This window comes from Aythya ferina (genome assembly GCF_964211825.1).
Source record: "Aythya ferina genome assembly, chromosome: 17".
NCBI classification, from domain to species: Eukaryota; Metazoa; Chordata; class Aves; order Anseriformes; family Anatidae; genus Aythya; species Aythya ferina.
The window spans coordinates 11,397,820-11,541,998 of NC_140316.1; the positions used below are offsets into that span (position 1 = coordinate 11,397,820).

At 47.4% G+C, this 144,179-nt stretch overlaps 1 protein-coding gene and 1 long non-coding RNA gene across 6 annotated transcripts; both read right to left on the minus strand.

Annotated features, from left to right (window-relative positions):
- Positions 1–6,587: 6,587 nt before the first annotated feature.
- Positions 6,588–79,810, minus strand: RTN4R (reticulon 4 receptor). 4 transcript variants are annotated; one of them, XM_084539193.1, is made up of 4 exons: positions 79,522–79,810; positions 8,871–8,988; positions 8,614–8,762; positions 6,588–8,261 (listed from the first exon to the last, which is right to left on the minus strand). In XM_084539193.1, the coding sequence occupies exons 3-4, from the start codon at positions 8,645–8,647 to the stop codon at positions 6,835–6,837; spliced, it is 1,461 nt and encodes a 486-aa protein (XP_084395319.1). In that variant the 5' UTR covers positions 8,648–8,762; positions 8,871–8,988; positions 79,522–79,810; the 3' UTR covers positions 6,588–6,834. The 4 variants fall into 4 exon arrangements, with proteins under 4 accessions (XP_084395319.1, XP_084395318.1, XP_084395321.1 ...); XM_084539192.1 differs by having other exon boundaries at positions 8,614–8,767; XM_084539195.1 differs by lacking the exons at positions 8,614–8,762; positions 8,871–8,988 and adding an exon at positions 45,784–45,893 and having other exon boundaries at positions 79,522–79,805.
- Positions 79,811–125,945: 46,135 nt separating this feature from the next.
- LOC311446179 lies at positions 125,946–135,634 on the minus strand. 2 transcript variants are annotated; one of them, XR_014698780.1, is made up of 3 exons: positions 135,518–135,634; positions 135,253–135,393; positions 125,946–126,131 (listed from the first exon to the last, which is right to left on the minus strand). It is a non-coding gene; the product is annotated as an uncharacterized lncRNA (long non-coding RNA). The 2 variants fall into 2 exon arrangements; XR_014698781.1 differs by lacking the exon at positions 125,946–126,131 and adding an exon at positions 131,022–131,123.
- Between the last annotated feature and the right edge of the window lie 8,545 nt (positions 135,635–144,179).

Sequence of the window (144,179 nt, forward strand, 5' to 3'; positions counted from 1 at the left end):
CTGCGGGATGGAGGGGAGGATAGTGACAACTAATGAACTAGCAAAAGTGATTGATTCCTGTCTCAGTGTCAGGACACTGCACGGCTGTTTGTCAAGAAACAAGAAAATGTCACTGGGATTTGTAAGCACTTGTAACTATTACATAAAGCACTTTGACTAAGAATCACATAAGATAACTTTCCAAGACTGCTGCTCTGAGAGTGTGTTAATACAACCACTGGCTCTTCTTGACATTTCTGCAAACAACTTATAAATATTCCATGGGAGCGGCTGCTCCTGCTGCCGCTGTTGTTGCGGTCTGAATGGAAATACCAGGGGAAGAAAAGAGCAGCTCTGCCCTTATTTAGGAAGCATGCAGCTAAATAAGAGTCCTCAGTCAGCCCACTCTAGGGTTTGCTCCAAGCAAAAACAAAACACGGTTGAGCATTGTGTCCTTCTCTTGCTGATGGAGAAGCTCGGATGCAAGGGAACAGTCCCCTACCACCAGCCCCTCTGCACCCAGACGGGCACTGGGCAGGGTGTTAAATGGCTTGCCCGAGGCCACATACTCACCGAATGACACTCAACCACATGGCACATGTACCAGTGACACTTCTGAAGGAGCCGTCTCCACTGTTTTACCCCAAGGCTCAGATGCTAAACACAGGGCTCCTCAACCTGTGTAAAACAGTGATGGGGATGCTGATGTTGGAGAAGCTGGGGGGCAGCTCCGTTGTATCTGGGGACTGTCCATGGTGGGTGCTTTAAAAGAAAGACGTCCTGTCACTTGTCCCAGACGTGGACACACCGGTGACTAGGGCATCTTGCGGCAGGCAGCAGGGAGAATCCCTGGCCTGTTGGGACATTGGGAAGGTTCACGCGGAAGACCTGGTGACAGATGTCACAGTACTGCTGGCAGCTGACCGTGGGGACAGGCAGGTCCACGTCAGTTGTGCACACTGTGGAGCTCATTATCTTTCTCTAGAGGTATTGCACCAGACAAGTTTGTGCAGAAAGCTGAGCAGATCTTACTGCTTGTGTTGCAGGAGACACACACGCAGTGAGCTGCGGGAGTGTCAGATTAAATCCCACTGGCCATAACCAGCCAGTAGGTGCAGCTTCACTGTTTTAAAATGTTATCTGTCCTCTCACATGGCACACCCTTCCTGTAATAGATTTTGCAGTCTTTCCTTTTCTGTTTTAAACCCAAGCTATAATGCTCAAAACCAGCCACTGACCAACAAATGCAAGTGGGAGCCAGCCCCAACCACAGCACCACGAAGGAGCTGAGCCATGAGCAAACCACCGCCAACAGACCTGGCCCACAAATAAACCACTGCAGATGGACCCTGACACAAGTAAACCACTGCAGATGGAGCCACCCACAACTGAAATACTGCAAAGAAACCCAGCCCTGTGACTCATCTGAGCTAGCACGCCTGTGTCGGTGCCATGTAGAGAGCAGCAGCCTATCAAATCTATGATTTCATCCCCAAAGATGCGCTGTTTTTATCCTTGATGACAGCTGGGTCTTTTTGGTACCTGCTGACCTAGAACAAGTCTCCCAGGCTGTACTGAAGGTGGGTCATTTGCAGTGCCTCATTGTTTAGTGAGTGGGCAGTGCATACTTTATATTCTGTCATGCCTCTCCTTTGCCAAGTCCCAGTTTTCCCTATTTATAGATGCCCTGGGAAGCAAATCTGTTAAGTCTCACCTGCATCAGCATCTTGCTGTGAGGTGCTCTAGTTATGGATCAAATCAGAGATTCTCTAGTTAGTGTTTCTGTCCCTACCCAGACTCAAATTTTGGGCCTGGCTTTATAAGGAATGTCTCTGCATAATTTCATACTCCTAGTCCTTCCTGTGGCTATACCCAGCGTCTGTGCTGTCTCCCTTCTGCAACCATGACACAGTGATCTGCTATCAGCCCTAGGAAACTTCCTCCTCTTTTGCTTGTCCTCCCTCTTCTCATGCCCACCCCTATCTTGCAATGACTCTGCTTTTTGTAGTCTCTTCTGATTTGGAGCGGGAGGCAGAAGGTAATAGCCCTTCTTCCTCACAGCCTAATGACAGGGAACTAATCCAGAAACACAGATTGGACTTAGAAAACCTTCCACCCTTTATTATTTCTGAGCCTGCCTACCTCAGGGCGCTGCTCGTACAGATCCCTGCATGCAGCAGAATGACCATTCCTGAAACACTGCTGGAAAAAGCAATCTGCTGTGTGCAGCAGGCAGAGAACAAACTATCCAAGATCCAGTGCCTGGCCATGGTCCCAGCCTCTCCTGGTTATCTGATGGTGTGTTTCCAGCAAGCTCACTGCAGCAGCTATAGCACTGAGGATCAGACCCAGCCCTAGGAGGGGGATTGCACAGACCCAACAAGATCATCTTTTGAGGGCTTGGAGGCACATTGGACTGGGAAAGTGAGGAATCCTCAGGATACCCCAGCTTACAGTAGAACCACTTGAATTCCATGGATCAGAGCATCTAAGCCCTTTCCAATCAACACCTAGTATTTTTTATGAACCAGACCATTGGTGGGTTTCTTTGACACCACATTACACCTCTCTTCTCTATAGCTTTGATCAAAAAAGTCTTGCAGATGGAAATGATGTCAAAGCCACAGAAGCCCTGTGTAAAGTTTTGATCTTGGTGAATCACAGTTACCCAGAAATAAAAAGAAAAATGAAAGCTTTCCAAAACAGTTTGATGAAATCACTTTTACATGAAATGTGTCCATGTCAGATGCTGCAACTTGGCAGGATGGGAAAGAGAGATGGAGGCCTCTGGAGTGTGGCTCACCATACCTGCACTAGGATGGGACAAATTACCACCTAAAGACATGTTATTGGATGCCACTTCCCTATCCATAGGCAAAGGTACACTCTCATCTTCCCACCCTCCACATAAGGATGGGAGGGCAGGGGCAGAAAATAAAAGCACTTCTCTTGTTACCATGAGAAGGGGAAGAAGAAGCATGTCTCTGACTGGCTTGGAGCCCAGTGTTGCTTGCAGATGGACCTGAAAATGTGGAAAAGGGAGTTTTCTTCTAGTACTGCTTGTTGCAAGGAGAAATGTGGAGCAGGCAGCAAAGGATGAGTGTGGAGCTGGGTCGTCAAATGCTGTCAGAGAAGCGAGCATGAACACAATGTCTTTCCACCACTGTGTTTTTACAGTGGGATCTGCATTATCGAGGGTCTGTGCAATGGTAAGGCATAGAGGACACTGTGTGCAGAGCTGTGCGACTCTATGATGAGGAGCCCACTCTTTCCAGGACAGCCTAGACTTCATTCCTTACGCACTCAGAGCCTGCCTGGCTTCTCTCTGTTCAAATGTGACTTTGTCGATTAGATTTCACCCCTGGCATTCAAGGACTTGAGCAGAAAATTGACTGTGACTTGAACAGCAAGAAAGGAAGAGAGAGAAGGCCTCATGATATGGGGAACAGTCAACAAGTTCCCGAGCCCTGATGGGTAAATTCCACTTAAGTCAGTGACATCTAAGTATAAAATAGATCTAGGCGCATCTGGAAGTCTTGTGCCAGCCCCAGCAAAGCACAAAAAAAGAAAAAAAAAAAGGAGACTGCCCTCTTCACACACACCCCACCCTCACCTAAGTCAGAGCTCACCCTCTCACTCTTCAAACATCCTACAGGTATTCCTGCTGTCCACTGCACCCCCTTCTTCAATAAAATGTCTTTCAAATGGCCTTCTGGTGTCTGTAAACAGAGAAATTGGCATCTGGACAGTAGGAAATCTAGGAAATGAGCACAAGGGATTCTTCTGGGCTTATGGCCAATGTATAGTCCTATGAGCCACTGAAAGCATGGCAGAGTCAGGCTCTAGAAAGCAGGAAGAGTGTCACTGGGTTGGCATAAAGGAACTCCCAGTCCATGCAGGGTAAGCAATAGTAATGTGCTTGTCTGCTTTGTGTTAACCACAGGGAGCATTAAAACTGAAGTACCCATTATACTGATTTGGGCACAGACAACCCCAAATCTCAGTTCTGTTCAGGGCCCATTTATTTGTCATGGGGAAACGCCACTACGTGCAGCCATTGTCCTTTCTAGCTCAGGTTCATTCTGGCTTTTGCCACTTCATCTGGTTTCGCCATGCCCATAGATCTGTAGGTATCCATCCAAGCATTTTGACCACAAGACTCACCGTTTACAAACTATTTCAAAAAGAACTGTGGTGGAACCTGAGGCTGTGACCAAAATGGAAGTTTCTACAATAACCTGTCACAGCATCTGGCAGTTCTTCTGGCTTTTGGGCTTTGAAGTGCTGCTGATCCTGTGGCCAAGCCAGGCTGAGCTGCTCTCTGCTACTGTGCTTCCACTTCAGCTGTAAATTTGAACCCCTCAGTACTCTGAAAGATGCTTTGGATGTGTAGGAGAGGATAGAACCTGCTTTGGGCATGCAGGACCCCCAGAAAACATCCAGTACTGGTGTGAAGGGGAGAAATCCAACCTAGTATGGCAGAGTGAAGTTGGTGATGTAATGATCACTCACCTGTGTGTATGAACACTGGACAAGCATGCAGGCACAGGGATTCTCAAGGCCATATCTACATTATCAAGGCTCTTGGGGATCCCAGTGCAGGGCACTGACTTCTTGCTTCATCCTTCAGGTTGAACAATGCATTTGAACAGAAAAACACGTGGCTTATCTGCAGAAATAAGGTCATGGAGCTGGGATGGCAGCAGATCTGCTGTGATCCCAGGGCCATGCTCCACAGCATCTCTTGCCCAGTGATACACCTGGTACTGGCAGATCAGTCCCCGTCTCAGTGCCAAGAATGAGCTGCTGACCAGCATGGGTCTCTGCCACATCTTTTTGGCAGGCCCGGTGATGGATTTGGAAGAGACAGATCACAACTGCAACTATTTGGGCATTGATCTTCCTGTCACTCACAGGGGTGGAAACTGGCTGTGGCAGACAGTGAAGGTACCCAGCAAAACCCTGTGAAGTTGTTGCAGGTGGGTCTCAGACACTGTCACGCCAGCTTAACAGCATGCACCATGACAGCCACCCTTGCTCCTTCCCATGGTTTATCTCCCCTCCTTGTGACTACTCATGACTAGAGCAGGGCTTGGACTAAGTGCTAGCTGTACTGTTGTCCTTCTCTCCTGGCTTGTGATGGTCCCTCCCTCTTCCATGTGCAGTTGTTCTAGGAAACTGAGCACCAGTCCCCATGCTGCAAACCTCAGTGCAGCCCAGGCAGCTTGGAGACCCTCATCTTCACTTACACACAGAGTCCTCTAGCACATGTTTCTAGGACCTTGACGCAGCTCTTGCTCTTATCTGGTTAACATGTGAGAACGAAGTATTCTTGTTTAGCATAGCATGTGCATGACAGATTGGTCTTGCATGTATAGAGAACAATACCACAACACTCTTCCTGGAGAGAGGAGCACAGAACAAAAGCCACAGTTTAATAAGGAACGTGAACTCCTGGCACACTCTCTGCACAACCCTGCCATAACCTTGTGTACCTACGGAGTGCACAGTGGGCTGTCTGCTGTGCAAGGAGTACACAGCTAGACCTAAACAGGTACTTCACTGCCCAGGATGTGGTATGGGGACACCCAGACATCAGCTGATTTATTTTCATAACATGCTGAGGTCAAAGATGGGGGTCATATAGAAGATGAAGTCACTTGCACAGCAATCACATGAAGCACCACTGTGGGCACAGCCACAAATGAATGCAAGCTCTCTGGCACAGACAGCGTGGCCTGAGCTACCAGGCTAGGAGCTGCATGTCTGGAGTCACACCTCATTTCATAAATCCATGCCCGAGCGCTGCTGTGCTCTGCAACCACCTTCTGATTCATTACTCACAGAGCTTAGTCTAGTCATCTGTGCAGGCAGAAGAAAAATGTCCCTGTCTGACTTCTTGGGACAGTTTACCTCCACCTGCAACCTGGAGTCCTCAGCTTCGAGGGGCTGGGCTAACATTTCCTGCTATTCTGAGCATCTTGAAATATAAATGGTGTTGGGGGAGCATGTTGGACAGTTCAAAGGGAAGCAGGAGCATCAGCAGAGCATGTTTTGTGCAAAGAAACCCTTTGTTGGCACCAATTAAAGCTTGCATAACTGTGCTGGGTATATCTTATTTATTACTGTCATGTTAAATGCTCAGCCTGCCTTCAGATCAGGGATTACTCAACACCCTTTTAATTTTTCAGCTTTTTAGTCAGTTAGCATACTTCATCCCTTGCAGAAGACAACCACTTAGGAAAAAGAAATCTTTATTTTATATTTTTTGTATACTTGTACACAAGTAAAATAAAATGCATATCTATATATACTGCAATCTTGTGAAGGAAAAGGTAGCATTCTTTAACAAATGCTGCCCGTAAACATGGTGTGATGGAATGAATACGGAAAAACTGCAATATTCATAAACATAGGATTAAAACAGCATCAAATTCATTACCTCTGCAAATGGGAACCTGCAATATTGTTCAGTGTGATGTCAAGTTACAAACAAATTTTAGACATTCTTTTCAGAGCATTTCTTACACATTTTTTTTCCTGTAAATAAACCATATTTCTTTATCATCTGCTGTAGCAAAAGCTGCTTTGTGGGCAAGTGCAGTTCCGAAGATCAAAGGTATAATTCACAGGTTTCAGGACAAATAAATTATGTACATCTCGGTGTCTGTCTTTTGTGTTTTTTTTTTGTCTTGTTTTTTGTTTGTTTGTTTGTTTTTTATAAAGGCATCCAGTTAACTTTTGTGTAACAAAGCTTTCTCAGGGTGGATGGTAGTTTGCTTTTGTTTGTAACATTTATGGAGGTCAGCAAAAGTCTTGTATTAAAGTGTCATCAACCCAGGAAAAGAGTTAATTTTAGCAGAATAACAGTAAGCTCCACACCAAGGGAGGGATCAAAAGGCTTAGGCTGAGCTGTAACGTGGAGCTGTTTCCTTGCTGGGTGAGGCGGCACTGGGCCTTTGATTTGTTCTTTTTAGAGCAGCCCTGCCTCTTTTTGGTTGGGACTGTAGAAGGTTCAATAGGATCTAGAAACTCCGGTTTCAACTTGGTCATTGGAGGGTCTACAATGCTGGGGAAGGTCCCAAAAGGGGAATCATTTATCTGCTTGTTGCTGCTGTTTTTGGAACGGTCTGTCTCAATGTACTTGGTTTTGGACATATTCTCCTTATCCTTGAGAGGGTTGTTGGAGGATGGTCGGCTGCTGTGGGAAGGACCTGACTTGCCTTTAGCTTCATATATAAAAGATTTATCCATTTCTGGCTGGCAGCACTTCACAGAGCCATCATGGGAGCTGAGAGGGGGGTTCCCAGTGGGCAGTTTACCAGACCTGGTCTTAGTGCTAAAAACACTTGTTCGAATCTGGTTGAAAGAGTCGACACATCCATCCAAATCAGAGCTCTGCAGCCTTTTGAGGTCTCTCCCTGCCAGATGGGGGGGAAGGTGGCACTCTAGCTCCGAGGACGATCCTTTAAACTGCCTAAACCAATTCCAGAGGGATCGAGCCTGGCAGTCGCAGATCCACTGGTTGCCATTTAAGCGCAGGTACTGGAGGGACACCAGAGGAGCCATGGTTTCCCCTGTGAGCACGGTCAGGTTGTTGTTAAATAGATATAAGGTCATCACTTTCCCAAGGTCATGGAAAGACCGGCGGTGAACCAGGCTGACTCTATTCTGGTGCAGAAGCAGACGGTCAAGGTTGATTAGCCCACGAAAGACGTTCTCTGACAAGCTCTTGATTTTGTTACCATGCAAAAACAGGTAGGTGAGGTTTGCGAGATCTATGAAAGTGTCATCCAGCAGGTTCTGTAGATTATTATCCTGAAGGTAGAGATATTGCAAGGAAAACAATCCCCGAAAAAGCCCTGTGGAGAGCTCCAGGAGCCCACATCGGTCCAGATGTAAGGTGTGGAGGTGAACAAGACCACGGAATGTGACAGGATTGATAGATTTCAGGTTTGTGTTGTCACTGAGATCTAACTCCTCCAGTTTGCTGAGTCCATAGAAAGCTCCAGGCTCAATGAGGCTGATGTTGTTGGAGTGGATCCAAAGAATCGTCATGTTGCGACAGGAGGTGAAGCTGGTGGACCTCACAAGGGTTATCTTGTTGTTGTGCAAGAAGATGCGCTGGCTCTGGATGGGTATCTCTGTGGGGATTGCTGTCAGTCCTTGCTGCTGACAACTTATTGTAATCTTCGGTTCGCTGTAGCATACACACGCCCCAGGGCAAGACTCCACTTCTGACTGGATGTTCAAGCAAAGCACCAAAATCAGCAGTTTGCTTCCTAAAGGACAACAAAAATAGTATTCAAATTAGCCAGGGTCACGGGAGAGCACTTTTCTCTGCAACTAATAGACGAGCATGAATATCAACCTTCTAAATGCATTGACATTAACCACAAACAACATATGCCAGGGGAGCCAAACAGTTAAAATGAAGAATTAAAAATGTTCTACCGCTTAGCACAATAGTTAAAAGCAATACACACTCAGAGAGAGAAATCCTGAGCACTTCCTTGGCCTTTTGCACTTGGGAGACCTCTGACTTTGGTCACAAAAGTAAGTGATAGTCATTATGTATTTGCATCATAGGTCTTGAATGCATGTCTAAAACAAGCCTGGTTCTAAGGAGCTTACCTCTGAGCAAAGGGGCTGTCTCCTCAGGGGCCATTTGTCTCTGTCACAGGCACCTTTAGCACAGTCCGGGCTGTGAGAAAGCACCTGCAGTGGCAGAGCTGTGCTAGGCAACTCTGTGTCCCATCCAGTGCGACCAGCTCCTTGCCTGCCTGCACTCAAAATGTAAGATATGGCTTCTGTGACTTTCCATGAACAATTTCTGATTGATCCAGTCTTTCTGCAAGAAATAACTGCAAGGGATTCTCAGAATAACTTACAGGTCAGACCTGCCTGCAAAGGCCTTGGAGCCAAGAGCATCCTTCAGTAGTCAGACCTTTACACCACACATTTGGGCTTCCCTTCCTCTCTCCTCTTCTGCCCTCTGAATCTGTGCCACTGAGGAAGAGGAGAAAAGAGAGAGTTTTCCAGAGGGCAGTGCTGTTCTTGGAGGAAATCATGTACATGCCTTAATTCAGAGATTCCTCAAAGCTTACAAGGCAGAAGCAGGTTTTGTGCATCCCAAGAGAACAGGCAACCCAGTGGGGTTAAAGAGCCCCCGAGAGGAACATTTGTTCATGGTGATAACCACCTGCTTTCCAAGGAGCTGGACTGCAAGGGACCATGGGGCCTCGAATCACAGTGAAGTATTTGTATTCCTCACATCTGAGGCATGTTTGGGAGGGGACTGCAAGACAGGCAGAGGTAGGGCAGAGGCGTGCAGCCAATACCAGCTTCTGAAAGGGGACCTGGGAAAGAGTTGGTGTGAATGAAGCCGGTTTCAACAATGCTTTACCAGCAATTAGCAGCAAGTAATTAAATCTCTGCCTCTAAACCACATACTGAAGCTAAAACAAATGGGCAGCAGCCATAGCAGCGGGATGCTCCATTTGTGTAACACCATGTGTGACCAGGGATGTGTGTGTCTCCTTCCCAGCTCATTACAGCACCTCTGGCAAAGGGATACACTCCTCCCAGTCACTGGGGAGCCCCAGCCCAAGCACAAACAGCAGCTGTGGGAGGTTTTCTCTTCCTTGAAAGACTGAAAATGTTTGTTCAGGCATTTTGATGCCTCATTACACTTTAAGGTAGAATAGCAGAGTTCAGAAATCCAGGAAAAAGAAGAGAAGACAAGATAGTAAAGTCACTTTTCTGTCACGAAAGGCTGGGATCTAGGCCTGAGATTCCTTCTAGTAAAAATAATTCATCAAGCGCTGCTAATAAATCTGTGGAGATCCAACAGTCCAATATAGACAGGAGACTCCTATACATCATCGTTCACATGGGAGAAAAAATAACAGCTCAGCATGCTGAGATAATTTGAGCCTGATATTATTAGCTGCTGAGCATCCCTGGAAGGCAGTGTGTTGAGAGCAGTATTATGACACATTCTGGCTGTCATGTTTTGACATATCATGTCCCACTGTATGGAGTAAAGTAACACGAGACAACTGAAATCCCCCACTGGAGACATGTCACACCAAGAGGAGCTTCCTGGGAAATTAAAACAATGTCAGCATCCCCCTGACCAGCACAATTCCTCTCCAGCTGATAATGAAAAACTGCAGCCAGAGAAACACACCTTTCCGGAGCCTCTTCCATGATTCAGATGATGGGGACCCAGGTGGTACTGCAGCTATGTGACATGCTCCAGCAGAACCACTTTTGGCCTGTGGGCACCACTGCAGACTCCGTGGCTCTTCCCAGCTGCTCCTGGTAATACCACAGGAGCTGCAGCCTACTCAGGGAATATCCAACCACAACCCAGATGCATCCACACACCTTAAACATGTGACATGTTCACAGCAGAATGGATGCAAAGCACCATTCCTATGGGAGAGGAATCACAGTGACAGTACTCCTGGTCTAATTCCAGACAAGGGAGGCAGTGCATAATAAATACATGTATACATGGGTAGAGAAAGAGAGAACATGAAGCAGCCAGCAGAGAACAAGGGATGCATGTGAATACCACCCTGCCCTGTGCTAGCCCTTCCAGACAACCACGCTCTCCTCTTCCTCCACCCTCTGCATCACTTGATGGTTGTACGCAGAGTGTGCCCCTTTCTTACAGGCAGAGCTTCCAGGGCTAAGTAGCCAAGTTTCGTCTCAGCTTTTGGGTGTTTGCAGAGCTCAAGACATGCTACAGCTTCTCCCCAGCACAAAGGAACAGAAGGAAAGGAGCAAATCCTTCTCCCTTTTTTTCTCCCATTGCTGCTGCTGCCTCTGCAGCTGTCGGGAGCTGTGAGTCAGTGGCACTGATAGCTGGCTGCCAGTGGAGCAGCACAGGGAAATTAATTACAGTCAGGGCTAGCCTGTGTGCTTTAATTAGGGACCTGGTGTTCATGAGCTGCTCGGATGAGCTCTTTCCACCAGAGACAGTTGCTGTCAATCACCCCCTAAAGCTTTTTTCCAGTTTCCCTCCTGCTGTGCAGCTCAGCTGTGTCCTGGCTGAGCCTCGCTGAAGCTCAGTGCCCAGCAGGCACCAGAGTGTCCAGCCAGTGCAAGGCTTGAAGCAAGCACAGGTGTGGGTGCAGACCACAAGCAGCTTTGGGAAGTGAAGGCGATGCTGCAGCCCCCTTATTCCCAGTCCTGTAGCAGAGACTGGAGAGACTGTGCCTTGGCCTGTCCCTGCTACTCCAAGGAGCTTCTCCATCACTGGCGTTTCAAGGTCCAAACGGGTAACTTCCTCATGCTCAGCATGCCCCATCTGCGGAACCCACCAAGTGCTGTGAGGCATGAAGACTTTGCACCAGGATAGTTTCACCTGTCCCATTCCAAGCAAATATTACCTGGGTCTGACTGCCCAGTTGCTAAGTGAGTGACTACTTTAGGAATGGGATGAGCACAGGGCAGGGTCCTGGGACAAGAAGATTGCTAAGACTTGACATCAGGACATGTTAATTAAGCCACACAGATTTAGGATGGCTTGGAGCACAGCAGAGCTTTTTACTGTCTGCCTGGACTACACCCATGTATTTTCAGGTAATGTCTTGCTTTAGATCAAGTCCTGCAAGACTGAATTACGCCAACTGGCACTGCTGGGGCTGAAGTCTATCAGCCTGAAACATGCCCCTATTTTGGGGCACAATGTCATAATACAGATCACAGACCCAAGCCTCTTCCTGCTGAGAAATATTCCCCAAAGACACTCTGGAAGGCACACAGCCTGACAGTGCCCAGAGCCTGAACACTGTCCTGCATATCACACTGCATTTTTTCCCTTGGCAAAAAATGGAGGGGAAGGATGAGGCTCTTCAGAGAGTGGTCAAGCAAAGACCACATAGACTCAGCTTAAAACTTGCCAGGAGTAGAGTGAATGCCGTGGGCTCCTGCTCTTCCTGAGACAGACCAAGGATTTGTGATGCTGAGGGATTCCAGTGGGTGCTACTCTGAGTATGAAGGTCACCAGATAGGCAGAGCCCTGGCTGAGGGCATAAGAAAACAGGAATCCAGGGGGCTGTGGCAGGAAAACCCCCACTATGTCTCAGCCTGGCTGGCATGGGCAAACACCATCATTCATTTTCCTGGAATGTTGGGTTAAGCTCTGCTTGCCCCTGAGGAAAAGAATCTTGGAATAACATGCCTCTTAAATGAAAAGCCATTCCTACCCATTCCAGATTATGATTAAAACTTAACTGGATAGTTCCAGTCAAAAGCAGAAGATGAAAGAAAATCCAGTACCTGGAACCTTCAGTCCCTCCAAGAGTTTGGCTTTGAGCTTAGCATTTGTTCCTCCAGAGCTTTCTTAAAAGCCAGAAACCTCCTTCAGTCAAACTGCTGTACTTCCCCTTTGCCATCTCAGAAGTGTTATGACTCATGGAACTGGGAAGCAATTAAAGTGGGTCCATTATCTGTCTTTCCGCTAGTCCCCTGTGCGATCGCATTGTCAAACATGGCAATTAGAAAGAAAAGGCTCCGGGGGCCTGTAATAGATGCTTTGCAAACTTTTTAAGAGGCCAAAGCAAAATGCAATTTTCTGCAGTTTGCAGAGCCGTGGCCTTTCTCTGCCGCTCTGCACTTGTCTCTATTGATTTGGAGATATTATAATGCGGCTTTCCTACAGTGGAGGGTCAATAATCATTTGAATTCTCTCCTGGTTGGGCATAAAGGGAGTGCTTTACAATACAAAGCCTTTTGCTGATGCACACAGCATTTTGCCTTTGTTTATAGTACAGAAACACCTTGGCTGCTTAATTCCCTGTTCTCAACTGGTATTGTTTGAAATTCAGCGCATGGCTTTGAAAGACACTCTCTAAAGCAGCTTCAGTGTCTTCCGCTCTGCCCTGTAGCCAAAGGTGGGTCTGCATGTGCGTGAGTGAGTGTGAGTGCATGTGCGCCAAAAGGAAGAGGGCAGCACTTTTATTCATTTCAAGTTGAAGTTGAGTTAAGAAGTGAAAGAAGTAGGAGAATTGATTTAGATGAGTCTCAACCCAGGCTGGATTTTCCCTCCCAGTTGCCGCCTCCTCACTCTGCTGCAGAGAGGATCACAAACTTTGTGATGGTGCAGCTGGAGTGGTTGCAAGGTGAGGAGGGGGGGAAAGGGGAAGGGCTGTGCCATCACTCCCACCTGGGAGAAGTAAGCAGTGTTACAGCTCTGGGGAACCAAGGACTTGAAGCAAGTACTGACAGAACAGGTCTCTGCTGGCAAGCGCCCGCGGGCAGCCACCTGGCAGCAGGACATTGTGGGGTTGCTGCAGGTCCTGTGGCATCTGCAGCTCTGTGGGGATGTTGGGGTGTCAGGCACCCCTGTGGAGGGGAACAGTCCATGGGTCACCGAAGCTCTATGTCTAATCCAGTATGCTCAATTGCTCTCCAGGCTCAGGTGACTGAGTCAGTTTGATCTCCTTGGGATGATGCTGGAGCTCAATGTCCCTGCTCACACCACTACTGGCATAGGCTGGCCTGAAAAGCTGCGGATGCCCCATCCCTGGAATTGCTCAAAGCCAGGTTAAATGGGGTTTTCAGCAACCTGATCTGCTGGAAGGTCTCCCTGCCCATGGCAGGGCATTAGAACTAGGTGCTCTTTAAGGTCCCTTCCAACTCAAACCATTCTATGATTCTACGAAAATGCATACACCTTGTTCCAGTACTGAATCACAGCTGTCTAAAAATAGGTGGCTAATTCCCTCTTAGGCACACCTGAGGGTATGATATGCCAACAGGAGAGCTGGAAGATTGGGCACAGCTCCTCTGGGAGACCCATGCTCAGCAGCTTCAGCCAGCTGTGACATAAATGGCACCAAGCAGCAGTATTTAGGCACCAGAATCTTCTACAGGTACAGTCTCTGATCCCACACACTCTGGAATTGCGTCTTGATCCATGAACCTTTGGGACTGTGGTACTCTGTATTCTCTTTGTCAGTGCAACTTCAGTTCTGCTCATTGGTATATCCAGTCTCTACCCTGAATAAGACAGAATTTCAGTGGAAAAAAAATACAATACGGTCAGGAATGAAAGGTCATTTCCGTAATGCATCCAGGCAATAGATGTGCCATTTCCTAACTTCTAGGTGTTCATCTTTTCCACCTAAATCATACTCCCTTAATGTGATTTTCAGACTTAATATTGCAGGGACATTTTTAAGGGGAAACGGTAAAAGCGAGCTATATCATGTGCAATTCTTAGATTCCCTCCTCACCAATCTCCAGAGGGGTTTGAATACTGATTCTTCAGCACTGCTTAGGGCTGAACTGCAAGACTTGTTACGTGAGCTGTGTGCAGCACAAATTCCAACCAGGGCAGCTCCATCCATTCACAGGCAGGTGCCAAAGCAGCTCCTGGCTGCTGGTGCTCCCCATCCCTGCCAGGGGCTCTCCAGTGCTCCCAGCATTTTGGCAGCGGCATTGGCTCAAGCTGACATTTGGGCAGGGTTATTCTTTTGGTGGTTTGCCAGTGTTTCTCTCAGCAACATCAGAGAAGGAAGGAAAAGGTGATACTTAACAGTTTATATTTCAGCCAATCTGAATATGAATTTCATGAGGAGGAAAAAGAAAAAAAAAAAAAAGTCTCCTATAGCCAGAGGGTTTTCCTCCTGCTGAATTTCAAAGATTTGCTGCAAGCCATGGAGGTGTGAGAGATTCACAAAGAAAAGGTCATGAGAATCCTTTATAGGGGAAAATATCAAGGGATTTAAATACAGGAGTCATTAGGTCCCAGTATAACAATAACACTTGTACCAATTATTATAGCCTAGTAATTCCCTGTGAGGCCAGGAAATGAGAAGGAGAAAAGCCCTGTTCATTATAACACAGTAACATGAGAAAAGCTGCACTGACTCAGACAAAGAGGCATTTGGGTTGGTCTGAGACAGCGGTCAGGAGTAGATGGAGATGGAAAGGCTCACAAAATGGTGTGAGCATTGCCTTGGCATCTTTTCATTGAAAAACAGTGGCCCAGGACCTGCTTGAGCCACTTTCACTTCTCTTTAGCAGACCTTGAAACCTTTCTATTCTTTCAGGTTTTCACTAAGCCATAGGTCATTGCATCAATGCTGCTCCAGACATTTTTGCTTCACTTCTCTGCATCTTTTCCAGGTTTTCTTCACTGTTGGGGTAGGAGGACAGGACTCAGGATGCAACTGCAGCATGGACTTACTACAGAGCTTTAGATGTCCTTTTCCGTCCCTCACAGTTCCTGCACTCTGTTGTCTATTTAACTATCATTCAGCATTAGGCTGAAGTTTTCAGAGAGCCCTCCACAAAGTCCCCAAGATCACTTTGCTGAGTGGCAATAGCTCATTTAGAACCCATATTTGTGTTTGTTTAGGTAAGGATCTGGGCTGTTTGCCAGTGTACATTACTTTGTATTTATAAATGCTGAATTGCATCTGCCATCTAGTCTGTGGTTATGTATTTTACCATGTAACTCCCTGCTGCAACAAATCATGTACCCAAAATATCCACTTTCCTTCGAGCAGAAATATTATCATTGTTCACAGTTGTGCCCAAATCTTAAAATGCAAGTTGGTTGTAAGCAGTGACATCTTCCATCATCTTCCATGATCCAGAAGCCAATCTGCAGCACTGGTCCACATTTATAAGGAGCCAGTAACCCCTACCTATCAACACAGGCTAAAGATATTTCTCAAAAATGGTTTACTTAAAAAGAATAAACTTTCCTCATACTTTTAATATGGGGTTTCTCTTTTAGGCATTAAAAAGCTGATCTAGTTACCACTTTTTTTTTTTTTTTTTTTTTTTTTTCCTATGGATAGGCATAGGAACATCCTATAGATATTCTAGGCCATGATTCAGTGAGGACTCCTTACACCCCTATGCTCTGCCACCTCACCTCATGGGACTAAGTCTGCAGAAACAGAATTTTCATCTGTTCTCACATGGGATGTAATAAACCTGTGTTTTTTCCACCTGTCCTGTTTCCAGCTCTATTTTCCCCTTCTGTCCCATATCTAGAGGCAAAACCTCTACATAGTTGAAGTGAGCACATCTCACTTCAACAGTCTCCAAACACCATCAGTGCATGCAGGGATCAGTTTGGCCCAGAATTATATATTAAAAAAAAAAAAAAAAAAAAAAAAAGAGCCATATTCCACTCTCATGAAGACTTATCACAAAGCCTTGGCCCTGCCTTGCTCTTGGCCCTCTCTAGTGCCTCCACCAGTGTGAGACTGTAAAGGTCCCTGCATCACAGCTTCCCCTGGGGCCAGTCACAACACCAGCATCAGTACTCAGCAGAACACATATGATCGGTAGAGATCTGGCTCTGAGCAGGTGACATTGACTACCTGCTGGATGCCATGCTGGTTATTAGATTCTATGTTAATAGCTGGAGGAAAGGCAAAAACCTCCAGATATCCAGCGCAGGGGACAGTCTGTGACAAAGGAGAAGTCCAAGGCAAATACTTGATGTTGAAGACGGATGAGAGGCAAGAGACCAGAAAAAAGCCCAGCTACAAGTATCCAAAGGCATGGTGAAAGCACATGGACTGCAAAGGGCATTTGGAGCAGACATGATGACTGTGGCACCCCCAGGAAAAAACAAGCATGCAGGAGGAAAGAGGAAGAGGATCAGAAGGAAGGCTCACTGAGCAACTGTAGACAGATGCTCATGAAAATCTGTGGGAACAACCTGAACTCTCCAAATCCACCTGATCATATGTCATGGATGCTGAGTAACTGCTGTGGTCCTGAACCACCACACAAAACCACAATGGTGCATTTATTGCAAAGCTTGGCCAGACTGAGCAGAGCAAGTAGGAGAGGAAGTGGGCTCCTTCCTCACGGCCTGGGAGAAACGTCATGTGTTTTTTGCTAAGTGTCTTATGACCAAATCCATACCCAGCCCAGTAAATCCTAGCAAACCCCAGGTTGGCTGAGGGCTTTAAAAATGGCCAAGACCCTCATTTCAGTCCTATATGGAAGGAATGCACTGAGCATACTTCATGACGAGGACTATCTATGACATCCCCACCATGCAATCCTCACACTGTGAGGAATTAAGTGAGAAAACAAGCACCGTGAATCACAACAGGGCCTACAGAAGTTGGTGTTATCTGTGTCATATTTGTCAGAAATCAGGGACAAATGGGTGTCCAAAAGAAGTATACTCCTGTTCTTGAGATGACTTATATCTCTCACGGAACTCAAAGTATATCAGAAATGCTTCAAAATATTGTTACTAAAGAAGCAGAATTTCCTGCACATCAACCCAGCACTAGTGGAAGCACTGTGTGTGAGTGACTCAGAACAGGAGAGGTAAAGCTGCAGATGGCATTTACACCTGCTCCCCCCAGCCATCTGGGACTGCTCCCCACCTGGCAGCTGCAACTCTCACCCCCACATCTTCAGCACTGGAAGTGCCCCATTGCACTAGGCAGTATTTTTCTCAGTTTTCTCCTAAAATAACAGCTATGTCAACTTTTGCTACAGACCCAGCATCTGCAGATAATGTGGAACGAAAGAAGGAAGTTTTGGAAAGACTGGAAGGAAATGTAGCTCCAGATAATCTAAAAATTGCCCATAACCAGTTTTATTGTCTGCAGGGACATAGACAACCTTTGCAGCTGAAGAAAGCGCTCAGGAGTAAATGTGGGATGGAGAGAACACTTTAATTTCAACTTTCAACACAAACACTTTTTTGAACAACAGCTAGAAATGAAAACATGTGAGCGGTAGTTGTGGGTGGCTGAGGATCATATTTCTATATCCTTTTCCTTTCCGAGCCTGGAAGACCAAACTTTTGCATCCCATCCCATGAGTCATCACCTCGAATGGTAGAGTATCAGAGCCATGCAATCAAATACGAGCTGTCTTAAAGAAGACTCTGTGATGCAAACACAGGACTTTTCTCAGCATTCCCTGGTCACCTGGACCCTCCACTGGTGCACAGGGAAACCAGCCCAGGCTAGCCATCGACCGCCTCCTTTATCTTGTCTCTCTTGGCATCCCTTCCTGCTGCTCTCCCCAGCTCCCTGGCACACATTCCCACACAGTAATATAGCTCATTCTTTCATTCGCAAATAAAAGCCAGGACTGATTTTTAATAAGTGTGCAAATTCAACTGCCGCTGTCTTTATCAGGAGTTGGCTTTGTTTCCTTTGCAGTTTCGGTATTAGACATGCTTGCCTGCCCTCATGCAGCTCTCTCATTCACTCTCGCCAGATAAGAAACACGACACCCACAACTCTATAAACATATTTCCCTGAGATGTGCAGAGTCTGTGAAGCCAAGCTAAACAAGAGTACAATAGGATGCTAATGATACACCTTCCTGTTTGCATGGAAATCAGGAAGCAAACAATGGGGAAACGATCCCAGCCTGCAGCCTTCAGTCTCATGAGAGGCAGCGGATCCTGCCACCAGCCCTTGGAGCTTGGCTGAGTTACCCACTTCTCCTACAACAGATATCCACACTGAGTTCAAAGACCTCATATATAACATTAGGAATTTGCACTAGATTTCCGTGCCAAAAGCCCTCAATTCAGCCATTAGGTTTCATTACAGCTACAGTAGATGACAACATCCTCCAGTTTTTTAATCAAGGTGGATAAAAACTCCCTGTTCTGTTTTCAGCTTCCCCTCTTCAACCAGCGATCATGTTCATCCATTTTGCCACTACAGGGCATTAAATGTTCATAATCACCTGTTATCCAATATAGCCCTTAAATCAATTTTAGAGTCACTGCTCTGGAGCAGGCAGTCTCCCAGCCTGACGGAGTGCCCTACATTCTGCTCTCAGAGATGGATGACCAAGCATTTAGCTGTATTAAAATTCATGTTGTTTCACTGTTGCCAGTCTACCAAGCAATTGCAATTGCTCTGCATTAGAGACTTGCCTTCATCATTATTTATCATGGCAAAATTTGAGTCAGCTACAAACTTTACGGGCAACTAATTTATATATATTTTCTAGATCATTCATAAAAATAGTAAAATACACTGGGGGGAAAGCAGAAGCCTGCAAAGATACTGTGCAAGCTGCCTGTTTGTCAATGATCCTCCTACAACAATTGCATTTTGAGAGCTTTTAGCTGCCTGTTTCTTAATCCATTTAATAACTGTCCATTGATTCAATAGAGTGTATTTTTGACCAAGTAAATCAAGTGCCTGACATAAGTCTAAATATATAATGAAAATACAGATAGATGAGCAAAGAATATTTTTCTTGTCCACATCTAAAACACCAGGACATTAGTCCATGCAATAGCAATATCCCTAGAAACAATCCCAGGAAATGAGAAAAAGGGAAAAAGAAAAAAAAAAAAAAAAAAAAAGGGAAAAAAAAAAAAGGAAAAAAAAAAAAAAAGAAAAGAAAAAAAAAAAAGAAAGCTCGGGTTTAAGAATATTTTCTGGGAAATCTGCAGGTTAAAACTGACGGCATTTCTATGCCTTTGATCTCTACCTATGTTAACATTTCCTTTTTCTCACACAGCACTGAGATCAACCTGCCCAGCCTTTCCTTTCCTCCTGGGTTTTCCAGCTTGCTGGCTTTTACCAGCAGTGTGGGACTGGCCTTTCCTGCCTTTGGGGCTTCCCTGGTTTTCTGATATTCATAAGAAATTAGAAATGGGGCCTTGTCAGCTAATTTTTACAGTGCTCTTACACTGTCCTTAGGAGGAGGCTTGCACATCAATCCATGGCTGGATTACTGTCACTCTCCACCAACCACTCCTAATGGATGATGGATGTCTCACCTCAGCTGGGCATCCCTCTCCAGAGGTGCTACTTCACAGCAATTTGCTTAATCATTTAGCATAATTTCAGAGAAAATAGAAGATTTCCTTACTGCTGACTCTGTAAGAGCCATTTTTTTCTCCAGGAATGGGTATTCCTGCCACTCTACCACCACTCTACCATCCCTCCATCAAAGCAATAAACTTTGCCTTCCACAGCGGGCAGGGAAGGCATTTCTCTCCCATGCCAGGCTAGGGAGACATTGCTTTCCCACTGCCAGGCTTGTCTTAGAAAGGGAGGTTGTAGAAGCACATTTTGCTTCAGGCCCTGAGGCATATTACTTAATTAAAAGAACCAAACCATGAAGCTTATTGAAGACAACCTTCATCCTATGGCTGGGACCTGGAAATCTCCATGGGGACACAAACTTTACACCCTGCAGTTCAGTCACTCCATGCATAGCAGTTTTAGTGCAGCAGGACTAATTTCCCCTAATATTAAGTGGCTATTAATATTTCATGATACTAAGTGAACTTTTTTTTCTATTTCATTTGCCATCTTTATTTGTTTAATTCATTTCCTCAGCACTAGGATGGAGACCAAGGACCAAGTGCTATTTTAGGGGAAAAAGGAATCATGACATCAAAGGAATTAACTGAAGTGGAAACAAATGAAAAAAAAAAAAAAAAAAAAAGAGAGATGAAGTTGGTCAAATTAGGAATAGGCAAAATAGAAATTGTATCAGAATTAAAAAAAAAAAATGCACCTGGAAAAATAAAACCTACAGGATATATCTGATGTTAAAAGCAATAACATCAGGCACCAAAATGGCATCTGATGAGAAATATATACATTTACAAGCAAAATATCTCAAGTCTTACAACCTAGAGGGAAAAAAAAAAAAAAAAAGAAAGAGGAGAAAAAAGAGACAGAAAAGGTTCTGACACTGTTGCCTTCTTCGGGATTTCTTAAACCTGATGCAATTCAAGGCAGAAGAGTAAATCAGACAAGTGCCTGCTCTCTGGTACACCAGCAACAGCCATGATCCTGTCTTGGGAGCTGATGTAACTACATTTACACGCCCGGATTCCCAGATCAAGTTCATTTGGAGCTGGCTTGGCTATTGTTTGAAGGGATTCACTGATCAAAAAGACATATAGTAGGAGTTCTGACACTTTCAGAACCTTTCTTGGACTTGCAATTAAACAAAACAGACTAATGAGGTTTCATCCACCACTTTTCTGCACTAAAACCCATGTGCGTATGAACAGTCACAGTAGCAGAGGTTGAGATTCATATTTGGAGGATTTGAAGACAGAAAAAGATATCTTCTAATCTTTTCCTGCTCTCTTATCCCACGCCAAAGTGGAAGCAAGCTCTTCTTTCTTTGGAGAAACAGCTTGTGCAGCTTCTGACAGCAGTAAGGACAAGGAGAGCAAACCCTAACAGTTCCAGAGGGCACTATCCAGCCAACATGCTTCAAAAAGTGCTCTTTGCACCAGCCTCACCATATAAACCTTTCAAAGTACCACCATCTCCCAGTAGCAATGCTCCAAAAAAGCTGCTCAGCTCAGCAAATCCCTTGCAGCCTTGTGTGGGGAATCTGGGCACGGATCCCACACAGGGAAAACATGAATTCTTCTGAGAAAATGTAGGAATTTTAGAATTTCTGGCACCTCTGTCTTTGCCTTCCTTTCCCTAGGGACTTTGTCAGAGAGGTAAACTGATTCAAACACTGCTTGATTAGAGTCAGAAAGGCTTCTGCAGCTCCATGGAAGCCTCTTTCCACTCACAATTCGGATGCTGCCATTTCTCCTCACCACACTTGGCGTCTGACTTACTGTTTTCCTTTTAAGTTATTATCTGGGGTGACACCTTCTCACCCCCACCTTTCACTGAGAAAACAGTCTAAGATGGTTTCCTGTGCTGGATAGCTTGGTCAAGAGGACCATGCAATAGCATGGCATAAAAAGCTGCAGCAACCTGACAAACAAAGCACCTGGGGAAAGCATACAGAACAGACTGAAAAGCCATGGCTCACTCGGGTTCAGAATAGAGTAAATTGTGGTCAAATTCTTAACTTATATCACCTCAAGCAAAGGTGTCTTCCCAGCTCTTCAAGAACCTTTCCAAAGGAGGGCAATCTCCTCTTGACTCTGTAACAGCCTTGTCCTCATCTCTGCTGTTGTCTATATGCAGCAAATGTCTCCTGCCTGCATCCCTCTCCTAGTCATCAACCTTTCTTCTTCACACTGACACAAATGTAAGTCTTCCTCTGCCTTGACAAAAGCCTTGCACTTCTCTTTGCTCACTGTTTGTTGTCTGCAGGGTCCATCTGTGAGGAAGGTCTGTGTCCTGCCCCAGAAAAGTCCATGGTCCCTGTGTCAGCTGCTGAGTGCACTGCTAGGTTCTGCTGGTGGCAGAACTGTACATGGCTTCTACATTAAAAAAAAAACTTCTGGATCCCTATTCTTCCCAGGATGGATGGTGCCTGGAGTCCTGCTGGCTTCCTTTAGTGAAGCCATCATGTGTTCTCCACCCTCAAGATAATACTTTCCAAATCCCTAAATCCACTTCATTATCAAAATACTCCAGCTCCTTTCCCAGCAGTCTAGAGGTCAACTTAAGTTTTTTCCATTCCCAAATGTATGGCTTGACATTTGCTAATGTTAAAATCCAGTAGCTATTTCTTTCTTCTCTCCTCATATGTGTTTAAATCCTGCTGAAGGTGACACATGTCTCTTTACCCTCATGTTAGCTGCTGGTGCCCAGAGGCTATTATCAGGGAACAGGCTAATCCTAGATTTGGAAGGTCCTTCTGGGCTTTCCTGTGATGGGATTGGGGGTGGGGGAACCTGATGATTCGGTTTGTTCAAAACCATGGCCTGAAGTGAAATCAAACATGTTCAGTGTCCTCCTCTTAACCTTCCCTAGGACTCTGTCCTGTTTCCACAGCGCAGCATCCCCTCCTCTCCAGCTGGACAGAGAGCAGTGATGTATGTGAAACAGCAGCAGTGGACGGTCTCTGAAACAAGGGTAGCTGGCATAGGAACAAACCTCCCCAAGAGCTGTCATCACCTAAAATGTAACGGCCACACCAGCTCTCAAAATTCCTCTCACCTGCCTGCAAAGCTGATGGCACATACATTTTCTTACCTCTTACCAGTGTGAGAGCACATGCATCTATCTGCAGGTGTTAATGGACTTCAGCAACCAGGGGATCTCCTGGCCAAATACACATGGAGAGGTTTGGAAGGGGGCCTGCTGGTGTACCCCTATTTCACCCACAAAGCCAGTGTGGTGAGGGAGCTGGTTGTCACAGTTCCACGATGACTGACCTGAGGCAGAGACCTGTACCTTCGTCCTCAGTTAGCTGGGCACAGCAGGCAGAGGGACGATGCATTACAGGATCAACTGACTCACTCCTTACATGTCACATGAAATAGGCATTTATACTAGATTGAAGGAATGACTACTACTGCCTGAATGATCCTAACTGAAGCTTAATGTTAACTGGTTGATGTATCCAGAGGAGGATGTGTGCTGTGCTAGGCAATCAGGGCCACCATTAGACCCAGACTCACTAGACACTTTCATGAATGATCTAGATGTGGGAGGGAGAAAATAGTGGGTTAATTAAATTTGCCCCTGCTAAGCTGGAGAGACTTTCAGCTTTAGTGGGGTTAGAAAAATGATAGGACATTTGTGGAAGAAGTGGAATATTGATATAGGCTAAAAAAATGCAGCTACTTCTGGGGAAATGATCAGCCTTCCAACTAATCAGAGTGAAGGGGGAAAGGCTGTAGATAAAAAAAGAGCCATATCTGAAGAACTGACAGAGTTGCAAGATGATGGCTGATAATGACTGAAGGGAAGATGGTTTACTTGGGACTGAATTTGTGCTCTGTGCTTGCATTGCCTAATGTTAGTTCTTGCCTGGGACTCAAAGAGATTATCAGAAAGAATATGTTTGTTATTATTGATCGCAGTTACAACAGGTGTGATGTTTTTGCTTAACCAAAACAACATGAAAGTTATAGAAGTGGCAAAAGAAGGAGAATCCATATCCATAGGTGAACTTGGAGGACCAGTTATGTCCATAGGCTGAAATGTCTTAATTGTGTGTCCTTAGGGCTGCAGAATCCTGGAAAAACACAGGAAGAAGCAGCGTAGCGTGGTAAATTAATTGAGCGGAAGAGGCAGGACTGTCCCACCAGTCACTACAGCAAGGCTAACCAACAAGCAGACATGGGAAGACCACAGAGATAAATATATTGTTCCTCCTCCCTAGTTCAAATTTGAACCCCAAAAATGAGCTGTGCAATGGCAAGCTACCCAGTGCAGTCAATCTGGTACCCACATCAAGACAGAGCTGAAATTAGGAAGTAAACCAAAACCCTAGATCAATCCTAGGCAGGTTGTTTGCAAAGAGCTGGACAAAATAAAACCAGAAACTTTTGCACATAATACTCCCAGCTCAATTTCTGCCTCAAATTGGGACAGAGCATCTGGATTTGAAGCCATCACTCAGACCAGCACAGTACCAGAGGTGAATTTTCTTGTGCCTCCTTTTTGTCATCCTTATTCAAGGGAAGGGAAGGATGTGGTGTTCCACAAAAAGAGATTTTCCAGAGATCAAAGAAATGTTTGGAAAAAAGGGACATCAAAACATTACCTTTTAGAGGTAAAAATAATCTCATGCCATGACAGATTGTAATAAAGGTCCCCCCCAGCTCTGCTCCACACGAGTTAGAACTTCATTGAAATTTGCCAATGTAAACCAGCTGCAGTCCGAGAAGTCTGTGAAATAACAACAATGAAAGTCAGGTCCCATGACGCACTGAAAATTTCTCTCCAGAGGAGAAGCAAGTGTGAGACAAAACTCTGAGAAAGAGAGAGACTAAGTGCACTTAAAATCATTTCTAAAGTGAGCACCTTCAAAAAACAGGGAGAAGATAATTCAAGGCAAATGTGGAAGCCTGACTACTTAAAACAGCAACTGAAAACAGACAAGGCAACACTGCAACTTCTGGAAAAAAAAAAAAGAAAAAAAAGAAAAAAAAAAAAGAAGCCAATATTTGATAGCAGAATTATTGCACAAAAAAAAAAAAAAAAAAAAAAAAAAAAAAGCAATTTTTCTAATGCTGGCAAAATAATTTCTGCAATATCAGGAGGAGCAGACCTACAGCTTTCAGAACCACACAAATCCCACATGCCTAGAAGGAAGTTCAGCCATTCCCAACAGTCACAAGGGAAGTCTATGGCTGAAAGACACTGGGGGGGGGAAGAGGGGGAGGAATCTAAATGAGAAAGAAATCAAAAAACACTTGCAACTAAGCCTTCTGCTAAGATGTTCATAAGCTTTGGTGCATCTGAGATTTTCACAGCCTTGCAAGTTGTCCATAGAAATTAATAAATTAATATACGACGCTGATTTAAGAATTAAACACATATATAAATAAATAGATGTCAGCTACCATAAGACATGACACCACTCATTTAAATTTACATTCTACAGACATTGATCAGATCATATCTAGAAACAAACAACCTAGCAAAGGAAACAAATGACATACAATAGCTGCAAAATCAGCATTTTAACGTCTGAGTTACTATAAACTACCTAATCCAAGAGAAGAATCTCCCAGAGGATAAAACAAAAGGCTTTGATGGTTACAGAAGATTCTGAAAATGTGTGGTATTTCAAAGCACATACTGAATTGGCTTTGATGGAATGGAAGATTCCATGCCATCTTCCACACCTGTGACATATCCTCTAAAGGAGTACATCGTCACCTCTGTCTCTTCTGTATCTGCTTCACCCACCCTTCTCTTGATCAGTCAGCGGAGCCCTGGTGTAAAACTACCATCCATCACCCTTTCTCTGTGGACTGTCTGAAATAATATGCAAAGTAAAGCAAAGGTATCACAGATTTGTCTAAGATCAGTATGAACATTTCAAATCATATTTGCATGAAATTTGAAATAATGAATGCACCATCATGGCACTGAGAAGGAACAACCTTTAAGAGAAATGGTCTGAGCTGAACACCTGATGAAGTCACTGACCCGTTATCCCCAAAAGAAAGTACAAATACTTTGACATTTTAGAACACGGCCTCTCCAGTGACTCTGACATTAGAAATAGAAAAAGCTTTAGACTACAAGAAGAGTTTACACCAGCTCCAAAAATCCAGGCTGACCAGAAACAACAAGTCAATGCTATCAGTGCCATGCTAGTCACGATCACAGCATTGGTATACCAGGAGGACTCTGGAAGAAATGAGTTAGAGAGGATGGTGAAATATGTCACTCTCCAAAAAAAGTAGATGCTGATGGATTGACTGCTATTGCAGAAATGAAGAAGTGAACTGAAGTATTCTTGTATTTAAGTAGTACAAAATATTTTTTGATACATTCAATACAAACTGTGGACAGAGCATGAGGGGGAGCCTAGGAAAAGAGAAAGACTATTTAAAAAGTAGAATGCAAAGCCTTTGCATAAAAAATGTGATCTCTCAACAGCCAAGAAGACCACTCTTTAGATTACCAGCTGAAGCTCTCATCATGGGATCACACAAAAATGCTTTTCACACAACCTGCCTACACTCAGCATGCTCTGAAAACTGGTGAGATCCCAGAGCAAAATGGTGGTCTCACACATCTGCCACAAGTGAGGAGCCATTCCTCAGGACTGGTCCAAGGCACATATATCTTGGGCAGAGCCATGAGATCCCATGTACAGGTTTAAAATCATCAAATTCTGGCAAAAAACACCACTGCTGTCATTTGATAATGATAATGATGATGTAGGAGCATCACAGTATGTCTCCTCATAGACCTGGCGCCCTGCATAACTCAAACATGTCTAACTGCACCTCACTGTCAAATTCACAAGCTTAAAGCTATACTTGTGTGTTGCTAAATGGTGTCTTCATGGTTTGGGGAAGACTCCAAAGAAACTGGGGCAGTTTCAGGCACCTGAACCCTCAAAATGAGAACTTCATCCAAGCGGAGTCAAGAAGAACTTGTGACCAGCAGGGATAGCTTGTCTAGCCCATTTATCACATATCATACGGTTCTGAGCGTTGCAGGTGGGAGGACTTGGTGCTGCTGGAGTGACTGAGGCTGGAGAAATATCTTCAAAGTCCGCCACCAAATATGGCTGACTTCATGTTGCAGAAAAATTAATAAATGCTTTGTTGAAAATATGTCAGAGAGAGAGGTAGTTGAGGGCTGCGGAGGAAACTCCTGACATCCTTTTCTCCCAAGACATTGTTTTCCAAGCAGCTGTCATAACACTGTGTGCTACCACTGCTACTGCAGCCTCTCTCCCATACTAAACTCCAGCCTTTGCTCCACTTTTATTCACCCTAAAACTGCCCCAGTCTTGTTCAGAAACTAAGCTGCTCTCTCTCTTGCAGGAAAAATATTTTGGGGAGGGATGACATTTTATCACGACTCTCTTGACATTAACATTGCATACAAAATAAGGGAGAACTCTGACATGCTTTTAAACTAGGGAAATTCAAATAAGGAAGTCAAAACATTACCTGTGGTTTCCTTGACAGAATATGACCCATAACAATGACTTTCTAAAGTGAGATTACAGAGCTGTCACTGCCACCACACAACATGGAAATGAGCAGATCAGGCTGATGATGAATGTGTTGCCTTCATGTTACACTTAGACTGCTCTGATCCTATCGCCCCCCTCACTTGTACAGCTCAGGGAAGGCAAATGGAGGGAGGGGAAGGGGAAGGTGCTCCCCCCCAAGCCTCTGCCTAGACATCAAGACAGGGAGGTCTCTGTGAACTCTTGCTGATTTTCAAGTTTTACCACTGATCTTAAGATCACAGAATCACAGAAACACAGAATGGGCAGGGTTGGAAGGAACCTCTGAAGACCATCTAGTCCGACCGCCCCACAGAGCACGATCAACCAGAGCACCTTGGGCAGGATGGCATCCAGGTTTTGAATATCTCTGGAAAAGGAGACTGCACATCCTCTCTGGGCTATCTGTTCCAGTGCTCTATCACCCTTACAGTAAAGAAGTGCCCCCTCACATTGAGCTGGAACCTCCTGTGCTTCATTTTGTGCCCCTTGCCTCTTGTCCTGTTGCTGGGCATAACTGAAAAGAGACCGATTCCATTCTCTTAACACCCTGCCCTCAGATATTTATATACATTAATGAGCTCTCCCCTCAGTCTCCTCTTTTCCAGGCTAAACAGACCCAGTTCCTTCAGCCTATCATTGTACGACGGGTGCTCCAGTCATTTAACAATCTTTGTAGCCCTCCTCTAAACTCACTCCAGTATGTCCCTGGTGTACTGGGGAGCCCAGAAGTACTGGAGGCAATAGTCCAGATATTTAGCTTTTTTTTTTTTTTTTTTTTTTTTTTTTTTTTAAGGTCAATTTCTGTGTTCAGGAGTTCAGTGGAGTTTTTTTTTTTCTGAAGGCTTTTTTTTTTTTTCTTTTCTTTCCTTTTTTTTTTTCTTTTTTTTTTTTTTTTTTTCTGGCAAAGAAGATGAAAACATTAACTCATTTATCTATCTCCCATAGCTTCACAGAGAAGAGGGCAAATGAAAAGGTCCCAAACAGTCTGTTTTCTGAGAATTTAGGTCCATCTCCAAGCTGAGATTTGTAGCTGTTGTTTGCAAGTGTAGTGGATGAGGAAAGGCTCAATGCCAGGCTACTGAACTGCAGCACCCCTGAAGCAAGCAGCACCACTTTGTCCAGCAACAGGGCACTATTTTTCAGACTTTCCTAGCTGTAGCTGGCCTCACTGTGGCTCCAAACGGGGCAAAGTGTAAAGCCCTTCAGAAGGTCTCTGTAAATGAGCCAAAGCCAGAGTAGCTTCAGACTAAAAATCAGCTAATAAAAGCACATTTGATAAATGGAAGAGGAACACACAGGAATCATATTGAAGAGGATAGTTTGAAAGGACAGAGGGGAAGAAGGAAAATGCTGACAACCCACTGAGGCAACCTCTGCTTAAGGAAGCACAGAAAGAGGCATTGCTTTGTCTGACCTACAAGTTTTGATTTAAAGGACTGTGCCTTCTGCAGTCCAGATGACCAATAAGTGCTCATTGCTTTTAAGAAAGCCCTTGTGCCTCACAATAATTCATTGCTGATTGCCTACATTTTCTTAAAAGAGCTCATTTAGGGTTGATTTAAGTACTCTTAGGGAGGCCAGGCCGGCAGGAGGGGGTGCTGTGATTTACAGACCTGGTGCCAGCTGCAGAAGCAGCAGAAGTTCTCCCATCTGCAGCAGCAATGCTGGGGGCTGGCTGGGGGTTACTATGGAGAGTGTGAAGGCCTGGGATCCCACAAATAGTCCTGGAGACAATCGGTAGTAGTTATAAATCTTAGGAGGTTCTGTTTCCCTTTCTTTATAGCCCAGTTGTGATCTGGACATGGTTTTGCTGTGCACCACAGATCCTAGAGATTAGATGATGTTTGCAGCTGCATTTCATTATTTCTAATTTGGGGGAGGGGAGCTGATCAGTTTGGGTAACAGACTCTGGGACACAATTTAGTTGAGCAGGTGCAAGAATTTAGAAGGAGAAACATCACTCTGGGGAGTAAAGATGACTTGATTAGACATAGATACCCATGTTTGGTCAAATATATGTCACTGGAGCACCAGCTTAGATGTACACATCCATGCTCATCTGATCCATCTTTTTTGAAGTGACACCTCCTTCAGTAAGAACTTGTGTGGGCCCTAAACTTTGTAGGTCTTGTCCCATAAGACACTGTGCTGCTTTGCAGCCCTTCCTCTCTGATGTCTCCTGACCCTGCAGACAGCTGCTTTGGCTATGGGCAGCCTCAAAAGCAGAGGCAGAGTTGAGTCATTTGTGCAGGTAGCTGATGGCATCCTCTGCTCCTTCTTATTGCACAGCATCTGTGCTGAGCATCATGCCTATGAAAGAGATGTCTGAGATCATGAGGCAAATGCCCTCCAGGACTTTCCTGCTCTTCGTTTGCACCCATATCCAGCTGCGGAGAACAGTCATCCCCAGGAATCTGCTGGCAGGTCCCTGCAAAATGCTATTGCCTGACAAGAAGTAGAAAAGCAGGAATAAACCAAGAGAGCTCCTCCTCCAGAGCAGGTGGGAGCAGAGAAGAGACCACAGCTATGAGTTTCTCTATGGCATCAGTTCCTGCAGCACAGCTGCTCAAGCAGGCTAAGCCAGATCTGGAAGCCTCAGAAGATGCTTGGGATGTGGCCCTGGCTTGTAGGTACTTGTACCCAGTGAAGACTTGTCTGACTAAGGGCATCCTGCTGTTTACAGATTGAGCATAAACTTCAGAATAAAGCACTGAGGGAGCATCTTGATGGCTGGGTTAGAGGCACAGAATCCAAGCATACGAGTCTGTGCGTCAGCACAGAAATTGCCTTTGAGAGGTTTTGCAAGGGGCGTGGTGCAGAAGAAGCTGGAGGTTGAGGTCATGGTCCCTCTTTTCCAGATGCAGCTGGTAAAAACTTAAGAAGAAATCAGCTAGCAGCCATGGGCTGTGTTTTCTAGCATCACAGTGTGGATGGAGCCCTTCCTGGACCACAGGGTTCCTGTTCCATGGCACTGCCAACTATGAGGTCCTTGGACACAGAGCACCAAGGGAGATGGTTCTTACCCATCTGGGCACATCAGAAAGTTCTGCTGCTCCCAGTTTCCCCTCCCGACACCTATCACATGCTTGCCCACGTGGCCCATGCAAGACTCGGTGCTTAAGCCCGTACCTAGCTAATTTCTGCCTGGAAGTCTTTTCAACCAAAACTTGGCACCCCCAGCAGCTGGGAGAAGGAGAGAATTAAACCCACATATGCTGACACCAAACTGGTTAGTAGTCCAATGAGCTAAATGCAACCAATGCATGTTATCATCTCCTCACCACATTGCACAAGAGATGTCCTGCCCACCAGATACATTTTGGTTGGCTTCTGTTTTGTCCTTTTGGTGGTTTAACACCAATGAGCTGGTCAGCACTACCACATAGCTCTGTCACTCTCTCTCCTCAACAGAACAGGTGGAGAAAGTACAATGAAAAAGAAAAAAAAGCTTGTCAGCAGAGAAAAGGACAGGGAGATCACTCACCAATTACCATCATGGACAAAACAGACGTAGAGTAAGGGAGATTAATGTAATTCATTGCTTATTGGTAACAGACTAGAGCAATGAGAAATAAAAGCAAACTAAAGACTCCTTCCCGACCATCCATCTTCTTTTACCTCCTCCACAACAAGCAGCCAAGGGGTATAGGGAAGAGGTGCTGAGGTCAGTCCCTAATGTTTCATCTCTGCTGCTCCTTCTCGGTCACTCTCTGCCCCTGCTCCCTGTGGGGTCCCTCCCATGGGATGCCGTTCTTCCCGAACTGATCCCTCATGGGCTGCCCACAGCTCTTCAACAACTACTCCCACAAGGCTCCGTCCCACGGGGTACATCCCACAGGAAAAAACGGCTCCATCATGGGTCCCCCACGGGCAGCAGCTCCCCCCATATCCCCTGCTCCTGCGTGGGCTCCTCTCCACCGGCTGCAGCTCCGGCCTGGGGCCTGCTCCTGCGGGGGCTCTCCATGGGCTGCAGCCTCCTCCAGGCAACATCACCTGTTCTTCTGGGGGCTCCTCCACTCCAGCAATTGCTGGGAAATCCTAGCACAATTCACCTGGCAAGACCACAGTTTGCTGTACTTTTCCCTGTCTACCAAGACTTTGCTGAGCCAAGCCTTCCCATCCCATTCTCCTTTACTTCAGAGTCTTCACACGGCATCAAGCCGTGAATATGGGGCTATATCTGCAGTAGCTGATGGAAATCATCTTGATTGGAGTTCCACAGCTCATTTCACACAGGCTGGGGAGCAACTGTCAGAGAAGTGAGCCACTGGTCACCACGGTGTTATTTGCAAGGCTTTGGGGACAGGGAAGAACTGAAAGGTGGTGGGAGCATCACCGTCTGCACAGGGACCATGCTCCCAAGGGCACACAGTACTTGATCTTGTACTGGATGGATCCTTGGCATGCACTACTGAAGAGCTTTTCTAAGCATTGCTATTTCGGACTTGGATTTGCTGACAAAACTATCTACTGGAAGTATTGTGGCAAAGCAGATGCATTGAAGTCTGTCTGCTAGCAGGGCTTAAACAATCTCTGCAAGCCCCTTCCCCAGCGTGCATCCAGCTGTGGCCTTACATGCCAATGCCACCTGCGACCAGCACCCCACGGACAGAGTCATCACCCGTCCAGCTCTTACCCAGAGCAGGGAGGGTAGTCACCCTTAGTGGCAGTCCTGTCCTCAGGGTCCTTTGGCAGGACTTGTTCAAGTGCTGCACAGAATGATGCAGCCCTGTCCTCCAGAATGAGTTATCATGTCTATGCAGAGCAGACAGTGCAGGCGTTTATTCCTCCTCCAGATGGAGAGATCTGCATTTGCAGTGGACATTAAATTCAGAGCAAGGAAAAAAAAAAAAAAAAAGAGAGAGACAAAAAAAAAAAAAAGAAAAACTGTGCTGCGGCCATCAACCTCCTTCCCTCAGCAGTGTGCTTTTGGGGTGGTTGAAGGGATGCTGTCCAGCCTATAAGAAGGGACAAAGGGCTTGTCCTCTGAGAGGTCTCACCTTTCTCATAATAACACTGAAGGGAGCACAACCATTTAGCATCTTTCTGTGCCTTACAGCTTGTGCAGAAAAAGCACCAAAGAATTTGTAAATGTGTTGGCAAACATTGCCTCAGCCCCTGTTGCTTTTTCCTGGCTAAAAATTGAATTTCTTCAGCAAGAGACCAGTGCTGAACATTTTGCAGGTAGAAGGAAACACGCTGTCTCCCAGCTTGGTGCCAGCATCTCATGGTGAAGCCCCATGTCCAGCTGTGTTTTGGGATGGTCTATTTGCTTCTTTTCTCTATTCTGGGACACAACTTGTGCTGTGGGAGATGAGAACAGCCAGTCCTGCAGTTCTTCGACCAAGCCCTCTTCCATGGCCAGGATCACCCCCCCAACACACACACAAGTCCTGGTGGAGAAATAGACTTCCAAACCCATTTAAAGGTGCAAGTTGGTTAAGAGAAGGCTGTGAAGGAGGGAAGATGCTCTTTTATGTATTAATTACATGTCAACTCATTTGCTCTAGAATAACACTGGGAGCACAGGAAGAATTACAGAATTAATTAGAGAGTAAACGACCCCTAACTCATAACAGTGGTCTTCCAGCATTGGCAGCCGTTTGTTAATGGTAATGAAAAGCACCAGATTTCATTTCAGAGTGCAACAAAGAGAGACCACACGTTCAGGGCTTCAGTATTCCCCCTCCAGAGCATGAGAAAGTTATTAGTCCCATTGAAATCTGCAAGAGCGTCTTTATATAAAGCTCCTAGGGAGGGAACTCACACGTTTGATTTTGGGACAGAGATCTTTTTTCCTCCAGCTGAAATGTCTGCAGCATGCTGGCGATGCAGCACATCAGAGCAATGACCAGGGGCAGCTTTCACTCCTTTGTGGCTCTTCCCAAGCCAGAGACCCAGCAGCCTGTGCATTCTTAATTGACAGAATTAGGAAGCTTATTTGAAGAATACTTGAGTCCTCAGAGTCTAATTTCCTGCCGTATAAATAATACATCAGCAACAGCAGTCTCCAGGAAAAAAGAAATAAATAAATAAAAATAAAAACTGAGAAGCCCAGATGAATACTTTTAGCTTCCATCACACTGTGAAAATCCTTTGCAGAGTTTTTTTCACAATAGCCCCCAACTGCATTGTACCATTTCTTGCCTCGTCTAATTTAACGAAGGGGATAGGAGCTGAAAATTACACATGTGGGCCTCAGCACTGCAGGTGTGATTGCACCTTCTGATGAGTGCGGTGAGAGCTGGGGCTGTGGGAACTAAATGCTCCGGGTTCCCAGTGCAAAGCCCTCCACTGTACATCCAGCCAAGCCCACCATCGACACTGCCAGGAGCCCCCATGGTCCTGCTCCGTGGGCCGTAAAAGGCCATGTCATTGTCCATGCATATTCATGGATGGGGAGAGGAGTGCTGCACAGGCATCTGCAATTTTGGCAACTTGCAACCTTCTGGAGCTGAATTCGCAACTGCAAACTCCCTCACCAGGTCCTGGTCCAGGACCAAAGGTCAGCCTGGTAAATTGGACAGGGATGAGCATCCCTTGTTTTGCTGAACCACTCCTTGCCCCAAACCTTCCCATGCTCAATTTTCAGCTTTTTGCACCACTATTAGCAAAGCTGCATGCAGCCTCTGGCACCTGGACTCACTCTGATTAACTGAGCACTGGGACCACTGCATTTTTATTTCATGCTGGCCTCCTAACCTGGCTGCCACATCCCCACTCTGCTCTGCAGACACATGGAAGATGCAGGGAAAGCAGTGGGGACTTAGCTGGGCTCCCGGTGCTGCAGCTGTCATGGCCATAGGGCTCAAAACCAAACAGACCTCTGAAAGGCTACGGTGAATTGAGAAGGCGAGCTCCAGGACTTCATCAGAAGGGTTTCTGCAGCACAAATATTTGTATTCTTCTGATGTGGGATTTACAAGCACACACTCAACTCTGGCAGGGAATGCCTGCAAATATGAGCGAGGTCTCTGTGTACCTCCCACTTGCTGCTGCCCTCCTCTGTCTCTCTGTCTCTCTCTTATGTTACCTATTATATTCTGTGTGTCCAAACATGAGACAGGTGGCTGGCAGGTGAGCCTGTTCACTAGAGGCAAAGCAATTCTGCTCTGAGAGGAACAGGGTGCCCTTTGTGGTACCCCAGCAGTATCCTGCAGGGAGAGCACCCTGCACAAGGTGCTGGGGTGCCCTGAGCTCCTGGGTCCCAGCTCTGCACTGAGGAAAGCACAGGCTGTGCTGGCCGCATCATTCCAAGGGAGTTCCCTGGCTTTCGCCTGATGGACAGAGTAAAAGCAAGGGCTGTGGCAAATGGAGTTGTTCCTTTCCCCACACTCTGCCTCAGAGGACCGCAGCATCGTCTCTGCTTTGGGGAAATGAAATCTGGAGCAAACACAGCAGACAAAGGGGCCCATTTGAAACAGCACTGCCAATAAATAATTCATGGGAGTGAAGTGGTGAGTCTCAGGGGAGCCGGCGCAGGGATCTGTGAATCTGGATGAGTTTGCAGTGCTTTAATTATGCAAATTGACAAATGTCTCTACACTGAGAAATTCTGCTAGTCGTGCAAAAGAGCAAGAGCTGGAAAATGGCAAGAATTTCTCAAGGCCGTGTGCCTAGCCAGCTGCCAGCCACAGCTGGCAGGGGGAATCTCACCAGGGTCTCTCCAGAGCCAGCTCTGCTCTTTTCAAGGGCAGCCAGAAGGATCCCCCATAACATGCCTTGAGAGTTTCAGCCAAGCTACAAACCCCTGGCCTCAGCCCCAGCCCTGCTGTTGCACCAGCACCCTTTGTTCCCAGTGTCAGCTGATTCAGGAAGGGGAGTACTGGGACTGCTGTAGCTGCAAGTGGGCTGACTGTGGTAGTGGTGGTCAGAAACATCAGACAACTTCAGCAAGGACAGCTGGGGAGCCCCAGGTGACACATCGCTTTGATTAGCTCAGTTTGACAAAGGCAGAGTTGTGTGGGGAGAAGCGGTCCCCAAACCCCCAAAACACATGGGGTACTTTCTTCTGCATCTCTCTGCTTGCTCTCGTGTTGTGTTTCTGTGGCCACAGCCCAGGCACTGGTGGCCACAAGCCCAGAGGACAGAGGACCTGCAGTTACCTGTTGAAAGATGCTCACTTGTGCCAGGGGAAACGTGGCTTGATGAAACAAAGCCTTTGCCTTTGGGAGAGACCTTTGTCACTTGGAGCTTTTGGAAAGCCAAGATATTCTTGGCCTGTCAGTGGACCAGGCAAAAATAGGGCAGAAAGAAGCTGAATCTGGGGCATTAGGGGATGTCATTTCCCATCAGAAGCCAGCCCACCACATGGAAATCAGCTCCACTGCAGAGCAGGCATCCTCTGAGACCTCAGGCACTGCTTCCTTCTTCTTATGCCCAACATGCTGTTTGCCACTGGGGTGGATTAATTTTGTGTCCTGTCTGGCCTCATTTGGACCCAAAGCAGGACTACTTAGAGAACGAGGGCCATTGCAGTGAATCCCACTGCGGAGAAGGGCGTAAATAAGGCCTTAAATAAGAGGAGGGAGGAAGGCCGCTAGCACTGTTGTCCTCACCCCACCCATGGTTCTTCAGGGTCAGGACCATGGAGCTGAGGGACCAGGTGGGGACACAGTGTCCTCCTCTGCAGACATCTGAGCTCTGCTCACAGCACTGGCTCCTCTCCTCGTGGTCCTCAGAGCGAGCAGTTTGTGGGGTGGGAAAGAAAAGCAACAGGACCGGGGAAACTGGGAGAGGTGGGTGTGAAGGAAGGGGGTGGGTAGGAAGGATGAGTCAAAGAACTCAGTGGGGAAAAGGTCTGGGGCTGCAGGCTGGCTGGCTTGATGAGTTTGGGCTACTGGCCTTGGGGATTGATGACCAAGCACTCTAATGTCCCCATGGGGCCAGCAAGGGCCCCAGAAGGAGCTTAGCCTTCCAGATGAGCTGTGCTGCAGACCAGCCATGTAGAGACCACATGTACTCTCCTACAAAGTATTTACCAGATAGCTGTCATTTCTACATTAAGAGTCGTTGGTTTTATTTCTGAAAACTGACTTTTCTTTACTTTTGATATTTGATTTCCTCTAAAAATATGCAGCCCTCTGTTACCCAAACCCAGACACTTTCACTGAAAAATTAACACTGCCTCTGAATTATTTTTGTGCTTGTATCTTTGGAAGAGGGTGGGAGAAGAAAGGAAGGGAACTGTATCATGGAAAAAAAAAATGGGAAAATGTCAGCCCAAACAATATTTTATGCAGAAATGCCTGGTTTGATCAAAAATCCATTTTCTCACAAAATAAATTTTTCATGAAAACTGTGTCAGAGCCAAATCCAACAACCTGGAGCAAAGACAAGCCACCTTGTTCCACTGATGCTGATTTATGCCAGGCTGCCTGGGAGCAGGAGCTGGTGGCAGCTGTCTTGAGCTGTCAGGCTCTGGAAAAATTTGTTGAACCTTCTAGTCCCTCCCTTCACTTACAGGCCGCCTGATGGTGGGGAAGGATGAAGGCAGTAGGTTGAGGAGAAGAAAGATCTTTTCAGGGTGATGTGGTCTGCTACAACCCAAGCTGAAACAGGTAAGACAGTGGGGCACAGCCCAGCAGCATGAGGTCTCCAGGAGCCCATGGTTCCTCAGGTTCTCCATGCCCAGAAGAGATTGGGGAGGTTGCACCCCAGAACTGTTTTCTTCTGCTCTAAGGCTTTAGAACAACTTGTATGAGGTTTGTCCCTGTCCCAGAGCACCCATCCACTCTGTGGATGGAAAAATCTGCTGGTGACTGTCAGCCCTCGGGGCAGAAGCAGCATGTGACACAAGGCAGTCTGCCAAAGCTTGCAGAGATGTTCAATCTGAGCAGGACGGGCAAATGGCCCTTCAGGGCACTCAGGATATTCTACCACCAGCTTTGTGCTGGAGGCAGGATCCTGGCAGCTGGATGGAGTGGCCAGAGCCCTCCCTTTCTCACACAGCATTGCATTAAGGGGTTGCTAATTGCTGCTGGGTGTTCACGGCAGTCCCTGGGTCAGAAGCTGCTGTCTTGGAAGTGCAGGGTCCCAGAGCCACAGCATGGGAGACTCTGTGCCAGGAATAGAGCTGTGCAGGATCATGCATCTCTCCCAGAATCCCAGGCACATGGGGCTTCTGGTCACATGGAGAATAAGGAAAGAAGTACAAGACATATATATGAGAAATGTGTTTGGGCCACAAAGCCCTTCCTAGAAAATAGCTCCCATATACTGTGGGTTATCACCTGAACCTCCAAGCTGGAAAAAATCTCTGCAGCAATCCCAAGCACAAATACAGGCTAGGAAGAGAATGCATTGAGAGCAGCTCAGAGGAGAAGGACCTTGGGGTGTTGATGGATGAGAAGCTCCACATGAGCCAGCAATGTGTGCTTGCAGACCAGAAAGCGAACTGTATCCTGGGCTGCACCAAAAGCAGCATGGCAGCAGGGTGAGGGAGGGGATTGTCCCCCTCTGCCCGTGCTTTTAATACATGCAGCACCGAGGTCCATGCTGGTGGGACCACTGAACCCTTTGCAGGGTAGCACTGCAACATCTGACTCATAGCTGATGAGTCCATTCCTGTCTTCTTGGAGGAGAGACTTCAAAGATCTGTGCCATAGTCTTATTTTGCAGCTCTCTTTTTGGGCATCTCGGCCAAGTGGCAAGAGAAAGCTCTGACCTTGAATGACGAACAGAGGTTGGTGTAAGCTCGAGGTATTCAGCACAGCCCAACAAGGCGACAGCCCCATTATTTTTTGCCTCAGCACTGAAGACAGGCAGCAGCATCTTAAAACAGGAATCTCTCATCAATCATTTATTGGATTTATGCAGCTTCACTTAGGAACCTGATTTATATTTCCTCTCAATTTACTGCATTTGAATTGTTTGCAAATAGGCACGTGAATCATCGGTTGGAGCAGAATAAAAGCTATTTTCAAGCTTCATTTAGGCCATTCGAAGCATTAATTTTTAGTTGCAAAGGCTATTTTTTGCTAAATTAGTTTTTAGATCTTGTCTTCCTTGTGCTGAGTTATAAATTTAGTGCTGCTTGAGCAGAAATGATCAGAACTAGATTTTTCATCCTTCTGAGGCAGATGCAAGGGCCCCATTCTATGCTGGGTTACACTGCAGCACAAGAGAAGACAATTTGGCTCCTGTTGCTGAGATAGAAGTACTGCCCTCCCTACCCCCTCCCCCAGCACAATTCAGTTCAAGCTCTTGAGGACTGAAGCCATGTGCACACACTCTCCAGTCTCTCTTTGGCATCAGTTTTGCACTTTTCCTTCAAGCACATTCTGAGTCCTTAAGCTACCTTCCAAGGCCATCTTGAAAAATCACCTTTGAATCCGGCACAGAAGAAGCTTTCAACTCAGCTGTTTTAAAGGTGAACTCGTTTCAGGGCCACCGCATCCCAGCAGCATGTGTGGGTGGTTGGTGGATGATGTTTTATTTAAACACAAAGGCATGAGATTCCAGCTCATTTCAAACAAATCCTTCAGTGGGAAAATATGCACATATTTTTAACACAAATCTGTCCGTAGCTCCACTAATTCTCTGCCAAAGTGCTTTACCTGTTGGAGCAGATGATAATTCAGAAATGTAAACAGAGCCTTTTAATTTCATTTTGGGATCACGAATGGAAACAAACTGATTAACAAAAGCAGGGTAAACAATGGTTCTGCCTTCCGCTAGTATTAATATTCTCCTAGTATTGATGCTGTTCTCCCAGGAGCCTGTGTCAACACGGTAAGCTGGGTGCAGCGATGCCAGCGTGTTGAGCTGAGCCATTCATACCCAAGGACAAGGTTCAGTGCCAGGAGAGGCTGCTCCACAAGGAAATACACCAGCAGAGAGGGGAATGCTTCCCCTTGGCTTCTACTGCCTTCCAGGGAGCTCCTGTTGCCCCACTATGCCCAGGATCCACACCCCTGCAAGCCCAGTGCTAACCGCAAGGGAAGGTTTCTGAGGTGGGACATGGAGCTGCCTGGCAGGTGAGCCTTCAGGCACTCCAAGAGAGTTTTGCTCAAGGGATAAAGTGGTGACATCACAGATTCCCTGAAAGCAGCCCGAGGTGGCAACCCCGACCTACTTGCTGATGTGTGTGCTTCGTTATGCTCCGTCAAGGCAGAAAGCAAGCTGTGTTTGGGAGGTGACATAGCACGTATAAATGTGTCGGTAATCTATAAATGATTTAAGTGCAAGCATGGGGGAGTGCAAAAATGTCATCCCAGCTTGACTGAGAGCAGAGGGAGACATTCAGAGCTCTTGGCTGGGACACTTCCACCCACGTTGTAACCCTGGGAGAGCACCTTTCATCCAGAGAAGCACGGTGCGACTGGGGACAGGGTGACGTTGCAGGTGCTCCCTTTCCACACCGCCTGATGGAACAAATGCGTGTTCAGCCATTACAAACATAATCAGGACATGGCTGCTGCCTGGGCAGCCATTCCACCACATGCAGCTACCTGGAATTTAGCCCATACTGAGATGCACACAGGGGTGACAAATGGCTTGGGGTAAATGTGTCACTGGCTTCTGGGGCCTGCCTGGAGAAGGGGAAGAGCTGCAGGATGAGTTACAGAGACCACGCCTAATCTTTGTGCTAAGTTAAATCTTGATGTTGTGCTTTGTTGTGTATCATTCTGGGTGGAAGAGAATAGAAACCTGGAAGAAGTAGCAAAGCTTTGGTGCTACAAACATGTCTTTTGCTTTTGTGCTAAGCCTAACAGCTCATGTTTTGCCTTTTCTTTTTGGAGAATGTTGGGCTAGACTTATTCCAGGAACTAGCACATGTAAACCACTCTTCCTGCAGGGAGACTAGAAATGAGTCTGTTAACACACATCTCAACTGAGCATGAGGCTTGAGCGTCATGATGAAAGAGCTGGTTTGGGGAATGCAAACGCTGACATCATAGGATGCCACCTCCATTGCTAAGTGGTCCTTCAGAAAGCCTTAAAGGAAATGCTCATGTCTAATCTGGTGTGTTTAGGGTTGGGAAGGAGAACAGAAGGAGAAACCCATAGACATTGCTGCAAGATGGCAGCTGCTAACAAGTCAACAGGGAAGGACAGATGAGAGGAGGGCATGACATCGACATCAGACTTTGCTGGGCCTGGGGTTTAAGAAGGTGGTATTTAGAGCAAGAACTCATTGAGATTGCTAATACAGATACCCATACACCCATCCCAAGTAAGGCCCATGGTACTTTGAATTCAAATATCAAATTTCACTGGCTGTTGTAGACCAGTTACTTAATCCTGAGGAACTCCAAGATGTTAGAGATGTCAAGCTACTTGCTGACCTGGGTCAGAAACCTGAGAAAGATCAGCATGTCATCCTTCTACTCAAAGTATCAAGTCCAGGTCAGGAGGACAACTTGTACTGCTGCTGGAGGGACTAGGGAAAGGGGTGCAAGTAAAGCCAGGGTGAGTGCTGAAGCACTAAGCTGTTAGGCAACATCAGAGCTTTGCAACAAGGGGACCATAGAGCTATGAAAATAAGGGTTCCAGAAAGGTAATTTAGAAATTGTGTAATAGCACAGTAACCACCCTTGTGCTAGTTTGACACAAGTTAATTTGAATTCCAGGGTTGTCATAAACATTGAATAAACAATGATTTCTGAAATACTCTTGTTGCAGGTTCCTTGTGGAGCCGTGAAAAGGTTCCTATTCCAAGGCGTGCTGGTAAGGAGAGGGAAAAACCAGTTCAAACTACAAGAGGACACCAAGGACCTCCTATAGCATGTAATTTGCAAACTGTTACAATATGTTCTTATGACTACGGTTCAATTACCTCTTGCACAAAGAGGTAAATGGGTAGAAAATCAGCACTTGAGGGTTCCTTTTTGTTCATCAAAGAGATTTCTTCTCAAATCAGTTTAAGAGCATTCCATTAACAGACTAGCAGATGCTCAAAGGCTAGCCACGAGACCATGATATAAGCACGCTCCAACAGCAGTAGAATAAAAAGATCCTTGAGATGAAGGATCTTCAGAAGTCCCCTCCAAGATCAGCTATTCCGTGATTTTGTGATTTTCAAGAGGACTCCAGAGCCCTCAGGACATCTTTTGCAACCTCCTTCTGAACTCTGTTTGCCCCACCAAGGACACATCCAAGCAGTTAGCCAGGCCCCAAACAGGTACCCGCTCTCTCCAGTCTCCTCTTGCCCAGCAGAGAAAGGCTAGGAGGGTTGGTGGGGGCTGAGCAGAAGCCAGAGGGAACAATCCAGATTGAGAGCTGAGAGTGGAGCTGGGCTTGCTGGTTGGCTTTACCCATGTGTTAATTTACTGTAACCTGTTTACACAGGCTGTCACTAGGAGGATGACTTTGACTTTAGTGAAATCAGCCAAATTTACGTTTTCTTTTACCTCAGTCAAGAGGTAGATGTGGTCTACAGGCCAATTTGAAACACATGCAGGACAGCAGTCCCATGGTGGCCACATCTTGCTAAAGGTGCCCAGTGGTCCAGCCAGGGTGACTGCCCCACCAGCAGGCACCATGAGAGCCTGAGAATCTGGGAGAACCACTTGTCACCAAAGGCTATCTGTGAATTGGTAACATCAAATGTCCTGACTATGAAAAGAAACATCCACTCCAGCTTGGAGACATCTTGGGAAGGTGAGTTAACAGTCCCGTTGCTCTCACTGCAAAGCTTCAATCTAATTAGATCAGACACCAACAAGATAGAAAAGCCAAAACAATTATTATTTGGGAGCTTTTGCTTAAAAATAATTCATACTGTTTCAGAACATCTCCAATGTTTTACGCTACTTATGTTCACTGTGTGATTTAGATAGCTTTTACCAAGCATTTGCATGGTCTGTCTTTGAAAACTAAGCAGTTAGCACCAATGTACTGTGGGTTTTCACACAGACACACACATGCACACACACACAGAATGAATCGACCAAAAAAAAACATATCTGTGGGATGCTTTCCCATAATTTTAGAAAACTGATAAAAAGGGACAGATATAGAGAAAGAAATCTCAATCTTCTAGAAGTTAAATCCATGTTTCTGCAACACTTAAGCAGCTCTAAATCAGAGTCTTAGCTGCTCCTGCAAACCCTTTTATTATTATTTTTTTATTATTTATTTTTTATTTTAAATACAAGAACCCGTGTAACCATAACAAAGATCATCAGAGCATTTCATCTTTCATCTTTGGAGGCCTTTGCCATTAGCTGTGATGTTGCTTCTTCCCTAAGCATGAAAACCTCCGTGTGGGTCCTTCCCTGTCCAAGACCTATTTCATATCTCTGATCATTCTGACTGCCCATCTCACAAGTTTTTCCATTACTACAGCATCCTTTCTGAGGCAGGACAATAAGAAAGATATGGATTATTTGAAACGTGGACACACCATGGACTTATTATATACATATAAAAAAATCTTCTCTCCTAGTGGCATAAAATCTTTGCACATTCAAAACACATTGATTCCTTGTTAACATTAAAAGGGGATTTCAGTTTTCAATGCACGAACAAAGTTGCTGTAAAATTGTTGTACACACGAGTTGACATTTCCAAACAAGCTAGTCTAAAATTAGACTCATACTCCCATCTGCAGGGAATTAGGAGGGTTTTTCTAAAGCATTTGACTTGAGATGCGAAAGTCCCCTTAAATTCAACTGGCAAACTGTGATGGTGGGATATGGTCAAAACAAAACCCCTTGGCTTCCTTAATGGAAAACTCAGCGCATCAGAAAGTAGAATTTTTTGCTCAGCAAATATCTGTACCTCTCCTACAGTAAAGGTTTTCCTTGGGCTTTAGCACCATTTTTTTTCAGTACAGATGAGCATTTTAAGAACTAACCTTAAGAAACAGCCTTCTTTAGAAGTAAAAGTCTCTATGGAAAAACTGGGAAACTGCTAAGAAACTAATTAAAGAAACAAGCACAAAACAGCCATTTTAGCAACCCAAGCCTGTAAGTCGAAAAGAAAATGCAGACCCACAACATGAAAAGAAAAAAAAAAGCTGATTTGAATTTTAAAAACATTTTTTTTTTCTTATTGCTTTGTGCCTACCCTGATTTCCCTGCACATAACAGCCCATGGCCACAGCTCAGCTATCACCATTTCACACATACATTGCCTGCAAAGCTGGGTTTGAAGCAGACCTGTGCTCATCCAGATCTCCAGGTTCTTCTCCAGCCAGGTCAGGAGCAGTACTCACGTATGGCCCACAGTCACTTGCTGGTAAGCCCTAGGAGACAACCATGCTTTCTGTCCTCCTGCATTGCAGAGGCACTAAGGCTGCCTGGATTCAACTCTGCTTCAAACTCTGAGCTGATCTAGGGGGAAATGTAAAATCTGTGACCTGAACCTGCCAGTGACACCAAACCTGCTACCTGCCTGGGCACAGCTCCTGTTCCTGGTAAAGTACATGTGCTTTATCTCCAGCTCCTGACACCAACCCTCATCTATCCTTTGCCTGCTAGTCTGGATAGCCCTTTTCACTCAGATCTCTCCTGAACAGGGCCTTAGCAGCTGGGCGCCACTCCAGCAGCCAGCCAGCTCAAGCAGATGTGTCTGAGCTGGGGTTGGTGCAGCCACACTAAGCGTGCGACCCACAGCTCTGTGCAAGAGCCTGCTGACCGCTCCTCTTGCCTCCTGTGAAGGAAGCCTGCCCCATACAGGTCCTACCTCTGGCGCGGTGCTGGTGTCACCTTCTTGTCCAGCACGGAGGCTCACAGGTCTCCCAGATCTGCTCTTGTGCAGAGCTTGGGTGCCTTCAGCCTCCCCCAGCTCATGCTGCTGGCCCTTCGGGTGCCACTTAGCTCAACTAGCTCCAGACAGAGGAGCTTATAGACCCAACACTTAAAACAGCAGCATGCTCCAGTTGGCACCGCCACGCTGTGTCCGAGAGCAGGAGCGGTGCAGGCACAGCAAACATGGCAGGAACCATGTGCTGAGGCTGTGACCTGACAGCACTCCCAGGGGCACGGCACTTTTCGCTAACACCATTCGTGCAAAGGCTGGCCCTGCTCTTCACGAGCTTCAGTCTCTTCCAGGATCAGACTGTGTGGGGCTGGTGCCACTTCACAGCCTGAGCCACACACTCAGAAATTGCAACAAGATGGGAAAGGTCAAGAACTGAGAGTCCTTGATGCGATTTGTTGCAAAGCCACTCTGCAACCTGAAAACACTCATCTTGCTATTTAAAGAGGGTATTTTCCCAGGAGACGAGCTTGACACAGACAGTAGGAAAGGAAGAAGTTATTAGCCTTGCTATTACATTGTCTAGGAAAGCTTTGCTGCTAGCATAGCCCTGACCTGACTTCACCTGAAACCCATGGAAATGCCTGGAATGGGTGTTGCAGAACACAGGAAGCAGGGAACTCCTGCAGGAAGCACAGCTGAGCATGGAAAAGGAGGAGAATAGGCAAGGGCTACAGAGCCAGCTTAGAAGCATAGTGCAGAGCCAAGTACAGCTCCCTGGCTGTCAGCTGGAGCAGGACCAAGCTCCTAATGGAGTTATGGACCTGAGCTTCCAGAGCTGAGCTGGGGCTCATGCTGCTTCCTGCTCCAGCTGTGATGTTGCTGGTGCCTCTGACCATGGCTTCTCATGGGGACAACAGGGAGAACTCAGTACAAAACCAGCCCTGCAGCGACAGGGACAATGTGACAAGTGAAGCTGAGGGTCACCATATACCTTAGGAAGGAGACAGACACCAAGAAGATCAGTGTAGGAGGCCAGCAGGACCTGTGGCTGGACCATGGCTGTATGGGTGTCATTCAACCCAGGAGGGAGGCTTTGTAGGATCTGAGCTCATTCTGCCTAAAATGAAGGACATCTGCCCAGCTCCCCGAGTTTTGTCTCTCCTCAGACACCTGCAAAGTTATCGTTTCCACACCCTTGTGCCTCTGCTCACCCTCTGCAGCCTCTCTGGGGACCAGCGAGGAGGACAGCAGCAGGCAAAGGGACAGGCAGGGCCTGGATGTCCTGGGAGCCCAAGGCAAAGCCATCCAATTGCTGAAGACATTCACTATGAACATATATATACATATATATATATGTATATGGGAAGCACCTGCAATCTAAGGAAAAGGTCCTGATATGAAGAAGAGGTGCCAACCTCTGTTAGCAAGGATCCTGGGCCACCCTAAGCCCTATTCATGTTTCTCCCCTTCCGAGTGCTGAGAAAATTATGATTTTTCACTCTGCGCATTTTTTTTTTATTTTTATTTTTCGCAGTGAAAAGGAATATTTCTGCAAAACACACAGAGCTCAATGTGAACAAAGGAGGAGGAAGTGGGGGAGTTTCCACCAGACAGAGTTGCAGGATAGGGAAAGAAGAGGGGAGAAACCTCTGTGCTCCTGTACACCTGCCTTTTCTGCATGTCACAAGTGCCTGTTGGGTACATGCACCTGCATCTCCGTATGTCCCTCCAACTTAGACACCATCTATTTTTTCTTCAAACCTCAAATTGTCAATTTAAACTGTCACTGACCTGAGGGCAGGACCACTGAAGGACTCCACTGGTTCTAGCTCAGCATCCCAGGTGAACCATATCCAGCAGGCTGCTGGCATCTTCTCCTGGACCCACCACAGCTCCCAGTGCTGGAACAAAACAGGGGGATCTGCTAGCCCATGGGTCTGGTCTTGGCTATGGTCCAAATCATAGAATCACAGAATCATTAAGGTTGGAAAAGACCTCCAAGACCATCTGGTCCAACCATCACCCTGGAATGGGCAAAGCCATCTTGCCTCCATTTTAAACTGGGCCCAGGCATTCACCACAGCTTGAAACTTGCAGTGAGAGAGTGGATGCTAGCCCTGAACAGCAGGTAAATGCAGAGGAAGGAGGGAGAGAGGCGGCTGCTTTCCGAGGAGAGGGAAAGGTTGGCATGAAACCAGCCAGCTTCACACAGAGAGGAATAAAATAAAATGAAACATCATTGCCCATGTCCAAATGCACCACATCCAACCCTGCCTCTTCCCCAGATCTGTGAATCTGCCAGGGCATGTCTGAAAGCAATAACTGCTCATCACAAATGCAGCAACCAGCCAGTGTCATAGCTAAAGTCACAGTGCTCGGATTGAACGCCTGCAGTAAATGTAGCACACAGCAGTGGTCTTCTGCAAGTCCAAAAGGGAACTGGCCCATGCTGCAGCACAGGGAAAGCAGGGTGAGAGTATTGCCCCAGTCTAAGACTATCCCAAGTGAGTGGGGAGAAAAGTACAAGACCGCTCACAGCCAGGGTGAGCCCTGGTGTTCCCCTCCCCACTGATGACCAGGAGCAGCTGCAAAGAACCTAAAATGATAGCAACGGCTAGGAAAAAAGGTGTGAGATGGAAGGCACGTGATCTGTCTCTCCCCTAAAGAGAAACTAAAATAGGTGACCTGATAAACGCATCTAAGCATTTTCAGGGAAGAAAACTAGAGGGTAGTCAGAGCCTCTTTAATCCAGGAGAGGATGGCAAAGTAAGACCCAGCAGTTTAAGGTCACAGACAGAGAAATAAAATCAGAAATGAGTCACAGTGATTAGCCACAATGACGAGCAATAGAGGGAAATAGCAGCTCCTCTGTCTTCTGATGCCTTCAAAGCCAGACTGTCCAAATGCAAGCTGCATTCCCACTCCTAATCTTGCAGGTCCAGCAGGGCCAAAGAGCTGTACCAGCCCACAGTGCATGTCTCGCATCCCTGCTGTAAAATGTTACCGATGGGAAATAAAAGATGTTGCCCTCTTAGAGAGCCCTTGCTATGGCACACTGCCCGCACAGAAGCAAGCAAGGCCCTGGACCTTTGCAAGTGTAATACTTTGCAAGGATTTCCTGTTCTCTAAAAGCATGACAAGGGCAGTCCGCTGCTGGTCCCTTGCACCATCCCTCCTCCAATGACACTCCACAAGAAAAAGCCTGGAAGGAGTGATCTGAGAGATGCAGCAGCCAGTCCCTGCAGTGTGGCAGCCTCAGGCTGTACTTAGCACTCTGACATCTTTGTCCTGGGCCATTTGCTCATGAGCTGAGCATCACCTTCTTGTGCCAGATTTTCAAGCCTCTCCCCACTGCTTGGCATCACACACAGAGCTGCTGCTTGCAGCACCTCCTGGTTTAACACCATCTGCAACATCCATTCCCATGCTGCCTCTGCCTGCCTCCAGCTCACTAATGAAGCTGTTAAATAAGAAACGCCAATTTCTGTGCATGTCCCTTCTACCCCACGCACAGCCATAGCACCCCATTCCTGCCTTCTGCCATTACCCATCCCTTCCCTCCGTTTACAGCCCTCCAGGCAATCTTTGCTCTTTATGACAGTGCTTACAATCCAGGCTGTTAAAACTCAGCCTGAGACAAAGATTTCACGCGAATCTGTACCAAGAATGTTAGTAAATATCAGTTTTGCACAGTCTCTTCGTTTTGTAATTCCAGTCTAAAGGATAGAGCCAGCTGAAGTCTTTTCTTTTTTGTTTTTTGTTTTTTGTTTTTGAGCATTTAGAAAATGCAGTGCTTTTAAAGGACCACCCTGAGGTATCACAACTATTCTGACAGAGCTCCACAGTTCAAACACCCCAACACAATTTGCTTTAATTTCCTTGTTTTCTGAACCCTCAAACCTCTATTCTAAAATGGATCCTGTAGTTTCATTTTTATTGGTGGAAAAAAATAATACTTGTAATGCCTGAGAATTGCAGAAAGTAAGATGCTTCCATGTTTGCAAAGCAGCTGGGATTGCATTTCCTATCCATAAGAAAATGGGGGGGGGGGAGGGTGTTTTCCATAGGAAATATGAAAGGGAGATGAGGGGGCTAATGCTGAAATTTTCCTCAGAATACAAATGCAGTTTTCTCAGCATTTCTCCTGAATGATCATCCTGTCTTTTTAGCAGGACTAATTCCTTATAACCCAGGGTGCAGCTTGCCCTTGTGTCAGCTCTTTTTTCAGCCACGGATCTTGAGCTTTGCAGTGTCAGAGTAGTGTTGCCAGGAGTTGTGCCAGAGCAGTCAGCCAAGAGGCCTTTTTCTCCAGTTGCCCCTTGTCTACTTGTGTTGGCTTTATATACTGGAAAGACCCCACCTGACTGTCAGGAGATGCATGCTAAGCACCTGTACGTATTTGCTGAGGTCCAGGTGCTGCGTGCCAGTCCCACTAACCTATGGACACCGTGTTTCCCTCTTTCATATTCAGGGAGGCTTAAGCCATGGAGCTGAACCTGCTGACCACTTCCAAAGGAGTGCATATCCAGTAGGGCTCAGGGATGAAGCAGCCCTGCCTGTGTCACCAGGCCAGGTTCCCTGCCTTTGCTGCAGGCTCTCACTCTGTGTCTCAGATGCTGCGTGGAAGGCAGAGGTAATCCTACAGCATTCCCCATGGCAAGGCCAGTACTGGCCCTGCAGCGTTACAGGTACAAAGGTTGTCCCAGACTGGCCACAGCCAGCTTGGACTCTCAGTGTGGAAGAGCTGCAAGACACAACCAGAGAGGATCCTTTGGTCTGGAGAGGGAAGGTGAATTCACGGCTCAGCAGAACACAACAAACGTCCAGCTGGCTGGAGCACATCTTCTGTTAGTGAAAATAAAATGTAGACCCTTAATTATTAATCAGTTCATATGCAAAATAGGTATCATAGCAGGATGGGGGAGGGGGAACACATTGTTCCTTAAGAATAAATATTTAACATGATACAGAACAGCATGAATTTTTAAAGAGAAGTTTTTGTAACTGCTGAGGCTCTTGAACTGCTAAAGAAGCAGAACATCTTCGAGCAGCAATGCCAGCTTCTAGAGCAGGGAACAGCCATTTCCACACAGCAGACTGCAGAGGAGAAGGAAGGATGCAAGAACCTGGGCCCCAGGAACAGCAGCTTTTCAACTATCACCCTCCCATGCCCACAGTGGAGTCAGATGAACTGCAAAGGGGAACGGGAGAGCAAAGGCCCAGGGGCTGAGGTGCTCTGGATGTTTATGCTTTTTGGGAGGTGTGAGAAGGCTCATGCTTGCTATCCTGTGTGCTGCTGCTGATGATGATGGATGCAGCAACTGAACCCCGAGGAGCATTTCTCGCCCCTCTGCTGCTCAGGGCTTGCCCAGCAGCTCCTGTTGGGATGCCACTGCTGTGATCTCCAGACCCCAAACTAACTTCCAGCTGTGAATATCTGGTGTGGGCCTCAGGACCCTGCAACCCCTCTAGGTAAAGCAGACGGAGCTGGAGCAATTCCACACACCAAAATTTAAACCTGAAACTAAGCAGATCAGCTTCCTAATCAGTGAGAATCAGTGAGGCCTCTCACTCTTCATGCTAGGTTGGATGAGCTTCAGGAAACCTTCTCGAGGTCCCTATTCACTGCCAGAAGCTGAGGAGCTTTGGATATCTCCTCCAGTTCTTTCCTGACATGGATTCAAGGTCTGCTGCAAGCAGTGCTTGGAGCAGACTGCAACACCAGTGCGAGGCAGTGGCAGGGTTGCCTCCTCCCTGCTCCTGAAGTGAAAGAGTTAAGGCAGCTACCTTTGTGAATGAGCCAGCAGCTGCTGTCCCTGCTCCCTGTCTTCAGGATGGTCCCCCCCTCTGCCGATGGGCTACATGAAAGCTATTACACTCTTTCTTGATATACACCTCCCATAAATCCAGGGACTATAAATTAGGGTAACCTTCTGCTTTAAGGGCTGTCTGAGCTCTGCAAAGACATCCCAAAGTCAGGCAGATCCTCGCTGAAGACACCAGTACTTTGTCCCCATTTCTCTGGGGGACGGTGGCCCTGGGGCAAGAAGCAAACACACCTAGCCCATGGGGCACAGCAAAACCATGCCAACTGCTGTATTTCTGCAGGGACTGACGGGTCATCCCACTCCTCCTGCCATTAGGATCTGTCACCCCTCCTTGCTCTCTCCTCCCAGGAGACACAGCTGCTCCCTACCACTGTCCCCTGACTCTGGTTTGGGTGAGCGACTGTCTCGCTCTCCTACACCGAATGCATGGGAATGAGTCTTCAGCATCGCCTCTCAGAGGTCAAAGAAAAGGACTGTAAAATAGATGCAACGCTTCCCTGCTCATCTCTGAAAGCACGCTACCCTGTGATGAGTCTGCACTGCAACTTGGCAGGAGCTGAGACAGCTCCAGACCAGCACAGAGCCTGTTCCTTCCCACCTCCCCTACACATAAGTGGGTCATTGTAGCCTTACACCGTGTGTCTGTGCTCAGGATCTGGCCCCACCGCTGCCTCTCCAAGACTGCCCAAGCTCACTCTGCCTTGTCTCGACCTGTCCCACTGCCCACACATGCTCCAGGATGTTTTGGGAGCTCCAGGAATGAAACTGGAATCTACCTCCCTGGGTCCAGCCCCAGGCTGCTGGCAGCACAAATCAGGACCAATGCAGCCCCAGGAGAACAGGACCCACCAATACCCCTGGGGCAGCAGAATTCCCTCAAGGTGTTATCTTCCTTCTACAGGAGGCATTCACCTACCTCCTGTTCACTTTGCTCCTTGCTTCTCCTTGTATCTCCCCTGCCTGCAAGATGCCGAATGAAGCCACAGAGGACACAAGAGTTGGAAGGTGACAAGCAAGAGCACAAAGATATTGCCAAGGGTCTCTTTCACGTGGGACAGCACTTGCCAGACATTACCCAGCTTTGTGCCTTGATAAGATCTTGTTTTCACAGCACCAGCATGTGCATACATGATTTAAAAACACACAGGACCACATGCAGGGCACTACAGAGAGGATTTCCACTGCCATATTGCCATGGGCTGTCACAAACTGAGAGGGTTCAACACAAACGTGCCCAGATCCACTTGGGATTGACACCTGGTGAGAGTCTCATTCCCAAGCTAAATCTAAACCTGAAACTAAGCAGATCAGCTTCCCAACAGAAAACACCCCCAAGAACCCAGCCTGCTCATCTGCTTCTGGATGAGAAATCTAATAAAGTCATTGAGGTGAGTTAGGGCTGGGCACCATTATTCTCCCCCAATTTGTGCTGTCAGCCCCTTGTAAAACATGACATATGACTCTGAAAATTCATCTTGGGCCCCAAACAGAATTTATTCTGCTGTAAAAAAGAAATGTGCTGAAAGAGACAGTGAACAGCAGCCCAGGGACCTCCATGCCACTGAAAACACACACGCACTGATCTCAGCAAACAATTGATTTTATTCCCCACTGTCGCCATCCGTCTCTGCTCTATCCATTGCCAGATCTGGCTGGCAGGAGAATATGAGTTTTAAAGGTCACCACTTAATGATGTTAAGGAGCTGTCCTCCTTCCCAGATAAAATACTGATCAATCTGTAATATTTCTGACTGGACTCTGCTCATGGAGAAGATACAGGGGGATTCTGTTCCCCTTTGTGTTCCAAATATACTTAAAGCCCTTTCTGAAATGGAGCTGATAACTCAGACTGGGGACTGACGCTGGTTGGACCTGACACCTCATGCATCCAGCTTGCAGGCAGGAAGCCAGCAGAAGGGGTGATGAAGCGCAGTTTGGATTGCTCTACAACATAAAGTGCTATTATATTCTTACAAAACTTAATGTATAAATGTTCAGCTATTGCCTCTCCCATCACCTGTGGAGAATTAAAGCAGTTAGAGCGGCCCTGGACCGACTTTTCTCCCTGCATTTCATGCTCCTGGGCTCAGCAGAGGGCTCACATGATGGCTCAGAGGTGGAGGTGCTGGAGCTCTGCTGGCACGCAGCAAACTCTCACAGCTGGAGGATCACCTTCCCATACAGCTCTGGGAGGTCTGGGACCCTGAGCAAGCAGAGGGACAGCATCACCCTACCATCCTCAGCATACACCTCCATTCCTGAGAGTATCTCATCCTGGGGACTTTGTGCCACTTTTGGAGAGAGTGTCAGGCTGAGAAACATTCTTCTGGTGATGCTGCTTGCGAACCACTCTGCCAAGAGCTGCATGATTCCTTGCTGAGCCACTTCCAGCCTCTTCTCAAAGCACAGTGGCCAAGAAGAGTTTGTTTAACGGGTCTCATAAAACCAGAGGAGAAATCCTGATTCCTTATAGCTAAATCCCTGTCCACAAGGCCCAGCACCATTCCTGCTTGCAAGGCAAATCCTGGGAAGCCCTCCCACAGCCCACACGTGGGACAACCCAGCCTGGGCTTTGCTTGCTTGGAAAGGCAGCATGATTTAAACATTTGCTTCCTGAGGCCCCTGCAAGCATACCCAGCAGGAACAGGAGCAGCAGGGACCATCTCCCACCTCACCACCTTCCAGCCCACTGCACACTCAGGCTCTCAACCAGAGGCAGCTCCCTCCCATGTAGCTGGAGAAAAAACAGAAATAATTTGAATATCCAATCTTCAAAATGAACCAAACAGCTCCACTCAAATTTACACCAAAGCACTTAATTTACTATTGGATGTGCAGCCTGAAACAAACACTCTACCAGAGGAAACCTATTTATAATTTATTCAGCAGCCAGCACATTTTGCAGTCTTTCAGAAGTCCTCACAAAGAATGCCAGAGACAAGGGGCAAGAGTATTTTATTTATTTATTTTTTTTTTAAAACAAAGTGAGTGGGGTCAACTCTGAATTTCTAAAGCATCTCAGAGGTACTCAGACTTTTAAAGCTCTCCAGAGATGGCATTCACATCTTTTCTTCCATTCTTGCTCATTTTGCTCTGCAAATTAGATTCCTCCAACTTTGTCTCACAAACAAAACCACACAAACCTTCCTTGCTATGCCCACAAAGTAACCAGGCTCCAAAACTCTTTGCTTCTTTCAGCGACGACAAAGACCAAATTAGAAACATCCTAGATCTGTATTTCTGAACAATTCCATGTGAAAATAATCTATATTTTACTAATCTAGGCCACGAGTTTAAAGCAGCCATGAAGCCTGGTTTGTACACATAGGCAAACAAAAACAGGTCAATATATTTCTTTTTCCCTCCAGATGGATTTCATATGAGCTCCCAGCGGCGGCTGCAGTTTCAGCTGAGGCTGAATGAAGCTGCATTGCAGCTGGGAAGACCTTCAGCTCACTGAGGCTTCTGGGTGCTTTCCCAGAAACGGGTAGAAGGGTCATTGAATGATCATTTCAACCCATGCCCTATTTTTGATGGAGCTGAGCAGGGTCAGAACAACCTTAGTCATCAACAGGAGCTCCATGTTTAAGTATCACCAGTACTTTGCAAGCAGAGAGAGTCCCAGGCCAAAGTCAGGCCCCCGTCATGTTCAGTGCTCCATCTGACACAATCCCTGTCAAAAAGAGCTGGATTTATCCCAGGAAGAGGGGGTGGAGGCAGCCCCAAGGCTCACAGGAGCTGCACTGCAGTGCTGCAATAGCAAAAACTCTGAGGGCAGCTGCTGTGCTGGGTGGCATAGGGGTGAGATGGCCAGCTTGTCCAGCTCTCAGAGGCATGGGAGGAGAAAGGGATGAGATTTAGCAATAAATATGGCCTTTTGTGCTTATTTTACCCTCTTCTGACAAAGTTTCCAGTGTTATAACCAAGACCTCAGCCCTTGGCTTGGCTAGAACAGCCTGCTGCTTTCATCTGTAGTGCATAAAGTGAAGTCAAAGGTGATTTACTGAATGGAGTGCCCGATGATTTCCTGCAAGCAATGCACAAAACTTCACCATCTGCTGTCTCAGACAGATCCGGGCATCTGCAACCCCGAGCAAGACTGAAAGTGTCCATCTGGAGAGCTGGGATGCTCTTGTGGTGGCTAAAGGGAAAAATCCCCCCTGTTACACACTGACCCAGCAAGCAATGGGGAGAAAACCTGCAGCAGCCCAAATAAATCCAGGCTGTCCCAAGGGCATCAGCCTGCCAGAGCAGTCTCCTCACCTGACACGCAGCCTGCTGAGCCTGCAGAGCTGCAGGATTCATACATCTGGGCCTTTTACAGCTGCTTGTTGACAAGGAGGTTGTAACTCAGGGCAGGAAAGGTCCCTGTGAAGGTGAGCCACAGCCACAGCCGCTACGTGCACCGCGGGAAGCAGAAATCATCCAGATGTTCCCCTAGCTTCCCCCTGGGCTCAAAGGCCCCATCCCACTGGCTGCGTCTCAGGCTTTAAATAACCAAGAATAACCAACAGCTCAGATTTCTGCAATCAGCTCACGCTCACAGACATAGAGCATCCTCCCGCTCAGGAAGAGAAATATCACTGCCATCCATCTGACCTGGAAAAGCAGCTTAGGGGTAAGCATGCAGATGAGAGTAGCAGGGAAGGAGACAGCATGCCAGAATTAGCTGCCCGATGGAAAGGGGATTACATGCTTTGGCATGTCCTGGGGACAGGCCAGCAGCCAGGGCTGGCAGGCAAGAGCTACTGGGGATGGGAGGAATAAAGAAGTCAGGGAAGTGGAGGCTGGGGATGATGGGGCCCTGTGGCATCATCCCAGCTCAGATGCTGCTGGCAGGCGGCAGCCGCTACGCAGGGATCAGTGCAAAGGCACAGAGCACAGCCCAGGTAGAAGTCTGCAATCACAAGGGGAGGCAAACACCTTTGCTTACAACACCCAGAGGTTAGCAGGGTGTTGAGGGAGCTCGGAAAGTCACAGGAGGGGTATACGACCTGGAGATGCACACTGATGACATTCTGTCAGGCAGTGGGGCAGCAGAGGTGGCAGGATGTGACCAGATAGGTTTCCCCAGAGATTTCTGTGATATGGGCTCTCCAGCAACTTACCCATCCTCACTTCATCACCCACCCAGCCGGTGTTCCCCACCAGCACCCCACCAGCATGTGTGGTGCTGCCATGAGGCTGCATCCCCTTTCCCAGGGAGGTTTGCGCTGTCTCTGTGCTCCCATCCCAAAGCACTTAGCCCAGATACACAGCAGAACTGCAATCCAGCAAGGTAGAGGCAGAGATAGGAGGTGTGTTCAGAGGTGATGCTAGGCTCTTCTCCAGAAAATCACCACGCGGAGCACAGGGTCTGAAGACAAGAAGATGCTCGTGTCCACAGCTTATGGGAGGAGAGTACAACAGAACAGGAGGGGCTAGAGGCTGACATGGGAGAAGTGCTTTACCAGCGGTATCCTGACTACGAAGCAGTGTGGATAGGAAAAAAATAGAAGCAAGAAACATGACAGATTAATGGGCTAGGGCTGAAATACGAGATTAGATATTTTAGAATATGCCTGCATATTCCAGGTGCTCTTTAAATTTGTACAGTCTAGTTACTCTATTATGTAAAATTTAATTGCCTAAGAAATCCATACAGCTTCATGCTCTCAGCAGCCAGAGTAGGGTTTCTTTTTTTTCCTATTCTTTTTTTTTTTTTTTTTTTCCAGTCTTTATTCAGGTTGGTTTTAAAGATTGAAATATGAGCTCTCCTGGGTAAGGGAGTTTACTAAATGAAGCTCCACTACTGGGCTGGGAGCACAGGAGGACACACAGCAGTGGGTACCAGCAGGGTCTGCATGGCCAGGTGCCTCTCTTTGCTCCCAGAGCATCCATCACCCTGCGTGGCTCTGGGAGGGATGTGGAGGGTGCAGGGTGCCAAAAGGGCTGCTTCTGCTCTGCTTTACCCTGTGCTGAGCAAGCGCTTTAGGAGCAGATCCACCAACCTGCAGACCACCAAGGATGGCCACCAGCCCCCTCTTCCCTTCCTTACTCTCCCGAGAAGCCTGCACAGAGGGATGGAGAGGGAAGGGCTCAGAGGCAATATGATTAGAAGAGACCCGCTGACACTCACTTTGAGCTCTGGCAGCAGTTTCTGAGAAAAGTCCATCTCTTTTGCCTGATCTGCAAGGACGAGAGGATCAGGCTTGATCCCATACTGGGCAAAAAGCCTATCTGGCTGGGAGAAAGCTCCTCATCAGGGGCCAAATGCAGTAGGCTGTGAGCCACATCAGTGGACAGCACTTATCCGCTCTGCATCTCACTCAGAATGTCCCTTCTGCCCCGGACTTACCCCATCCTGGTGGTAGTCCTCTTAGACTAGACGGGAATGCAGCCCCGAACCTGCCAGATCCAAGGGCAAGCAACAAGCTTCTGCGACATCCCAGTGGCTGAAGTGAGAGTAATGAGGCACCGGCTGTGGTTTGGGAACCACGGGATCCCAGCACCACCTCTCCAGGCAGAGGTGCAGAGGAGATGCTCGGCCACCTCACCCCACTCCCATTGAGCATTCGTGTGGCTGAAGAATCATCAGTCACTGAAAGCCAAAGGACCAACCTGACTGTGCTGCTCAGGAAATGCTGCCTGCAAAGCCATTCATGGCCCTCTTAGAGCTGTCGGGCAGAACTGGGCATGCTGTAGTGATAGAAGCGAGTAATCCCTGCAAGAGACACTCAGCCTCGAAGAGGGAAAGCAACCAACAAAGGGATATTTAAGGTTGCTACTGAGCACTTAATATAGTTTATATTTACAGCTTAATGGCTTTTCAGCATCACTAACTTCCATTCCAACAAAAAGACTTCTACTGTATTGCCTCAGCTTAAGTGCTAACTACATCTTCACATTAATAAATATTTTAAAACAGTGGAACTCTAAACTCCTCTGGCACAAAGCCGGCATCTGCTCAGCTGGAGCAAGCTTTTGCACATGAGAGAGAACAGATGGAAAAACACCTTCCGGATCCCCAGGACCACATCAGCAAGGAAACTCTCCAGCCCCACGCTGGAGCTTCTCTGCCAGGGGGGAGAAATTCCCCCTCCTCCACCTCACAAAGCAGTGGCCTCGGAAGCCATCCTGCTGCACCCATTCATCCCACACCCTTTTACACCTGAGCCCTGGGTGCTAGATGCCTGATCATCTGTGTAGGACCCTCGTACCCCAAACCCTCACATTCACCCCAAAGCCTCAGATCACGGAGCAGCTGCACGGGTACAGCAAGGAAATCACAAGCTTAGAGAATCAGACAGACAGAATTAGCTCCAGAAAATAGGTTTAGCTCTGTCTTCGCTCAAGCCTGAGGGGGTCACAAAATGAGCAGGAGACAGAGACATCATGAGAGTCTGTGGAACAGACCTTCACTGAGTTAAGGACCATCTCAGGCCTACCAGCTTGTGACCAGTTTTTAGTGCAAGCCTTGAAAACGCTTTCACAAGCACAAACTCGCAGCACGCAAGAAGAAATCCACAGCACAGAGAGCCATGCTCACATGAACCATCCAGAGAGGGACAGCCAAAATGGATGAACAGGCTCTAGAAAGACCTGCATGTCATCTAGCACAGACCAAGCTGAACAGTGCACCTGAACCACAGTCTTTTACAGAGTATGCATCTCATGAGCTGCTGCCCAGGACCATGGTCCAGCTGTAACACAGAGACATTACTCCACAAGGGCTGGATTTTCTCATGGAAATGTCTCCAGAGTGCAGTTAGCGCTAACTCAGCAGGTGGGCTGCGCTGGCTGCATTGGCCCAGCTTGGCACACCTCAGGCTGCATGGGCACAGGGGAATGGCTTGGGCCAGGGGAACAGCAGGGCATTAGCAATGACTTGCCACTGTTTAAAGAGAAGGATAAGCAAGACCTGCTAAACCATACCAGACATCAGCCAGAGGACTTCAGAGATGCCCCCCAAGGAAGCTAGGTGCAGGTGACTTCCTTCTTTCTGTTTGCTTTTTGTCTACACACAATCCAGTCTAGGCAGAAAATATGCTGCCAGCCTGGGACCTTCTCCTTGTCCAGCCCAGCTTCACTGTGACCATGCCCAGGAGCTCAGCAGCTTCCAGCACAGCCCTTAAACCACTCCAGGCGGTAGTTCTCCCACAGTGACAAAGCTGCCAAGGAATAGCACCAGTGGGGACAAGTAGGGACTAGGATGGGCTCCTGACACACGTTAACAGTTTCTGCTGCTCCACAGGCATCCTCTCATTCATGGGTTTGAGAAGCTCTGTTCCTCCAGAGATCCTGCATCACGCAAACAAAGACATTTCTAGCAGACCAAGATCCTGCGGACCACGGAGCTAGGTTGCTGAGTTGTCCACCCTCTCCCTGCTGTTAAACACAAATTCCTGCACAGCCTCCTCAGCTAGGAACAATGCTGCCCGTGCTAACTATGTCTGCCTTTTCAGATGTAAAGCTCTTGCTGCAAACTTGTCCTTTGGCTCACGGTGGGGGATCCCTGCTGGCAACAGGAGCAGGCAGCGGCACCACTCTGGTGTGCAGCAGTAGGATGTGGTTTTGTGTCCCCTCTCAGGGACCTAATGGCACAGTTGTCACACATGCACGCAGAAATGCTCCTCTGTGTATCCAGCAAGCAAAGCCATAGCTGAGAACAGCAAGTACACATCAAACAAGGAGTGGGTCATCGCTGCTTTTAATTGTCTGCATGGTTTGCTACAGGAGGGAAGGTTAAAAAAAAAAAAAAAAAAAAAAAAAAATCACTTTTCTCTCAAGGATTCAGCTCTGTAAATGGCATTATGCCTCTACTTGTATAGGAAATTTTACAAAGCTCTGTTGAAGGAAAACCTTGACTCGTATGGTGCAAGATAAAAATCCTTAGCGTTCACAAATGAATGTACCCATCTGCTGTGCAACGTATTCTCTCTCTCTCTCTCAAAAAATAGAAAGGATAAAAAAAGAAAAAAGTGAATTGAACTTTGGATGCTTTTCATTTCCCTACAATGTGCAGCAAACTGTGATTCCTATTCATTAAGAGAGAAGATTGACATTCATTATAGTGTGCATTAAATTCCTCATTCTTCTGCTACCCTCAAAATTAGTCTACAGAGGGTAGTAACCAGTAATTTCTATATTGAATTTCTAGTAACTACAGTGGGCTTTTTCTTCCAAATAAGCAAGGCAATTATAATAAGACACTCTTCTTCCTGAAATGGTAAAACAGGCAGTGCCATTTGAAATCTCTGCTGCTTTCCTTTACAGTTGCAGTTAGACATGTGTACAAGCAGCTCACATGTTAGCTCCTGAAGGCATTTGGGAATAAACCCCCCTAACCCAGAGCACAGGCAGCTCTGCTGTAGTTGCCACTCTCTCCCAAAATGTCTTCCAGCTCTGGCTGTGTGCAGCCTTGGTGCACAGATATTGTCAAATATGGGAGATGCATCAGTCCTGCCGTACACACATGGGCCATGGCAAGGAAGCCATAAACGTGTCTGTATCCATGCCTCAGGATGCAATGTGTGCTAGAACTTCACAGCTGAGGTCTCCACAGAAGCGCCTCTATGTAGACAAGCCAGGAGCTGGCTCCCCCATCACGCCTCCCTCCTCTCCAGGTGAGTGGCAGGAGGATTAGCCCATCCATTCCAGCTAGCCAAGCTCAGCAGCTCACAAGCACGGCAGCAGGCACAGCACACTGTGACCCAGCCCCAGGGCAGGACATCTGGACTCCCAGTCCCACCCAGCCCCAGCCCACATCTCCTCAGCTGCACAGGGGTTAACTCACTCTCCCCTGGGACCAGATTGTCTCACCTGTAGGTTAGTCCCCACTGAGATCCCTTATCTCTGGAGATGTTGGTGGGGATTCAGATGAATGTGATCTCAGCAGTGCAATAAGGAAAAGTAATTAGCTTTTGTGGTTTTAACCAAGCAGCCCCATCTCTCCTCAGACAGCAGGGGACCTGCAGACACTGCACACAGATAAGATATCACAGGGCAGACTGTCTCCAGAGCCAAGCAAAGCAGTGTGAGGAAAACAGTAAAGGGGACAGACCCCTTTGTCCCTGCAACCCATAGCTTTTGAGGCAAGATGCATTTAAGGGAAACCATCTCGGTTTGTACAGGCTGTAGCTGGTGGCAGGACCAACCACTGAGGGCACACAGAGGTCCATCCACCTCCTAGGGAGACTTTGTGGCCCCTCTGGAGAGCAGAGTATACAGTCTCTTCAGTCAACCAAGAGCACTGGTACGGAGGACCTTTGGCCCTGCACAGGACCTGCATCACCTCCCCATGCTCTGGAGGACAACCAGCCCCCACCAGCCTGAGGCACGTCCAGGAGGCAAAGCTCCCCAGTAGGGCCCCACGTTCTCTGTTCCAGCCCATGCATCCTCCTCTGCCCCAGAGGTGACCATGCAGTTGTTGCCCCAGTGCTGGTCAAAGAGCTCCTGAGTTGAGCTGGAGCAGGAGCTGTTCCTACGTGCCAGGCTGGCCATAGCCTGCTCAAATATCATCTTAGACAGCAGAGAAGACAGTGTAGAAGTGTTACAGAGTGCCAGGACACAAGTGCTGGGGTGCTTTAACCTGGTCAACCATGAAAAACCCATCAGGATGTGCATCCTCTATGCAAAGTCTGTTGCCACACCTCCCTAGACCTTCAGTGCTGCCATGGGTACACCAAAGCCACAGCACAGCTCTCCAGCACAGCAGGGACTCCCTGGGCACCAAGCAATATGAGGAGTGGGACTCCAGGGGTGTCCCAGGGCCAAGATATGCAGGAGGAACTCAAAGCCTGAAAGACAGAATGGTGCCCTGCCCCACCAGCTCCAACAGGCCCTATTGGGCACCTTCAGAGTCCTCTAGATGTAGGGCAGTTCCTGAAGGTTTGAACTGCTTGCACTGCTCTCCAGGCTCCCAAGAGGCATGCCCCAAGCAAAGCAGGCATCAAGCAAGAGGTGTGAGCCAAGCTCTGCTGCCTAACCAGGAACAGATGACCACTGACGGTGCCAGAGGTATGGCCTGGTGACAGGCCTGAACCACAGTAACCAGACTTGTCACCCTCCGTGGAAAGGGAGTTACAGTTCAGTAGTGCCTGGAAACCTTTATCCTGAGTTCTCAAGGAGGTGGGCTGGGGTGACCCCCAAGGGTCCCCTTGCTGGGGACAGAGGACACGGCCACTTCACATGTTGCAGAGCTGCCTCAGACACAGCTAGAGTGGTCCTTGTGGGTGCCATCACCACACAAAGTTCCTCTGCTCCTTCCCAAACCACCTGCTCTCTGTCCAGACAGAGCAGCCTGAAAACAGGGAGGCTTTCTCACAGAGAGACAGCAATTGTACTGCTATTCTCAGGGCAGGCTCCAAGGTCCCAACCTCCAGTGTCCCAGAGGGGCAATCTCGTGGCTGTCTGGAGCTGCCCTGCAAGGCGTTGCAGGGCCAGGAGACCAGGGAGGTCCTGCTCACCCAGGGGGTGAATAACCAGGAGAGGATGCAGGTACCACAAATGGACATCGTGGGTTTAGGAGGGGCTGAACAGTCTGCCAGTGGGTGACAGATCAGCATTTCAGCCCCAGGGCAGGTGAGGAATAGAGCCTATTATAGACAGCAGCTGTCTGGAGCCTGTCAGGGCTTGGAGATGCTATATGAGGAATATGTAGATGCTGCATCATTGCATGGTGAGCTCTCCTTTAGCCAAGCTGATTTGTGAGTTCAGCACCCAGACAGTTGTCACACACATCACCTCGTCAACCCTCAGCTGGCACAGATTGGGAGTACTGCTGGGAGTAAAAGGCACTTGGGGAAGGCACACTTCACAGTGTGCTCAAACATCATGTTATCAAGGTGGGCCGAGCAATAAACCTTGTGAGGGACATTCAGACTTCTGAACCAACAAAGCAGGGGACACAGCTGCTTTCTTGCTCCTGAAGAAACTGCACCATCATTGCCAAAGTGCAAATTGAGATAGCTTTAATAAAAAAAGGTGACCTCCTCTCACTGGCTTGTTTCCCATGTCAGCTATTGCCCTTGGTCAGAGAGACCAGGAAAGCCCAGCCTGTCTGGTAAAAAGCAAGACGGAGAAGACAGGCAGAGGTGCAGGTCTCTCAATTTGATGCTTCTCCCCAAAGTACCCATGTGGTAATGTGAATTGAAATGTCACATTCCCTGGGGCATGCTGGTGGGCGACACCTGCACAGCCATCCAGATCCAGCAGAGGAAATACTCGGTGAAATGGAAATATTCTTCACTGAGCTATTGCCAAAGGAGTCAGGGACAGAAGAAACAAAACTGCCCCATCACCCAGAAAGCCTTTGGACCTTCCTGCTGTCTCCTGGAAGACAAGCGGATGATAAAGCCCCTGTTTTCTGAGCCTAAGTTCCTTTACAGGACAACTCATGGGATTTCCCTGAACTGTTCCATCTGGAAGTAGGGCATTTCTGTTCATAGTTTTTCAGGGACATAAACTCACCATAGCTCTGGATGTGAGCTCTCCATCCAGGAATCCACCTCCTTCTTGCATCTGTGTATTAACCACACCTGCAGCTCTAACTCCAGCATTCTTTCTCTTCAGGCAAGTGAGTATTCCCTTTCTGAGAGGCATTTTTCATCAGAAAACATGAATATGGTGGAAACTCAATCCATTAGGACTGGTTTCAAGAAAACTTGGTCAGGATTAGGCTGTCTGTAGGCCAGGATGCTACTCCTGGTCAAGGAGCACACAAAGTCCAGAGATGCCCTAGTGGTCACAGCAGTTCCCCAGGCAATAGATCCCAGTTTGCCACTGGGTTCAAAGCATGCTGTAAGCAAACCATTGCTGCGAGGGGATAACAACCTAATCTCCATCTCTTTGGATCTATTCTTCTTTGTGTACATAATTTGGCATCTTTCGGTCCAGAATGCTTGCAAAGCTTCGAGGCAGGCTGACTCTTGTGGTTAATCTGGTACAGGGCCCTCTTCTGCCACAGGGGTTTAAACCAGTGTCCCTTGGGTGACACAACTATTGGCCACACACTCTCACATTGCACAGGACAAGGAAACCCATTCCTGCACTGCTCTGATCTTTCCAACCATACCGGGGAGACGAAGACCATGATGCCTTTTCGGTCCCCGAGCAGCCACTGTGAAATGTCTGGCCAAACCAAGTTATTCTGTAGTAGCTCAAGTGCTTAATTACCAGATCTGAGACCAGCAGCTTTCCTGTGCAGAAAAGCTTTGCTGTGCTGCCTTGGTACTGGGGAATAAAGACTGCATGGGCAGCATCCTCCCCACCTCACCTCATTGCTCTGCAACTTGGTGTCCATCCCTGTCCCATGGTCCCTTTCAGTGTTCACAGTCGTTCTCCAGAAGACTGTTATGTTTATAGTTTATTAATTAAGGTGATTTTAATACACCTGTGATGGATTTGTAATGGCTTTTATCAGAATTTACAGGGAGTTATAGAATACATATCAGAGTTTCGACATTCTCTTAATTAGCACCCAAGCAAATAAGAGTATGCTAGATCTGGAGATCTTCAGGGCCTCAAGCTTGCTGTCTCAGAGCCACTGGAGATGTGAGTGTAATTTAAAACAGTTAAGGCTGCTTGGAAGGGCACCTCGAAGGTATTTGTCATCACTTTCAAAACCCTTATTTACTCTCTGCTGTTTCCAAAAAACCCTCTGGGAGCTGGGAAATGAATCTATTTTCCTACCAAAGCCCATCACATGGACATCCTGTCTTGCTATTTTTAGGGATGCTTGTGAAGGTAGGCTGCACCCTGCTCTGTTATTTCAGGGTCTTGCTAGCCTGGAACTGCCCATGCTGACTGTTACTGGGGGGTCCTGGAGGAGAGCCCAGACACATGCCTTGTTTCATTCTTTGAGAGCTCCTGCACTGCTGACCCCAAAACATTTGTCTTACACAGAGGCAGATGCACACTGAGAACTGTAATAACTGCAAAAAGCTGCGGGGGACACCCTGCACTGGGGCCACACAACTAGAGCCATTGACAGTGCTCCCCAGGTGTGTTCTGCCTTCCCAAAGCCACCCGTGAAGCTGCCAAGCTCTGCAGGTGGCTCAGCCATCACAGGTGTGGTGGGAACACTGCAGAGAGAGGCACAGCCACACAGGCTGCAGCTCGTGACAGTAACAGATCTGACATGACAGGGAAGGCTGCAGCACGGATGGGCCAGCAACCACAGCAGCGCCCTCCTGGGATGTGGATATGGTCCTTGGTTATTCAGCCATGCTGAAATCCATCTTCTTTGCACTGTCACTCCTGCCCACGCTGTAATCACACCTTTATTTTGCTCCGTAGACACCTCCCAGGGGCAGCCTGTAAACTCAGCCCTTCATCTTAGTCTCTAGCCCGAGCTAGGATGGTCCCATCAGTCACTGACAGCCTCAGCACACGGGATTCCCTTCAGCTCCTCATCTGCTGCACATGCAGCTGGGCAGGGGGCTCCCTCCTGCAGCACCATCCGGATCAGGCCTTGCCAAGCTGCTCTCCCCGAGGTACAGGACTGTGCCTGTCCCCAGGACTGTGAGCAGCTCTTGCCACCGAGATGTGTCCCTGCTGACAGGGGCAGATTTGGGGCACAGGGCAGCTTGTGCTGACAGCAAGGAGCTGCTGCCTTCAGGGAGCATCTCAAGACTCCCCGGAGGATCCAGCTTCTCAGCTGCGTTCCCAGAGATGGAGCATGAGTATACGCCACCGATGCCCACTCCTCTCCCAGAGGTCCCAGCTTGATGCCCAGAGTGACATTGCCCAGGAAGAGAACAGCATGGTAAATTCAAAGGTTAAATTTGCATATTTCCTGGTGCTGCTCAAAAGAGCCAGGCAGCTGTTGGAGATGGACTGCTGCCAGACTGCTGCACAGGGAGCGCCAGCACCCTGTGCCCACCAGGGCTGAGGGATCCTTTCAAGTGGCACTGTGCAGCCTCTGCAGGGGCCTCTGGTTCTGAGAGGCACAAAAACAAAGGACCACAAGCAGTGCAGAGGATGAAGTTTTGCCCATGCATCTGTAGAGCATCCCAGGCCATGGAGGAGGATACCTCCTGGGAACAACCAGGACTGGATGTGTCCTAGGAAGAAGCAATGAAGGCAATTCTGTATTAACAAGCACGACATCTGCTTTCAACAGTGTGCCTGGGACTGCATCTCTCCAATAATGCACCCAGGGAGGCCACAAAGAGTCTCTGCAAAAAGCTCCAAGGGCTACAGGCTCAGCAAAATACTTCACATTAAATACCCTTTACAGTGCATGCAGGAGGACCATTGAAAATTCAAATGAACAAGCCGGGAGTGAATCACACAACAGGGGAGGGTTGGCTTCAGCTGAGAAGGAGCAAAGCAGCAGCCAGGGAGGGCTCTCAGTGGGATAGGGCTCAGGCTCAGCCACAGGCTTCTGAAACATGGCGAGAAACTCCTGCAGCACACATGGTGGGAGAAGCAGAGGGCCTCCCCCAGAGCGTGGGCACAGGACCACCCGGGCACAGGACCACCACAGGGCGCAGCACCAGTTTCCCAGCTCAGCAATGCTGAGTGGCTCAGCATCAGCCTTTTGGTAATGCTGAGCAATGCGTATCCACCACTGATAAACGTGCATTCAATATTCTGCTTTACCTTCTACCTTTTCTTCCCAAGATCTGTTTATGCTCCTCTGGACCTTTGTGTCAAGCTTTAGAAGAATAACAACTCACTCTCTCATCTGCTTAGCAAGTTCCTCTAAAGCAAGAAACCAACGTGGAGATGCTGAAGAGGGAGAAGGTCTCAAGGATGCACCTGCACCCACAGCTCTGGGCTGAGGAGAAAGATGGACAGTGCTGAGGCTGGTGGCACCCACTGCTTGTTTCCTGAAGGAGCCACCCGGCTGGCTCTGGTGATGTCCCCTCCTTGCAGGAAGCAGGCAGCAGGGCTGTCTCACAGCCTCAGCTCTCCGCCACCTTGGCCAGCAGCAGGAGAGCCTGCAGGCTGGCATTGCTGGATGTTTTCTTGAAAATATAAATACTTGGCCCCTGCTGGGACCTTCAGTGGCCTTTCAGCAGGACCTCGAGGGAGGCAGCTCCGTAGGACTCTCCTGCTAGTGAAACACTCTCCTCCTACGCTTCTCAGCGTGTTGCCATCTGGCTGTTGCACTACAGGGAACAGCCGACCTACCGTCCCCGTGCCACTTGTCACTGTGCTATCACCTGTGTACAGGAGCCTCCAAAACCACCAGGTCCAAACCACCAGGTCAGGCAGAGCTTTTCCAGCTTGTCCCCACACACACCCTGCCCCTGCAGCAGGCAGCAGTGCAGACCAGGCGCCCAACAGAGCCTGTCATCAGCCTGTATTCAGCACAGCCATTTGTTTAACTATTTCTGTTCTGCATCTCCGATTTTTCTGTCTCTTTGGGGTGCCAAGCAAGCTGTGGACCCTTCCCCTGCACGTGATGAAAGGTGGGCTCATCATTTTCACCCCTGTCCCATGACAGAAATGAAGGCAGCCTTCCCTGCATCTCTTGCCAGGACCTGCTCACTTCTCCAAACACGTGTGCTCTGCTCACACAGCTCAGTATGTGTGTGCGTACGCATCCGGGCACACACACACTCTCTAATGGACATCTTGGTCTTACAACTACATGTATGCATCCAGCCTCATGATCCAGAAGGGCCTGGAGGGCCACTGCAAGGCAGCACAAGGCTGCGCTTGGCACAAACACCCCATCTTGCCCATCACCTCTCCCTTCCCAAGCATGAGAGGTGCGGGGGAATGCAGCAGAGGGAGCTGTGGATCACGCGAACTGCTCAGGCAGGCTGAGCCAAAGCTTGGCCAAGGCCCTCTCACAGGAGCTGTCGGGGTGCACTTGCAAACACTGCTCATCTCCTTTGCCTCCGTGTCAGTTTTGACACTCACAACAAGGCGCAATTTTCCTTACCGTGTCATTTAGCTTCCATCATGTTGAGAGATTCCTGTGCCTTCATCGTCTCCAATTATCACTTCCCACCTCTGCTGGTGCCAAGTGTCAGGCTCCTTCCTTTAATTCACAGGATTCTCAGTTTTACAGAGAGCAGTAAATGCCTGAGCTGCTCCAGCCTGGCACACAGGGAGAGCTCATATGTCTTCTTTAGCAGTCCAGCACTGCGTTCCCCAAGCTCAGGGCAACAGGACTGTCAGAATGTCCTATCTCCTCCCCTGGGCACTTTCACCATGCACCTGGTCTCTTCTGAACCCTGGGGATGTGAGGACAAGCAGAGGTGACTACTGTCCCCCTCCTCTCCAGATAGCAGGACAGCAACATCCTGATGCGGGTGTATCAGGAGGGGCTTGTGCTGCAGCCACACACCAAGGCAGCGGGGGGCCACTGGCCCATGGCCTCTGCGTGTCATGGGCTAAATGATCCGTCTGACAGCAGGTCGCCAGCAGAGCTGGACCTTGCGCCCCGGCCCCTCACTCTGCTCACTGGCCTGTGCCTTGCCTGCATTGCAGCAGACAGCAGCAGGTGCCCAAGCGCATCTACGCCTGTCTCCCACCAGCACAACGAGCAGAAAAAAACAACACCCTCACCACTATATTTTGTTTTAGGAGTTTTGGCGTCAGTGCTTTCCCCTCATTGAACCTAGGGCTTTAAAAGCAGGAATCGGGGCACAAAGGTCTGTGGCGAGGGTGTCATACTCAGATGAACAGCAGCAAAGCCTTCATTTTAGGAATACAGGAACAAGATAAAAAGGCTCAGAAATCAAAGCTGACATAGCACAGACATGTCCATCTCAGCTGCAGCAAGAGGAGGGAAGAAGGTCTGCACAGGGAAATGAGCCCACAACATGCAGAGAGCTGCCTTAGTGGGCACCTGCTCTGTGTTTGCCACAGAACACGTGCAGAAGGCAGGCACCAAATACATCAGGGGATTGGGATGCCCCTACAGCACCGAAGACAGAGAGCAGCAGCACAGGGAGCGCTGGGGAGCCCCAGCTCCTCCCAGGGTTTGCCAGCCCTGCAGCCCACCACACGACCCCACAGCCAACATTTCACATCGGTGGCCAGGCTGGAGCTGGTAATATATGCTCTGCGGGATGCTCACGACAATAAAAACATGCCAGGTGCACCTGGGTGAGAGAGGTGAGCCCAGCCCTAATACCCATGCAAACACACCTACTTGCCACCAACTCACACGTGCTGTGACAGCAGCACACCCTGCCTTCCTGCAGCCCAGCCCTGCTCTCACCTCCTTACAGAAAGAACAAATCCCCCATGCATGTGATATGAGCGTGCCAAGCAACTTGTTCACCCCCTTCCCACAAAGCCTGGAGGTACAAGTTCCTCTTCTCCATCAGTCCAAGGTGGGCATGGGTCAGGAACTCCTGGACTCCCCGTATTTATGGGAGGCCCTCAGGAAAATTTATCCAAAGTCCTCAGGAAATGACCAAGCGAACTGCTTTGAGGAAGACTGTGTTCCCCGCAGCCCAGCTGGCCACCCAGAAGCTTAGGATTAATTGTAAGCCTAGCAAAACACTAGGAAAGCCAAAAATAAATACAGAGAAAGAAAAGCATTTCACACTGGAAAGCCATGGCCAAGTAAAGTCAGTCTCTTCTGGGCTGATTCCCAGGAGGCAGCTCAGATTCATTTATTCTGCCACTCATATAAATGTCTCTCTTTGGCTGAGCTGCTCCCTTGGTGCTTTCTTCCAACCTAGGAGAACAAGGGTCCGTTATTCAGACCCAGAGCCGCTTGTCGAGGAGGAAAGCAGAGCCCCAGCAGCACCCCCAACCCCAGCCTCTTCCTGTTTGCACACCGGAGAGGATGCAGCCTCGGTAAAGTCAGAATAGTGACTGCTGACCTGGGGCTGCCGTTTAAATAGCCACTGCCTAATTTCCAGGCACTGCATTTCAGTCAGAGCACAGTGAGCTCTAGGCAACAAACAGCATGCCACATGAGGAAAGGTTAGCGTTATAATGACCAGAAGAGATGGTTCATCCTGTGGGTAACACTGCACCCAAAGATATTACCCCTTCCAGTGTTAGGTGCAAGCCACAGGGCTTTGGCCAGGCATTAAGGCTCACTTCATTGCACAATGTCAGAAACTGAGGCTTGAAAATGACACCTCAAAGCCTGTGAGAGCTGGCACCACCCTGACAGGCTTGACTGACAGAATCCCTTCGCTCTCTACTAACGCTGTTTCACCCAGTGGCCCTAAAATTCATTTAAATGGAACTAGTCAAGCAAAGGATTCAGCAGCTGCCGGTCTCCATGGGTGGGGAAGAGTGGTGTGGCCCCAGTGCTTTGCCAGAGCTCTGGGTGCTTGGGCAGGGAACATCCCACACCACAGGCAGGCTGCCTTCCCTACAGCAAAACGGGCTACTTTGCAGACCTTTATGTGCCCCAGGGCCAGGTCTGCAGGGCGGTGTTAGCCAAAGGAGCAAAGCCAAAGCCAAGAGGCAAGGCAGAAGTGCAACATCAGAAGTCAGGCGATTCCCTCCTGCAGCAGGCGACCAGGCCAGGAGCAGAGACAGCAAAGCAATGCCTGCCTGCAGCAGCTGACACACAGACAGCCAACGGGTGTCAAAATCCTGCATGCCCAGCCCAGGAGCAGCCCTGTCCCAGGCTGAGGTGATGTCAGATCTCAGCCTGCTCCCGATCCACCTTCTGGCACCCCCCTGCCGTGGGGTGGTGGTGGTGGAGAGCAGGTCCCAGCAGGCAGCACCCAGCTCCCCCATGGCACAGCGCTCTGCCACCATCCATCGCCAGCACTCAGGACCGTGAGCTGCTGTAATTACCATTATTAATTCTCCCCTCCCTTCAGGATGTATTAACTGCAAATTGAGAAACAGGGGAGGGAGGAAGGGAGGGAGCGACAGGAGTCCCTGGACTTGATAAATCAGCTGCTGGTGGAGAAGCGATGCCTGCACCTCGGTGCACGCATGGTGCAGCCCCAGCCCGCAGCCCAGCGCCTCCCCCCACTGGCTCCCAGCCCACCCAGGGCCCCAGCTCCAGCCCTGCTCGCTGAAGCAGACCCTTGTTAGCCAGGGCCGAGGGATTTGGCTGCTCTCAATTAACACCACGTTTGCCCCGAGCGAGCCAAACGTTACCTGCAGAGGCATGCAGGAACAGAAACAAAGGTGTCGAAGGCAGTTGGTACAATGTGCTTGGAAGGCACTGAGGGGCTTGTGTTTGTGTCACACCACTCTGTGGAAAAGTCCTGAATTCAAACCGGATCTGTTAAGCTATACCAAACTTCATGTGGTTTCACCTTCGCCCAAATTAAAGCCAGGTTGGATGAAGGTGACTGGGAACAGAATTAAACAAATTAATGATACGAGTGCCTGCACGGACCCGAAGCAATTGTTCTTGGTAGTGGCCAAGGTCTAGTGGTTCCACAGAGGTCCCAGCCCCACTGCCAGCAGTCAGAGGAAGCTGTCCCACCTGAGGTTATGGAAAGAAGGCTGCCAAACCTCTCTCAGACTGAGGGGCCCTGAAGACCCTTCCCAGCCCCCAGGACAGCCATTTCCAAAGCATCTCAAACCTGGTGCACCCCACAACTTGCAGAGTGCATCTGGTGACGTCCAGGGCTTCATCCCCTCACAAGCACAAGGCAGCCGTAGGATATGACTGGAAGAGCAGAGTGAGCCCCTGTGCTAACATTTGGAGACCTCACTGCTGAGAGCAGAAATGGCCTGAAAGAACAAAGGGAAAGTCCCCACCTGTTTGAAGCCTGCTGGTTCTGCAGCGAGGCTGCTGACCTGTGGCTGCACTCGCTTGGTGGAGGAGGCGAGAGTGCCTTGCAATATAACCAGAGAGGTTTCATGTCACTCCAGACAAACAGCTCCACAGCACGCTTCAGACCAGGACTTGGATGTTCTTATGCAGCACAAAGGGAGGCGGGGAGCAGTAAGTAAAAGCCCGCTTCACATTACCCTCCTGACAAAACAGGCTGCTGTCAAATTGTTTGGAGACTGTGAACGACAAGAGCATTCACAGCGCACAGACTAATGCCTTTCCTCTGAAGGGAAAGGGACAGACAGCCCTCTAGTGTAAAGCCAATGCTAACCATGTTTGTACAAGCATGGGAACCGTCAAGCATCAATCATGGCCAGCCCCGTGCCGGACACGCACACTTGGGAAGGAATCTGTGCCAGGGAGGGGGCTTTGCTCCCCATCACTGCTTCTTCCATCACCCCTAAAAGCAGGATGCTGCCATGGAGATGTGCTGCTGGCTTTCAAGCGATCATTTTGCTCTGCAGACAATGTTAACAAACTATGCATTTGTTATTATGATTTCAAAAGACACCTTCTGACAGAGCAGCCTTCATAGCCTGACACCAGCACTTGCAAAAGGCTTCTGAAATCCTGGCTTGCGTGGCAGCCGATGGCATGTCTCTGACAAAGCCCCCTGTGGTGCCTGGAAGCAAAGAAAACTGGATCTTGGGCCTCCAAAGATTTTTCCTTTCCTCCCCCTCCTCCCATCTATTTGAGAGTCAGGCTGGGTTCGCATCTTTACTGTGCACATTGCTGTTATGCGCGTGGTGTATTGTACGTGGCTCTGATCATCACTCACGGCCTTAAGAAAGACGCACAATTAAAATCAATATTTAAAGTCATCAAACAAGCACACACAAATTTTAACAGCCACACAATTCACTCTGACATAACGACGCAGGGTGCAGAGTCGAGAGCTGTGCTGGAGTGCCGAGAGCACAGTTCTGCCCACAGTCTTCAAAATTTAATGAAAACACACCATTTTTAAGCACTTTCCCAAATCCAGCTCACAAAATCTGTCACTTTGATGTGAATGGTCCCAGTCTTAGACTAATCAGTCACTTTTACTTTCTCTTTAGTAGCTAAAGACGCAAATGAACTCCCAGCAAACTGCACAGCTTCAGGAGAAGAATTTAGCAGCCAGATGGTTCCTGCAAAAGATTTGTTCTTAACAACAACAAAAAAAAAGTTAACTAGTTTCCCCAGTGAGCAGCACACAGGAGAGGATCTGACACATCAGTAAGCAATTCTGAGCTGCTATCTCAGAGCATCACTTCTACTGTATTAGTGCCCTGTCTTCCTAGACCATCATGTAAATTATAATTATTACTAATAACTGATCAGTTAGTACACATCCATGCTAGGCACTATAATTATCCTGTGCACTCAGGAAAGGAAAGAAAGCATCAAATTTGAATGCAAACATTCCTTAGTTTCCAAAGGAAGGTGTAACACAAAGAGATGAAAGAAACCACAATTGTTAAAAAGGCATCAAGATTCAAAGAGCCATCCGAGGGAAGGTTGAATTCTCCCGAGATGGAGCAAAGCTGTGACTGGCTGGAAACTTCCATGCAGGCGGTGAACCTCACTACACTGGTGTGATGTGTTTGCTTTCTCTTTTTTTTTATCTCCATGTGGAATGATAGCTGTAGATGGGTATCAAAACATAGCTAACAATAAAGATACTCCAGACTTTCGTGGAGACCTCTGTAGATAACGTACAGAAACATGCAGTGCAAGTAAGTTTTTCTGCAAGGAAGCAAACAGCAAAACAAGGATCATTTAGCAAAAGGACTTTGACCATCTAAGGATGGTGGTGGGGGAAGGAAGAAGGGATGCCATGTCAAGGGTTGGTTTCTTAGCTGTCTATGCTGGAATTTGGGCAGAAACAAGGGGAACCAACCAGCAGAGGGGAGGCCTGGGGGCTGTGGTGCTTCCCAAGATGAATATGAGCAAATGGTGGTTCTAACTGTGAATACAGCAACTACATCCCGGGCTGTGTCAATGGGTGTGTGGACAGCAGAGTGAGGGCAGTTATTGTCCCACTCTGTTCAGGACTGGGGAGCTGCAGCTTGAACCCTGTGTCCAGCTGTGGGCTGCTGAGCCTAAAACAGACATGGAGAAACCAAAGTGATCTAGTGGAGGCTTACTTAGGTGGTCAGGAGCCTATAGCACACATCCTGCAAGGTCAGGTAGAGGGAGTCAAGGTGGCTGAGTCAGGCAAAGAGGATGTGAAGGGATAATCATATAGTGGCCTACAACTACTGAGGAAGCAGTAATGTTGGAGCTGAACACTCCCTTGTGAGGCCAGGTGACACAACAAGGAGCCGTGGCCAAGAACTGCAGTTTGGGAGATTCAGTTTGGACATCAGGAAAAGCTTCTTAATCCATTCCTGCACTGGGAAAGGCCAGAAAGCCTCTGTTGTTGGAGACTTCAAAGACTCAGGTAGGGAAAGACCCCGCTGACTGAAGCTGCCACTGGCGACAGCCGTGCTCAGATGGGGAAGCTGTGCTACAAGCGCCAGAGAGCCCTTCCCACCAGCACCTCCAGGGCTGTGAGGTTTGTCCTCAGAGAGGTTACTGCCACTGCACAACATCCAGGAAAGGTTTCCAGCAAACACTGGGTTTGAGGTCTATAGGGAGGACTGGCAGCAGACATGGTGCTGCCTAGTCCCCATTGCTAGACAAGATTAACAAAGTGTGCCTACACGAGGTGAGAAAATACCATTTTTGCTTTATACCAGAAAACAGTGCAGCAGCCTGGAGTACTTGAGTGCTGCCCAGTCTGAGAGGGAGGTACTGCCAGCTCCAGAAAATGGGAAATTGCACTATTTTTTTTTCTTTTGTTCTCTACTGCATAAAACCGGATGGAGTAACAGAGGGTATTGTTGCATTTTTGAGGCTTTTAGCAAATGAAATCTGAGAAATTGCTTTAACTAACATCGGTGTGGGAGACCATGCTGGGAGAGCTGTAACTAGTTCATAAAAAATACCTCCAAGTGCTCCACCTCCAAAATGCAGCCAGAAAAGTGGACACATCTGAGACCAAAATGTCAGGAAATGCCTTCTGTCTTGCCCAGACTGTGACACTGCTCTCAGCTCCTTCTTGGTATCAATTTAGAGGACTTATAAAAAAGATGGAGAGCAACTCTTTGCTCAATCAGATAACAACAGGACAAGGGTAATGGTTTTAAACTCAAAACAGGAAGATTTAGATTAGAGTTTAGGAGGAAGTTCTTCCCTCAGAGGGTGGTGAGGCACTGGAACAGGTTGCCCAGAAAGATTGCGGATGCTCCATCCCTGCAGGTGTTCAAGACCAGGTTAGATGAGGCCCTGGGTAACCTGATCTAGTGGGTGGCATCCCTGCCTATGGCAAGGGGTTGGAACTGGGTGATCTTTGTGGTTCCTTCTAACCTGAGCCATTCTGTTATTCTGTGATCAAGCTCCATGCCTTCTCCTGACACCACAAGGACAATCACTCACTCCCATCAAGCATGGTCCCAAGCACTACATGCACCATCACTCCTGCTCTGACAGCTCCACCACTGCTGTATCCAGTGACAGTCAAAGAAATACCTTGACCATGCCAAAGGGACATGGGACATAGTCCTGATGCAGGCCGGGTGGAGAAGGGTTTGAGCAGCCTTAGCCCAGAAGTTGAACAAGTCTGAGCTATGGGTGAGAAGAGGACAGCTCCATCCTTGGTGGTACTCAGAAGTTGACAGGACAAGCCCTTGAGCAACCTGATCAAGCTTTGACATTAGCTGTTGTAAGAGCAGGCTAATTAGAGACCTTCAGACACCTCTTTCAAAGTGTTCTACAAATTTTTTGAAAGCATATCTCCTGTAACCCCCACCCTGCCTGACCCATGTAGAAAAGACCCTATCACTGCTGGGGGGAAAGGCTGCAGCCTGCTGCTTGCCAGTTTTCAGGCTGATGTCAGCCCCATACTGTTGAGCTCCCAAGAAACTATACTAAAAATCACAGTATGCAAGTATTTTCTTGCTTTCAAAATTCTGAGTGTTTTGCACATGCTTGTGTAATGATTTGGCTTTTCTTGACAAGCAGGAAGGCTGCAAAATAAAACTGAAGTACTTTTCTAATCCCTTGATTCCAGGAGCAGAGACCTAAGAGAGAGAGTAAATACCATAAAATCTGCTGGCGCTATTGTTCAGCTCCAAGCTGCAATGCAAAGGTTGTGGGGAAGGCAGCCCAGACCAGAGAGACAAACCTGCTGTTGATGCAGCAACACCCCTAAGGAGAACATCATCAGTCTTGTTGCCTGCCACTGTGTCACTGCTGAAGAAGCGACTGGCAACAGCACAGACCTGCACGTTTTAGCTCTGGGCTGACCTTTACGCACATTCTGGGTCCACTGGGAGATAACTCAGCATCACTCTCCCAGTGTTAGAGCTGGAAAAACAGAAACTAAATTACAGAAAATCTGGCTGACCTGCTCAAGGATACAGGGAAGTCAAAAGCAGACGCCAGAAGCCCGGATTTCCAGGAGCTTTCTAAAGGCAAAGTGAATAGGGACAAAACCCATGCACACCACATGACAACGCTTTGTGCCTTAAACCCGGGTGGGACGTTTCTATGCATGCTGTGCACACACCAAATGAAATATCTGTCACTTTGATGCCACCCTGCTCTGAGTCCATGTATCATCCCTGTACACCACCATCATGGATAATCAGCCACACAAAACTCATGCTGCTGCATGTCCCTGTCACCATAAGAAGACACCAGCACAAGCTGAGGTGAGTTTGCACATTTTAGCAAAGTCAGTATGAGTTGGCTGGGCATCTCTATGCAAACATGGGAGGATCCACCCTTTGCTTCTTTTTGCTGACTGTGACTTTTCAGCACAATTGCCTCCCTTTTCCTTCAGTCTCTGGAAACCTCCAGGAGTTGCAACCATAAGCATGAAAGGGAAGGAGAGGCTGGGCTCTGCACATCACAAGCTCCCTCCTCCCTCCCACACTTGTGTGTGTCTGTAACGTGTTTGCCCTGAAGCCCAGTTACTCACAAATCCCAGACAGATCCAAGTGGCTCCAGGACACTGCACGGAGCTTTCATGTGGACAGGAAGGAGAAGCCCTAGTGCAATTCCCAGCCCTTGCAGGCACCATACTGTGATGCTGCCTCTTACGGCTCCTCTTTGCAGTGGCACAGGATACTCCTGCTCCACTGTACACATGTCTCTTGGATAAATAAACCCCTTTACAAACATCAAAAGAAGCACTTGGCACTCAGAGATATGTCTTAATGAAGGTGACAGCAGCAGAAAGCATTGCAAATCCAAGGGGAAGAGAACGCACACCTAATTAGAGCATCTCCTTTCTTCTCCCTTCAGTTCCGCCTCCGGCTGGTTGTGCAGGGTGAATCCTGCACTCGGGCAGCAGCTTCAGCCTCTCCTCCAGGATGCACCATACGGCACGGCAGGGCTGAGGTACACAAGCAATGGGCACAGCAGCCACAGGAAGGCTCAGCACGGAGATTAGAGCTCAGCTCTTTGCAATCTTCCTTGTCCTGCTTTGTGCTCAGGCTCTGGCTCAACTGATTTTCCCTTTCCCTCCTCCTCTCCTTCAAGGCTCAGGGTGGAAAGGGGAGGAGGACGCTGTGCTGTTCAGGGCTCCCACAGCAGTATTACCATGCCTGCAGGGTGTGTGGCAGCGAGCCTGAGAGCCGGGCTTTGGAACATCCTTCCCCTTCCCTGCCCCTATTTTATTTTCCTGTGCTGCTTCTGAGCCAGAAAAGGTGGAAAATTCACAGAGGTGCTGCTGGATTCGCAGATTTTGCTTATTGTTTTCAAAGGCTAAATGGCTGAAATTATCATTAGTGTCAGTAGATGCTTACAGAGGAATGAGACCATCGTCGCTAGTGCACTGAAGTGTTATGGGAGACGTTTGTGGGGATGTGAATTGTGGACCCACACAGACATCCAACCAGCTTCCAGCTCAATGGTGAGCCACCAGGCTGAGCATCTGGACACACAACCATTCCCACTGCCCCTTCTGAGCACCTGCTTCTGAGCAGGGCAGGTAGCAGACCAAAACAGAGGGAGGCACCTCGGTGGTGCAGCAAATTGCTCCCTTCTTCCCCATGCTCCTTCCCACTGCTGTCACCTTTGCACTTTATAAACAGTCTCCTGCACAGGTTCCCAGCAGGATTTCGCTCTGGTTATGCTCAAAGAATCTGAGCACAGGATGCAGGTCATTAATGAAGGACGTGGCTTGTAAGGACAGAACTGCCCTATTCCCTACGCTGGTGGTCAGCAGCTTGGGCACCTGCTGCCCACAAGTCACAGCAGTGAATGGGGCAGCCTAATTTACTTATTTTCTGGATCAGCTTTCTCTGGTGCTCTTAGAGGTCACAAAAAAAATATCTTAGACATCACAAAAACAGCAGGGACACAACCACATCTGCACTGATACAACCCTACCGCATGGAGCAACACAATGGCACCTCAGCCTTTTTGCCCCAATACTTCTCTTTAAAAAGCCTCTCCAAACATATCCTCGGATGGTCCCACAGAATATAGGACTAAGGTATTGTTCTGTCCAGTGGGGAATGGGGGACAAAGCTCCCGAAATAATGAGTATCCTTGATATGAATGAATATTGTACAGAAAGGAAGCCTGAAATAATACCCTGATGAATGGTGTCTTCTCTCAATAAAAAGAAAGCTGTTCTCATATCAGTGAATAGATATTCTCTGAGTTTGGTGTAGGTTCTCATATTATAGGCTTTTATTTTTATAAGAAATTGTATAAAGAATAAGCATGGAAAAACCTCTTTCAATATAAATAAATTGCGTTAATAAAGCAGTAAGTGCTGAGAACACCAGGTGAAAGCTCTGCCTCTAACTGCCCCTGGTGGCTATTTCTGGCTTACAGTGCACTTGAAGCATCCAGGCAGCCCACGGTGGGAAATGTAGTCCAGATGCCATAGTGGTCATTCACCTAAACATAATCTTCCAGGGTTCACAAGGACTTTACAGTCACAACTCTCAGCAATCCAGGCAACCCAAGCAACTCAAAAACAACAGAGGGAAAAAAAACTCAAACTCAAACCCAAACCCTCAAAGCCTTGTTCTATAAATAAAACCATTGTAACACAGTTTCTGTATTTCATTATCTTCAGTGGTTTTTTCACATTATGCTGGTAGCAGCCGGAAGCACAGGGAAAGTCACAGCGCAGAGGAAGGGCTGTGCTGCAGCAGGATCACAAACGGTGTGAGGCAGGAGGCTGTCCTGGGCACCCGTACCACACCCATCACCTGGGTACCACTCTGCATGGCTGACAGCCTCCCTACAGCATCACGGCAGGCAATCAGCCCACACCCCCAGCTTGGTACTTCGTGCACACTCACAAAACCACTGCGTGCAAATCTAACGGGTAACCCATACACCTATGGCACAGCGCATAGCAAATGGATGCTGAAATACCAGTATCCGCTAAGGGCCCACAGGAGAAGCCATCACTGCAGCCTGCCCCCAGGGTGTTTTCCAAACAGAAATAAATTGACAGTTTCAGAACTAAAAATGATTGCAATTATCCGAAAGAGATAGGGTGCCATTTGGATCAGCGCTTGGGGATATCCCTTGATCATCACAAATATATTAGCCAGAAAGCCCTCAAAAAAAAAAAAATCTATTTGTGTCAGTGATGGAAAAAGGAAGCAAGCTAAAGATGGCACACACGGGAAGAGACTCCACACAGCAAGAGGCTCTGCATGTCAAACACTCCCTTGTCCAGCAGCTTGGACAGCAGTGGAGCTCCTATGTGAGGCTGATCGCTCTAGTTAAAAAATTGCAACCCCTGGAGGACTGGCTTTCCAAAAGCACACCTGGCTGGCACACGCTTCTCCAAGCGGCCCGAACCTGCAGAGTGAGAGCGTGTGTTCCTCCAGACATAGGTCTTTATTTCGGGTTCCGCCCGGAGAGACTGCGAATGGGCAAAGCCACGAGTGCACAGCGGGGCACCCCCAAGAGCAGCCGCAGCCCCCGGCTGCTGCTGCCGGCAGAGCCCCAGCCCCATCCGTCCACACCAGGAGATGGAACGGAAAAGCTGTCTCCAGGGCTGCCCGAGCAGATGAAAAAGGGCGATTTTCTGCGGGAGGAGGAGGTTCTGCCAGGCCTCCCCCCCACCCCCCCGACGTGGGGTCCCCCGCTGCACCCCGAGCTCCTCTCGCTAGTGGGCACCGAGCTGAGACGGAGCGGGGCGGGGGGGCCCTGAGGGAGGGGCCCTGCGCGCATCCCTGCCGAGCCCCGGTAATCGCCGTCCTCCGCCGCGCTGCCGGTGCCGGGGCTCCCGGAGCCTCCGCGAACTTCCCCGGCCGGAGGCACCCGCAGGAGGCCGGGGCCGGCGCTCAGCCTCCGCTGGAGGCTCGGGAGCGGAGCCCCGCTCCTCGTCGGCCGGGAGGGGAGCGGAGGGAAAGCCGGGCTGCCCCCGCCCTCCTCGCAGGCGCCGCGGTTCCGGCCACCTCCCCCAGCACGGGCTGTGCCCCTCTGGGAGGCAGCCTTGAGAGCGCAGGTCGCCGCTTCCCCCGGCCCGGCCTCCTTAACACTTTGCCTACCCCAACCTCGGGGGGAGCCTGGCCACCCCAGGGCCGGGCCGAGGAGGGGGAAGAGGGGGGAGTCCAGGGCAGGAGGGACCTCATCCTGTAGCCCCGCTCCGGGGATGGAGCCAGCCGTGTCCCCCATCCAGCCCCGGTCTCTCCTCCGCTCCCCCTGCCGCCTCTCCCCGGCCGGGCTCGGGCAGCGCTGCCAGGGGCAGAAGCGTCGCCGGGCCCCCGGGGTCCGGCCCCTCTCCCCCGCGGCGGGACCTGAACGCTCCGCCGAAGAAAGTTGCAAGGAGGGAAGTTCCCGGTGCGGTGCGAAGTTGGGGACGCGCCCGCCTCGCCCTGCACTGCCCTGCCACCCCCCCGGGGAACGGGGGAGCCCCGGCGGCGGGAGGGGAAGGGGAGGGTGGGGGGAGGGAGGGATACGAGGGGACGCACCTACCTTCAGCTATCGCCCTCTTCATCTTAGGGGTCGGGGAAGGCACGTCTGGAGGCGCAAAGTCGAGCGGCAGCCGGTACAATCCTTGCGAGAGCGGGGCAGATCCTCGTGCAAAAACTTCAGCCCGAGCGCGGAGCGGCGGCGCGCGGGGAGGGGGCTCTCCCTGTGCCGCTGCCCTCGCTCATCGGGGGAATGAGCAGCCCCCGAGCTGGAGTCAGCATCCAGGCGAGGCTCCCCCTCCCTCCCTCCCTGCCTGCCTGCCTGCCTGCCTGCCTCCTCCCTCCGTCCTCCCTCCCGCCCGCCGCACGCACGGGGCCGGGGCTGCGGCGGATCCCGCGGAGGCAGAGCCGGCGGCGGCGGCGGGGAGCGCGGAGCCTGCTGCACTGTATCCCGGGAGCGAGCGAGCGAGCGGGGCGCGGGGCTGGAGAGGCGATGAATGTTTTATGGGATCATGTGGTTTGACGTGAGAGGAATCAGCCTAGATCGGATTTACTGGCTGGAGGAGTGAGAGGGAGGACGGGGGAGACGGGCACGGGATGGAGGGAGGGGCCGCGCCGGGGGCAGCCGGAGCGCGCAGGGCCCGCTCCGACGGCGGCGGCGGCGGCGGCTCCGCCACGGGTGCCCGCGGTGCGCGGCCGCGGGCCGGGCAGGGCGGCCGGTGGCTCATTCCTGGAGGAGAGGTGCCCCCTAAAGGAGGCCGCGGATAGGGCCGGTCGGGAGGATGCCGGCATCGGGCCGGCCCGCTGCCCCCCTTCCCGGAGCTTCCCCCCCTCGCCGCCCGCAGGCAGCCTCCGGAGCGGCGCTGGGAGCCGCCCGCAGCCGGCTCGGCTCGGCTCGGCTCGGCTCGGCTCGCACTGAAGGCTCGTGGCAGGCGGAGCCCCGGCTGCTGGAAGCCCCGGCGGGGGCTTTTTCTGCAACCGGGCTCCGCTCTGGGGAGGCTCCAAGAGACGGCGGAAACCGCAGCGCCCGCACCCGCTGCGCTGCAGGGCCCCGTGGCCGGGCGTTGCTGCTGCTGGTGCGGGGCCGCTGCGTTCCCCGGAGAGGCCCGGTAGAGGCAGAGCCCGTGGGCACAGATCCCATCCGAAAGGGAGAGCTCTTCCCCTCTCATCCCGTCCCACCCCCGTGTTTGTGGGACCGTTCTCCCATGTGCAGCCGGGACAGCAGCTTACCTCAGTTTACCTACAAAGCATGATGTTTACACTGGTTGCAGACAAGGCAGGGTGAAGCTGGCTTTTCCATCCTCATCCCTCCTCCTAGCTTCCCTGTCCTGGAACATACAAACGCTTACTGCATGGGCAGCTCCCATCTGCAGTAGTCCAGGGTAGCAGAAAGACACGTCTCATGAAGTTGAACTCATTTGCTCAGTGGGCAAAGGAAGAGAGAAGGATGGTGCCAGAAAAAGCAAGACATTTTGAGCATGACGATACAGTGGCTCTGGCCCTGCTAGTGAGAGGTTTCAAACTACCAGATATGTATATACATATGTGTGCATGTACATATAGGTATATATGCTATTGAGTATTTACTGCTCTCTTACGATTTCTCACCCTTATCTTGACCACCTCCAGAGCTGCTTGCATGCAGTGTTTGTGTTGTGACCATAGCACCCATAGCCCTACAGTATCTGCATAGAGATGGCCCCAAAATGAGCCAGGAAGCTGGTTCTCCTTTGTACAATGCCTCATCTCATCACAACCAAAGACCTGTGGGTACTTCAATGTGCACAGTCATCTTAAAAAAAAAAAAAAAAAAAAAAAAAAAGGAGAAAAAAATGCAACCAAAGGAAGGCCCAGCTGTGCACTTGAGCCAGATGGAGGTAGTTTATCAAGTGTGGGCTTTAACTATGCAAACAACCTAATCTGTCCAAAGATTCCTGGGAGGTATGTCTTCTGGACGGCCTAAAGATCACCTTTGCTGATGTTTTACCCATCATCCACAACCAAAGTGTAAATACAGAGCTGGGGAATGGCTTTCTTTGGGATATACGGGAGGATCATCGGAAGCGGGACCAGACCAGGAGGGCTGCAGCTGGCAGAGCTCTGGAAGGGGCCCTCAGGTGGGATCAGGAACTGCTGAGCACAGCAGCAGTGTCTTGGCTGACCTGGCTGAATGTAGCTTTTTGTCCCATGGTGTTTGGGGCTTTTTTGCACTGTGTCATCACAGGACTTTCAGTGGCACCAGAATAGAGATGAACATGGCTTTTCTCAGGACAGAGCAAAGCCTGCCACGTGTAAATGCAGCCACGTTCTCATGCAGTAACACTCATTGTTGGAGACCTATGTTTTGGGGACTTTCTGGGAACATCTGGAAGCAGGATGTGTTTTAAGGGATGTGTTGCCCTTGTGAAATCTCTGCACAAGCAGTTGTGTCAGGACTGGGTGTGGGGGGAGACTGGGGACATCTACCTCCAGAGCCTGGCTCAGAGGCAGGGCACTGTGGTACCAGGAGCCAGGCTGGGGAAGAAGCATGAAGGGTGAGACAGGAGGACTGTGAGGTGTTGTCTTCTATTCAGTTAAGATACGTGGGTTCAGATAACTAAGAAAGGTGCAAATAACCCTGTCCAATATGTCTCACAGACATAGCTACCTTGCCTTACAAACCTTATTAACATTTTCTCATCTGTCAGTCAGAGAACCTTCCCCTACATCAGTCTCCTGAGCCACCAGCTCTTTCTTTCCCAGCTGCAATTTTCACTTCCAGTTCACCTTTGAAAACCCACCAAAAGATGAGCCAGGAGAACTGTAACCACCCAGACACCCGCTAGCATGGTCCAAATGTGAAGGTATAGCCCAGTGCCTTGAGACCCCATTCTCTCTTCCCTGGAGATGGGAGATGACAGCTGGGGAAGGTAGGGGATGCCTGTTGCTCTGAGCATTGTCTTTTCATTGTCTGGATCCTTGAAAGCATCCAGAGGAGGGCAACGAAGCTGGCAGAAGGGCTGAAGGCACGTCCTGTGAGGGGAGGCTGAGGACACCTGGATTGTCCAAGCTGGAGAAGAGGAGGCCCAGAGGTAGCCTCACTGCTCCCTGCAGCTCCCTGGGGAGGGGAAGTACAGAGCGAGGCACCAACCTCTGCTCCCTGGGGACCGATGGCAGGGCACACTTGGCTTTGTGTTCTCAGTTCCCTCTACTCATTCTGTGCAAGGGCAACCTCCAGCCGTACCTCTGCCCATCCTTTATTTCAACCTGCACCCCATCCAGTGGGTGCTGTCCTACCCTACCCTTCACATACTGCGTGCAGCTTGGCACCATACAGCCCCTCTCTTCTCTGCTGGTCCTGCACACACTGCCCAAAACATTAAATGAAGGAGAGAACTGCCAAGGGAGAACTATGCCCTCACAAGGTCAAGCTCTCCTGGCTGGATGGGACCATGGTTTCAATGCTATTTGCTGTCTCCTTTGGGTGCTCAGGCCAGTCTGTGACAGGTTACAGCTCTGCTCTGAAAAAGCAGGAGAGATGTCTGGGAGTTTAACATGTGAAGGAAAGGTGAGGTCTGGGGATAGACAAGGAGTGTTCCTGTACAATCTGCTGGTAGCACGCTTTGTTGGTTTTTGGACATCTTCTGGGGAAGGGAGGGAGGATGATCCTATCCTGCCCTGCTCTGTCTGCAGTGACAGCCTAGCTACTGCACGTTACGAATGTGCCACTCCTCACTTTTGAACATACCTTCAAGCACTGATGTTTGAGTAGTGCTCTCTGACATTGCCATCCCAAGTGGTGCATTAGGAAAGAGAGGTCACCTACATGCAGAGCATGAAGAGCACTGTAGATAAAAGGACCTTGGAGCTGGAATCATCTGGGAGAGGATGGGAAGGTGAATAAGAGCATTGAAGGAGTTAACTGAAGCTGTAGTCACAAGGCCAAAAATTACAGGTTCTACCACAGAGGCAGCAGCCTGTGTGTGGCTGTTTGGCTGACATTTCTGAAAGGTTAATCTCGAAATGGAGAGAGCACATCCGCAGAGGGCTGGGCCTGACTTTTCTTGCAGATTCCTGCACCACTTTGGGCAAGTTTGAGACCCAGCGTTTTGCAGCACAGAGGTCACTGTGAAGTAACAAGGTGGCTGTGACCCTGGCATGCAAAGCGGTGCACCACAGTATGGTGGTGTCTGTGCTGGTCCCAACCCTAATGCGAGCTGGCTCTCCAAGCTCATGTTAGAAGAGACTGGTTCTCCCCCGTGCCTGTATGTGGGACATTTGCACTGTCCATTTCCCAGCATGGCTAACTAAGCATTGTCTGGCAAGGAGAAAGATTCTCCCAAGCAGGAGATCTCCTGGGAGACCTGAGGTGGCTTGCAATTACAGCATGAGTAGTTCTGTGCAGCTCATTTGCAGCTTGGAGAGGAGCCAACATTCACTGAGATCAAGAGACACCTTGCTTTGACTGGATAATTACATGATCGTCTCTACCTAAGTCTTAATCACACTTAGATCAATTCTCTTCCTTTAGATTGTGGCTCTTGTTTGCAAGGCTTCAACTGCTCATTTGCTTTCTTTGTCCTTTTTTGTGAGCAGAGTGGCTCTGACACGTTTGGGGCACATTTCTGGGTCTAAGAATGCTAAGGAGAAGGCAGAGGGGAGACAGAAAGGGAGAATCACAGCTTCACACATGCACTAGGGGAGTGTGGGACCTACACAGTACACGCATGTTGCCACCAGTGCAGTGAAGTCGTCTACACCCCAAGAGGTCCCTAGCACTGGGCCCTGCACTCATGTGCAACAGGGAACCATTCAGGCAGGCAGCTCTCTGGTTGGCTGTGTGTCCTCTGTGAGGGAACAATACAGGCAGCAGCAGGTGAGTTTTGCCTTTGCAGTGAGCACTGATTGCCGCATTCGCTTGTGTGGGAGCAGGACCAGTGGCTCAGGTGGAGCAACCATGCTCTGACCTCCCAACAGGAGAAGAACTGTGAAGTTCCACGTCCTGCTCATCCCTTTTGGGATGGGTAGAAACTCATCCTATTGTTCTTTCTTCTGACCCCCTCTGCCATTCCTCAGGCACCCAGAAATGGCTTAAGACCAGCTTCCTGGGTCCTGGGCGCTGGCGTGAGCTTCACTTGGCTCAGACCAACCTCCTACTGCAGGCAGGAGACTGTCTGTGTCAGTTATCTCAGCCCAGCAGTGTATCATGTTAGTTCAGAAAAAAGCACTGAATATCTGTATTGTTCTTATGTGCTGTTTTTTTTGTTTGTTTGTTTTTTGTTTTTTGTTTTTTTTTTTTTCCTATTGCCATGAGAAAATGCACTAGAGCCTTGGAGTGCCTGGATGGTCAAAGCAGAGTGAAAAAACCTTCCCTTCTCTCAGTGCATCCAACCCCTGCATAGCCAGTGATTCCCCACGGATGCTGCCTCTCCCAGGAAGGTGAATTATTAGCCTCATAGCTTCTGCTTCGTGATTTCTCTCAGATTTCAGGCCTCTTCTGCGTGAGCAATAGGGTCAGGTTGGACGAGTCACTCCTGTAAATCATCTCAGCACTCGCTTCAGCCTGACACTTCAATCCCTTCTTGTCATGCAGCAAACAGTTCCTACCTGGTCCTGGCAGCACTGCAAAGACTGGAACCCTTCAGAGCATCTTTAGGACAATGAAGGGAGATTCATCCAGGCATCTCTCATAGAAAGCTGCTTGGTTTAAGGTGTTAGGGGGACTTTAGCCGAGAGTTTGCACATGGCTTGGAGCTGCCCTAAGCTTGCTATGTCCTGACTGTGAAACAACAGAGAACAGTGGAAGACTTTGGAGAAGGGGAAACACAAAGCCCTAAGAGGTGTCATCCAGTGACTTTCTGGCCAGACTCTTGATTTCGAGCAGGGCCTCCATCTGGGTACTTGTGTGCTCTGCTGAGAAAGGCTCCACATCCCGTGCTGATGGCCTTATCAGTTACTTGAGGGGTAGATCGCTCCCCTGGATTTCTGGGCAGGGTGTAGTTTCTTTTCCTTCAAAATACTGGACTGGATACAATTCATGACTGCAGGGACCAAAAAAAGGGAGGAGACGCTCATCATCGTGTACAAAGTGAGCCAAGGGGAGCAGAGAGAAGAGCAACCAAATTCCAAACATGGATGAAGGATAAGTGGAGCTGAGCCAAGGCAGTCCTGTGCACTCCATGCATCTTGACTGCAGAGTGAAGGAGGGCTGAGTTTTACTGGTGTGGCTCTTTTTCCCACAGGCCCACACGGTGTCCTCATCCATGGGAGCCCAGCAGAGCGTTAGCTTCCCCATTTCTGCACTGTTGCTCTGTGGAGATTCTTACCCACAGCCATATGAATGCCAAATCTCCAGAGGACAAAGCTTCCAAAACAAGCAAGTTGTGGTGCATGGAAACCTATCTCCATGCCTCTTCAATCAGGCCTGGTAACCAGATCCTGTACATACTCCATGGCCATACCTGAACCACCAGGACCTGTGCTGGACACAGTGCCAGGGTGTAGGAGCATTCCTGAGAGCAGTAATTGAAATATAGCAGCTCCATCACAGCCACTCCAGTATGATTCAGCTGGGGTCAGCCCCCAGGTCCTGTAACTGCTCGCAAGTCAGAATTTCAGGAGCTCTGCTGTTCCCAACTCCACCATGTTGACAGTGTGGGCTGTAGCTCATATGTTCAGTAAGTGGGTCAGCCTTTTGTTTTTCCTTCAAGTTTGCTGCATATTGTTTCTCTGCCTTGAGATAGTGAGATATGCTTTCTCCCAGTGTTTTTGTTGTTGTTGTTGTTTGTTTTTTTGTTTTGTTTCCAGTTTACTTTTTTTTTTTTTTTTTACTTTTCTTTTTTTTTTTTGAGACTGACTCCTACTCCCTTGATATTGATGGATGTCCTGGCAGAGGCAGTTGTAGGGACATGCAGAAGGGCCACCAGAGAGCATTGGCAGAAAATGAACACCTAATTCGTGATTAGGAGCATCTGCCCTTAAAGCCTGATTCTAAACGTCACATATATTTCATGGAGGAATGAGAGCATAGCAGTACCACATGACCATTCAAAACAGCTCTGATTTCAGATCTGCAGTACTCCCAACAGAGTTAGCAAATGAGTTGCAGACCGGGAACTATCTGCAAATAGTTTCCAATAATGAATTGAGGTGCGAAAGCTGCAATCTGCTCCTAGACAATCTGTAAACAGAGGGAAGCAAAATTCACCAAAATAAATTATTCATTTTAGATTACTCTCTTAGCTCATGTCTTAACTTGAAACCCTCCAGGGCCTGCAGATATTTCCAGGGATGCTCCTATATCTTATGCAGTGCAGTTGGGGGGGAGGGGGTTCAGACGCGATAGCTGTCTTGTCACTCCTTGGCCAAGACTTATCCCTCCCAAATGACGTTGATTTGCTACCAAGCATGAACCAACTCCAAGGATTGTCCATAGATGGTGAAGGTAAAGCTATTGAAAGCCAAAAATTGGGGACTCTTCCCCTCTCTCTGCTGCCATCATTAGTGGGAGATAGATGAAAGGGAACCACCCTGGAGCAGGAACTGAAACAGGTGAGATGAGGAAAGGGGAGGGAAGGAGAGCACACAGCTCAGGGGCAGAGGAGCAGGACGGATGGAAGAAAGTTGTAAGGCACGATGGCATGGCAGTACTAGATGCTCTAGCCCACCAGTGTGATGAACCAGGAACTGCACCCAGCCATCCTTTGGAAACTTTCTAAGCAGCCTTAGGAGAAGAAATTGGCCCCTAAGAAAAGCGAGGTCCTTAAGAGTAACTTGAGGCTTCCTGAAGGCACATTTGACCTGACAAATGCTACTGCCCTTGGGATGACTGTCCAGGAGATGAGGACTATGATCAGGCTGTGTTTGAATGATGTGAGTGATTCAGTCACTCCAATGTAATCTTTCTGACGAGTTTAGGACTTGGCATGGCTTGATACGTGAGAAACTGGCTAAAGAGCAGAGAAACTATACATGGTAAAAAGAAACATATGGAGCCGGAGGAAGGTGCAAAATAGGAAGCCAGTATTTTGCAGTGACTATTTGTTCAGTCATCTGAAAAGACTGCTCCCTCTCAAGTGTCTTAAGCAGTTTATGGTTCCCCCTGTGCAGTACCTCCAGCTGGGACAGACCAGGTTTGAGTAGCTTGACCACTTTGACTGTCGATGTCCCACAGCTCTCCAAATTTCACAGTATGGCTCTTTGTTTTTTAGAAACTGAACTGCGCTCAAAGTCTTAACAACAACCTTTTGCAAAACAGCAGACTGGACTGGAGCATGTTAAGATTTTTTCACAGAAAGCTGGGAACTATTGTCTTCCCTCCACTTGAACTAAACAAGATTCTTGTGCATGTTTTCCTGAAAGCATAACATGGGAGACATTGAGCTGAACTATGGAAATGTCAGGTTTGGAGCAGAGTTTTCCATCCTTTATCATGCCAAACCAGGCATAAGTTTTGAGGAACAAGGTATTGGTCACAATATAAGAAGGTTTTACCATGACTCCAGCCATCACCTGGAGAAAGTTTTTGGATAGTTGGACTTTTTCAAACCTTATTTTCTGTCCTAGAGGTTGCTCTTTATTCAGGGGAGTAAAGTAATACTCAAACAGTGAGCTCAGATCTTTTGGATTTGTTCTTATCTATTTTGACAATTATTGTCCCAAGCTCCTGTGATCTCCCCAAATGCCAATGTTTGGCCTTTTGGAGCTGACCGTCTCACAGCCACCAACACTAATCACCAGGCTACATGTTGCATTATTGCCACTCTGGACCACAATGTTTTTTTCAGGAAGATGCGTACTGAAAATATTGAGGCTCCCAAGCAACATTTTACCTTTAAGAAGTAACACCAAGAAAATACTGTCCAAGTTGTTCAATCAGCTCTTAACAAAGACTTTACAAGTATTGCATTCAAGACAATTTCTTTGCTTTGTTGACAAAAGGCAGGTGAACGTTTGGACACCTGATTCACAGATGTAAACTGGCAAATGGCAAGTAGAACTCATAGAACTGAGCGTTTGAGCAAAAAATGCTGCCACTTTTGGTGAGAGAGAGATGGTAGTCTTAGCAATGGCCTGACCTTAGCAGACCTCATGTGGTTAGGCCACCTCATAAATCACACCAGTTCGTAAGTGACTACTCGGTCATCGGTCTTTTTATGTTACAGTTAAGAGGCTGAAGAGATGACTAAAAGCCTGTTCTTGCTTAGTGCATCCCCAGGAAAAAATAAAGTGCCCACGTAGTTTCCTAAAGAAAGTGGTTTTCAGGAAAAGACAGAAGGCTGGAGGTAAACATAATGCTTCTCTGTGGGAAGACTCAGCATCCCATGGAAATTAGTTCTTTTCATTGAAAATTTGACTATCTGAAAACCAGCTGCTCGATTTAGAGACCTAGCAGCAGCAGTAAGAGTAAGCCCAGTATCTTATCTCTTGTTCCCATATCCTTTAAAATCAGGACTCCTTGAGGTCATGCTGACCAGTTATAGAGCAGGCGAAGACACACCAGGATGCTCACACCTTGCTAGCCACTCATCAAGGGCAAGTGCCACAGTGTGTCATCAGAGGTGCAGTCTGACCATAAACACTGGAGGAAACCATGAGAATGAAAAACACCAACCTCTTTACCACCAAAATACTGCAGCAGTATTTCCGAACTAAAGAGTCTCCATGGTTGTCTCCATGATTTTCCCCTTATCCATCCATCCTCCTGGGTGCTGATGTTTGTGCCCAGCATCTACCTAAGTATGTTGTAATGGGTTACTCAAGGATCTTGATTTGCTTTTCTTTCTTTCCTTTTTTTTTTTTTTTCTTTTTTTTTTTCTTTTCTTCTCTCTATTTATTTATTTTTCCCCAGAGATCTCAAAGCACTAGAGAGAGCCTCAGTTTCCCTTGCTGTAGTTTCCAGAGAAATTCTGGGGACCTAGATGCTAGATGTGCCTTAATGTGAGCTTGTGGCTTGTTACATCTCCCTGGGTCAAGTCACCCTGCTCTGGCATTGCTAGTGCTCTCCTTGGAGTGGGAATGTCTGTGCCCTGCTGCTGCCTTGCTGAGGAAAGCATTCTGTTAGATAGATAGCCCTTAAGCAAATGGAAGAGCGCTAGCACAGGGACTACGTTCAGGTGGCCAAACCAGGCTCTGTTCAAACCAGAGTGCCATATGGTGCAGAGACAGTGCTGTCCATTACTTCGCAATGAAATAATATTTTGTTTTACAATTGTTTGCAATTAGCCTCCTGCAGCAGATGAATAATCTGTTCTTGTTGATTTGACAGAGAGATTGTTTGGAAGGGGGACAAATAGCATGTGCTGCCTCACCCAACAATCACAGGCATTAAAGGAGATAAATATGGACACACTGATAATTCCTAGCGACAACTCCCCAAAATTTAGCTTCTCTGGCATAAAGCAAGCAATAAATGAAAGAAACAGCAATTGGAGGATCCACAAAACCTGCTGCCACAAGGCAGCTCAGACACTTGCCACATAGGCAGGGCTGGAGAGAGGGGTCATTGAAGGGGCAGGGGGCAGAGCCCTGCCCCATGCTGCTCCACTCTGAAGTGTGACAACCAACAGTACTGCAACCCCGTGGGAGAGAGGCTTTCTCGCACACAGAAAATACAAGCCATTTTCAGAAGGCGAACAGATTTTGGTTGGGAGGTGAGGGAAGCGGAGGGCCAAGAATAGAAGGGAACAGTGGGCGTAATTCTGACTCCCTGCTGCATTCAAAGTAAAGTACAGGACAAGTTTCAAGGAAACAGCAGGGCAGACCTTGGGGAGCTGGCAGAGAAAATCGATCCTGGCAGGGTGTTGGTGATCCAACCATGCTGCCCCAGAGAAAGAGAGCATCAGTAAGGGCATGACTTTTGGGCAGCACAAAGGCGAGGTGCATCACTGCACTCATCTCAAGCAGGGGATGGGGGTACAAATGATAGTCCCTTTATTAGGGGCTGTAAATGAAAGACATGAAGCAGCAGAACAAGATCCTGAGTGACAGCAGTGAAGTAGATCTTAAACACTGCACAGCTGATCAAGAGGCAGAGAGAAATCGTTCAAGTCACCACCAGACGTTCCCTATTAAAACTTAACATTTTCAAATATGAGTATATATATATTTATATCCGGCCTCACAAACCCATGCACACATGGGTGTGCTGCGAAGTGCACAGATACACAGCAAACAGCAGAGTAAAGCTTAGGGCCATCTATGTGGTGAAAACAGGAATTGCATGAGGTCTTCCAGAGCTGCAGAAAAGGCAGGAGAACATTGCTTTCTTCACTCTTTGCCTCTGTTCCCTCAAAGTGCAGCATTGCACTGTGAAAAGCCTTAGCATTTCAGAGCAGGAGAAAGCTCCTGCCCTGATCGCTGTGGAGAGGGCCTGACTCTGCTTCTACACATCACTGCTGGTGAGAGGAACTGTCCTGGGAGAATTTCTTGTTCTGGATACATGAGGGACCACAGAGGTGGACTTCTGTCCTGTGCTACTGCCCAGTGCTCCAGACTCAGTGCTGACTCCTCAGTCCTTCTCAGGGCTGTCCAAAGACTGCAGCCACTCTTTGGCTAATGCACCCACTTTAACAGCAGTCCCACCATTCCCAGTCCCGTCCCTTCTTCCTTTGGTGGCATTTGGATCCATTTTCCAACTCCACAACAGTCCCATAGCTGTGTGTAGCTGTGAAGGAGTCCATACGGAAATGTACCCCACTGACTTTTAACTCTTCTTGTGAATTAATCACTTCAAAGCTAGAAAAGGAAAAGTCCATGGAACTAACCAGGTTCCCCAGTAGTTAGACTACTTGTCTGTTGGTTGTCTTGCCTACCCTAATCCCAGATGAGTTCCCACTAAAGCAGCATGGGAAGGCCTCAGGGAAACACCCCTCATTCTTCCACTGCTGTTGTCATGGCAAACTTCTTGATCTGGCCCAACAGATGCTTTCTAGATAAAAGCTGCCAAGCACATGCACTGGGTAACTGCTGGCTGGGGAGCTCTTGCATCACTGCTTGGATATGAAAGGACCTTCAGTGCCTGGAAGACCTTTGTGCTGCTCTCTTCTTCAGGCCACAGAGGGTATGGGAATCACACAGACAACCTAATGTCATGTTAGAGCAACAGAGAAACAATCACTGGCCTTGCGTGATAATGTGCTCTGAAATATATGTAATAGCTTCAGATTGAGGAACTTCACCAGTAGGTTTAACAAAATTTACTTGAAAGCCTATATCAGAGCATTACAAATGTAACTTGCAAACATCTGTGAGTTTTTGCTCTTTTTTTCTGAGAGGAATGAGTGGTCTGTGCCTTTCTCCAGTGCTCCCAGGGAGCTGCTATAGATATCAGAGCTTTGCAAACCACACTTCTGAAGTGTCCCTGAAATGACAGCCCTGCAGCCTGCATGCCTCTAGAGAGGGAAGATGAGCTCCAGGAGGAAGGAAATTTTTTTTTAAGCCAGACTGTGTATCATCCCACCAGCCCTCCAACTCATAGTGACAACAGCATTTTTTCCTTGTTGGATTGCGTTGAGTATCTGTTGAGCTGCTGCAGAGCTTGTGGCTGGGTTGCCTCTCAGTGCAGGGACAGTGACTCCTTGGGAAAACATCAAACCAAGAGAAGGGCCCTCTCAGCAGCCACTGTCAGGACCTCGTGTCAGCCTCCTGGGCTGGCTCCTGCTCGTCAGGGGGGTAGAAAAGACCAGGTGGGTTTCCCTGCTGCTCCGTGATGATCCCTTCTGACACCAAGCTCAGGCAGAGCTGAGATCTTGTGTAAAGTTAGAGTCAGGCAGGGGCAGGTCCATGAAACTACTGACAGCTCATGGTGAGCACCACCCAGGTGTGAAGTATCATCCAGTGGGTTCTCCCAGTGGATGTCTAGACAGCAGGCAGGTGACATGAAGGCAGGTGGGCTGCGATTGTCTGGACAATTGGAGATCCCTGAGGGACATCTGCAGCCATCTCCCAGCCAGTTATTGTCTGTTCTGTGCACGGCATTGATGTTGAGCAGCTTTTCTGGCTCACAGCTGCCCTCGCTCCTGTCAAACAGAGCTCCCCATTCAGTTTTAATAACAATGAGCAGAGCAGGACTGATGAATTTTATTTTCTTTTCCCTTTCCTTTTTCAGGAAACCTGGCAAGATGTCAAAATGCTGCATTGCCACTCTCTGTAGAGTGCGGTGCCCAGCTCTTCGTGCTCCCTTGCCAGGCCTGAAGCAATTGCAGTGCGTATTTTCAGCAGTGGAACTGGCAGGATAAGCAGGAGGAGAAGGCTTGGCTATCAGTCATCAAGAGATACTAATCACTCCCACAGAGGTGCTTACCGGAGGGGTGTATATGTGTGCGTTTGTATGTGTGAAGGGAGATGAACTGCCATTAGAATTGCAGATCGTGCACTTGTTAGCAAAGTGCCTAGACCTTGCTTTGCAATTTGCTAATAATAAAGCATTTGTTCCCAGGAAACAAATGCCCAGATTTATGTCTTGTTCACAAAAGGCTCCAATAGATATATTGATACCTTGTGAATCTGCAGCAGAAAGAGATATTGAAAAGCGGCTGTTTACCTGACTCCATCAAGCTCCTCTATTGATATCTGGGAGGCATTTATTTCACTATGGATAGACCACTTAGAATTGCTAACTCTCTGTTGCCAATACGTCCCATATTTAGGGTTATTATATCACCATAAAATAGCTTTATGGAGCTATGAATATAGGCACACATCAATATCCACAACTGCAGCCACTTCTGTCTCATTTGCCTGACAGTTCTGGGAGAACCCAGGCAATGCTGAGCCCCATAGGAAGACCAGAGGACAGGGAAGAGAGATTTCAGAGGATAAATACACAAAGAAAGAGATCCTGGTTCCTTTTACCTAGCTGGGTGTAGAATCCAGCAATGTCTCCTCACTACAGTGCAGACATTCTTACTTGGCACAGGTGACTCAGTTTACTAGCACATCGAGACACTGATGGCCACCTCAACATTGTACTTGGGCTAGCTGGGAAGCTGCCAAGTGCCATAAACACCATGCAGAGGGGCTCTAGTCTTCATTTAGACCCTGACATGGCTGCACAGCCCCTGCCAGGTGAAATGGGTGGGGATGGAGGCTGTTCAGTGGTGCTTCCAGATGAGCATGGCTGGGGCATGTCAGAGCACTGCTATCTGTTCTGTTTGGTAAGTAGTACTTTGCTCTGGGATGATTTTCCAGCAGATCTCATAGGTGACCTCATAGGAGACCTCCTAAAAGAAGTGCAGCATGCACAGGAGGACCTTAAACATCACCAGGAAGAGTTTCTTCTGCAGGCAGTGTGGGATGCAGGAAGGACAGACAACGCTGCTGGGATTCCACTGTGCGTTTCATTACCATCTATAGCCAACAACTTACCCAGCCTAAATACATATGTAGACTTGGGCTCTCTCTTCCCAGCCCATCCACGTGTTCAAAACCTCTAACTGCATGCTCAGGCATGCCCTTATTTCTTGGTGATTCAGTAAATCTGGAGAAAGCTTTCCACGTGGCAGGTCTGCATACACAGTGCTGTAACTGCTGCCAGAACAGGCCTCTCTCAGGCTGTATAAGGCATTGCAGCTTACATCCTCTATTACAATTTAGCTGCTAAATAATGCACTAATGGAAAAGGAAACTTTATCCAGGGTATCTGGATTAAGATACAAAGATACCACAGCTTTTAGCTTTCATTTCCTGACTCCCAGCAATGTATTTCTTAGCTTTGTTTCTACGAGTAGATGCAATTTTTTTTTTTATTTTTTTTATTTTTTTGCACAGAGTTTCCAAGAAGAGAGGAAACAGATTTTTAAGATCACACTTGAATTCTTGCTATTAACATTCTCCCTCACAATTAATTTTTGCTTCACAAGAAAGGTTTTGGATCTAAGAAACCAAATGCAGACGGCACCCAAAGCACAGAAGGATGGAGAGGTGCCATCAACCTTTTCAGAAAACTCTGTTAAGATATAGCTCTTTGATGATATGTTAACTCTGTCAGCCTATCTTTCTGCTTACTGCTGTAGTTGCCCATGAGGGGGAGTGGCCTTTATGACCCTGAGAGATTTTCATTCTATTAATAAGTGCATCTTCATTTACCTGGGATCTCCAATGCTCAGACAATATTGATTTGTCAAAGATGGTACAGTGAAAAGATGGAGCCTCTTTCATTGAAGTTTTGGGCAGAGTGTCAACATGGCTTTTCAGCTATTAAAAGATACATTTCCTGTGCATCAGTCCACAAAAAGGATAAAAATAAATAAATAAAAAGCAGACTGGGATAACAGAATCAAGGAGGCGGTTTGGCCCTGTGCTGGCCTGCCAGAAGCCTTCCTGGTTTTTGGTGGTAGCACTCCCAGGCTCCCAATGGCATCCTGTTCCCAGCATGGAACCATCATCCATGTTTCTGTTTCTCTTTTGAACCCCAAAGACAGCCAATGTTAGAAGCTGTGAGGCAGAAAACAGCTTTCCTGCAAGGCTGTGCTGCCTAAGAGGGACTCCAGGCTCAGGACACTTCACATGTTTGGGCAAGAAATAAGCAAGATCACCTATTTAGTTTAACAAGAGCTCATCATTCCTCTGGAGTGTTCTTAGTTGCTTCAGAAAAGGGAAACAAGTACAGGAATTAGGCTAGGGAAAGTAGTCTTATTTATTTTTTCTCTATCATAATTACTCTTGGCTTCTTCCATCTGATTTTTAAACCAGAACACAACTCCCCACCACCACCCCATCCAAAAGCTGGCAGGTGTAATCCCAAGCATGCAATAACTGTTTCATTTGAAACAACGCTTTATGAACTAACAGAGCATCACTAAGAAATCATGGCTAACTTAACTGAAAAGATGACAGTCACCAATGTGAGACTAGAGTTTATCCAGCTCAATGTGAGCATCTGCACCCAGCACAGGATGTCTCCTTCCAACTCCTCTCAGTCATGTTGCAGAATGCACCCCAGAGAGATTGTGCCAAGAACACACCTGGAGTTCATCCCATGGGATTGTACTAAGGGCATGGAAACAGAGAAGGCTCAGGGGGCAGCTCTGCTCATTTCGCTGGAGGTGAACTGCAGCAAAGAGGATGCTCTGAGCTGCTGTGATGAGAGCACGAAGGCTTGAACAGAGAAAATGAACAGCCACTGATAAACTGACTGGCAGAAACAGCACATCAGTAAAACAGCTGTGCAGAGGATAAGCAGACTTAGCAAAGCTTTTGCCCACAGCTGTCCAGCACAAGGGAAAACATATGGAAAAAAGAAAAAAAAAAAGTCTTTACAAATAATCTTAATCTAATCTGTAGCTACGAGCTCACTACATTTAACCACAACCACGCCACAAGCAGTGATGCATGGTGTGTCCAGGGCCATGTGCTGTTTTTGTGCAGGCGTGTGCCACACCATGTGCTCTCTGGATCTAAGCAACTGGGCTTGGTGCTGTGGTGGTGGGGCAGCAGCAAAGCAGTGAGCATGACTTGTGGGCAGCATCACGCCTGTACGAGGGGCATGTCCACATGTGCATCGTGGTTTGCAGAGCAGCGTCTTATTCCTTCTCCACATTCTCTCCTGCTGAAAATAGTTTCACCCTATTCCTGGGCACTGAGCATCTCCTGTGCAGCTGGAAATCTGATGCTTAGGCCCAAGTGATCCCATCCAGCTCACTCACCTCTTCCCCATGTTCAGCCTTCTGTCTGTCCTTCTTTGCATCCTAAACTGTTTATAAGATCGGCACCCCCCCCACACACACAGTCATTCACCTACCAGGTCTCTAGCGGTTCAGGACTGCCATGGACCTCCTTTGATATGAGGGAGGCATCTGAGGCAGTATTTATTAGTCTGCAGGTAGTGCTGGAGCAGCAACAGACTGACGGCACCAGAAAGCACAGGCAGTAGAAGCACTGGAGACATCTCTGTTGCCAGGGACAAGAAGAAGGTCCCAGCCACCTGCCTTCTGGCCCCATCCACATGTCCACGCAGTTGGTGTTTCTCCAGATATCTCCAACACAGAAAGCTGTTGAGGTGAAGACCGCCTGGATTCTCTCAGGCACAGTGCATGGGCACACAGCAGCAGCAGCGCCTCTGGCACCATAAACAATCTGTCACACACCACTAATGGGGTCAGACAGTTCCGCCCTGAGGAGCCAAGACATGGCAGAGAGCAGCTGGTCTGCAGCAAACACCCCACTGTCACCAGTGGGTCACTGGCTGAACACGAAGAACTTTCTGCTGAGTAGGTCTCAGGGAGAGCGAGATATGTTGTCCCCTTGCTTTGTAAGCAAAGCTCCTGTCAAGCTCCCCTTATTCTTCCATCCTGCATGGCTCTCTCCTTTCACCTTGGCCACTGCTTTATTCTGGCCATATCTGTTCTTGCAAGATGAACCTTTTTGCCCCTCTGACCAAAAATGTTTTATGAATTTCCTGTGATCCTGCAAGAAAATTAACCCCAACTCCATCAGGAACAGGCTGCATTTTGTGATCTGCAAAACAGCAGAGAGCTGGACAGGGCAATCCTTGCACCTGAGGGATGTGCCTTCTTCCTTGTAGATCTCCATATGGGTTTGCATGTCCAGGAACCACCTCTGATCACATGAAAGATCTCAGATATTGCCAAATATATATTGCCTTTGGTGAATTGGAAAGAGGTCAGAAACAGCTCTGGGTTCTCTAGGCCTGTCTTTTTTGAACCTACAGCAACCACAGACTTGTCTTTTCCCATGGTGCCCTCACACTCCATTGACACTCTTTGTTTTGTTGTGATGTCCATCAGCAGTGGATTTGATGACTGCATTTTCCCTTCTGCATCCCACGGAAGCCATGTGAGACTGGATTCCTAGGTGCGAGAGCATCCCCCTTTTCTCTTCTTGGCTCCCCCTCTTTGCCAGGCAGCAGCCCTGCACTGGCAATCAATTCTGCATTGCCAATCCAACCAGCTGCAACATTCTGAGTGGCAGAAAAGGAAGGAGCAGACTGGCACTGAGAGTAAACAACCCAGCCAACCTGAAACCTGCTGAGATCACCCAACACCTCTAGCATCATCAAGAGCACAGAACCGGAACAGCAGTTGGACAGCAGTTACAGCAGCTGGAGATAAAGGATGTCAGCTATCTCACCACTTTTTTTAAGCTTCTACAGTTTTGGTCTGTAGCACAGGGATTAAAACCCTGAAGACCCAACTGCCAGATGTCCTAATGGCAGGAGGCAAAGGCAGAGACCCAAGTGAGTGGAAACAAGCATTGCCTCCACCTGAGCACATGATTTTGAGGCCCTATGGACTGCTGGCATCTGATGGGCTGGTGCTAGGAGCAGAGACCTGCAAGAAGAGTCAAAGCCAAGAAAAGCTGGAGGTGTTGCTACCATCATTTGTCAGACATGGACATGTGTGTCCCTCTGGCTCAGAAGACCATGTGGCCAAAAGAGGGGAGCACCTGGCTGGGTTTAGACAGCAGCTGAGAGCCAAGAAGTCAGCAGTGGGGACATGTCCTCCTCACTGGGGTGTCCCACTCCTCTGGGTGAACCCCAAGCTCCTATGAAATAGCTCCACTCAGTAGCTGGCACCCCTGCTGCCAACAGGCATCATCTGCCTGCTGTCACCTGAACAAATGCCCAAGCCTACCAGAGCAAGCTTTGGTAGGATTTTCCCTTGTACCGGTGTCAACTCTGACTACCATGGCCTTTTTACTGTGCAATTCAGGAGACAGAAGAACTGACTACATTGCCCCAGATGCCTTCCAGTAGTTAGAGAGTTGTGAGCAAATTATACCATTGGAAGCATCTCTGAAAATTCAGATAAGGACAGAAAATAAACAAACAAACAACAACAATAACATAACAACTTTGTGTTTAAAGCTAATTGAACCAGTATTAATTGAAATTAATGTGTGAATATAAGCTCCAGCTCTTAGGGGACATCTTGATTTGAGAAGAAGCAACAAGTAGTCTGGCAAGAGAGGAGATGAGTAGCATCCAGGATGGTCTCCAAATAGGCAGCTTTTACTTACTGGCCTCATTTTCCCAGATGGACTTAGGACCTCTACAGGCTTACACAGAAGCTAGTCCCCAGCTGGTGCGTGGTGCAGACACACTGCTCATTTTCTGTTTCAGGGCTCTGGATGCTGCCATCAGGAGGGTCAACACAAGGCCTACGAATAGTCCAAACAGCCTGGAGTTAAATTTACAAATGTTTGTGGCTACTGGGATGTTGCTTTATCTTCTATCTAGCAGAGCTCTATCACAGGAAAAGAAGGATGAAAAGTGGGCAGAAGAGATAAAATATATCTGTAAAGCTCACGGAGAGTTGGCACAGTCTCTGAAAAATACCTAAGAATTTTTAAGTCATTTTCCTCATTCCTGAAGGCCAATTTATAATTTTTGAACTCTCAGGTTGTTTCACAGAGGAAACAGAAAAATATTTTGTATGTAACAAAGAAAAATGGGATTTATCTCTCAAAATCTATGCTTCTTCCATATCTTTGCAAGCACACAATGGTGGATTCCACAGCTAGCATCAAAGTGATTCTACAAATGCTAGCCTAAATAAGAACAAAGTCTTTAGTATCATTTTCAGTTTGACAGAAAACAGTTCTGTAAGTACTAGAGGACCATTTTATTTTTACAAGCATACGACAAGATGGGGAAACATTGGGGACTGAATTTGGAGAGCAATGTGGTTTAGGGCAAACCATCATGGTGGAGTGTGTTTTAAAGAGCTTGAAGCAAGGATGACATGGACATGGTACTGGGCAACCTGCTGTAGGCGGCCCTGCTTGTGCAGGGAGGTTGGAGCACATCACCTCCAGAGGCCCCTGCTAACCTCAACTGGTCTGTGATGAGGGTGGCCCAGGCTTTCACAGGAGGGTGGTGTAGGGTGGGAGTAGTTGATGGTCAGTCATCTCTTGCTTCATGAGGACTTGGGGTGACTTCTTGGGTTGGAAATTTTAATGCACCCACCTGACAGAGAGCCTTGGGAGCCCTGCAGGCTGGAAAGTAGTTTAGAGTTTGCACATACTGGGGCTGAGGTGGTCACTGTGTGGATATGTTTTAGGGTGACGCCTCTGTATAACAGCAATGGGGACTCTGTGGCCTCAGCAGAGATATGGGCTGATTCCACCACCAACCACCTTCTTAAAATAAATTAGGCATCAGGAATCCAAACCATTCATCGTCACAACATGGGGAGCAATTGTCTGTGAGTTTGGAGAGGAGGTCCAGTGTGTGATCCACCAAGACAGCTGTCCAGGGTGTGTCCCTGTGGGGAGGGGACTGACTGAACCCTGGTGAGCAGGGTGGTAGGGTGGCCAAGGAGGAATGTCCCAGCTGAGAGCTCCCTGTCAGCCAGCTGCATAAACTGGGTGATATCTACATCCATTTACAGAAAAGAGGAGGGCCCTAGGGACACTGTGGGCAGAACAATAGTGCACTGCTGGGAGTTAAGCTCTTGTGCCAATGACCGCCAGAATATTTGAGAAAAGACGTGGGTCTGGAGGCCATACATTGTACAGCCTGTGTTGAGTGTCAGTAACAGGTGAAGAAAGAGCTGTATGGAGCTGGAGGCTCTCTCTCGGCCATTTACATTATGAAGTTGTGCAATACCATACTTAAATATTGCCAGAAAAATGGCTTTTAAAACAAAGAAAGTTTTCACAATTAAATGCCTTATGTGTCTCTCATATTAACTTTTCTCTCTTATATAGGCTCCATATATTGGATGCCCACAGAAATTTTATAATGCTGAGCTTGAGGATATCCAAGCACCTGAAGCACTTGCCAGAGTTTGGGGCTGAGCTTTTCTTAGCCAAGCTCTGCCTTGGGCTGCATGCATTACCTACCAGTGTCTCTGCAGAACAGCTCAGAGCCACAGCACTTTTCCAGCTGCCTACATGTAAAACAGAAATCTTTGTCCCATTCAGGCTGATTCTTGGAGGGTTTGTCTGGGATGTCTGATCCTGGGAAGAAAAGCTTTGGAAATACACCCATTTGGAGCAGCTGAGAGCTACTGTCAGCAAAGGGAAATGAAGTAGTTAAGGACATTCAGAACAAAAGTCAAGAAATTGCAAGGAGAGTCACCTGCTCATTATTTTTGTAGGTTTTTGCTGAAAGATTGCTTCTTTAGGTAGCAAAAGATAGTTCCATGAGAAGCATGAATGTCTTTTTTTTTTTTTTTTTTTTAAATTCACACTAGGTAGAGGCATCTGCCTGTTACAAGTTTTCGATAATGAAGGGCATGTAATAGTGACCTCATATAGCATAAGCGAGCCCTGTTTAACATTCTCATGCTTCCCTAGGTATTCATTAAAAAGCTGACTGGGTCTGATGCAAACTCATCCATCCCATTATTGCTCTGCTTTTTATTTGGGGATCACTTGAGCAAGTTGAGAGCTTTAGTCCTTGAGGGAATGTGCTTACACTTGAAGCACTTCTGCATTTATTTTAAGTGGTGTTCGGGGCAGGAGGGTTGTGGCTTCAATCAATATGTTGCAGATGGACTTATGACATGACATGCAGCCAGTTCTCTCACCTTCCTGAAAATAGGGCATTTGTAAAGATGTGGCACTTCTTTGCTCCAAGTGTTACAGGAAGGGGAACGGTGTATGTTCATCACTGGGGTAATGAGGCCTCTCCCAGCTTTGAGGACAAGGCACACAGGCTGAGGGGCAGCTGGGGGCAGTTTGTTTATTTGTTTCTCATATGCTTCTCTAATCTGCCCCATTATTAGCCGCTTTCGAGAGTGTTAGGGCAAGTACCACAATGTCCTGGCTCCTGACAAGAAAGAGGCTGATTTTCCTTGATGCTGGTAGTGGAGCCCCAGTGCCATCCGTTTTAGGTGGGGTTCTGGTTTTCAAGGAGTGACATCCATGGACAGGGAGAATAAAGCTGCCTCTGTCCTCCAGAAAGCTTGTACACGGACACGCTTCTGTGCCTGTTCTGGGGTGCTTTGGTCCCAAGGAGGTGGGGAAGGGAAAGGACAGGCAGCATTTGCCCATGGCAGATTTCTCCAGGGAAGAGACCCAATGCCTAGTTGCCACTTCTGATCAGAAAGTGTCTCTGATGACAGCAGGGTAGAAGCCAACAGGTGACTTCCCGCTAATCCAGCTCTGCATGGGGCTGCTTTTCTTGGAGCAATGGAGGCTCGAGGGAGCAATGTGTCATTGCCTACATTTCTGCAGTATAGCCTGTAGGTGGGAAAACATGTTCTCTAGGTAGGAAAACTCCCACAATGTCTTTTATTCAGCAGAAAACATCAACAAATCCACCTCCTGACATAGGCAGGCAGGTGCTTTCTTGGTTTTGGACCTCTTTCAGATTTGATAGCTGGGGAGATTCTCTGGCAGTTGCCAGCTGCGTCCACAAAGACATCTTTTAGGCCATGACCCTGAGCAGGCAGAGCCATCACAGCTGAAAAAAGATGAGGCACGCAGTCAGTGCACACATGCCCTGACAGATCAGCTCAAGAGAAATTCAGACTTACTCTTCAGCAACCCAGAGCCTGATGCCACCAGGACACTGCATTGCACACAGTTATTGCAACCACAGCAATCAGCAGACGTTTCTGGAATGTGCTCACAGGAGTTGAAATTGGGCCAGCAGCCAGCAGGAATGGACAGCAGGGGGAAGACAGCATGAACCAGCCCAAGCCCCATTTCTACCCCATGGAGGATGGTGGGGTTGTGTCCCTCTCCATTTGCCAGGCTTGTAAGGTTACAGCATGAGAAAGCAAAACCCATAACCTCCCCCACTGTGTGCTCCCTTTTTAATCAGCCCCCTCAGGCATCACTGTGGTGCTCCATGCAGAGGGAGCACCACAAAGGATGGGAGCACTGGGGAACCCATGCTGTCCATCACCACTGTGGCTCAGCAGAGGAACCCCTGCATGGCCATGCTGCTGCTCCGATTCCTCTCACCAGCACTGATTTAATGAGCTGATGAAATAAAATAAAACTCCCCCCTGTGAACACACATTTCCTTTCCTGTCCCCCTAATTCCCTCTCTGTGGATGGTTTGGAGGAGGCTGCTCCCACATTGTCCCTGTCCCTGTGCTGCCTGGGACACCCCTGGCCATGTGGGTCAGCATCATTCCTGGACCCACACGTCCACACAGGCAAAGGCACAACCAAACACACAGAGACACGCCAAGTTATCCACACAGGCACAACTGAAAATTTAATCAAATCATTGGCATCCTGTGCCTGGCCGGAGCCTTCCTGATAGCACTCGAGGAGATGGAAATGTAACATTTGAATGAATGGTCCTTTAATTACGCTTTATCTGCCCTGCTCTTTCACTTCCCGCTGCAGAAAGCCAAGTGAATGTTAATGGGAAGTCGCTCCGTAGGGCGGCTCACAACCTCACACCTGCTTGCTTTCATGCTGCTGGATGCCTGTGCAGAGTATTAATTAAGCAATTAAGGCAAAGGAGGTGTCCTCTGGTCTGCAGCCCTAGTGAAACGCTCCCTTCAAGGACTTTGGGCTCTCTAACTGCACCTGCTGTTAGTGGCGAACCACTGTAAGCTCCTGGGACCAGTGTAAAAAGCAGGCAGGAGAGGCTGTGTCTTAGTCAAGCAAATGCAGCATTTGAGCTGCACAAAGAAACAGGCTCTTTCAGGGATTTCATCCGCGCAGAGGCTTGGCCTGACCTTTCATTTCTTTTCCTTCCTTTTTTTTTCCTTTTTTTTTTTTTTTTTTTTTTTTGGAGGGGGGGAAAACTTGCTCTGCTCTATGAAAAGTACCATTCGAGCAGAATACAAAAGCTTTAGAAAAACTCCTGTAGCAAAACCTTCCCAAGTTTCCTTTGTAATCTCTAGTTCAGAAACAAGGGCCGGTGTTCTCTGGCCTGGCTGAGCTGTCTTTAAAAGCCTTAGCAAGGGACATGTTGCCCAAGCTTCCCTTGGACCAGGCCTGGTGATGGAGCAGTGCTACATCTCTTCTACTGCTGGTGAATACGGCAGATATTGGGATTTAGCCCCCCACTACTAAATGGGGAAAGGAAATAGAGATAAGCTATCAGCCAAGACTTGAGTTGGAACTGTGAAGAACTCACTGCCATTTGTCCATTTAGCCAAATGCAAGAGAGAAAGTGAAAAACAACAAAACTATTCAATTGGGGTTTGTTAATTTATGGGGCAGGAGGTCTTCAGTGGTTACCTGGAGCCTATCTGTAGGGTGGGAAGGAGGGATGGATTCCTGAAAGGATCAAGGATATTAGCCTTTTGAGAGCACATCAGAGGATTTACCCCATGTATCTGCCCTCTGCATTGGGGGTCAATGACATCACTCTGACTTCAGCTCATAGATCCCATAGACTCAGGCATTGCTGTCCAAACCTGCCACTAAAAAAACTGATTATCTAATGTGGATTACTTTCATGACAGCTGACCAGAAGCTTATCTGCTTTTTCCCCTTGGCAAATATTAACAATCAGATAGTGGAAGGGAGAGCACTGGGAGGGGCAGGTCTGGCTGCCCACCCAGATCTGCTATGCCTGAGGCACTGAGCACAGCTCTCACCCATCATCTCCTACCACTCAGGCCATCTCCAGGGCTTCTCTCACGTTCCATAGCCCAAAGTCAAATACAGATGGTTGAATCTATGTTTATCTAACCTACCTGCTGAGGGCACGTTGCAGAGGGCCCATCTCACAGGGTCCTGTGTCCAAAAGAGCTTTCCAGGAGGCTTCTGCCACCCTGGCTGTAGCCTGTGGGTCCTGCCCATTGAGAAACCCTCTATCCTCCTACATGGTCCATGTGGACAATCCTAGATGCTGAGGGGGGAAAGAAGAAAAAGAAATGAAGAAATGAAGAAAAGAAAAGAAAAGAAAAGAAAAGAAAAGAAAAGAAAAGAAAAGAAAAGAAAAGAAAAGAAAAGAAAAGAAAAGAAAAGAAAAGAAAAGAAAAGAAAAGAAAAGAAAAGAAAAGAAAAGAAAAGAAAAGAAAAGAAAAGAAAAGAAAAGAAGAAAGAAAAGAAGAAAGAAAGAAAGAAAGAAAGAAAGAAAGAAAGAAAGAAAGAAAGAAAGAAAGAAAGAAAGAAAGAAAGAAAGAAAGAAAGAAAGAAAGAAAGAAAGAAAGAAAAGAAAGAGACTTGAACAATACCTGGCCATTACTGATAATGTCTTTGCTTATCCCCAGGGAGAAGCAGGACTGTGGAGATAATTTTTTCTATCCAGCCATGTACAGCCTGAGAATAGGAATCTAGGACTACAGCTGGGCATCTCCAAAAAGCTTTATGATATTTGTCGTGCAAACAGGTAAAAGGGCTTCAAATACTCATTAGTGTGAAAGTGAGGAATCAGTGCCCTAGAAAATATCTCCTACTGGGTTAACAAATTCATTTACAGTGACCCATTGCCTTTTAAATGAAGGGTGCCATTAGGTATATTGTATAAGGTTGATTAAAGAGCAATGATCAGGGTCATTACCATTGGAGGGCAAAGTAAAACCTGCAGCAAATCTGCTTGGGCTGAAAGATTGCCCTTTCTAAGGTGCACTGGTGTTTCCTCTCTTATCTTCTCTGAAGTGTCTTTGGCTTTTACGTATTCCATCTCTTTCTCCCCTGAGCTTCTCGTAATTTAAGTCATTACTTTGGCTCAGAATGGCTGATATTGGCAAATGATGAGCTAAGCCATTGTCACAGACATGGATAAGAACATAGAAAGACACAAATCACAATCACAGAAAGATTTAGAAAGACTCACAGACTCATTGAACAGGGCCTCTGGAAGTCTCTGCTTGCCCATTCTGCTCCAAGCAGGACTAACTCCAAGCTTGGACCAGCTTTCTCAGTGCCTCACACAGATGCGTTTTGAAAATTTTCAGAGATGGAGGACCTCACTGGTCCTAAAGTTGAATAATATTTTCAATAAGTTCAGTGGGAATTTTTGCAGTTGCAGCTCATGCTCATTGTCCTCATTATGCACCTCTGGGAATAGTTTGGCTCCATCCTCTCCCTTTAAAGTTAACTGAAGACTGGAAAAACAAACAAACAAACCAAGCAAGAAAAAAACAAAAAACACCACAGAGATCTCATCCACATGAGGAGCAATGGCATGCAGAGGAACCCCAGTAACCTAATCAGTGAAAATTGAGCTAGTCCCTAGGAGCGCCCAGGGAAAGTACTGAGAAACCCACTGAAACAACTCATAAAGGATGCTCCCAAAAACATCTTTCAAGCTAAAAGGAAAAATTGTTTAAAGATATTGATCTGTTTGGCTTTGTGTGTGACTGTGTGTGCAGGGTATGGGTGCCTGTGTGCTCAGCCTCTTTTCCAGCTGGACATGACAACTGCAGCTGCCACCTTCAACTGTTGGACTGGGATAGCAGGAACTAGAGTTCTTAGATACCAGAAAAGTTAGCCCTGGCAGGCCAGGGAGAAGGAGACATCTAGGACCCTCAATCCACTAGATTCATGTACCTCTTCCCAGGACGTTGCACTTGGTGAACTTCACCATCCTGTTTTCAGACCATTTCTGCATTTTTATCAAGGCCAGCATAGTTTTGATTCTGTAGGTTGTTCTAGCTGGGCATTATTTACAGAGGTGGAAGCATCCTCTCAATTCTGTCCTATAAATCAGGAATCAAAACTCAAATAAGGTCAGCCTTGTCAAAGACCTATCTGAATACCCCTCCTGTTTTGACACAGAGGAGCTCTCTGATAATTGTCCTTCACCTACTCGCACCCCTGTCTTCTTAGGAAATCTAGAGCTTATTTCCCTAGTTTACTCAGAGAACATCCTGCTGCACTGTGTTAAAAGCCTTGAAGTCAATATATTTCTCATCTATTGCTTCTCTTTATCCACTAGGCCAGTTACTGTCAAAAAAATTGGTCTGATTTGAAATGATTTGTTTCTGACAAATCCCAGATGGTTCTTTTTCATCACCTACAGATATCATATGTACTTAAAATTGAAGGCTTTGTACTTTGTTCTTTCTTCTTTCTGACATCAAAGCTAGGCTGAGCCAATGATGTCATTCACCCCATCTCATTGCTGTCTCCACACTGCCCTCTTCAGTTCTCCCCCACCTCTTTGAGTTCTGAAAGATATGGATTGACTCAGAGATGAAAGCTTGTGCAAAACTCACCATGCCCTACCACTGTGTATGTGTCCTGTTTCACTCTTCCCAGGGAATAAAGTGAGTCTGACCAGCCTACAGTTCCCAGGTCCTCCTTCTTGCTCTCTTATGAAATTGGGTGTGACACTAGGTTTTCTGCAGTTATTGGGGACCTCATTTGACTTTTATGATCTTTTAAAAAAGGTAGAGAGTAGTCTGACATTGCCATTACCGTCTCTCTGAGCACCCTGGATATATTCTGCTTTGTCCCATAGACTCAGGTATGTTGAGATTTCTCAAGAGATCCCTGACTTGATCCTCCTCTGCTACTGCTAGTTGTTCTCCTCAAACATCTTCCCTAAACACAAAGGCCTGGGAGGCCTAGTCAATGGAGACAAATGCAAAGAAGATATTGATTTCCATCATATCTGACACTAAATTATCCACCCCATTCAACAGCTTACCCACACTCTCCATGCTTATTCTTTTCCTTTTAATGGTAACAATTGACATCCCTTGTTCCTTTCAATTCAAGAAGAGCTTTGGCTTTTCTGGTGCACTACTTGCATGCTGGATCAATGTTTCTGTATTCCTCCTTCACCTTTGTAACTTCTCCACCACTTCCACCTCCTCTGTGTGTCCTTCTTACATTGGTACTCATTGTTCTCATGCTTAGGGGAAACTGTCCTTAAATATCTGCCTGTTTTCCTGAGTTCCTCTATCCTTCAGAGCTGCCACCAGTGGGATCCCACTTACCAGTTCCCTATACAGAAGTCTGTTCTCCCTATAGCAACCCTGTCTCATGGTCACCACAGGCAACATCAACGTAAATTATCATATCTCCAATCAACTGTTCCTTGTCTGAGTAGGAGGTCCAGGAGGGCATTATCTCTGGCTTCTCCATCCAAGCAGCTGTGTTAAGAATTGTCCCATAAATCTGGAGTGCTTGTGCCCTGCTCCATTGCCTTTCTGATAGACTAAAATCTCTAAGAATGAGCATACGCAGTCTGGAGATCTGTTGAAGTTGTTTGAAGGAGACCTTCAAAGCACTTCCCCCTCCTTTTCTCTTACTCTCTTTCCTTAATTGTCCATACCTGTCCTCCACAGCAAGCTTTCTCACAACATACCAGTTATTTCAGTAATATCACAGTTCGGTGTCCACACATGAATCTATGGCTTTTTTCTTCCCAGGGTTCATGTGCTTGTGTAACAAAGACCTCCTTTGTCACATGATATAGGTCTCCTCTGGCCCTACTTCTGAAGGGCTTCAAGGGCTTTCACATACCCATCAATCTATCTCAGGTATTAACTACCTCAACCTCCATTCCTTTACTCAACTTTCCTCACCAGCTTGGTAAGCCTGTTGGTAAAGATGCTCCTGTTCAGTTTGTCATCCCATCCTTCCCTAGCAATCCTTGCTCAGAAGAGATGGGCATGTAACAGCAGCCAAAGTGTTGTCTATGTCACCAGCTATGCAACCAAGCATTAACTCACAGGGTCAGTCTTCTGTGCCCAAGTCACTCTTGTTTCCTTTGCAGAATTGAAGAGAACAATATCTGGACACCTGGATCCTTCTCTCTCCTCTCTGCAGCTCTACAGTCATTCTTGATTTGTTACAGGTTTCCCTTGGCAGCAGCATTGTGCACATGTCGATTAAAAATAAGGCATAACAGTCTGAAGGCCAAAAAATCCTCAGCAGCATCCCCACAACATCCAAGATCCAGGTGACTAGCAATTTACAAACTTGCTGTGACATAGCTCAGGTCAGAAGATGTATGCCTCCATCCTCCAGAGGAGACAACCTGTGATGGCCAGCACCAGCTTGTGTTAGTGCCATCTTCAGGCCTGTCTAAAACCTCCATTCATAGGGTTTATACCCCTTTTTTTCAGGCTCTCTGCAGGATTCCTGCAAAGACCCTGTGACTCCTGTGTTCATCCACCCTTTAAGTTCACTGTCTGCTCCTTGACTCTCAGTCATTCAAGTCATTCATCCAAAGCATCTATATAAACATATAGACATATGTTTATGACATCTAAGACTGTGACTTGAACAATGACAGAACTTGCATTTTTTTTCTCATTCAGCATTAATATTAAAAAAAAATGTTTACTTGTTCCTGCACTGCATGCTGCAGAGTAGTCACCCACCTGTATCCTGCCCTGCAACGTACTGATACCCAGAGATGCACCCACTGAACATTCAGCTGCTTTTAAATGAGTGCTTCCTATGCAAATGCATCCTTCTGCGAGGTTCCCATGAGCACCCGAGAGGCTCATCCACCACAGCTGGCCCCAGCACACAGCAGCAAGATTTAGGAAGTTATTAACTCTCACTTTTCCAGTACTGCTTGTTGGAAGACCCCAGACTGAGCACTTCAGCTCTGGAAAGCTGCCTTTCTTGTGATGGGTTGGCAGGCATCTTAGAAGTCAGACAGTCTTTCTGATGCTGGGGTTTGCTTCTCTGAAAGGAACAGGCTGCCATATGGGAATCTACATTACCTGGAAATTATTCTCACCAGGTAAAAGATGAATAAAGTGCTTTAATCTATCAAAGTATGGATCAAGCCTAGTTTGTCAAACAGGGATATGAAGCAGGAAACAAATGTGTGCCAGAAAGTTCACACTTACTGAAGATCATTTTCTTTAAGGTCTCTCCTCTAGTAACTGCAGACAGATCATGGAGCTGATCCACACCAGAGAGTCAGACCTGCTCTGGGGAATGTGCATGTCTGCAGTGGTCCTCTCACTGGACAGGAGCCCTGAGGCTTCACTGAACTGCTTTGTTTATCCCTTAGAGGAATACTGCTCTCAGTGAAGGAAGCAGACTCTCTCATCCATCCAAGCCTGTTTGTTTCTTGATTACAAGCAAAGTACAATGGGCACTGGGAAGTGTCAGCATGCACCACTTTATCACTGAAGAATGTAGAGCCCTTGATCTCACTTTCAAAAATCTTCAGGAAAAAACTATCAATTATCTTATTGAGCTCTTCAGCAAACCTGCCTTACATGGGGCTGAAAGAGAAATGCTTGACTGAATAATGTCATTTGGGCTGGTGTGCACTCTAGAGCACAGTGGACCTGGGACACAACACATGGCATAAGGGCAACCAGGACAGCTATGGACCCAGTCCTGCCCTACTTCTTTGGAAAAACACAGGGCTTTCAGAGTAGTATTATTGGCAGGATAAGAAAATGAATTATCATTAGACAAAGTGCAAAGGACAAGCAACAAAGATGAATTTGATGTGATTCACTGGGCAGATGGGGTATCTTTTGGGTATCTGTTGTTTTGGTTGTTTCCAAGCACCTACCCAACCCAAGCTGTGTCATGGCAAATAACCCAAAGCACATTCCCTCTCTGGCAACAGCAGGTTGGTACAATCAGACAGGTTGTCTGACACCCCTGTGAGAGCTTCAAATTATTCTCAACAAGTCAGGATGGTGCCCATGTTCTGATCAACTCCCAGCACGGGGAGGTATGCCTTGGGATTTTGCTGAGGGGCAGAACAAGACCCCTATATCAGGAAAGGTCATAAATCCCACAGGTGAAGTATTTACAGGTAAAGTAACACACTAGTTTCCAACACAAATTCAGCAGCGCTCTTAAGAGCATCCCCATCCCTTCTTCACCAACCTGAAAAGGTTCACCAGGGTTGGCGCCTATGATGATTCAGTCCTCAGAGAGCTGTTATTTTTCTTACAGCCCCAGCTGCAAGAGTCAGGGGATTACATGAGATGCTCGGTCTTGAATGGAAATCATATCAGAGCCAAACTTGTGACTGCACAGAAAAGCTGGAAACATGATTCCTAACAGCTCAAAAAAAAAAAAAAAAAAAAAAAAAAAAAAAAAAAAAAAGGCAAATAAACAGAGCTGGAGTGTATTAATTTTTAAAATCTCATTATTTTTGGACAGCATAATATTTTCAGAGACCTGAGTCAAGTGTTTTGAATGCCAGAGTTGGTGAGGGAGATGAGGAGTGTCTCAGTGCTCTGCTGCCCACATTCATTGTAATCAGATAATGAGCTATAGACAGGCTTGTCTCAAAGCCACCATCCACAGTGCCTGTTCCCTGACAGTGTTTCTGGTATGTTGCCAGTGCATATTATTTTATCTTAGTGTGATTTTTTGCTTGATCTCCAAAAAAGGGGTTGTGGAAGGAGTTGAATCAAGAAGTGTGGCACCTTGACATTCCAGAAGCTGAAATTAAGTCTAGGGAAATAAATATGTTGGCTCTCAGCCAAGCTCACTGAGTGGCCATTGTGCAGTGCCCCATCTGCCCCTCCACATCATGGAGGAACATGTCAGGAGCTGGCAGAGCTGGAGAAGAGCTGCTGAGTCATGAGCTGGTGTGCTCCCCACCTGCAGCTGGTTCACAAAGAGATGCAGTAGGCTTCCACCTCCTGCCCCAGATCTTCCCCGACTCTGTCTGCTAGGATGTGTGGTGGACAAACTGAACATCTGGACTAGACCGTGAGAATCTCAAAGGAGCAGCTGTGCAGATGAGGCACTACATCCTGTTCATAGAAAAGGAAGTGCAGCCCTTCTCTTACCTCAGTTTTTCACAACTATACAGTTCCCACAAGATTTTCTCTGGCTTGAAAGCTTGAACAAAAGCCAAGTCATTCTATTGACTGTAACAGGCTTAAAATAAGATTTCATATATTCAAAAAATGTATTTTATATAATAATCCAGCTCAACATAATTCCTGGATTACAGGCAATGCATATATTTATATAGACATCATAAGATACCTGTAAGTCTTCACCTCATTTATTAGCATAGTCACATCTGTTAACCACTCAGTTCTGACATTACTTCTAATAGAAATGCCTCAGATATATCTGATATTGCTTCTCCCACCTCCTGCATGGCTGAACATCATGTGGACTTTCAAAGTCCTGTTAATTGGAATTTATAATATTCAGAAATGCAGATGTGAAACTGTGCAGAAACAACTGAAAATTTTTCCAATGCCATTGAAAATATGAAACTACATCCAGAGTATCCCTGGTAGCTCTGGAGCTAGGAGGTCTTCACGTAAATGTCCTCAGATGACAGAAATTAGTGGGATGACTCAGAGATTGCCATGCTGACATGAAATAAGCTTATTCCACAACCTCCATCTCCTGTCTGAATATTATATATGGGCAAGCAGGAGGATGAGGGGCCTCTTCAGTAGGTGTTACCCACAAAACTGAGTTCTCCTGTGCCATGCTGGATCCCAGAGCTCACATCAAACAATCTTTCTAATGTGTCAAAAGGACAGGAGAATGGTCTTCAGTGACGTGTGAAAATGAACTGGAGGTTATCACATGAGAGATGTGGAACATTGTACAGTTCCAAAAAGGTTTTGAAATGAGCATATCTTAGTTATGATTGGTGAAAAGTTTTCTCACCTTTGTTTAAAAGTGTAGGCTCTGAGAAATGAATTCTCTGAAGAGCACATGCTCAGCGACGGGTGGTCACATCTTATAGGAAAGGAGCTTTTGGGATGGAGGTGTGTTTTGGTATTATAATGATATTATAATGAGCAGAAGTTCACTTGAGTACAGCATTTTGTCAAAAACATGACAGGTCGTTGGCTCAGGGTAGCAAATGTGCAGCTTATATGTCTCAGTGTGCACAAGAACAATTGAGTCCCCACCTGGTCACAGAGCCTAGCCATGGTGGACATCCTGTTAGAGCGTCCTGTTTTCCCCTACTCTTTAGGCCTAAGAGTAGCCTAGAGAAGATGCAGAGTATAAGCCCTGGGGCAATCTGAGGGTTTCTCCCCCTAGGTCTGTTCTCCAGCCCCCAGCACTCAGACACACAGCTCCTGAGCTGTGCTGGTACAGGTGCGTGTCTGCATGTCCTGGGTGCTGTCTCTCCAGCTACACACTTTGAATAATTCAGCCCTGTGTTTTTTGACATACTCATTAATGCTGTATTGGCAACTCACAGCCCCCAATGCTTGTCAGCTGTTGACTAAGATAATATTGCAGAGCTGCCAGGAACAACCCCAACCCGACCAGCTCGCCTGCTCCTGCTTAGGCAGCAGCTATGAACACCATCTGCTGAATGAGCCTGGCAGCTTGCAGATGGTCTTCAGGATTAGTCCCAACCAGTTTTGGGATTTAGCTCCTCTGGGTCATCCCATACTCCCACATTTGAAAGTGACCCGGTCCAGATTGGACAGGAGAATCTTGTGTGTTCAGTCCCCGAGCACCCAGCTGTGTGTGTGAATGTATCAGCCAAGACAAGCATGACCCAGGGCTCTCATATCTTCCAGGAACTCCCATGTCTCAACCTGGACTTGGCAGCTTCATGCTTTGGTGGCAAGGACTTTTTCCACCACCTCTATTCAACAGTCTGCCAGTGTGCTTGGGAAATCTCCCTCGGCACACCCCTTACCCCTTTCCCACTCAGCCCACAGCATGAGCTGGCAACAGGCTCAGCTCAGGCATTTTGCAGCTCTCCGTGCTCCAGCCTAACTCCTGCTGTGCCTTTCTGCCATTTCTAGAGTAACTTGGCTTGGAGTGACTGAGCTGGGTCCTGTGCCCAGGGCTGGCAGCAGAGCCCACGCTGCAGCTGGTGGAAAGGGAAAGCTTTTGGCTGAACAAAACAATGCTTGTGTTGAAACATCCTGGGGTTGCTGCTTGTGGAGCAAGGAAACACTGGTGTCTGTGGGACAGGCCTAGAGTTGGTTGTGTGCATGAACTCCATGAGTTTCCCACAGTAAAATCTTGCAGTCACTTCAGCAGGAAGCATGGCTCTGCTGAAAAGCTGTAAGGATCAGTAAATGTAAGAACCAAAAATGGTTCAATAACCATGCTTCTATCATGTCCCTGATAGAAGTGTGGCCACAGATTATGGTCATTTGACTGTAGGCAGGAGTTCTGTTACTTTGAAGGGCACATTGGAAAGGACACGTGGTCTTACGGGTCTGGAGTTGTTAGAAACTTGCAGATTGGCAGAATGGGAACATGAAAAGTTTGCCTCAGCACAGAAGATAGAAGATGAAATTGATAGGAGACATTGTGATGGATTGATTGGTGTTATTGGAACAAACGCAGAGTATGATGCCTTACACAGCAGTGGCCCTCTGGTACTACAGCTGGAAGATGGCCCTGGTACAAATAGTCCAGACAGTCTGACAGACATGGAAATGTAGATGATGTCTAAGTCATTGTGACAACCAAGGTCGGCAAGGGGGAATGAGAAGTGTTAATAAACTCTTCGAGGACTGATGGTCTGCTCAGGGCAGACTCGTGTGCTCTGCAGCCCACAGAAAGGCGCATGTTTTCCAGAACATCACGCCAGAAGAGGGGTATTTCAGGGTTAGTCTGCCCTGTCAGAGGAAATTTCCTCCCTGCTTCTCTCGAGCTTCCCCCATCACTTGACCTTGAACATGTGAGCTCTTCTTGCATGGCAGTTTTCTCAACACCACATCACCACCCTTCCCAATGAGCGCAGAGCTTGGCCTTAATAAAACACATTTTTGCTTAATAGGGTACAAACAATAAGGAGTTCCCATCAGCCTGTACTGATCCTGTCATGACCTATTGCTTGGCCAGATTTTGTCATCAACTTACCTGGAAGTGATTTTTATTTGCCAACAGTCCTGAGGAAAAATACTTATTAAGCTGATCCATATACTGATCTGCAGAAAACCTGATTTTCCAGGACCTCTTTTCTTGACATCTGTTAGCCAGTGCTTAATCCATTTGTCAAGTGCATAACTGATGCAGTTCAGTGTTAATTTTAGCCACGTTTCCTAAGGAAGCAGGAATTATGTGCTATTACTTGCTTGTCAGTCCTGCTGTTACCACCTTCATTCAAGTTCTGCTGAAAGGTAGAGTGCTCAGAGATACTGTGTTCTTACAAATATCATGAAAGTATATAACCAGGCTAGAGGAAACAGCCCCAAATTAGTGCTCTGCTGAGAAAGGCTTCCTTCTGAGATCAACCAAATTGCTAGACACATGAGGAAATTCACAGGAGGCAGCCACAGGAAACCAAGCATTATCATTTCTGCTGCCTGTGGAGCTGTTTTTTAAAAGAGAATACTCTGTGACAGTAAATCAAACACCCAAGAAAATATTAAAGCTTTTCACTTTGAGAAGCAGATTAAGCTCATGTAAGTGCATCATCCTGCTCACACCAGCCGTCCCCCCCCCCCCAAAAAAAAAAAAAAAAGGCAGTTCCCTGGGCTGGGGAATTGAACTATTGAACAGGCTTAACACAAACTCCCAGGTGAACTTCACACAGGATCAGCTCACTGACCTAGTTTGTTTCAAACCCTGGTGCCAACAGAGAAAGGAAGGCACAAGGCTACAAGGCTGAAACCCAGAAGCTGGTGCAGGGTAGCCAGGACCACCTCTTTTAGCAGAAATGTTGGTTCATGCCATCTTCAAGTGAAGCCCTACTTAGGAAATGAGCTCGTATCTTCACCAAGGTGTGAATATTGTTTTATCCATATTCCTTTAGCTATGTGGTTATTTCCATTGCTTCCACTGGAAGTGAAGTCACCAGCCTAGAGCCTGCCTTGTCACTTTGCTTAGTTCTCATAACTGTCCAGCATTAACACTCACCACATCTCCAGGATGCTCTCCTTTGCTAGAGCCAGAGATGAGATCTCGCAAAACAGCTGGTGTGGGGAGAGGCATCCTCCTTGCTGAGCTCTGCTTTGCCATTTTACCTGCTACAGGTTGAATGGCTCCTTATAGGAAGGAGACTGCTTTTACTTGTTTATTCCTGTTTCCAAACTACTTCAAAAGCTCCTTATGCTTCTCTGACTTGTCACCCATGGTCTTTTTTATTATCTTCATTTTTCCTTATCAATATCCTGCTTCTTCTTGCTTCTAGCACTAACTGTGGCTTCTTTTCCTTTCTCCATTCCTTCCATGTTGTGTTTTTATTTTTATCAGACATCATTTTGCCACTGAATCAGTGTGGCCTTTGAGCCAAAATTGTCTTTTTTCTTTAAGGTGAAATTATGACCTAATAAGTTCTCATTAAAGAACTTTCCATCTTCATTCACATTTTTCTGATTACAATTTCCCTCCAAATTAAATCCACTCATACTTTTCCTCAGCTTTGGGACATAAGTCTTTTTAAAGCACCAAATGTACGTGTGTGTGTCTATAGATACAGGGAATTAGTTGGGACTGATCTCTCTTTTCCTATATTAAAGATAATCGGGTCATGATCATGGGTCCCTAGGCAACCACTAACTTCCAACATGGTGATTAATTCATCTTTATCCATCATAGTGAGATCCAAAATAAATTACCTCATGTTGGGTGCAATACCTTTTCTGGTAGACAATGACTGTCTCTAATGTGCAGTAATGCTAACGATGTTTGACTCCTGACTGTGCCAGGTCTCTGGTGTATGCATGCACAGTGCTCTGATTTTTTTTCTCCGCCTTGTGGAGTGATAGAGATGTAGCTGCTCATCCTCCTGCCTGAAAAGCCTGTAGGAAATCCCAACCATTCCTCTGCTATAGAGGATGTTAAGGCCAAAGAAGACAAAAAAGGCAAAGGCCTTTCCCAGGCATGGTCCCATGAAGGGTTCCTTGGGCATTTCAGAGCAGTCCCATGTGCCTTTAGCATGTGAGCATGCCAAAGTGAGATACAAAATCCATCTGTCTCTTCCCAGGGCTTTTTTCAGGGCTCTGTATTTTCCTGCCACTAATGGACACAAGAGAGATGATTTCCAGTCTGGAGAGTGCCTGATGGTGGAATTGCTGAGGAAGGAGGCAGGAGACCTGCTGAAGGAAAGGAAACAACTGAGCTGTACCAAAGACCTCCAAGGCTAGGCACCAATCCAGTGTGAGAAATGTGTGATAGCATCACTTCCTAGGGAAAAATGGGCAACCCCTCAGAAAGAAAGCAAGCTGAAGGTTTCTTCTGTCTGCGTATCTGGCCACACACCGCTGAGACTTGTGTGCTGTCTGTGGAGAACTGAAGATCCAACCCCTGTAGTGGCAGAGTCAAAGGTACAAGCAGAAGGCGGTAGTGGCAGTGTGTGAGAGCATGGGCACGTTGCAATAACAGGCTGCTCTTCTGTGGTCTGTGATCATCACATTCGTCCCAAGACAGAAGGCATGAACCATTCAATTCATAGTTATGTATTTGTGGGGATGAAAGGAAAGCCAAGATGTTTATCAGAAGGCTCTGCCCTCTCTTTGGGCTCCTTCTTTCCCGTAGTCCCCACTAAACAGGGGGATTGGTCCTGGCCTTGCTGGATGAGACAGGAGGTGCCTGAGGGAAAGAGCTGCAGCAGAACCAGAGGATGTAGAAAAGGCAGCGCAATCCTCTCCCTGGTACAGCACAGCCACTTCTATCAATTTCACTCCTGCTGGTGACAGATCAATCTGAAGCCCTTATCCGTTGCTCGTTTAATAAATCCCCGTCCTCTGGCTTTTCATCTTTCGAGGAGATTCGCACACAAAAGACACCAGCGCTGCACTCGGTCTGTGAGATTACCAATGTGAATGCAGTAACTGATCTCTGGCAGGGCTGCTCATACATTACAATTTCTAGAGGATATGTTTGCAGGACTCAATAAGCACCCAGTATGAGAGAAATCAAACAGTCCTGCTAGCCCAGGCTAGGGTGAAGAAGACAGAAGCCAGTGCTAGGAGTGAGCTTTGTTGTCTGTTCAAGGGCTGCTCTATACAAAAATGGAAAGGCTTGGTGCAGAAGGCAGCTGGAGCTCAGTGGTGGGAAGCCCAATGAGCCCCGGTCCCTTAACTTCATCCAGTGATCTTCCATGCAATGTTTTGTATGGGTCTTGTCCCTTTCTCAGCTGATCTGATGGTTTGGCTTTGGTTGGGGCTCTCTGAACCAAAATTCTTAGTATACTCATTTTTAGGGCAATGAGCTCACTCACGAGACTGTAAACTTTAGGTAGGAATTTGGGGGGGGGGGGAGGGAACGGGAGAGGATTTAAATCATTTGTAGTGTAAGACTTGCATTTTAACAGCATCCCTTACTCACTTTTCTTTAGCAATAGGAAAACCTTAATAGAGAAAGGTCTCTTGTCTGAGAGCCTCTTTGACGTTACTAAGGAAAGTAATAACTGTGCTTTCTGGGGTGCAGGAATAAATCAATTGAATGATGCTAGGTTAAGGTGCTGTCATTGCTGGAAGTTAATACTGCTTTCTGTAGGGAAAAACAAGGCTCAAAATACATTAACATGGCCAAAAAGAACAGCAAAAGGGAAAATATGTCTCTGGTGAGAGATCATATTGCAAGTCAGTGCTGGAGGAACACAACTTCAGTACCTAAAACAACCCATTCTTCAGAGACCTGGCAGTCTTACATCACCCATGAAGTTTCTTAACCCTTTCAGCTGCCTTGTCAGTTGAGTGCTTCCAGCAGTCCTGCAAAGGATGCAATTACAAGGTAAGACAACCTCTTGCTACACAGAAGGAAATAAGGAAAAGATAATAGTGTGAGGAATCAGAGCAGCGAAAGAAAAACACAGAGAAGAGAAAGGGGAGAAGATGGGCACAAGGGTGCACCCTCCCAGGGTCGTAAGGGTACACAGGGGAAGACTGAACTTATTATTTCTGGCAAGGTTTCTCAGGAGCTGTTTGATGGAAGGATGGATTCCTTCACCCCAGCAGTGGAAGGCCAAACTGGTAACACCTGTGTCAATTATCTTGGCACCAGGATCTTTCATTATGTCTCTTTTAAAAGAACCCTTCAAACATCCAACAAACATCCACGTTTTGTCCAACAATTCACCTTGTGGCATGCCTTTCTTATGACATGTCAGTCTGTGCATTGGTTTCCGTTGACAATTTTCTTACTTTGCCCTCTGTGATCTCAGAGCAGAGATCACAACTTTTGGCAGCTCAGATCTTCACACAGCCTGCCTTTCCCAGGAAAACCCTTGTCTTGTCTTGACTGCTTACCATGCATCTGCAGAGGAGTTAAAGTCAGCCAAACTTATATGGAGCCATGGAATTCCCCATATAGGACATCACAGAGGGTGTTATTCACACCACAGAGTGAAAACCTCAGATACTAAGGAATACGATAATTCAGCATGTCCTGAGCCCTTTCCTCATCTCACCTGTGTATATGCATGAGGATGTAGCCTTGAGATCTCTTCCAAAGCAGAACATAAAAGATCTGCATGCTTAAAGCCAGAGGTGGCCTGGACAAAGGTTTTTATTACCAAATCTGCCCCAGTGCTGACAGTACTGCAAAAGATACTCTGTACATTCAAATTAAAGCTGTTTGCTTCACAGGACATGTTCACAGCAGGTACTTTTATGGTTTGCAGTGTAAGGAAACAGGCCCAGAGCCCTCTGAACAGCAAAGGTATTGCTTCCACAAGATGAGGTATTGGTATGTTTTTGTCTGTGCAGCAATTTGAACCAGGTTTATAAATAAAAGAAATCATGGAGGAGGAGACAGGGTCTGCTCTGAATGGAGAGGAAAGGTGAAGGGGCTGAGCTGCTCAGGGAAGCCAAATCCCTGCCCCCCTGGTTCACTGTGGATCCCACTCTGGACATATTGCTCAGAAGGATGAAGTTTCATGTGGGGTGCTGCCCAGCCCTCGTGCCTGGTACATACCTCAGGGACCCCGAGTGAGCAATCTCAGAGGAGACAGAGAAGTTTTGCTGTCAGGCCTAGTCTAGGACTGCTTCACATTTTCCTATGGCTTCATAACTTGCACTTTGCAATTGCAAACTTGACATGATGCCCAGAGCAAACACCAGACTATCCTCTTTCCTGTCTCCTCAGAGCAACTTGTTTGGACTCCAGTTGTCAGCAGGGAGAGATGGTGCTCCTGGGAGCAGCCCGGCTGCATTACTTCAGACACCTCTCATAGTAGGAGATTCCCTGTTCCCTAGACGTGCCAATTTGTCTCCAACAAATGCAAAAGCATCCAATACAACAAGCTCTGGGGAGCAAGAGAAGATAGGATGCGTCTACTTTGCACACAGCTATGTTTGGACAGGTGAAACCTAGCCAACTATTTACATTTTTAAACATGATAGGCTGCAGAGTCAAAGCCAACGAGAGTTATTAGATCTTTTTGGAAATGATGGCTTAAAAATGAACAATTTGTGCAGGCATACTTCAGGCTTATGTACCAAGAGGACAAGAAGTAAGAGAATAATATATCCTTCTCCAGAGAGATGCCTCACCACTTCAGCCAAACCTCAGCAGCAGTCAGATGTGCACTGCACACACTGTGCAGGTTTTGGACTGGTAAGTGCACAGGATCATAGAATCATAGAAATGTTTAGGGTGGAAGGAACCTTAAAGGCCACCCAGTTCCAACCCCCTGCCATGGGCAGGGACACCTCCCACCAGATGAAGGTGCTCAAAGCCCCATCTAACCTGGCCTTGGGCACTGCCAGGGATGGGGCACCCACTGCTTCCAACCTGCTCCAATGCCTCACCACCCACTAAGTAAAGATTTTCTTCCTTATGTCTAATGTAAATCTACCCTGTTAGTTTAAAACCATTCCATCTTATCCTATCACTACAGACCCTGGTAAAAATCTCTCTCCATCTTTCTTTTAATTCCCGTTTTCCCATTCTACCTCTAACATTTGGAGTTAGATTCAGAAGAGGTTTCTTGCCCAGGTAAATCACTGTAGGAAGATACAGAGTCTGTGCATATTGCAAGGGGAGGCCAGACATGTGGGGACAAGTGTCAGTCCTGGAGCAATTCTGAGTTTCAGGACCTCCTTCAGGGATCTGCCTGCACAGAGAGCTGCTGGCTGCAACAGGCAGGGGTGGAGAGCAGCCCTTCCCGAAGAGTTAAGCTGAGCTGTTCAGAAGATGAGTTAAGTTACTTCACATCATCTAAGCCCCTCTAATGAAACCTCCTCTTCCCCTTTGGAGGTAATCTTCCTTTGATCAAACCCTCTTCTCTCCTGATGAGAACACAGTGCAGTAATCAAGAAGCTCATCTGAGCCAGCGCAGCCTCGCAGACCCCTCATAACCCTGAGTATCACACTCCCGGCAGCTGCTTCCTTATCCTCTCTCTCCTCAATCTGTGCCAGGCAGGTACATCTGCACATTGCTTCCACCCCACACTCCTGCTCCAGCCTTTCCTTCTCAAGGGAGCCTTGCAGGAACCTGAAACGTGGCCGCATTGGAACAGTGTTGTGCTCCCCTGCTTCTGCAGAGCACATGGACTCCTCAAATTGGAGCCATGAGCCAGCTGGAGCAAGGAATTAAATCTGCCCACATCTTTTCCTTCCAGGGAACTCTCTTCAAAGACAGAGAGGGCTTTTAAACTTCAAATCCAGGTTTTATTAGAATATAAACTTGAATAATGCATTTCTAAAAGAGGAGGAACTCGGAGTTGCTAGGCCAGATGGAACAGAAATAAAAAATCATATAAACAATTCTTTCCCTTCCCAGTGTGTCCCCATGGGTGGGTCTTTACTTCTGGCTTGGTTATACTTAACTTGGTGGCTTTCTGAGTTGCAACATACTTTTACTGTGTCCTTTCTGGTCCCCAAAACATTTCCTTTCTGTCGCATCATCAAAACACTTGTGCCAGCTGAGAAAATGCCCACCCACTGCATGGAATATCTCATTGTGCAGGATGAGGACAGTGACTTGAAAAGAACAAGACCTACCATGTTGCTCTGAGGGTGATACAGCTTACAGTTGACATGCAGGGGGAAGGGGCTCTTCCTTGCTTTTCTTCCCTCTCTCAAACAGAGGATATAATTGATTTCGTGGAAATACACCTGGGAACTCACCAGGAAGCCCTTTTCCTGACTTGCTTGTTGTGCTTGCTAGGACTGCTGGATAACCTCCAGCAATGATGCATAAGCCACAGGGATTTATCCACATTCTCCCCAAGCAGTAGGATTTTCTCTTGGCAGGTCAGAGCATCTCACAAATACTAAGCAGCACTTAAGATGATGAACATGCTGCCTTTCTCCCAGCATGAAATGTGCACAGTTGTTATCCCACATGCTTTCATCCACGGGCATGCACTTACCACATAAGAGGCAGAGGTGTGGAACTTAAGTGCTTGAAAATGCAAATTCAAATCTGAACATCCACGAAGAAGCATAGAAGCAATACTCACATAGCTGAGCCCATGTAATGTTTCTTGCACCAAGAAAGAGAAAGGTACCTGGGCACTGGCTCTGGTCAGCATAGTGCTCTGGTCACCAAGAAGATGCACATCTGCAGAGTAGCAAGTGCTGATGAGCTCTAGACAGGAACATCATCACTCATTTCCAAAGGTGAAAGAAGTCAGGAGGACCACTGGATGTCCCAGGGCTGCATGTCCCCAGGTAAAGCAGCTTAAATTTGCAGGGTCAGGTTGAAAGAGGATTGACACAGCCCATCTGCTGGTGCCTGGCACAAGGTGTTGCTCATTCTCCTGAAGAAGTTGGCAGCCCATGGCCTGGAGAGGTATACTCTGCTGGGTTAAAAATGGACTGGACATCTGGACCCAGAAAGTAATGGTGAACAAAGTAAAGCTGCACTGGGAACCCAGCAAGTATGACAAAGGGCTCACAGCCCTCACAATGGGCTGGGGCACCACGCTCAGTGAGGAGGGCAGTGCGGTTGCATACCCGGCCACCAATTCTTTAATTGTTATTTCAAAGTATGTTGAGCTCAGAAGAAGCCACCTGCTAATTCGATTAAGTCTTTTAACTGAGAAGCTCTGAGAGAAGTAAAAAAAGGAGATTTCCTGCTTTAAATCAAAAGGAAAAGTCGGAACAAGATCTGATGGCTGTAGCATGGAGCTTGAAAGAACAAGTTGAACACAAGGAGAAAATTTATAACAATGAGGAAAGTGGACGATTTGGGACTGGTTGCCAATGGTCACATTAAAATTCCCATTAATTGGCATTCATAAATTAAGTTTGCACATCTCAGAAAAGTCTGCACTTTCTCGTCAGCTTGGGTAAGACCCAGTTGCAGCAACGTGGGCTGGGCTCCTCTGGCCTGTATTCAGCAAGAGGTTGGGCTAGTGGTTGTAGTGATCCCTCCTGAAGTCTGAATTGTCAGTAACAAGCAGCACAGAAAGTCCTTCACATGCACTGAGGTGTGTCATCTCTCTTGATGCTGTATCCTGCAGGGCTGCCCTCCTAAGGCTTTCCAAGACTCAGACATTCATTATCACTTAGTTAAATGTAATGGCTTTGTGACTTCCAAGGAAAAACACCACCTGGTGACCCCTATAGAGGGAGTCAGCATTGAGTGGAATTGGAGTGGACTGTGCTTCCTGACATCCCTCCTGGGCCTGTCTGGGACCCTGGCACAGGAGAGAGCACTGGTTCACCCTGATGATGGGATAAAGCCTTCTGTGCCTGCAGTAGCAGGATCAGGGTCTGACCTGGGCTGAGCAGGCCTGTTAATCTTCTTGCAAAGGGCAGTTGGTCCTTCCTAGGAATGGATCCACGTGCACTTTAAGCCAGTGTAGGCATGCACTTCTGGATGCCTGCCATTCTCCTATGTGGGCAGATCCTACTTTCACCTTCCCTGTGGCACATATACTCATTTGTTTGTGGCAGGAACCTGAGCAGGGAATGGATCTGGCAAAAAACTAACCCAGCAGAGATGAGCCTTCTGTCCCAAAAGGGATGTGACCCTGCTCATCTGTGCTGTGACTGAAGATGTTTCCAAAGAAAAAACAGTGATGGCTGTAGGACTCCCTGGAACTCCCTGGGACACTCTTAAATAAAATAAATAAATAAATAAAGTGCAAAAGTTTTGTGGCTCTATTTAGCAGACATCCCCCACCCAGCTGGTCAGATGAAGTGCTGACTGGATCCTGTGCTTGGTTTGCCCAGCCCCTACCTGGTTTCACCCTGGGGATAAATGGGGGCACTTCCCTGTGGAGGTCCCATTTTCCACAGGAGAAGATGGTGGCAAAGCAAGTAATGTGTCAGTCAAGCCTCCCACAGGGAGATGGATTTGCACTCAGCAGGGAGCACAGGGTCTCCATCCACCTCAGGAAACCTGAGCATTGTTGAGTAGGGGGATAGCTGCTGCACAAGGCGGCTCTCTGAACAAATGACCAGAATCACATGTTATTTCTGTATTTCTCAGCCTGGGCAGAGGGAGCATGGTAATAACTCCATGGCTTAGCACGTGTTCCCACAGGACAGAGTGGCTCTCTGCTGAGCAGGACGGCAGCATGATAGAGCATCAGTGCATTGCTCAGGATCCATGCCCACAGCCTGTGATTAAAGTTGAGGTCTAGCACATAAATCAAAGTTTTTTGTTGTTGTTGTTTTGTTTTTCCAAAAAGGAAAACTAAGAGGTGGCCTGAAATTGAAGCCACAGCCCAGGGGGAAGTCAGTTTTCCACTTTGGGAGAGTACAGCCTCATTGCTCCTCTGTTCCTTACATGCATGTGGTGGCAGGGAGAGCTAGCACTGCTCCTCTGCCACATTGCACCCTTACACGCCATGAGTGATGCTGTGGGAGACAGCTGCTAAAATGGAGAATGTTCATCACTTTCCTCAGGCTTGAGCCCCTCACTGCTCTGTCAGGGGCAATTGGCAAGGTCCATCCTTAGGCTCCTGGTGTCCAAGTGCCCTCTGGAACCATTTGGTTATGGTAACATTTGAGGTGGAGCTTAAAAGATGTGAAGCAGCCCTATACTAAAGCCGTGGAATAAGAAGAATCCTACCTCCTGCCAAGAGCTTTTCCTGTCCTGAATAAAGGTATGATTTAAAGCATGCTGTGTCACCTCCTGGATCCCACCTAACAAGTCTGGGAACTTCCCTGGGTCTGTATTCCTGAGTTACCCAGGTGAGTACCTCCTTTGCAAGGAGGCCTGTTACCGTGCAGGGCACAACACAGAAAGTAAAATCCATCCTTTCCCTTTCAAGCCTGTGAGAACAAACACAGGGAAACTGGATAATCCTGCACACCCACTGTTTTGCTGGGAGGCTGGAGCGGGAGCACAGGGAGGTTCTGACAGCTGTGGGGGACACAAAGTGTCCCAGAGAAGAAGTCCTTGTCTTGAGAATACTGGATCTGAGGAGCACTTTTAAATGCCAATTTAACTCCTAGGGCACAATGATGCCAAATTTATACAGAAGATATAAATCCTAAAAGCATGGTGTTTTATCCATATGCTACAAAAGATATTCCACCTGTACAAATGCCTTTAGTTTTCTACCACCTTTTTGTAAGCTATGACTAAAAAAAAAAAAAAAAGGAGAAAAAACAAACAAATAAACAAAAACAACAACAAAAAACTGCCCAAACCCATCAGCCACCTGTCTGAGGACTGCTGCACTCATTGCTTTTCTGTAATATGGCTTTCTTCTTGGTACAGTCTCTCCTGCCTATTTCAACTGTCATTTTGGGAGTGAGAGGAAAATCTCACTGCAGTTTGGTGAGTGGATGGAAACTGCTCCTGTCTTGAGGAACACAAGCTTTGGGCCCTTTGCCACGAGTCCCAGTGAAGGCAAAGGTGTTGCTGATGTGGAGTGAAGTGAAAACTGTGGAGCTTCAAGAGCAAAGCACCTGGTGAAAATGTTCTTGCCAAGGTTTCAAATTGAGTTTCTGAAATAAGGCTGCATGTGTTCTTTTCAGGGATCGTCCTGAAAATGACAAGGAAAAGAAGGAGCTTCAAACAACAAGGACAAACTCCCCTTAAAAAGTGCTTCAAAATGAGCACTGTGAAGAGAGGACTAATTCTACTAGCATTTATTGTCCAAAGAATATAGTTTAGACATTCTTGCTGGAATGAGAAATAAAATCCAGGGAGATAACATAATGAAAAGCCAGACAATCAGATAGCCTTACCCTAAGAGTCAGGTAGGAAAGGATCAAATAAAGTTTTCAGGCCTTCACATAAAGAAGTGGTTTCTGCCTTTTATTAAGCTGATACAGCAAAAATAAGACTTCAGGCAAAACACAGCTTCTCATTGTACTAGGGAAAGTCCAGAGGGCCCTGGTGAATCAGAGAAGCAGCAGTAGCTGTGGCTGATTCCCCAGGAGAAGTCTAAGCAGGATGCAGCCATGCAAATGCTCTGCAAAGCATAGGTCATGTAACTGTAGTCACAGCAGGCTGCAAGCACTGCTCCTGGAATGAGAACTGGAGTATGAACACTGTGTCCTGCTATCAGGAGCTTGTTTTCCTTTCTGGAATGGGCCCTTTGGGTCTACTTGTTCTACCATGGCATTCTGAAATTCGGGGCCTCCAATGCCCTCCCACAGGGGGATTTCCTACACTGACTTCAGCCACTTCAGCATCCTACATTTTGCAAACACATGTATGATAGTTCTTTCTTAAATTTCTTTTGCAGGTCAGGTGTCCCTAACAACATTGAAACATATCCAATAGCACTCTGGGAAGATGTTGTTGTTGTTAAACTCTCCTTCTCTTCAGAAAAAAAAAAAAAAAATCCCCAAGCTTCACATGTTCCCAGGCAGGGTGCCCTAATGCCAAGCACAACACACCAGCCTGGCACAATTATCTCATGCTGCAGTTTCAGGAGATGCCTTCAGTTGCTTTTTTCTTTGCAAGGATTCCTCAGGGACTTTTCACGTCTGACATGCAGAGCAGTGTGGTGATGGGGTGGCAGCTAACCCCCTAGGGCAGAGGGATGTGGTTGCAGAAGGGGTTGCAGAAAGCTGGTTGCAGCCTGGTCGTTGTGATGACAGCCCATCAGTGCACTCAGGGCCCTGACCTGCCTCTGGTGCGTCTCCTTCCAGCACAAACTTCTGTACAAGCAACAACGAGAAGACAGCTGAGCAAGACAGCCCAACAAAAAACTTCCTGTCACTACTTGACCTTCAGCTTTCATCTTTGGTACTCGCTAAAAACACGGAAAAAAATAAGTTATGAAAAAAATGAAATGGTGATTTGGTGTAGGTTTTTAAAACTTACCAGTCTACAAAGATATCTGATGATATGATGATATTTGTAATAAATGCCTTACCAAAAATTTTCAGAATATTTACCAAAAAATTCACTTGAACACCACTCTGATATGTATCTCCATAAGAACAGTCACAAAAACAATGGCAAACAATTTGAAGCAGGAGTAGTGTTTGCTGATCTACTGCTTAATTGCCATTTTTCAAATGAAAATATCATTCAGAAAGTTTGTTCAGTGTCACTGAACCTGAAACCTTAAATGATTATCAATTTGGTTCTTGTCTGAATTCCTGTAAGCCCATGAGGCTAGCAGGTCTGCTGGGTAGTTTCTAGGGTGAGATTACCAAGACGAGCAGACTCCTGTGGGGCCTTCTATCCCCTGCTGCAGAAGTCCTGACACTGAGAACTACTGACCAGAGTGGGATCCTTCAACACCTCAGTTACCAGTCTTCAATACACCCTCCTAGGCTGGTAAAAGAAAGAAACATGCACAACTGGGTTTTGAATGGCTGGGGCCAGTTCAATCCCCTTCTTGGAGAAATGGGACACTTCCTCTGAGGTGAGACCCTGAAGACAATTTCTCCGCTCATATCTAGCACATCCCAATTTCCTGCAAACATGACAGTTTCACAGCTCTAAAATCGTTGCTCCTCATCTTAAGCAATTAACAGCCAAGTGTGCTGCTGAGCTGCAAGAACCTGCCTGGAAAAGGAGCAGCCGTCCTAAAAATGCCTGCACATGAACAGGGTCAAAAGAAGGGAGATCAGAGGAACCCCAGTGCCCTTGTTATGAGTGTCTGCAAACAACTTGGAAGTAGGACAGCACAGTACAGCCAGGACCTATGACAGGAAAAGGGGGAGCAATTTTAAACCAAAAGGGGGGAGATATAGGTTAGAGGTTAGGAGGAAATTCTTCCCTCGGGGGGTGTGAGGCACTGGAACAGGTTGCCCAGAGAGGTTGTGGATGCCCCATTCCTGGAGGTGTTCAGGGACTGTTTGGAGGAGGCCCTGGGCAACCTGATCTAGTGGGTGGCATCCTGCCCATGGCAGGGGCGTTGGAACTGGGTGATTTTTAAGGTCCCTTCCATGCCAAGCCATTCTATGATGACTTTTACATTCCCTTTTAGAAATACTCTTGACAGGCTGGTTAGACCAAACCCAAGAAGGACAGGTTTAAAATTGTAGTGGTCAGCCATAGGGCCACACAGGAACTGGGGAGCAGGATAGGAGTCCTTGAACTACATGTATGAGTAACCACTGCAAGTGAGGTCTTATCCCACAGGGAAACACAAATTTCCACCAGGATGGCTGATACAAAGACATTGCTTCTCAGCTCTGTGTTTCCTTATTTATTCCTTTACCTTCTGCAGTATCTGCATCAGCCCTTGGCTTTGGTCTTTCACATTAAGAAGCCTCTCTTAGTCTAGGGGTCTCGAGAGATTCATTTTTGTCTGGCTTCATTCTTCAGGCCATCTTCAGGCTTGGCTCAGTGAATCACCATGGTTTAACAGAAAGCATTGTCCTGAAGAGGTTCCAATATGAGCTAATATTACAAATGAACCAAACCCCTGTTCCGTAATTTCTCATTGTGACCCTGAGCACAACAGGCAAACAATTTGAGACTGTCCATGCAGAGCCAGGGTCATCAGGGATGTTCCCAGCCCAATGTGAGTCAGAACTGTCATTTCCTAAAACATAAATACAAGATAAATTTCCTACAGGTAAATAAAAAGGTCTGTATTCTCTTACTGCAACAAAACATTAAAATGCTTGTTCCCACCCCAAGCCATAGAGCCTGGTGATCACAGCCAGCCCAGCTGCCTTAGAAGAGCAATGACTGGAGGAAATGGAGTAGGGACAAGGGAGCAAAGCTGCGTGTCTCCTGCTCCAGGCCCCTGAGCAGGCTGGTGTTGCTCATCTTGCCTTTCCAGCTGCCTGAGTGCTAGAGGAGATAGAGCTGCCAGAGCACTGAATGTCATTTTCAACTAGGAATGTTTTCACTGAGGAAATGCCTGAACATTAAAAAAATCTCAAAAATCCTCATTAGATTTGGAAAGAGCTTTTCAGCCCACAAATACTGACTTTCCCATCTTTTGCTGGCATTGCTGCTGAGGGCAGTGGCAGAGAGCTCCTAAATTACCCTCGATTCTCCTGCTCCAATATATAAGTTGCTGCACCTGGGGACACAGCTCTTTGAAGGTATTCAGGACCTTTGTGAAACAGTGAGGATGGAGCAGCTCCTCCTGCTGCCTAGGGAAGAGCAGGCATTTCCCTGGCAATGCTGTATCATCTAAAATAAGCATCTTCCTGGCTAGCAGAGCTAGCAGGCTTCTTCTCCACAGGGTTCTTCCATAGCCCACTGCACCCTACTCAGCTCAAGGGCTTTTATCTGCTGTTCATCTACAATTCTTCCTTTTTTCATTTCCTCTCTAATTCTCCTGCTTTGTGCTTTTTTCTTTTTTTTTCCAGAACATCCTTGTCCTGTGCCACCCGGACCACTCCAATTGTGCAGGTTTAGTGCCAACGATGTACTTCCACACCATGGGTCAGAAATACATGCCAAGAACACCTGGAAATTTTAATCCCTATAACACTGCAGATCAACAGCCACAAGTGTCACTGTCACTGCTGCAGGGGAGTGGGCAGAGCCACAGGCACCCCCAGTGTCCTCAGTTCTGCTGTCACAGGAGAGTTTTCTTCATGGGGCTTGCTGTCTTCCAGCAACTGTGGGCTCTAGTGACTGAATCATGCTTGCTTTGAAAAAAAATATTTGGACCTCATGATGCTGTGGATGCTGTTAGACCGGGCTCTTCCTAATCCCATGCCCAGATTCTGCCTTGCCTTTGCTCAGAAAGAAAACCAAGCAGGGTGGGACAGGCAGGGGACAAGCAGGCCACAGGGAGAAGATGGAGAAATGCTGCTTAGTGATGAGCCATCCTGCAGCAGAGCTTGCCCCATGAATAGCCCGGCTACGGCAAGTTTCCATCTAATCAGTCCTACAGTAATTAGCCAGGAATAAGTTATTTCACAGCCTAAAGGTTTATTATAATCTGTGGGGTGGCTGTTATCTCATTAATTTTGGAGAAATTGGAGAAACTTCAGAAGTTCAGGTGTAATTATGCAGCAGTTGCAGGGACAGGAAATAATGGGGCATTGTCCTTGTTTTAATACATTCAGGGTTGTTTACAAGACTTGCACTGACTTGGTGCTGTGCAGTCGTTGGCCAAACAGTGAAGGCTGCAGGGAGAAATACACACAGAGACAGATGTAGTCACCAGAGAAGCAGCAGCTGATGCATTCAGGAGGAGAATCACCAGCTGGCTTGTGATCAGCGTGTCTGGGCTGTGCAGGGTGTCCCAAATATATCTGGGGTGAACATGCACCAAGAACATTTGATGTTGCTATGGTGCTAGGCAGGCCAGATTTGCCCACAAAACATGGGTATTTCCCACTGCTGCCTAATAAGAATAGTTCTCAAAAGCTGTGAACCAAATCAGTAGCTCCTTCTGCAGATATCCCACAAATGGCACAGTCCTGCCCTGCTTGAATCCCATCATCATCCATCTAAATCAATGCTTCCTAAATAGACAAGCATGAGTTTATCCCCCAGTGGCTCCTGCCATGCAGGTCACCCAGGGTTGTTACAGAGGGGTGGCAGTTGCCAGTGCACCACTGGAAGGGCTTTATGGCTTCCAGAATATGTTCTGCCTCCCAAAATACTGAAAGAGAAAGTAAAAGGCAGCACATGATTTACAGGGTATCTTTGCCAGGACTTCATGCCTTCGTTTGCCCTCTACATTGCCAGTTGTGAGCCTCAGTGTAGGCTTTAAAATGGCCTCACTGACTCCTCTCAAGACTAGTTTGGATGTTTGATCAGAAAAATACTTGTTTCCATATGGGAGACCCACAAGCAGCTCATCACACAAAGCTGACAAGCAGAAATACGACACCAGCCTGCCAACCCTCTTCTTTTGGCCTTGTCTTTTTGTTTACCAGTACAATAAGCTGATTTTACCTTCCTCAGAAATCCTTTGAGGGATCTGGAGGGGAAGTCTTGTGGACAACAGCAACCAAGCATGACCTGCAAGCACTGGCACACAAACATATCAAAGGCTGAAAGCTGGGACAGGTGTCCCTAGGGTGCTGCAGTGTTTCAGGTCCGTGAGAGCTCACAGCCCTGTGTCATCCCATGATACTTGACAAAACTGGAGACAGAAGAGAGGGGTATGTGCCCCTGGAAAAAAAACACCAGGACAAATGTGGACAAAGGAGATCAAGGCAGGATGGATGAGGTGGGCACAAGTGGAAGAAGGACCCCAAAACAGGGCAAACAAAAAGGCTGGTGTGAATATAGCTGAGCTCAGCCAGCTTGTGTTGCATTTCAGTGATCAACCACAGAGAAAACCACAGGATCTGAAAGGTTTGGCACAAGTCTTACATTAATTCTTCGTTATACCAATACTGCAAAATTGTGGAGAGTGCTCTGGGCAGAAAATGCTTAAATTGAGCCTCTCCAAAGGGATAGGGGCAATTTGTGGCTCCATAGTACAGAGTCCTAAATCCATCCCCAGCCCTTACCGCTCCTCTCCACTGAGTAATGCCAGGAGGCTGTGGCCAGGGCAGGAGCACTGCTGCTGGAGGAGGGCTCATGCGTGGGGGACTCCAGCTCTGCCCGCTGCCCCTGCTCACGGAGACCTCATTTCTCCTTGCACTGTGAAAGCACAGTACGAGCTGCCGGTGCCTAGGATGTATCTGGGTCACACAATTTTCAGCATAGATCAAAAGACGTCACAGAAACAGTCATTCAGAGAATGTGTGTACTCTGTTTTCTTTATTCTGGAAAAAAAAATCTATTTTAAATTACGGAAAATGATGGTAAATGTGAAAAGAGAAGCACAGGCCTGTTGCCACACCTCAAGCACAGTGCAAAAGCTCTAGCTTGGTTGTTCACTATCAGCTCTTGGATTTTCACATGATTTCCTGCATCTTTAGCCTCTAACATGGACCTGAAACTCCGCTAAGTGTCATCGTTTAATTGGGTTCCTTGGATCAACTGCTCCCTACCTGCTTTGGCCTCATAGTCCGCCCACAATTTCTGTTTGGGATCCACATTCCTTAGGAAGGATTTTTTCTGTTGCCACCCACCAATGCACTGAAAATGACCCTCAGCTGCAGACAACTCCAATTATACTATTGGGAAGATTTAGTCATATTGGTTAAAATTCATGTCCCCATTGGGTGCAGAGGTAATTAAATCTTACTATCATTATTGTGTAATAAAGGGCAACTGAAATTTATTTAATATGTGCTGGGTGAGAGGTGCTTCATTATAAAACTCAGTTATATATCCTTAGGGAGCAGTGCTCAGAGCAGAGAAATGGCAAGCAGACAGGCAAAGCTGTCTAGCAGGAAGGAGCGCATGTCTGGTGATAACGTTGCTTTGGGGTGCAGTTGGCCCAGTGGGGTGCAAATAGCACTCTGAAGGGTTGGATATGACATTTTGGAGAGATGAGCTGAGGAAAGAATATTGTCACTGCAGACACCCCACTGAAGCTCTCCTACCTTCAGCAGGGATTAATGGGATCCTGCTCAGTGGCACTGGGAGCATCAGGTGTAACATGACTTGGTGATGCAGAAAGAAACCTGTGGCAAGTGTTTTTCAGGGCTTCCTACTAAAAGCAGGCCTTTGCTGGCAGTCATTTAAATTTAACTTCACATTCTCAGAAAGCCTATGGATGAATATAAATGCTCACCAGCACTTCCAGCTCTTTCATCAGGGGGAACTAATGCCCATAAGAAACAGGAAGTCCACAGGCAAAGATTTTTCAGGCTTCTAACAGGCAAAAAATTTTTTATCAGGACATTGATTACTGCTAGGAAGGCACATGGTATGCAAAGTCTCCTGACTGTTTTTAGTTATATATGTGTTGCGCCATCAGCTCTGCTGGGACTATTTCAGAAGCACTAATTATAATGATAACCCAGAGGATGAAGTGTAGGGATTGGTTGGGATTGTGCGGCTGATGCTATGACTCTAGCAGGTATCAGCAGATGTAAGCAGCTTCTAAGGCCTGTGAGTCATGGTCAGCCACCAGATGAATCTCTGAGCTATTATGTGATTCAAGAACTGACTACTAAGTTGAGTGAGCAAGACGAAGGAGCTCTGGTGAGCGTGCCTTTCACGCATAAGCTGCACCACAGTGCTTGCTGCAAATGGGTGAGGATGGTGAGCAACTTGCACAGTTCCCTGGGTTTGAATCATCTTTTAATTCAAAACTTGCTTGCTTTTGATAAAACAAATTGGATTTTGGAAGTTGTTTTAAGCTATTCTTTTACCATGGAACTAGTGTCATATATCCTCTGAGAGAATATTTCAATTGCATCATTTATTGATCATTGATGGTAAAAGTAGAAGGAAACATTCAATCATCTGATTTCCTGCATGGTAAAAGGTAGATAATTGCACCACCTGCCTTGAGACCAAAGGCTTTCCCCTGACTAACATACATCCTCCAGGAAGGTGTCCAGCCACCTCCCCTGAGAGTGTCTTTCTGGAGCTGAGTCACTCTCTGATCATGCCATGTGTTCCCAGCAGCACTTCTTCTTGCAGGAAGAGCTGTGGCAGCAGTCACCTGCAGCCAGTTTCTACTGTCTGGCTTGACACCAGCCTTTGACACACACCAGAGGACTTCTGGAGACTCTATATTCCCCCGTCTGACCATATCATGGGAGATCATCCACCAAGGGACCCTTATGGGGAACAAGTCCCTGATGTGGAGCGCGGACAAGGACCAGAGAGCTGTTTGTCTCCCAGTAAAGATGGTTGAGTGTTTGCATGGATTTCCACAGGACATGACCCTGTGGGCATTCTTACCCTGTGTACTGCATCTTCCTGTGCACCTAGTCGCAACTGGAATTATAAATATGGACTTCAGGAGAGAGACTGACTCCCAGGGAGCACACAGCCAACAGGGATGGGCTGACATACAGAAGCGGGGGGGTTACATGGAGCCCTACAGCTGTCAATGGCAACACCAGACCTCCTGCTTTCAGGCTGGAGCCTCACCATAGGGAGGTCCATCCTTAGTTACCTGCTCCTTCCAAATGGATTATACAACCCAAAAAATCACCACTTGCACAAAGGTAATTTGGAGGAAAGGTGTCCTCCAAGAGCAGCAGTTCACCTCTCATTAGTGAGGGCATACTTATTTAGCCTTGATTAATCTCCTTGATGCAAATGGAGTTTTGTCTTTGTCTTTACTGAATGGGGTGAACCTGAGTAGACATTCAGAGCCCCTAGTATTTAACAACTGCCAGCCGAAACAAGAAAGGTAAAACAAATACATAAAATGTGGCCATTGGCAGTCAATCTGCTTTGAAGCCTGCCACCTAGAAGCAAATAGCTGCACAAGAAGAGAGGCAGCCTGACGAAAGTGAAGGGGGGGATTCACTTGGCAAAAAACAGCCTTGGATCAGGAAACTGTGTTGCTCTCCAGGGACAATTCTTTACTCCAGGGCCTGTTTCAGAAGCTGCAATGCTCACCTTAAAAAAAAAAAAAAAAAAAAAAGTGCAGGACATGGCGCAGATAATCAGCTGGATCCTGACAGAGGAAGCAGGAAAGCAATACTGATTTCTGCTCCTGAAATTCTGGGGACACGTTTTTTCAGTCCTCCACACTCTGTGCCTCCTATGAGACAGAGACTTTGACCTCATTACTTGCAAACTCAGCCCAGTTACAGAACTACCACCCAGTTACTGTGGCTGCTGCTCAAAGCACAACATTTAGGGCCCAGCTGATCTGTGATTAAGAAGCCAAGGACTATGAGTTCCAGCTTCTTGTACACAGCCTAATTCCCACTGCATTGCACTGTATGTTTTATTTGACTTCACGGGATGCTTACACATTTAACAAGCTCTAAACATATTCTGTCACTCACACAGCTGTTCTCACCAAGGCTGGAAGCTGGATGATGTACAAACCTCTTAGGTCTACTCTTTCCTATTACTAATTAATCTAGCCAATTGGTCTTACTCGTGTCAGTGTCCTCATTGCCCAGTTTCACAGACAAATCTGTGCAGTCAGCTGCATAACTGTTCATCTCCACGCCAGGTTTCACACCAACCGACATGCTCACTGCTACTCTAGACTAGTGACACAACCGTGACAAATGTGTCACATGTCACATGTCTCACTGGCCTGAATCCAGGAACACACAACAGTGTGCCCCCCTCTGTGGTCAAGACACTTTCCTATTTTGATTGAAATAAGACTTCTGGGGCAGACCCCAGGGTCCCACCAGCCAACGAGTGCTGTTGACATCCCACAAGGCAGATGCTGGCTGTGCATGGGGGAATTTCTGTGAAACCAAGCTGGTTTATAAGTGGAGGAGCAGCCTGCAGCCTGCACACTTAATGAGCTGAATGCTCGGACATGCTCTGAATTCCCATGGGCAATTATTCCAGTGAGAGCCAATGTAGCTTGATTTGATTAGCAGTAACTACAGTGTTCTGTGAAGTGAGTGCAGTCTCTGCTCTAATTGCTCATGTAGGCATGAGATAGCTGTTTTCCTCATGACCTCCTCTCAAAGCATCCTAACCATGAATTCCCACCTATATGAACGTATTCTCTACGGTATTCCTCTGGTTTCTTTGCAACCTGCCTGCTGCTGCTGTCTAATCACTCAGAGTGTGACCGAGTGCTCCCTGGTGTGACACTGCAGATCTGTTTCAGAGAGAGCTGATAGCCTGCCCTTGGGGGAACCAAGCCAGGCATGCCAAAGACCTCCTCAAAAACCTGCCCCACAGTTTGCTGTTATCTCTTTCAAGGGAAAGATTGTCTTGTGACCCATTTAAGAGGATGATTTATGAGTCATCAGGCTCCCATTAGTAAGAAGATGTTAATTGTTAGAGTAGAAAAAGGCATTGTCCAGAGCACATTAGCATAGGAGTTGAAAAAGCTCTCACCTGCTGTAGATGACTCTTCTTATCCCCTTTATCTCCTTTTAAGTAAAATCAGCAGCAGAAGCTTCTCCAGTCTCTCCCCATGCATCCATATTTTTGTCATCTGATTATCAATGCTCTCTCCATGTCCTCTGGGACCCAGACCTGGTTGAAGGTGGCAGAACCAGACAAACCAAAAATATTGCTGACACTGGTGGGATGGAGATGCCAAGGAGCTTGCCCTTGCAGCCATGCTCAAGACAGCAGCCTTGGGAGCAGTGATTCGTACCAGATACAGATGAGAAGACTTCGCTAGAAAGGGTCACCCATGCTGTGAGTCCCTGGCAGATTTCTGTGCAAGTCCAACTCCCATGTAAAGGGCAGGGCACTCTGAGGGATATTTTCTTGGCTTGAGATGCTTTGATATGGAGAAAAAATAGGTATGGGTATTCTCCTAGTCCTTGGTTGATGCTACAAAATTATGCCTGGTTTTACTGCAAGCACACCCTGTTTAACAGTCAGCTCACATCAGCAGGGTGCTAAGACTCCAGGAAGGGCTGTAGGACCTGAAACCAATTAATCTTGATAGCTAAATGAGGATGCAGACTGCCAGGTCACTGAACCATCTGAACTGCTCTCTTCTCTCACTCCCCAAGAGAAGCTCAGTTAAAGGGATTTCTGCACCAGGTAGTCAAGAACCACCACAGGGCACACAGCTGAGCTGAGAACACTCAGAGGGGATTTACTACCCCAAGGTGGTCTCCATGAGCCTACAAGATTTTCAGAATAGACTGGATGGGCCCATGAGAGCGTTCCCTGCCTGTTCTCCTTCTGCTCAGCAGGATCAGTGCTTCTGAGCCTTTGCTGATGGCCATCCTCAGAGGTGCCCTAGCATACAGGATACAGAGCTACCCTCGCTCCTTTCTTTTCTTCATGTATATGTTCTGCTTCATCTGTAAAGGTGTGGAAACATCCTCCAGATGGAGCCCATGGCACCACTGGATGATCTATTCCCTCCATTGGTCACATACTTTAAGTACTAACTCAAAGCAGGGACTGGAAAAGACCTTCCAAGTACATCATGTCACCAGCCATCACTGTTTTTACAGGTTGCCCTCTGCCCCCAGTTGCCAAGGAGCAGAGGAGAAGAATTAATTGCCTAGTTAAGCCACATAGCTTTGTCTAACACCTTTCTCTGAAGAGCAGGTGTACAAAGAGCTTATGGAAAGATGACCTGCAAATTGAGATGTGACAAACCAAGCAGTGTAAGGTGCTTTCTCATGAACAGATGCAGTTCCTACTCTTGGGTGACGGTTCTGTGCTAACAGCTTCACAAGGTCTGAAGTTCTTTGAAGGCTTACTCAAGAATCTGTCCCAGGGAAGGAGGTGACATCCCTTAACCTGAGAAATCAGAGCACTCATCCATGGATTTACACATACAGTGCAACCAGCACTGGTGAAATGAGCTCTGCATTGAGAGCTCAACTTCTTGCAGTGTATTCTCACTGGTGACACCAGTTATCAGCAAGTCAATCTTTGTTGAAACATCACACCTGTGATAGCCTGAAAAACCCTATCAACTCAGGGTGTAAATCAGCAGAAGTCTGTCTGTCCAGCCTCTAAGCTATCAGCAGAAACACCACAAATCACTCCTGCAGATGCTTTTCTAACTGCCAGAGCCCTTGGAGAGGTTTTCTTGTAGAACTAGCAATAAAAAATAAGTTCAGCTAATGCACAGAGATGTGACTGGTATGTGGAAGAGCAAGGGGACAGAGGGATGGTGTGGGTCACCTGGTCTGGCTTTGAGGTCTAAGCAGCAGAGCAGGCAAAAATGATCACTGTTCCTCTGATATCCTGCTTGAGAGAACTCAAATTTTCAGGAACAACACTTCAAATTTGTGTGAAGCCAAGCATCATCCTGATCACACTCTCAACTGTTCTGTTTGCATCACAGCAACTCTCCAGATCTCACCACTGTCAGGTCAATGGGAAGTGTTACATCAAACACATTTTAAATGATATCTTCAGCAGCAGAAGTGATGAGGCATGTGGTAGCAATAGCCACACAACACAGGTGGTGCATCTGCTGTTTCCCAGGTCAGTGTCAGTGCTAATGCTGGCAAGCAGCAAGTAGCAGAGCTCATAGCCAATGTGGAAAGTGCAAGGGGGACAGCAAAAGGCAGGGTGAATGTCCATGTTAATTAAACCAAACTTTTCATAATACCTTTGTTGACTAGTCCCTGGGGAACATCCTGGCACGTAGCAAACTGCAACAGGGGCCTGGGTATCACTCTCATGAAACCACCCCTCTTCACCCAAGGCAGCTCCCTCTTCCACAGGGCTCAGGGACAGGCAGCTGCCCAGCACAGCTAACACCTTCCTTCCTTCATTACCAACAAGCTGGCCCTGATTTCCACTGTGTGGACAATAATTGACTTGTGACAACTGAGTTCAACACAAATTATCCTGGTTTGGAAAGACAGCTTCATTTGCACTTCAGACAGAGAAAGACAGTTAATCCAAGCAAAGGAGAAGAAATCATTAACTCCCTCTTGCTGAAAGACTATTGAGTCTTATGCATCTGCCCAGAGCAAATCTGACTAGTTTAAACCCACAGGTGCCTCTAGCAGTTAGATCACACCATCTTCTGCATTGTCAGGAACAGTGAGATGGTTGTGACTGGTGCTGAGACCTAACATGTCCACCCTCCATCAGTGCACCAGGGCCTTTGGTGGGTGCCCCTGTGCCATACCATTTTTTTCAGGTCTCAGGTTCTGCTTTCCCAAGCTGGCTTCCCTCACTTTAATACCCCAGGTGTTATAACTGTGTTCATTCACCCAGATGTCCCTGGTTTCAGCTGTGCACAGTTTTCTTAACACTTGATATTTCTACCTGTTCTTTTAATTGAAGGCAAAACCCTTATCTAGATGAGACTGGGTGAAATGCCCACAGATATTCATGGGGAATCAGTTGCAGAGGGACCTGCCTGCCTTGTTCAGCAACAGACAGGAGAGATGTTGGTAGTACCCAGGGAGCAGCACCATGAGCCCAGCAGCACCATGCTCACACACAGTGGGCTTCATCATCTCTGCCCTGCTGCCAGCTCCAGCTATGCAGAATTGTTGTTGGTTGTGTTTTTGTTATGTTTTCTTTGTTGTTGTTGGTGGTGGTTTTTTTTGTCACGCTAGGGAAATGTAAGTATTTACTGAAAGCATGTATTGTTGGCACTTCAGCCACCAAATACCATATCTCCATCCTGCCAGGCCTCTCAAGGGCCCATAATGTACCAGAAGTACCATAAGATGATTTTTTACTGAGTCCTCATTGCAGAGCTGCAATTACAAGTTTCTCCCAAGAAGCCATGGTCTCAGGCTGTCCTGTAAGGGCGAGTTAATCCTTCCTTGAGCAGTGGACATCAGTACCTCCCATCATCTGGGGGGTTATCTATCCAACAAGTAGCACTGCAAAGTCACCTCTTTTACCACCACTTGGTTCAGTAGTATTTTACCTCAGAAGGAAATTACCTGGAAACTTCCCAGTGAAGGAAGGTTCTACTGGGTCAGGAAGACCTGATGAAGCTTCAGAAACCATGCAATACACGTGAGCAATGGGTACCCACCATTTGTACAGACCATGTCCTGGCTCTTAGGACTGAAGAGGCTACTCAGCCTCTGGCTGGTAACATGTCATGAATCCTGGATTTACCACATCTGGGTAGCTCCCAGGTGTTGTGCTGTCTTTATTTTAACTTATTTCTCCCAACTCATGACAAAGAGCCTCATATCCAGGTGCTTCCCTGGGCAGAAAAGTGATAAAAGAACATCTTGCTTTCCTGTCAGTTGATTCTGCAACTGGATGTTTGGCATCTAATACATGCCAAAATGAAAATATCCCAGTATTATAAGGGCTCAGAGAGCTTTGCATTAATGTTGTATGCAGATGATGCGTTAATATATTTATCTGATCCAGCTCAATCTCTCCCTAATCTATTAGCATTAATATCAGAGTTGGGGGGATAGAGCCAGATAGAAAACAAGCTGTGCAAAGCCTGGATTCATCACCTCCAGACACTCTTGATGAAGTGTTTTGCAGCAACAGAATTGTAAATTGTCCCCTCCAAGTTCATACCACCTTGAATCCATGACAAAGCAAATATGATAAGAAGAAAAGCACTCCTAGCTAGACCTTTCACTGAAGGTTGTGGAAAGCCCTCTGGGTTTAGAGTTTGATTATAAATGTAGGTTAAATATTTTTTATTCCTTTTAGCTTCAAAAAGTCTCTGGCACTTGAGCACATGTCCATGTGGGACAAACCATACCCCACCTCCTCAGACAAAAGTTTCTCCTGTTGCAATTCCTTGCAACAACAGCAGCAAAGAGGCGAAGCCATGACATTTCTGAGTTATGTAATATGGACAGAATAAAGCCCTTCCCTATCCACGTGCGTGTGAATTTTGAGCTTTCCTGGCAGGTAGCCGTCACATGTCATGTTTTCAAGGATACACAGCAACAGCAACTCCCCAGATAATAATTGTTCTTTTTATTTATTTATTTATTTATTTTTTTTTGGAAGTAACTTTACAGCCAGTTTGCATGAAACACACTGGCACATGTTACAATGTAAAGGTCTGATATCCCATTACAGTAAAGGGAGAGTCCGCTGCAGGTCCTGGGAGGCAGCTCTCAGCAGCCTCCTGCCTCAGCCTGTAGGGTAAACCCTTTGCAGCTCCTCCAGATAAGACACAATGCAAACTATGGTGTGTTGTGATGTGATAGACTTCAAAATTCCCTTCCACTTCTGACCTATGGGCAGAAAGATGCCCCATTTTGCTCAATCAGGTACCCCATTTTACACAGTGGTGAATCTAGACTGCGAGACAGAAGACAATACTTCTACAAAAATAATGAGGACCTGCTTAAAACCAAATTTCTGTGATTCTTCTCAAACATCACAATGAGTTTAGCCCAAATAGATATTTCTTTCGTTCATGAATCAAACAGATATAGATAGACTGATCTGGTTCTGCAGTGTGTCCTTCACCTGAAATCAAAAGTCAGACATTTCTCTGCTGTGTGAGATAAGCCTTGGGTGAACAATGCCTCTGCCTCTATTGTAAGCCCACATAGTTCCAAAATGCATAATACAAGCATGTGTAACCCTGATCATTATATTTACAGGAATTAAAAAGGTTTGGTTTAATTTGTTTTGGCTTGTTTTCCAAATTGTATTTGCCCTCTTGAAATGACATAAATTATATGGCCTAAAAGAGAAATCAATGTTAAAAGATGCAGTTTTCTATTCATGACCTGTCTTTAGATGTTGCTGAAAATGAAGACCCACGATTAATGACCAGGACAGGTAAAGAGCAATGTAATCAATGGAAAGAACAAAATGCAAAACCCCTCTGACTAAGAAGCATGAGAGGTAATTTGTTAGACATTGCCTGTATGTGTTGGGGACCCTGCAGGAGCTCCAGGCAGTGCTAGTAGGCAAGTGTGTGTTAGAGATATAAGAGCAAACCCTGTCTAGTACCTCCAAAACAGACTCCACAAAGCGAATGCAACACAGTACACCAGCAAGTCACTGTAAGACTCCCTTGTTTTCTAGAGGCGTTTAGGGCCAAGAACAGGTTGTTGTGTTCCCAAGGAAGAGCAGAGCCCAGAAGCTCTCAAAAAACTCACGCCAGCTGCCTAGTGGGATGTCCCCTGTCATACAAAGAAGGCAAGACAAGCACACCTCTATTTTCTGCCTTTGCAAGGTCTTTCTGTACCTGGGCACTTACCTGTGAGATCTGATGCAGACTTCAGTTGATAGTTTGTTTGATCACAGAGCTGTAGTGGGACAGCTTGCATGAATGGAAGGCTACCATAGAGGGCTGCATCCTTCTCAGGAAAAGAGAGGCTGGGGAAGTGAGATGGAGGAACTGCTCTTTATATGAGGGAGCAATTAGAGCGTACCCAGCTCCACTTGGGGGAGGGAGAAGAAGGAGTGGGGAGCTAGTGGGTGAAAATCAAGGGGCAGGCTGGTATGGGTGAGGGACACTGCTGTGGGGGTATTCTGCAGCTCACCAGATCAGGAGGAGGAAGTTGATGAGGCCTTCTACAAGCAGCTGGAAGTAGCCTCACAATTCTGGATGCTGGTTCTTGTGGGGGATTTTAATAATCCAGAAATCTGTTGAGTAAGCAACTCGGCCAGGCACATGCAGTCCAAACAGTTCCTAGAATGTATTGGGGATAATTTTCTGACACAGGTGGTGGAGGAGCTGATGAGGCAGGGGGTGCTTCTGGACCTTGTTCTTATAAACAGGGATGGGCTTGTTAGGGATGTAAAGGCAGGAGACAGCTTGGGATGCAGCAGTCATGAGATGGTGGAGTTGAAGATCTGGAGTGGAAGAAGTAAGGCAAAAAGTAGGATTGCTACCCTGGACTTTTGGAGAGTCAACTCAGACCTCTACTGGGACCTACTCGGGGATATCTCATGGGCTATCATGCATAGTAGAAAGGCTAATTTGACACCATGGAAAATTCCATGAACACTGATGGAATCATTTTTCTGTGTCATATCATTCCTGGCACATGCACTCAGGGAACTCTACACAATACACAGTCTCCTTGCTATTATAACACTTGCTGAATCCTTGCCAATGAGCAGTGCCCAGGATGACAACTCCTGGCCCTACCTAAGGACCTTCCACCTTTATTCTTTTCCCAGTTGTGCACAGTGTGCTCTTTTGAGTGCAGTGCTTTGCACAGTCAGTGAAGAAAGGTCATGGTGTGCTCCAGCTTGTATTCAGCACAGCAGCAGAAACAAGGAGCAGTTGGAGTTCTCCTGGTGGCTGACATGGAGGAGTTCTGGGAGGCTGTGAGCCTTGACATTGCCTTGGCAGGTGGGGACAGAAGAAAGGGTGCCTCACAGTAAATAAGCTGCTCTACTAGAGACCTACATAACCATGGGGACAGGAGGGACAGTGCTTGGTCTGTGGAGTTCATATTATCTTGCTGACAAGAGAACCTGGGTTTTCACGGTCTGCAGGGTACAGGTACTGCCTAGGATGCCAGCAACTGGCTCCCTGCCTGGGCTGCCAGTTAATTGCATTTTACATTCCCATCCACTGCAACAGCGGAGAGATGTTTCTGTAGTCACAGCTGAACAAACATCACTCCAGAGATCAGCAAAGGATACCAGAAACACTCTTCAGGGAAAATGTGGCATGTATATAAAGGGATTGCTTTGGTTTTTGTCGCTAGAGACAGGAGAGTGATCAGGATTTCTACAACAGACCTTGGCTCAGACTCTAATTAGCAACTCAAACATGTGTTTTCAGTTCTTTCAACTGTGCGAGAAAGATTCAAAAGCCTCATCTATTGCTCACAGCAGAACTGAGTCTTAATGTGACATCAAGAGGCAGGCAAGATAAGAGTCTACAACTCCACTTCATGCTTTAAAGAGATGTATAGGTGTGTTTTCCTTTTACTCTCTCTGTGCTCTTTCGCTGAGGCTACACCTCCTTGAGAAACACCCTCAGTCTATTCTGTTGTGCTGGAAAGGAAGCAGAGCCACAGTCAGAGCATGGCAGAAGTTCAGAGGGGGACTTCCAGCTTTTCAAGACGTGAGAGGAGCCACTGCGGTCCAGACCTTCTGGGGACACTCCTTCCCTCCTGAATGAGCAGTCCTCTGATCTCTACTCTGCTCTCACTAATGGTATGCTCAAACTCTGCCCACCCTGGAAATGCTGTGAGAAGCCTGGGGTTTTCATCCAGTCTTTAAAAACTCTGGAAACATTCATACATGGACATGGAAGCAGACACGTATGTGCTGGCTCATCCGTGCACATATGCATGCACATGCAAGCATGCACACAATCTCACGTTCAATATATAAGATCGAAAAGCCAATCAGTAGTTAGAAATGAGATTGCCTGTATAATCATCATTAGGCCCTCTTGTAAATAATTCTTAGGAGGCTGAGTTTAATCATATGATTATTCATCATTTTTTAAACAAAACTCCTTTCTTATTCAGTAAGCAGGCTGGACTTGCCTGGGAATTAGTCTGGGCTGTGTCATAAAGAAATCTGCAAATTCTTGTGACTGTGATGTTGAACGCAGGTTTGGAAAAACACAGCCTGTCCCTGTTCCTCCCAGAGGACCACATCTCATCCTCAACAAGTGACTTAAAGCAGGATGTTATCAAGTGCTCACAAATCATACACCTCTCATTTTCTGGATGACCAGCATCATACTGTGATTTACAGAAAAAAATGCATACTTGCATCTGCACTGGTGCCAAGGTGATTTGCATGCTTAACAAAATGCAATGTTTTGGAAGAATTACTTCTGAAGAGCTTGATCCTCTCTGTCTCATCTCAAAAATACGGGGAGCTTGGGACCTGAGTGCCTGGTGAGTGCTGCTGTGCCCCTGGGACAGTGATGCACAACAGGATAAAACTTTCTGCAACACTAAGCATTCAGCCCTGCAGAAAACCCTGCAGGGACAATTTGAGCAGGGCAGGACTATGATATACAGTAAAGAAGGCCTGAAGCAACCCAATGAGGCAAAGTATTACAGAACTGCTCCTTTATCACCATCCAAGCAATGCACTGAATGAGGTAGCAGTTTGTGGGACAAATGGTCTGTGGCTGTGACATTTAAGAGTAGGGAACAATACACAGAGATAAAGGAACTGGAATTATTAGCACCCCATGTCTGGTATTTCACAACTGTTTTCTCTCTTTTAAGTCAAGTCTGGGAGTCACTCTCCTCCTTAGCTAAACCTAAAGACCCAGTGAAGCTGATGTCCAGATTTGCTGAGGATTTTGTATGATTCTTCCTGCCCTGCTGAGTCACATTGCAGGGCATATCCAACTGAATGCTCCCTAAATCAAAGGCCTTCCCTGAAACAGTGACTCATCTTCCTGGTTTGCTTTTTTATTTTTTCTTTCCTGCAGCAAT

Bases quoted from the DNA above. Each gene is read 5' to 3' on its own strand.
- RTN4R (XM_084539193.1), bottom strand. From the start codon at position 8,647: ATGGCCCCTGAGGAGACAGCCCCTTTGCTCAGAG. The intron at 8,262-8,613 runs GTAAGCTCCTTA...GTTGTCCTTTAG, and splicing joins GACAGCCCCTTTGCTCAGAG to GAAGCAAACTGCTGATTTTG.